The sequence below is a fragment of the Hibiscus syriacus genome, unplaced genomic scaffold (genome assembly GCF_006381635.1).
Source record: "Hibiscus syriacus cultivar Baekdansim isolate YM2019G1 unplaced genomic scaffold, ASM638163v2 tig00111427_pilon, whole genome shotgun sequence".
Lineage (NCBI taxonomy): Eukaryota > Viridiplantae > Streptophyta > Magnoliopsida > Malvales > Malvaceae > Hibiscus > Hibiscus syriacus.
Window position 1 is genome coordinate 4,232,842 of NW_024063088.1, and position 110,536 is coordinate 4,343,377.

General features: G+C 35.2%; 4 protein-coding genes across 5 annotated transcripts; 2 read left to right on the forward strand and 2 right to left on the reverse strand.

Annotated features, from left to right (window-relative positions):
- Positions 1-2,254: 2,254 nt before the first annotated feature.
- Positions 2,255-4,799, forward strand: LOC120162967. 2 transcript variants are annotated; one of them, XM_039173001.1, is made up of 5 exons: positions 2,255-2,434; positions 2,492-2,495; positions 3,171-3,630; positions 3,705-3,930; positions 4,174-4,799. In XM_039173001.1, exons 3-5 carry the CDS (start codon positions 3,190-3,192, stop codon positions 4,680-4,682), a joined length of 1,176 nt encoding a protein of 391 aa, XP_039028932.1. In that variant the 5' UTR covers positions 2,255-2,434; positions 2,492-2,495; positions 3,171-3,189; the 3' UTR covers positions 4,683-4,799. The 2 variants fall into 2 exon arrangements, with proteins under 2 accessions (XP_039028932.1, XP_039028933.1); XM_039173002.1 differs by lacking the exon at positions 2,492-2,495 and having other exon boundaries at positions 3,176-3,630.
- A 1,160-nt stretch (positions 4,800-5,959) lies between these two features.
- Positions 5,960-7,063, forward strand: LOC120163005 (60S ribosomal protein L19-1-like). The gene is made up of 2 exons (XM_039173042.1): positions 5,960-6,072; positions 6,580-7,063. The coding sequence occupies exons 1-2, from the start codon at positions 5,960-5,962 to the stop codon at positions 7,049-7,051; spliced, it is 585 nt and encodes a 194-aa protein (XP_039028973.1). The 3' UTR covers positions 7,052-7,063.
- Positions 7,064-7,380: 317 nt separating this feature from the next.
- Positions 7,381-64,738, reverse strand: LOC120163152. Its single transcript, XM_039173147.1, has 42 exons — positions 64,546-64,738; positions 62,920-62,995; positions 61,678-61,758; positions 61,508-61,588; positions 59,766-59,842; positions 58,872-58,926; positions 58,703-58,751; positions 58,342-58,479; positions 55,873-55,951; positions 55,407-55,485; positions 55,257-55,300; positions 54,904-55,098; positions 47,204-47,279; positions 39,338-39,418; positions 39,183-39,263; positions 38,011-38,087; positions 37,860-37,914; positions 37,723-37,771; positions 37,490-37,627; positions 35,976-36,057; positions 35,805-35,883; positions 26,011-26,057; positions 20,698-20,909; positions 17,811-17,898; positions 17,541-17,660; positions 15,517-15,635; positions 15,295-15,367; positions 15,075-15,194; positions 14,503-14,571; positions 14,226-14,396; positions 13,623-13,670; positions 13,032-13,173; positions 12,790-12,887; positions 11,875-12,019; positions 11,694-11,782; positions 11,502-11,612; positions 10,612-10,686; positions 9,992-10,057; positions 9,658-9,846; positions 9,210-9,320; positions 7,883-7,963; positions 7,381-7,750 (listed from the first exon to the last, which is right to left on the reverse strand). The coding sequence occupies exons 1-42, from the start codon at positions 64,639-64,641 to the stop codon at positions 7,571-7,573; spliced, it is 4,122 nt and encodes a 1,373-aa protein (XP_039029078.1). The 5' UTR covers positions 64,642-64,738; the 3' UTR covers positions 7,381-7,570.
- Positions 64,739-104,272: 39,534 nt separating this feature from the next.
- On the reverse strand, positions 104,273-107,144 carry LOC120163014 (probable inactive receptor kinase At1g48480). Its single transcript, XM_039173050.1, has 2 exons — positions 105,592-107,144; positions 104,273-105,272 (listed from the first exon to the last, which is right to left on the reverse strand). The coding sequence occupies exons 1-2, from the start codon at positions 106,958-106,960 to the stop codon at positions 104,677-104,679; spliced, it is 1,965 nt and encodes a 654-aa protein (XP_039028981.1). The 5' UTR covers positions 106,961-107,144; the 3' UTR covers positions 104,273-104,676.
- Between the last annotated feature and the right edge of the window lie 3,392 nt (positions 107,145-110,536).

A 110,536-nucleotide genomic window follows, 5' to 3' on the forward strand; every position in this document is an offset into this window, starting at 1 on the left:
AAGCTACGATTGACGACTGAAAATGGGTGGGTAAGCGACAACGGGTGGGTAGGCGGCCAATGGGGGTAGTAGCGGCAATGGACGGTCGATGAGTGGGGCAGATGCTTTGTAACTAAGGATTTTGGGACTTTTTTTTTTTGAGATTTTAAAAATATTTTGGAGTTTTTTTAATTATAATAATTTTAAATTTTTTAAATTTTTTTAAAAAAATTTATAAAGACACCACGTGTCACATTCTGGGTGACTAACGTAACTTTTTTAACGTCTATTAAGGTCAAGGCATCTAAATGACAACATTGAAAACGTTAAACACTTAAATTAAAAATTATATATAAAACTTATTTAATTATATTTTATTTTTAAATTCTTTAACTCAAATAATAATTTTTTTATTTGATATTTCACTTTAGATTCAATTAAATAATAATCCAAATTCATTAAATCAATTCTCAGATCAACTCATCATATACCGAAAAATATTATTATTTAAATAAATAATTCTTTTACAATCAATTGCTCATCCATAATTCGTATATCGTTCATGAGTTACTATAAGCTAACAGAGAGATCACTTATATGACGAGTTACAAACCATACATTATCATTAATAAGATATGTTTTACTCTTTAATTAAGTTATGATTCTATGTCTGTAAATACAATTATATTACATATGAGTTAAGAACTCAACATTTCGAACGTCATCTTACTATCTCGAGATGCTTTAGTTCTTGATAATGATATATCAAAACATACAAGTAACACATATATAATTCTACATTTAGTCAATATTAAAATAAATATATTTTGAACGTCACAAATGAATTAAATTTTACATGTACAATGATCTTATTGAGTGACCTCAATGGTCAAAGAGAGTTCTTTCTCTCTTATAGTCTTGGATTCGAACAATTGCACCTACATAGTGTGAGTGCATCGTCAATGGTTAAAAACAATTATGAACATATAATACATTGTGATCATCTAGACTATTAAAAAAATTACATGCATGATCCCCATTGTAAAATAAAAATCTTAAGGTTTAAAATATCTTTTAATTTAATTTTAATATATTTTTATATTTTATATCAGTAAAATATTTATATATTTTTAATGATATAATGATATTTTTATTATATATTTTTAATTTTAATATAATTATTTTTACTATTCATTGATATTATTTAAAAATATATATAAAAATTAAATAAAATTTTCCTAAAAATAATTTTAAATACTAATATTTTAAAATTCTCTTCGAAACGCATGCTAAAAGATAAATGAATATTTCTCAAAAGAGTAAGTGTTTTTTTTATGGAACATAAGGTTTATTCACCATTTTTCTTTATATATATATATATATATTTCTCACTTTGAATCCTAATCTTATTTCTTAAATTGTTCCTTAAAATATTATTTTCATCTCTTTTTCCTTTTAAACTATTATTTTTGTGTTATTGATGTCCAATAAGAGTGTGCCACTTGTCCATTTTTGATTGACCACTTTTTTTAAATAATTTGAGCTTAAAATGATACCAATTTAAGGGGTAAACTAGGAAGAAAAGTATAGTTTTAGTGTAAATGTGGAATCAAGCCAAAAATTAAATAGATGGGATAAATGGGTAAAGTACACAAATGGTCTCTCGACTATGGGATACAGTTTTGTTAAGTCCTCCGACTATTAAAAGATACAAAATGATCCTCTGACTATTAGAAGTTACAAAATGATCCCCCACTATAGGGAGTTATTTTGTTGAGTCCCTTTAAAAGTTACAAAATGATCACCCGACTATTTATTATGTTCTAAACTTGTCATTTTTTGTTAAAAATTAACGATCATCTGAGCTAAATATTAATATGATGACTGAGATATGATAGTAGTTTGAGATTATAAATTAGATTTTATCATATCTCAATAATCATGTTAATGTTCAACTCAAATCGCCATTAATTTTTTAACAGAAAAGTACGAGTTTGGAACATAATGAAAAGTCAGGTGATCGTTTTATAACTTTTAATAATTGAGGGACTCAACAAAATAACTCACAATAATTGAAAGATTATTTTATAACTTTTAATAGTCAGTGACTCAACAAAGCAGTATACTATAGTCAAATGACCATTTGTGTACTTTACCCGGGATAAATCAAGCTGGGCTGGGTTCATTAGAGAAAGAGAGATGGCTTAAGGAAAGGAAAATAGGCCGAACTTTATAGCTGAATGAGAATGGCAGCAAAACATTGAACAATAAACCCTGCTTCTTAAGTGTGAATATAATCCTCCCCGTGGCGGAGGAGACGGTGGAAAGACTCTGTACTCCGCAATTTCGCCGCTGCTGTTGCTGCTTCTGCTGCTGCTATCACTCTCCTTTTTGCAATTACTTCCTTAATTTCATCTCACGAAATCACCCTTTGCACCACCTCCTTCAAACGCAGGTATTACCAGAAAAAAACTTTACTCGAGTGTAATTTGTCTATACTTTCACGATGCAGCTTTGTTTGTTGTATCTAAAATAATTGGTCTGTTCTCTTATGTTTTTGTTGTTATTATGATTTATTTTCCTCTGAAAGGAAGCTATATTTGTTCAATTATCAGTTTGAATTTTTTGGAGGGAGTCGCCCTCCTATGTGCCTGATTAGATATCAAAAGGATACATTGAACCGCATTGAATTATTAGGGTTTGGTTATGGAGGTTTATCATGGTGACGATTCATTTTTTTTGTTAAGAATTTTTTGTTATCATGTCAAAAGTCTTCTCTGTTTATCTATGATCCTTTTCATCAGTTTCTGTTGTGCTTTTTAATGTATTTTGTCCGACATTTTTGAGAAAATCTTTGGGAAGAAAATTTTGCAATGATTTCAGTAGGTGAATGAATAGCTGTGGCTAAAGAAGAATTTTCAGGAATGGATTTAAAGATTTCAAGAAAATGAGTAAATAGTGACCTTATAGCAAAGTCAATGCTGGCATTGGATTTCAGAACATCCATTTCTTTATCTCCGCAAATGAAGCCACAGAATGTCGAATTTCATGTTATTTTGACTTATTTCATGAGTTCACTATCCCATTAGAATTGCTTGTTCTCGTCTTTGTTGTAATGGAGATTTTATTGGATATAGTTACATTATTAAACCAAATAATGTATACTGATGATTGATTTGTGTCTTCTCAAGTGCAGTGGCTAGTTTTCTCATGGAGAGCTCTGATGATGAAAAGGATGGAACCTATGGAAATTTTATGCCCAAAGAACTGAGCCATAATCTTGCATTGAATGGTATGAAGTTTGTAGATGAAGTCCTTAATGGACAGAGTGAGCGATGTTTGGAAAATTTTCGCATGGATAAGCCAGTGTTTTACAAATTATGTGATATTCTGCAAGGCAAAGGCTTACTTCGGCATACAAATCGTATCAAGATTGAGGAGCAATTGGCCATTTTTTTGTTCATAATTGGCCATAATCTACGGACTCGGGCTGTGCAGGAGTTATTCAGATACTCTGGTGAAACCATCAGTCGCCATTTCAATAATGTTCTGAATGCAATTATGGCAATTTCATTAGAATTCTTTCAGCCTCCAAGATCTGATGTTCCACCAGAAATCTCGCAGGATCCTCGATTTTATCCATATTTTAAGGTGTTCCTAATATGTAGTTTTACTAGTATCTATTTTTGGGTCACTTTTATCTCATTTTCAACAACATTTTGTAGGATTGTGTGGGAGCCGTTGATGGCATACATGTCCCAGTTATGGTTGGTGTAGATGAGCAAGGACCTTTCCGAAATAAGAATGGATTACTTTCTCAGAATGTTCTGGCAGCTTGTTCATTTGATCTTAAATTCCATTATGTTCTAGCTGGTTGGGAGGGCTCAGCATCAGATTTGAGAGTTCTAAATTCAGCACTTACCAGACGTAATAAGTTGCAAGTCCCTGAAGGTATTTACATATTCACCAGATACTCACTAGTTTCTTTTTCTTGGATGCTGAATAAATTGGCATTTTCACTTGGTGTTTGAATAATTAATACAAGCATTATTTTAAGGAATGGGATCTTAATCCATATTTGGACTCCAGATGTGCCTTAAATCTCTTAGAACATCTAGAATAATGCATTTAAGCTGTCTATTACTTCCTAAAGTTCCAGTTTTAGCAGTTCAATGGAAATTTTCTATTATGCAGGAAGATACTACCTTGTGGATAATAAATATGCAAATATGTCAGGCTTCATTGCCCCGTATCTTGGTGTCCCCTATAATTCGGATGAATTTCCCAGTGGTTATCATCTTCAAGATGCCAAGGAGCTATTTAATCAACGACACTTCTTGCTGCGAAATACTACTGATCGTACTTTTGGGGCCTTAAAGGAAAGGTTCCCTATTCTGATGTCGGCCCCTCCTTACCCATTGCAAACACAGGTGAAATTGGTGGTAGCAGCATGTGCATTGCATAACTACATCCGTAGGGAGAAACCTGATGATATGCTTTTTAAAATATACGAACCGGAGACTGCCTTACAGATACAGGAATCATTGGCTCCACTAGAGGTGGAACAAGCAATGATGCATGTTGATACCCATGATCTGGAAGGTGCATTTGAAGCAGAACATCCAGAACACAGTTTACAGTTGAGGGATTCAATTGCAACTGAAATGTGGGAAGACTATATCCGTGATTTAGCAGCCATGTAGATTGATATATTCATTGTGGCTTTAGAGTTAGGCTAGGCCTGAAACATTTTCGTCAACAATGACTATATAGAATGATTATCCCCCTTTCGAATGTACATTGGCTTTCGAATGTACATTGGCTTTTGGTTTATATAGAATGATTATCTTCTTCCATGATGTCTCCGGTTGTGAATGTCTACATTGGTATTTGTCAAAACTGTGGGTGTACCGTGACTGCAACTCAGTTCATGAGGGTTGACGTGTACTAATGACACTGGATCACATCCGAATTCCAGAGGTATGTCACTCTGTCTATCACTTGGTTAATTGTTAACAAAATGTGCAGTTGTGTGGTAAAAGCAAAACCATACTTTGCCCTTCTTGCATTGCCTTTTGTTCGGAATGAAAACGGCTATCACCTTGTTGAAATATTGAAAAATTTGACCTAACATCTACCAATTCACATTATTCTGATACTTCATGTTTACGGTACTTATTTTGGTTTGAAATATATAAGTTCATCATGTTAATAGGATATGTTCAATTTCTATGCTTTCGAGTCGACGGCTTAAGTCGTCGATTGTTATAGTTTGCTATTCTATAAACATTATTTGAAACAATGATGCTGGAAATTCTTTTATTGGTATGAATTGAGAAATGAATTTTGTTGTCAAATTGTAATTTTATCAGTGGATTAATTTATTATATTATCATTGTTTCTTAAGGGATTTAATTGCAAAATTTTCATTTTTGGGTGACTAAGGTCATTGCTTGTCCCTTGCTCATATTGCACTATTTAAATAGGATAATGCATTAATAATATTATCCTTGACCACGTCATTCGCCATAATGTGTTTGGTAGCACAAGTATAACATATTTTGTGATGATTCGAGATTGACACGATTAATTAACATTTCATAATATTATTCATTTGTGTTATAATTTGCAATGATAATTTTATTCAAAATAGGAAATATCCTAAATTATAATAAAGATTTACAATCATAATCGTAAATTAAGCACACAATATCCTATAATCATTGAAATAATTTTATAGTTGTGGATTGTAGTAATAATATTGTTCATAATTTATGCTTCTTAGTCAACAAACTGTCCCCAAGAAAAGGAAGGTTGTGAAATGTTGAAAGGGTGATTGTAGTCAAACAAGAACATGGAATACACTTGCGGCCCACGAAAGAAAATTACAAGCAGAATCATTGGACAAAGTATATATATATATATATATATACAGAGAGGGAGAATTAGAAGTTAGAAGTATGTGTATATAGCAGTAGAAATGGTGTCATTGAAGCTGCATAAGCGCCTGGCTGCAAGCCTCAATTGTGGAAAGGGAAAAGTATGGGTCGACCCCTGCGAGGCCCTTCTTATCTCCCTGGCCAATTCCCCTACGTCTCCCTATTCCCCTTTTTATTTCTTATTTATCGGCAACCTATGTATGTATAAGCATTACAGTGGAAGATGTACATGGAGGTCAGGGTAGATATGTGCTCACCATGAAATTCAAATTTCTTTATATTAGTTGTTAATTTATTGATGGTGCACACCCTGAAATTTTATTTGTGTTTATCCCATTCGAATTTATTTTGTTATTAGTATATATGGAGGCCTTGTACTCACTTGGTCATTTTCCTGAATTAATCTCGGAAACTTACATGCAGTTCATGATTATATACAGGGATAGACCTAGGGGCGGTTCACCCCTAAAAAAATTAAATTTATATATATTTTATATTTTTATTGAAAATCTATTCTCGTTCCCCTAAAATTTTATAAATTTATTTTCATTCAAATTTTATAAATTCGTCCGTCTAACATAAAAGTCTATATTTGTCCCTAATTATATATAAACTAAGAAGCATGTTTCATTAATGGCGCATGGACCTAATACTGATGCAGGCATGGAAGAAAGCTTGTAAAGGACAGTTTTTTTTTTTTTTTTATCAAAAAGCCTAACGTAAGTCGCTCCGGATGGAGATACAGGAAAGGCAATCACAGGAGAGAAGGATATGGCAAGAGAAAGGGAACAAGGGAAGCAAGGCTACCATCCAAGCTTTTGTGGATGAGAAGATGTCGTGTCCTGGGGCGACTCCTTCGGAAGTACAGGGAAGTAAAGAAGATCGATAAGCACATGTACCATGAAATGTATGTGAAAGCCAAGGGAGGCGTTTTCAAGCACAAACGTGCACTTCTTGAGACCCTTCATAAGGCTAAGAGTGATGATGATCCCAAGTTCCATTTTGACCAGATTATAGTTATCAAAGCCATGGGTAAATTAGGTACCAAGGAGACTAGGGTTCCATGGAGGAAACAATATTTGAGTCCACCAATGGAAGTTATGGATGTGTTTAATAATGTTAGATTAGTTTGAAATGTATGTACAAATAAAATTGATGTAATTATATCACTGATCAGTTGGTCTAATGAGACGAGACACTAGATTCTTTTAACAATGTTAGTGATTTGAATCTTAGCGTTTGTAGATGGTGCAAACTGGATTGGGAGGGTCACCTCAATATTAGACTTTTGCAATTCCCAATATAGATTAGTCTATTAATAGATCGAATACATGTGATTATACCAAAAAAAAAAGTTGATGTAATTATGCTTATTACATTCATCAATAACATAATAAGGTTACTAAACAAGACTTGAATTGGCAAAGTCCAAATACATGAGGATGCAAAAGGCCTAATAACATTCATCAACCTGGTTCTTTTTTCTTATTGTTTAAGCCTTATGGCCTAACCCGTTCTTAACAACAGTTTGCCCATTTATTTGTTTCCAAAAGGAAATGAATAATATGATGTTTTTAATGCACAAAAGGGTCATAATATGTTAAACCAAATTTTGCAGGATCAATGATCACAGCTGGTTAACCCCCAAACCATTAGGCTTTTCCAGCAGAACCGAATAGATGCATCTTCTCAGCAACCACAGCTTTCATGGCTTCTATAGCAGAAGCCATTACATGCACTAGATCTCCCTTCGGACTGTTCAGGGATTCCATGTAAGCTTTTCGTACCTCCGTGTTCACGTTGAACTTCCTCACACCGCGGTCTATGCAACCCTGTCCAAGGTAATTAATCAACAAGGCAAATCGGTCTCATATTCATTCATCTAGTGCAAAACATAAGCAAACTCTTCAACTGTCATATTATATATGAATAACCCCACAGAGAAAGTAGATAGTAGATGATACCTTCACTAGTTCCTTGGACAAACCAGAGGCTCCATGCAGCACAAGAAAAACTCCTTTCTTTGAACTTAGGGCATATAGATCCTGAACAACGAGGAATAGTTTACCAACGCTACCAAGGACTTATGTAGGATGAGTTCATTAAAATGTTATTATGCTACTGGAAAACCGAGATCTAGCAATTAAAAAAACAAAAAGCAATATGTAATTTAGCTTCTCAATAACCATGAATTCTTCTGATCTGCCATCAGCCCATGATGATCTATAAGCATCTAAGTGCAATACTAGTCATTGACATGAGATTGTATTTCAACCATACCTCTGTAAAACATACAAGCAGACATTAAAAGAGGGACGATGTGGAAATTTACCACTTCGATTATGCAAGTATTCCAAATTTACCACAAGCCTTTTGCTATTGTAACTGTACCATCATATTTTTAATTTTGGAGCAAACTTGGTCAAGAAATAACAGTTGGGGAACCTTTTAAGATATCCATTAAAAAAACTACTCTAAACACAAAGGAATATCAACAATTAACATTCCACAAACAGAATTTTATTATGTTTTTAATTCATGTATTAACTTTGGTAAAACAAGCTAACTAACCAGATCAAGAGATCGCAACAGTACTTTGTTTGAAGTACCACGGTTTTATATTTAGTTGAAAATGTCACAATGAGAAAGGAAGAGAAATAAAATAAAAAAGAAAATTTTGGTTTTACTTAATCTAAGAGAAAAGTTCATTTGAAATTACATAGAGAAAAGATTTAATTGATTTTTTCACAAACTAAAAATACGATGAAATTTTCCATCATGTGATTAATTATAAAAATGAAAAAGAATTGCAATATTTAAATACGCAAAGCATCATTTATTGGTTAATAAAAGATCTTGCGAAAAATTGCTTCAAAACTATATTTATAGTTGTAACTACACAGGTTAAAACATTTCCAGTAAATTTAGATCAACTACATAAGTGATGAATGTACACCTCATCCCTAGAAAACAACTGTCTTGACTCTAACTTTGCCTATCTCGTTCAAAGAGTTCCATGTGAAGCACCAAGTAGATCTCATTAAATAATTTTTGTGAATTGAATTATAGTATAAGCATGCATCACGTTCTCTTTAACACTGTTATTTAGTTGAAACATTGAACACGGCATCCATCCTTAACCAGAACTTTGAACAGCATAAATACTCCCAAGTAAATGCAGCCTGCTACTAGTAAGACAGAATTCAACACAAAGGCTAACTATAAACCAGCAAGTATTGAGATATTAATAAAATAAGCTACAGTATAAAATGATAAATACGTATACTTGACCTTAAGCAAATCAAGTTTGAGATTTGGGCCACTTGCTGGATATTTTCCATGCACATTCCCAATGCATACTGCCAAGGCATCTATCCCAGTCTCATCTATGAATGCTTGAGCCTGAATTTCATGAGGTGAACTTTGATATGAGCAATAGAAAAATGATAGTAGTAAACCGATCAGGTATCTAAATTGGTTTACCCTAAGTCAATGGTGTTGGTTATGGTTGTTTTTGGGTGTCTTCTGTTTTTCTGTTTTTGAAGGGGTGTTTTTCTGGTTGTATCTTATGTAATTTCAGGTGTTGAATAAATTTCTAAGGCACTCTTTTCCTCCTTCCACTGATTAAGGAGCTTCGTTATAAGCTCCTATAATCAAAAAGGGGGTTTTTAACGAGGCCTACAATTCTTATCAAAAAAATAGTAGTAAAGCATTTTTCAATTTGATCAAGTTCTGTGACCTGATTAACATCAGTCAGCTTTGCTTCATAATCTTCAACAGTCAAATCATCTTCAATTCCAGACAATCTTCCAAGTTCTGCCTCCACAAGCATATCCTTTAAGTGGGCCAAGTTTGATATGTGCTTTGTGTATGAAATATTATCCTTGAAGGGAAGATGTGAAGCATCCACCATTACTGAATCAAAGCCCTAGCAGTAATAAAAAACAATTTTATATCATAAACAAACTTACTATGTAAACACTTAAGGAATATCAACAATTATCATTCCACAAACAGAATTCTATTATGTTTCTAATTCATGTTTCCACTTTGGTAAAAACATGCTAACTCACCAGCTCAAGAGATTCCAACAGTTCTTTCTTTGAAGTACCATGGTCAAAGTGAACAGTGATGGGAACCTGCAATACATGCACATGCATCAACTCAAATTCCTTCTTTTCCCCCCTCTGTTTTGTAAAACTAGCACTTGAATAATTATGTTATGTTATTTGCAATAAATTTCATCTTCAGGGTGATGGTTTTGTTCTCGGGCCTATGTGTAGCTAAATACAACATCCAGGAGATGTATTGTATGTGACTTCAACAAGGAACAAATAACAGCCTCATCCTGGGTATTTTCTCTCTCAGATGAGATGAAACAGAAACTGAAAATTTAAATAAAAGTATCAGTTTGTTCTTGTACTGTATGTATGTATGTTAGGAATCTGTAATGGGTTTACCAGCTCAAAATTTTAGCATAACCAGCAATTGTAAGTAAACAAAGGAGACATCCCAGTCAACACAAACCAGATGTTCTTGCTACTATTACCAGGACAAAGTTTAATAGACAATTTGAAAACTACAAGGCAGACACATTGAAGATACTACTTTTTGATGCTTGATATGTAAGCCAATTTGCATCTTATTCCATTCTTTTTTTCCATTCTGACTTGGTAAATGAAGGGCTACTTACGCTGGCCTGTTCTGCAGCAGATATACAACACGCAACCAATGTAAGCCCTCCTTGCTTAAACGCAGCAGGATGAACCTGGAAAAGAAATGGATCTATTAGAAATTATTTTTGGAATTGGAACTAAAGAAAGAAGAAAACGGTTCCAACAAATTGTTGATGGTTGGCCTATTGGACATGGTGATGTAAGGGGTACACTACAATTTTCTTTGTAAAGAGGATTGAAATGACAACCATTTTAAGCAATTACTATACTAAATTTGGAAGCCATTTGAAACTTGTCCATTAGATTAAAATCTTTTGCATTCTTTCTCCTTTCTACCCTACCAAAGCCCAACATTAATCAAAATGCACAATACAAAAATTAAATAAAGGTTATATCCTGCAACCTTGAGTTGAAAAGGGCATTCAAGTTTCTTATTTTCTGTATACTTGATATGAATGCACAATCCAGACAAGAAGAAGGTAAACCAGATCTTGCTCCACTAGGGCTTTTGGCATGTGTTTGCCACATTCCAGTAAGGTCTTCCCCTAACCAATGATCATCTACATAACTTGATTTTGCATCTCTTAAATTTATTACGCAAATGGCATAGGTAATTGCAAAAATTGGGTCCCAATTTTACCTGTTGGACAGATGTATGTCATTACAGATTGGCCTCAGCGGTTAGTTGTTGGACATGTGTAAGCAGTAAGATCAGGCTCAGGGTGGTTACTTATTGGACATATATGTATAATAGGTAGCATCAGGTGACGGGTTATTTTTCAGACAAAAAAATAGATGAATCCAAATTCGAAACTCACAGATGTCAATGTATGGTGCAAGAGAAAAATGATACATCTTCTTTATGTGAATAATTTTTTTATATAATTTCAAAAAACCAGCTTCTGACCTGTAAAATAGCTGGACTACGTTCTTGCTTTGCAGCTGCTACTACAGCCTCGACTCCTTCCATGTTATAGACATTGAAGGCTCCAACAGCATAGCCACCCATTTCAGCATTCTTTAAGGAGAGAAACATTGTCAATACCCGGGAAAGGATTATTAATAAGAAATATAGTAAAAGAGAGCATCTATTAATTACACTTAGGATCTCCTTTGTTGATGAAAGTCTGAGTGGGCGAGCCCAAGATCTCACAACTTCTGCTAGTGCTTTGCTGTCGCCAACATTACCTATGAAAGGTAATTTACTAGAGTTAGGCTCGACTTTTTGATTTTAGTCCAATCTGTTCAAAAACATGAAAAAAGAAAGAAAAAACTTCTACCAGGGAAAACAATGTAGGGAACTCCGGGATGTCTACTTTCAGGCCCTAGCTCCCACAAAGGGACTCCGGCTAGGGCCTGTCCGACTACTTTGGCACATTTTGCTTCGAGAGCTTTTGTAGCAAGGTCTGATGAGGTGATTCCACCCTAAAACAGAAAGGCATAGACCATTATTTTGTTTCAAAACATTTGAATAAGAAAAATTGGTTGCACTCAATTGGTAAGAACCAGTGAAAAACATAACATGAAGAAGATACAAAATGCAAAAATCAATTATTTCATTGCAGTGATATGTGGCTAAAGGGTGACCTTCATTAGAAATTTAAAATCTTCTAAAATTGATAAAAAGTTAAATATCACTCCAAATAAAATATATACCAACAAAATAAACTAAAATAACCAGAAAGAAAATGTCAAGGTCTGCTTTGGAGAGTTAAGATGGAACAATATCAAATTATCCATTTGTTTGCTACATTTGATTTAAATTCATGCAACATGCATGCTGTACGTTTGGAATGTTTGAAATAATCTCACTCAAATGCAACTCAAAACTCACAGGGATCCCAGTTTCTTTATGACAAAAGATTCTAGCCAAAAATTTAAACAAAAAGAGATGCGATGATCACTGACCACAGAGTTATCAATTTAGTTGAAAAAAAATACAGTTATGTCAAACATTATTGCAATAAAAATATCAGGTAATCATAGCGAGGTTGAAAATAAAAACATTTTATCATTTTCAGCTGCCAAAGAATGAAGTTGGTGGAAATTACTGCAAAGGTATTCTATGAAAGCAAAATAAATTTGATGAACAACTTTCCCAAAAGATGGAAGTACATGACTCCTGAGGGATATCAGATCTGGCATGCCTAAAAAATATAACCAAGTAATGCTTGGTCAATATTTAACTTAAGTACCTTGGCCAGAATATAACGAGGTCTTGTAGTTATCAGCCTGACTACTTCAACCAGTGCAGAGCTCACTTTGAAGTTGATCTCTAAACTCTCAGAAGCAGCTATCAAGAAAGGAAGGTAAAACAATTGCCATTTCAATAAAGAGAAAAAGAGAAACAAAATTATTGCACTAATAAAGTCTCCAAAAATAGCAAGAATTATTTTATATTCATGCATGAGTATTTTCCAAGAAACTTGAAACAAACTTTTTCCAGTGATGAGTTCTCTGCTGCTCATTATCAGAGTATCTTTCCGAGCTGCAAGAAACACAGAAGCCATCTCTGCAGTTTTATTAATTTCCTCCTTCCTTTCTTCTGATGACTTCATAGCAACTTTGTGAACAGAAACCTGTTCACAACAAAGAACAAAAACTTAGTACCTAGTGTAGATTGTAGCCACATAAATTAGAATTTTATTGTAATTTAATTATTAGAGTTTTTTTTATTTACTTTGTACTCGACATCTTATCTAATTAAGAGAATAGATAAGATAAAAGTAGACAGAATATTAGTCAGATTAAGTTAACTCCTAATAGGACTCTAAGTTAGAGTTGTTTACCTATTGTAAATCTGCCTATTAAGTCCTAAACTATGTAGTCATTTTCAATGAGAAAAATTACAGAGAATACAATCTCTTCTCTGTTCCAAACCGTCTTCTCTATTTTCTATATCTAGTACAAACCACTAGTACATTGGGCACATTGCAAAATTTTGCGGTAGTTTCACATATTTTGGCGTCAAAAAGACCAACTAAGCTTAAAGCACAAAACAAAGATACATATTATGAATTTTGGTCACCTCAATGCTTTTCAACATATGTCCATATTGTGACTGAAGCTCTTCAACCTGAATGAAAGACATGCAAAGAAGAGAATATCCACTTAGAAAAATTGAAGGCTAAAATATATAATAAGCCTTTATAGTAAATTCATCTAATCGATCATTTAATCAATTGAATCCTCCAGGGGCGAGGAAGGAAATTTCAAGACCTCCGCCAACTAAGACAAAATTGTAACGAGGCATAAATAATACAGATTTATAGTCACATGGCATTCTTTTAGCATGTATTAAAGAAGTCTTTTTCTTTAATTTAGGCAAGTCTCGAAAAAGACCATTTAGTATCTTGGAACCTACTTAAGAGAAATTCTATGTTGACGCATCTATTATACGTAATTCATACCACATGCAATTCTATCCCACTTGGAAAAAGGAGCGGATGGTGTAATATTTTCGTCCAATTAAGGGATCAACTGATCATAAACATTGAAAAAAAATTATAGACATACAATAGATTTAATTAAATAGACTTTGGATTGAAACCAAAACAGAAATAACAATAAACTTTTAAAATTAATTTAAAACTAAGAATAAAAATAAACTTTTAAAATACCAAATTTGGACCTGTTTTGTTGTTTTCGGAACATATGAACCCACAACTATGAGTCCACCACTTCTCTCTTTACTTAATCCTAGATCCTTTGGCAGGATTGGAGCTTTTGGGATAATTCCAATGCGAGCAGAAACAAAGCTCGCTGCAGAACGGCATAAGAAAGATTTTCCTTTCAATTCCGCCTGTCAATTGAGTTAAAGCTCAATACACCAAACTTCTCAAAATATTTATCAGCATGTTCAAACAGATAATATTACACTGAAAACTGTAATATTTCCAGTATCTTACCTGGATCATTCCATCAGCAAATACAGCCATGTCTCGTTCACTAACTGCATTTACTATGCATGTCGATCCCTGCTTCAGAAATAAATGAAAATATAGTGAATAACTTGCATCTAATTAAAGTTCCAGCCAGCAGTATCATTACAAAAATAGCTTTCATATAAAATGTCTGAGATGCATTAAAGTTTTGAAGGTTATTCTAGTAACAAACACCGTTCCATCCTAGTATAATTCAGATACAAGAGCTTAACATTGCACATTTCAAAAGGATAAGCAATTGATAAACAGTGATGAGAACTAGATGAACTTTGTCCAAATCATACAAAGTTGGAGATAGTTAGAACAATGTTATCTTACCAGTAATTAAACTATTAGCCATCAATTAAATAATGAAAATCCAACTTCTAATATACAGAAAGTGGTAAACAATTCAACCATGGCCTTGCACCAACTTACAAGTCCATACACATACGATGGCAACCAACCAACCAAAAATTCTCCCCACATGAGTACTAGAACGCACATGCATATTAAGAGCAGCACAAATAAAAAGAAACACACACCACAGACAGTACCTTATCCAAACCGCAAAGAAGCTTGCAAACTGCACCTGGTCCACCTTTTCTTAAAAGTTGGATAGAAATAGATGCAACACTGCCAGCTGGAATTCGTCCTGCTGTTTTCTCCTCCACCCACTGACAGATTTAGGTGAAGCAAGTCGCATATTCAGATTAGATAATTTTTTTACAAAGAAAAAAATAACACAAACAGGCATGTACTTCAGGAAAGTCAGACCTCTTTAAGGTTTGAAGATTTATAGCCAAAGGAAGCATCTTTAGCAAACTCTGTGTCTCCAGCAGGAACAAGCCTATAGCCAATATAATCCAATAATAGCCAGATATTAGAATACATACATTTGTAGTTATTCCTTTTCTTAACATTCTAGCAGGTGTGTGTGAAAGTGACAGAGAGGGCCTAATAAGAGAAACCAATTTGTATTTAGGTTAAAGTTGATACCAATCAGAATCTGCAACATAGTGTATATCATCAATGGTAAAGCGGCCTCCTTGGAGAAAGAAGGGGCATAGAATCCAAGCATCCACCTGACCTAGTACTGAAACAGCTGCATCTGGTTCCTGCAATACATGGCTTGAAACGTTAGACAGCTAAAGTCATTAACATGTATTTAAATTGCGTTGTGTTCGTGTTTTCGGTCATAATGTGCTTATCTTTTCTTTTCTTTTCTTTTGATAAAATGGAAGGCCTCATTAAAACCCCCTTCAAAACCGTCAAGCAACAAGAGTGGCTCAACGGACATTGGAAGGAAGAAAAGAGTGCCTCAAAATTTTATTGCATAAATCCAAGTACAAGAAGAATACAATCCCACCAAACAACCTTGACTACCACCTCAACAATGAGCTACAAAAAACTACAGAAACACAACAATTACCGAGCCGAACTCATAAAAACTATATCCTAAAGACAATCGACCAACCGCAAGCAAAACACAATATCAAAAATGACCAAAGTTCCCCAAATACAACACACTCAATGCTACAAAAATACCCCAACCAATTAGCCTATCCCCAACTTAGCAAATTCATCCGCTTCCCAGTTTTCTTCTCTCAACACATGCCTAACAATAACACCTTTATCAACCACAATCGAGGCGATAGCTTTAACTATGGACAAGAACAACAAAGTGGTGGCAGCAGGATTCTTGATCCATTCCACAACCATAGCACTATCGGATTCTAAAATAAGTTTACGGTCATAATGTGTTTATCAGGATTGCAAACATAATAGATGCTATTATGTGATTGTGATTTTTCTCCAAATTTGTACAGCTTACTGCGAAATTTAGCAATTATAGTTATAATTGTAAAAAAGACGTTTTTAATCATTTTTCAAGTTATTTATGAGGTATGAGTTTTTATTTAAAAAAAGAAGAAAAATTACCATTTTTTCATTCTAGTGATATTTTCATACTAAAGCATTGATTCTTATCTATAAATTTCTAGGAATATAAATAATAATTCAAATATTCATATTAATACATCAAATATTAATACTTAACGAAGTAAAAGTATTGATTCATATTAATACATCACAAACATTCTTATCACCATGACCTGTTTATATGACCTTTGTCCAAAAAATGATCAAATAAGCCAATATTTTCTAAATTCAAATATAAAATAATACATAATTAAATCAACTATAATATTTAACATTTAATTACTTTTCAAATAAATTCACTTTTATTAAATTTCTCTTTAAATAATTGCCATCTCAAATAATGAATACATAAATATTTTTGGAAGGAAAAAGGATGAGGTCTAAAATGGACCCAACCCATCCTGAAAACCCTCCTAGCACCAATCCTTCCAAATTCCCCAATCCACCCAACACAAAAAGTCGTCAATTTGACGATTTTGATATTTGAATTTTGCTCAAGGAGCTGTATGAGTTGTGAGTTTTTGGAAAAATGAAGTCCTACTGAATACTAAATGGGAAATGGGATAGTAGGAACCTAGAGGCAGATGCCCTAGCTAAGGCTGGAATAGGTTGATTTATGTGTTGTTATTTAGGGATGATTTTTGGTACTCTACTTCCTATTAAAGGAGTTTTAGGGTGTTGTAATTCCTATGTACTTTTTATGATTTTAATGAAATTCTAAGGCACTCTTTTTCTCCTTCCGCTGATTAAGGAACTTTTTATGAGCTCCATTAATCATGATGGGGATTTTTAATGAAGTCTCCCATTATTATCAAAATAAATAAATAAATGGGATGGTAGGAATAGCAGCTCATTATGACCATTATTCCCAATAACGGATTTTATTTGGGGCACAACCAGCCATTTTTTATGGGACTATTTCACACTGTTATTTATGTGTTTAATGGTGGTGGATTTGCAGCTACTGCAAAATAGTTGCCACGACACCACTTCACCATTTTAATCACTGGGTCATTATATCGCTAAATATGTTAGTACAACAATTTGTTTACTCAAAAATATATTTTCAAACTTATACTTGCCTCTGGAAAATGACCTCGTAAAGTCGAATCACCTCTCAGAACTACTGTGTAATCAATATGCTCAACTGATTTTGCCGCAGAGAAAAGATTGCTGCATATATCTTTGATCAGTTCAGTTGCCTGCAAAATGTTAATCTTTAGTTGCTCAAGAAGAAGGTTGAGAGAAATTTGAATTGGTTGAAATAAACTCTCAATAAAAAATCTTTCTATGGTCATGAAAAATGAGATCTAGGTATAGACTAACTTGACATGTGACCAAAAAATCTTTACCTTCTCAGAGCTTAGTGCTCTGGAGTTGGTCAAAATATAGAAGCATATAGGCTTTTTCCTGAACTGTTCAACGAGCGATTCAATACTCCTGCAAATGACAAATATAAGCAAAGAAAGTAAGGAACTCCTGGAAGGCAAGATTGTTATGTTACAACCAACAGGATATAAATAACGAGAAAACATTTTTAAAACCTAGAAATATATGTAGCATGAAGCATCTGTAAATGAGTTTAGACATTCAGTTTAACAAAGAAACTGGGTAGCACGATTATGGGTACATGAATGCTACAAATACAATTTCGTGAAAATTTACGATAAATTGGGATATGAGCACAATATAGTATGGCATAGTATATAGGTTGAATATTTATCTTTACATTTCAGTTAATATTAACCCAGTAGACAATAAAAACTCTTTTCAAATAAATAAATAACTAAAATCAATTTCATGAATACATTTCAGTTGGACCTCAATTTCATGAATAGAGCTCTACTAGGGAAATGGTCATGGAGGTTTGCTAATGATAGGGAGTCCGTTTGGAAGAAGGTGATTTGTAACAAATATAATTTGGACACTAGATTATTATTGTTCAATAGTAAACTTCCTGCTCATGCTTCTTGGCTTTGGAAATTGGTGGTCAATAATTATTATAAAGAAGATCTGTTTGGTGCTAAGTTTCGAAGCTTGTTTAAAGTCCAAGTGGGCAATGGAGAGAGTATCCGATTTTGGTTTGACAACTGGGCGTTAGATTCGCCTTTTAAAGTTGTTTTCCCGAGATTATTTGCTCTTTCTTTGCATCAGAATGGAAAGTTAATTGAGTTTGGTGAGTTTCGATCAACAGGTTGGTCTTGGTATGTTCAGATGAGAAGAAACTTGAGTGACTTGGAACTGGATCAGTTTTCAGACTTACTGGCTATCATTCATAATATTAGTCTTTCCCAAGAGTCGAGAGATGGTTTGATTTAGAGAGGAAATGGGGAAGGTATTTATACTGTCAACTCTTGTGTGAAGTTATGCTACTTTAATTCGGCAGCTGAGACTTTTTGGATGAAAAACATTTGGAGGGGATTAGTGCCTCCAAGAGTGCATACTTTTATGTGGCAGGTAGTGCATCAGAAATTGCCTGTTAAGTCTGAATTACAAAAGCGAGGGGTTTCGGGGATTGTGGACATTGCATGTCCTTTTTGTAATAGGAAGATCGAATCTTCCTCACATTTATTCTTCACCTGCTCTGTTTCGTGGTCCCTTTGGAATAAGTTTCTGAAATTTTGGAGAATTAGTTCGGTTCTACATGGCAATGCTTAAAGTTTTTTATTAGCTTGGGAAGATTTGGTGCCTTATTCATCTATTTGGTCTTTTATTCCGGGAGTTGTTCTTTGGACTATTTGAAAATTCAGAAATGCCATTGTGTTTGAAGGGGGATTGTTAGATCAGATGGATCTATTTTTTATGGCAAGATTTAGGCTCGCTTCTTGGTTCTTAGCTAAGTTCAAGGATGTATCTATTTCTAAAGACTCTCTCATTAGTAATCCTTCCCTAGGGGATTTATGCTCTTCTTACAGGAATTCTATCATCAAATTGGTGCCTTGATCTCCTCCTCCAAAGGGCTTTCTAAAACTGAATGTGGATGCACCTGTGAGTGGTGAGTGGAGGAAAAGTGGTATAGGTGGTTTATTAAGAGATGATGATGGTTCGGTGTTGGGTTCTTTCCAAGAGGCTACTGGACCAAGTCCTCCTTTGATGGAGCTTAAAGCCATTAAGAAGGGCTTAATTTTCTTTGATTCTCTTCGACAGCGTTTCAAGAAATGTTTGATTGTTGAAAGTGATAGTAAACTTTCAGTGGAATGGGTTAAGAATTTAGATAGATGTCCTTTTGTTTATACTGTTTTAGTTAAGGACATTGATGTTAGGTTAAGAGATATGGAGGGTATTATTCGATGGGTTGCTAGGACAGCTAATATTGAGGCTGATGGTTTAGCTGAGGTTGGTATTGGCTAGTTTCAATTTTTTGTTTAGGTTGTTTTAATTTTAAGTGTTTCGGGTTGTTCATTGTAATGGGTGTGATTTTGGCTGTTTTTAAACATTACGTATATTTCTGTTATTAATGAATTTTGAGGCACTCTTTTCTTCCTTCAGCTGATTAAAGAGTACCTTTGGCGCTCCATTAATCATGAAAGGGGTTTTTAACGAGGCCTCCTCTATATATATATGTGTGTAGAAGACATTCTATTCTACCAATAATTTAAGATGATTTTTTTAATAGGAAAGAGGCCTCATAATTTAAGATGATTCAACTACTACATTGCAAATATTTTTATAAACCAGCTGCATAACCTTAACATTTTTGGAACTTAATTATGTTATGATCAGATGCAAGGGACCATAAGGTTGAAACGCAATGTAACCCATAATATATGCCCCACAGTCTGTAAGTTAGTTTTGTTGTTACTTATTACCCCCCTTCTCTTCCAAACCATAGACCATTTCACAACCATAAGTCCCCTGCCCCTACATATACCCTATCATTATGTCCAGACTAGTCTTGTCTCTTTCTTTTTTCTTCTATTCCTTTTTATAATCTCAAATTTTCTCATAGCCCTATGTCCATGGTGGGACTGCTACCAGCATCACTTCATTGGAAGCAACACTATCCCCTTGCTTCCTGCATTTTTATTTTAGAATTCCTGAAGCTAATCCTGTGTCCGGTCACATCAAAATAAAATAATTACACTACTGTTTATTTACTGTGTTACACAAGTATCCCAACATGTTAGATTCATCATTCATGCCTATGACCAAGATAGACATGACAGGTATACACAAGGGGTTTAGGCATATCCATGCTTCATAGCAAAGCAGTAAGACAATTAAAACAATAAAACTTACCATTCAGTTAATACCTCAACATCATGAACAGTTTGTGTTCCAGTTGGATCATCATCAAGAACAACCAGTGTTTTTGAATTTTTCTGGTTTAGCATATGTATGTCATTGATAGGATCCGCTGGCCACTCAGGCGGAAGACTTTGAAAGACAACTTCCTTCTTAAGAGCTCGAAGTTTTCCTTCAACTTTAACACCTGTGAGGGTTTCATATACCTACAGAATAAGGAAAGCTGGTTACATCAACAAAGTGTTAATTACAATAACCAGCTGATATTTTTTTTAAAAAGAAAGGAAGGTCTTGTTAAAAACCCCCTTTATAACCGTCAAAAACACTAAGGTATCTCGACGGACACTATAAGGAGGAAAAGGGTGCCTCAAAATTTTAATACCAACCAAGAAAACAATACAAGACAACCATTACAACAACACCACCTAAAATCGGACAAAACAACCTAGAAGAACCAAAAAACACAAGTTCATCCAATTCTTATCTTAGCTAATTCATCTGCTTTACAGTTCACAACTCTACTAACATGTTTTACAATAACATTCCTATCTACTACCAAAGACCCAATTTCCTTCACAAGCAAACTAAATAGCATAGGACAAGAGCTCATACACTTGATCCAGTCTATCGCTTTACTGTTATCGCTCTCCAAAATAAGTCTTACCCTTGAGCTCCAACTCGAATTCTTCAAGTGAGAATGATAACTTTAAACACCATTACCATTTTAATTGATTTATGGATTTTTTTTATTAAAACAAGTTTTACTTTTGGGAGAATGCTCAATTGGTCCCTATAATTAGGAAAATTGGTTGTGATTGGGTACTGAAAGAAATATTCAATGTGATACCTAAACTTTCATTATGTCTATCAACATATCCTAAGTCCTAACACGAAACAACCCAACAAAATCGGATGAGGTATCCCTCAACCTGTGTTACTTCGACTTTTCATTTTAGGAACACCCATGTCCGACAGTTGTGTTTGAGATTGTTGTGATATACATAATCTTAGGATTTGATTTAGAATAATATCAGGGATTGACTCAGCAAATATTAGTCATTTATGGGTTGTAAATATTTAATGTAATCTGTATCTTTCCTTATTTAGCATATCTAATTATCAGTTAAACAACCAGTTCATGCTTGAGGTAGGATCAAACAGAATTTTCAGTGGGTACTTTTCCCTAAGAATATTTGGGACCCCCTCTTGGTCCACACAGGAACTCCAACATTCTGTGGGATCCAATGGTTCAAAGCTTCTATAAGAGGTTAGTGGGTTGGCAAGGATCATCTCTTTCAATGGCAGGCAGGCTGGTTCTGATTAAATCAGTCCTATGTTCACTTCCTACATACTTTTGTCAATGTTCAAGGTTCCGGCTTCAGTTTACAAGATCCTTAATTCTATTATGTCAAATTTCTTATGGAGTGGTAGAGATGAGAAAAAAGATTCATTAGGTGAGGTGGTCCGATGTTTGTAAACCAAAGATTGAAGGTGGTTTGGGAGTTCCTAATTTAAATGTGATGAATAGGGCACTCTTGGAAAAATGGGCTTGGAGGTTTGCTATTGAGAGGAAGGCGATTTGGAGGGAAATGCTTTGCATCAAATACAAAATGGACTCTTCCTTAATGCATTTTGACAGTAATGTTTCTCCTAAATACTCTTGGATATGGAGGTCTATGGTGAGTAATCATTTTAAAGCTGATTTGATGGGCAGTATTATCAGAAGCAAGTATAGCTATAAAATTGGTAATGGGAGGAATATTCGGTTTTGGCAAGACACTTGGGCATTGGATCATCCTTTAATGGTCATGTTCCCTAGACTCTATTGCAATGAACAAAACTGAAAAATTATTTCAATTTGGGGAATACAGCTCGAGGGCTGGTTTTGGAATGTTCAGTTGAGAAGGGAATTGAATGACTGGGAATATGAGCAATGGACAAATTTGATGGCTGTTATTTCGGATTTTTCTATTTCTGTTGATTCTGCTGATGGACTATTTTGGAAGGGTAATGGAGACGGGGTTTTCTCTGTTAAATCATGTGTTAATTTATCTTATTCGGGTACTTTTGTTTCGGAGGAAGCTAATTTTTGGAAGACTATTGTTTGGAGGGGCTTGCTGCCTCCAAGAGTGGAGACTTTTCTTTGGCAAGTGATCTTAAAGAAGCTGGCAGTGAAGACAGCTCTGGTTAAGAGAAGTGTTCAGGGCATAAATAAAACTTTATGTCCTTTTTGTAAGCTAGTAGAAGAGTCACCATCTCATTTATTCTTTTTCTGTTCGGTTGTTTGGCCAATTTGGACTAAATTCATGGGCTATTGGAATTTTCAGTCTGTTTTTCATAAAGATGCTAAAAGATTCCTACTTGCATGGGTTGAATTAAAGACCAACTCTCTAATTTGGTCACTTATCCCTGGAGTGGTTATATGGACAATATGGAAAACTAGGAATTCTATAGCGTTCAAAGGTGGAAAGCTAGATTGAGCAGAAATTTTTTTTCTAGCAAGGGTCAGGCTTGCTTCATGGTTTCTAGCTAAGGAAACTAAGATTTCTATCTCCAAGGATGCTCTTATTGCTAACCCTTCCTTAGGGGACTCTTGCTCGTCCCATGCTAATTGGATTTCAACTAAGTTTCCTTGGTCCCCTCCTCCAAAGGGTTTTATTGAACTTAATGTGGATGCGGCTATTTCTAGTGATTGGAAGAGGAGTGGTTTAGGTGGTGTTCTAAAAAACATGTCTGGTTCGATTCTTGGCTCCTTCAAAGAGGTTGCTGGTCCGGGGCCTCCAACTTTGATGGAATTGAAAGCTATCCTAAAGGGTTTAAATTTTTATGAATCTATTCGTCATAGCTTTAAGGATAGGTTGATTATTGAGAGTGATAGTAGGGTGGTAGTTGGCTGGGTAAAGGATGTTGTCTTATGTCCTGTTGTTTATGTTCATATTGTTAAAGACATTATTCAAAAATTTAGTGTTTGTGAAGGTCTTATTAGATGGATTAATATGACAGCTAATATAGAGGCGGATGTCCTAGCTAAGGTAGGCATTGGTTGATTATTATGTTCTGTTAAGGGCTGTTTCTTGTTGGTTTTCTATCTCTTTAGGGAGATTAGACCTTGTTTATTATGCAATTATTTGAAGTTAATGAAACCATAAGGCACTCTTTTCCTCCTTCCGCTGATTAAGGAACTATCTTCAAGTTCCATTAATCATGAAGGGGGCTTTTAATGAGACCTACTATTCCTTTAAAAAAACAGAATTTTAAGAAAAAATCTTTTTTCCTTTTCCTTCTCTTTCTATCTCATGGAAGCAGCTCTTTCTTCCTTCTTTTTCTCTCATTTTTCCCTTCAACATTCAATTTCTCTCCTTTTTCCCTTCAACATTCAATTTCTTCTCTATTCACAAAGACATGTGCAGTCAAATACAACACTCCAAGGGACACTAAATACATGAAAACGGTTTGCAAAAAGTTAAGCATACATGTGTCAAATAGATACATGCATCATACCTAAGTCCAAGTAACATAGCTATCAACAAACAAAAAACGATACATGACCAAACAAATGCCACATCATTGCCTTAGATTGTTTCATTTGTACATGTCAACGAGAAGTGCCTATCACATGGCATAAAATAGTTTGAAAATAAATTTTCTATATTTTTAAAAAACAGAAAAGTGGAAATTATCTTTTATAAAGAACCAAATTCTCTTTTAGAACAGTTTCTTTTTTCTTTACTATAATTTTAATTGTTATTCTTGAAAAATAAAAAAATAGAATTTTTTTTAAAAAGACTCAAAGTATAAAAAAATTCAAAGAGAAACTTCTACTAAAAGAATCAAAAGGTTTTTAAACTGTTATCCTATTTTTCGTTCTTCCCTTCTTTGACTCCACTTCCTCTTCCATCTCCTGATCTTACTCATGTCAGGCAGAATCCAACCATTATCATGGACTAGCCAATCTACGCTTAGGTTGCTCTGACTCTCCATTTTTCTTGAAATACTATGTCCGAAACCCATATTTGATACATATTCAAACATGGGTATGAAGATATGAGCCTCTTAAGGACTCTCCAACAAGGAAAAACTTTTAAAGATTGAACATAATCATGTCAGACACAACTATTATCCGACACTCACACTCGAGCCTGAGTATCATAGATCTAATCCATATCTGATGTCAATATGATCAAAGATGCCCTCAAACAAGTGAGAAATAGCTTGAAACATCACATTTTCCATCTTATTCAAGCCAATGCTAGACTTTTTCGAGGTCGTTTCATGCCATGTAAACCCCAGATCCAATCTTGTTGCCAGTTCTAGTTGGATAATGGCCAAATTGAGCTTGAAATAAGGGGATTTGAAACAAAAAGAAAGAGGTGAAAGTAAGAAAACAATTAAATATTCAATTCTAATTTTTCAAAAAGTAAAAACTTAAGTAAAATTACAGAGAGACGGCATCTGAAGAATGTATATCTTGGGAACAAGGATTAGATATTCAAACCCCTGAAATAGCTAAGCAGACTAACTTGTAAGACACCAAGAAAGATTTGATATCTGCTCTTGTACCAAAATTTTGTTTCTCTTTCACTTAAAGAAATTTCAACCATAAACAATTCTCATTCACCATGTTGATAGATTATTAGACATTAGTCCCACTATCAGTTTTCCATCACTATCACACGTTATATTATTGTTATTTAAGGGTCATCTATACCCTTTCTGGTTTCGACCTTTCTCACATAACCTGTGAATTTCTATCTCTCAATTAGCATTTTGTGGATAAGCTCCATTTCCACAAGTATTATGGTGTTGATTTTTCCCAATAAAATTATGGAAATCCTATAATTCCAACAAATAAGATAAATTCTGAATTGAGGCTATTTCATCGGTTTTACTGGATGCACTTATGTAAGTTTGTAACTACCTCCGCAATCGAACTTTAACGCAAGGTACTAAATGGAAAACTGAATTTCAAGTTGCAAAGAAGGAGAACATGCTATGGTGGCATAGATGTGATTTATTTTTCCTAAAATTAGTAAGAACGAAATTATAGCACATCACCAAGCTTGATCGCAATCTGCCAAAGGGGTTAATAACTTTTCTTGATAGAGCAAGCCTTCCAAGTTCATAGTATGGGGATTGATTAATTGAAATCAACTTAGGGGAAGTAATGTGAACATTTGAGCAAGTAAAAAGAAAGAACTTTAACCATTCAATATTCTTTAGATATTCACTTTATATTGAAATATAAGTAATCTTTGAACAGTGATTTCTATCAATTGAGAATAGTGGAATGATTCTAGACATGTATACCTTTACCACACCAGCATCATCCTGTCGACCCCAGCCAGCAGCAGATCCTACTCAATAGTGACATTATAACTGTTAATTGCATGGAAGACAACTCTGAAAGAGAATTAAAATGAAAGGACAGCATGCAGAGATAAACATGTACAATTGCATCACAAATATAACATCTATATTTGATAAATAAGATCCAATCAACAGGTTAACAATAAAGTGCTGGATTTGGTGAGTCGAGTGTCTCTTAGCCTCGATCAGCTTCCACAAATGGCCCTCTTCTTCGGTTCGACTTGGGCAGTCAGGTAGAAGTGCTTCTGTTGGTAGAGCTGAGAGTGGATTCTTCGATCGAGTTTATTCGAGATCAAGGAGGAGGGGAGCTAAGAGCTGCAGTGGTCAAGGAGTATTAATTTTATCTCCGAATAGACTGGAGCTAAAGATGGAGGTGTTAGAATGCTAGCGAATAGTTGGGTGTCACGTTTAGAGGTGGGAAGAAAGCTTTTACGAACAAAGTTTTAACTTTGGAAAAGGAGAGGGAGAAGCAAGGGGAAAGTTAATTGGATTGGGTATTTAAGGTATTAGAGTTATCAGTATGGGTACGTTGACCTTAGTGTCGTGGAATGTTAGATGTTTGGGTAGAAGGGTTAAAGCTAGAGTTGTAAGGCGGTTAATTGACGAAAAGAAACCCACTTTTCTATTTATTCAAGAATCGAAAGTTGAAGCAATGCACCCATCGTCACTACGGAAAATTGGGGGGAAGCTGCTACGTGGTTCGGCGGTGTATTCTGCAGTTGGCTCTGCTGGTGGTGTTATTTCTATGTTGAATGAGAATGAGTTCGTGGTACAGTCGGAATACATCCATAGAAGTTTTGTTGCAATAACGGGTATATATTTAAGGTATTGGAGTTATCAGTATGGGTAAGTTGTCCTTAGTGTCGTGGAATGTTAGAGGCTTGGGTAGAAGGGTTAAAGCTAGAGCTGTAAGGCGGTTAATTGACGAGAAGAAACCCACTTTTCTATTTATTCAAGAATCGAAAGTTAAAGTAGTGCTCCCAACGTTATTACGAAAAATTGGGGGAAGCTGCTGCGTGGTTCGATGGTGTCTTCTGCAGTTGGCTCTGCAGTATGGTCCGAGTGTTGATTTAGAGAAAGAAGAGTTCTTTGGGGATCTCTGGTCCTTCATAGAGCAACTTGATTGTCCAATGTGTTTAGGTGTAGACTTTAATGCGATCTTATCGCATGAAGAGAAATTGGGTGGACCTGTGAAATTAGGACGTTTCACATGGTTTAACAACAGGGAACCTTCGACTTTTGTAAGACTCGATCGATTTTTATTGGATCAAAGATTTCTTTATCTTTTTCCTAAAGTTAGTCAAAGCTAGCTTCCGAGGTCAATTTTCGATCATAATGCCATCATTCAGGAAAATAGCGAAATTAATTGGGGACCTAAACCATTTAGAATGTTTAACTGCGTTATGGAGGAGGCGGGTTTTAATGAGATGATGGAGGAGTTGTTAAGATTCGTAGAGACGGGGAGAAGTTAATTTTCAGTTTGCTTAAAAGGGTAAAATATGCGGTGAAGAGCTGGTCAGGGAAGAGACATATGGAGTTACCTGGTAGAATTTCTAGTCTTGAGAGATCAATCCAGGAGATGGAATTAACTATGAAGCAGGGATATCCTACGATGTCTATGAAGTTACTGGTTGAAGCAAAGAAAGAGTTACGGGATCTCTATAACAAAGAAGAATTTATTTGGCTACAAAAGTGGAGACTAAAATGGGGGTTGGAAGGTGACAGGAACTCAAGATTCTTTAATCAGTGTGCTTGAATTAGAGGTAGTCTGAATGGAATTAAGTCTCTCAAAGTGAATAAGGAACAAATTTCTGACCCAAGTTTGATTAGAGCTTGTGCGGTGGACTTCTTTAAAGATGTGTATAATCAGAAAATTGCTTTGGAAGTTGAAGAAATGAACTTGGTTTTTCCAAAACTCTCGGAGATTCAAAGTTCAATTTTGGAGAAACCCTTTTCGATGGAAGAGATTTAGGATGCAGTAGCACACTCGGATAGTAACAAAGCTCCAGGATCTGACGACTTGAATTTGGGGTTCTTCAAAAAAAATTAGCCGAACTTGAAATAAGATATTGTAGTTTTCTTCAATGAGTTTTATAATGGGAAGGATTGGGAGAAGGGGGTGAATCACTAATCTATCACTTTTATTCCAAAAATGGTCAATCCAGATTGTTTAGAAGATTTCTGGCCTATTAGCCTTGTAGGAGGGCTATATAAAATTCTTTCGAAGGTGTTAGCAAGAAGATTGAGGTTGTGCATTAATTATATAATTAGCCCTTCACAATTCACCTTTATTCCGAAGAGAAATTATGGACCGTTTATTTATAGCGAATGAGGGTATCGAATTTTGGAGGAAAAAATGATTGAAGGGGGTTGTTTCTAAGGTGGATTTTAAAAGAGCGTATGATTTAATGGATTGGTCGATTTTGTTGAAAATCATGGAGAGTATGGGATTTGGTGAGAAATGGTGTACTTTGATTTTCAAATATGTGTCCATGGCTTCCATATCGGTGCTAGTAAACAGTCACCTACGGAAGAATTTCGAATTGCTAAACTGTTGCGTCAGGTCTATTCATTATCGCGAGTTGTTAAATATGTTGCTTATTAAAGCAGTGAACGTTGGGTTGTTTAGAGGGTTCGAGTTAGGTAATCAAGAACGTTCCTTCATGTTGTCGCATTTGCAATTTGCAGATGATCTCATAATTTTTTGCAATGACTCTTTACGGGAATTGAAGAATACAAGAAGGGTGCTATTAATCTTTGAATTGATGGTTGGGCTGCAATTAAATCAAAGAGCAGAATTTTGGGCATTAACGTTGATCCAGAATTGATAAAGGACTGGGTTAAGGCTATTGGTTGTTCGATGGGGTCATTTCCGACAGAGTATCTAGGTTTACCTCTTCGGACTAAGAGGAATTCGGTGACTATGTGGGAGCCGATTGTTCAAAGATTTCATAAAAAGCTAGTTGGTTGGAAGGCTTCATCTTTATCCTTAGCAAGAAGGGTGGTATTGGTGAAATCAGTGTTGTGTGCTCTTCCAATCTACTTCCTTTCTATCTTTCGATTATCAGCATGTGTTTTGAAAAAGTTAAACTCCATAATGGCAGTTTTTCTTTGGGGGGAGGGGTTCGACAAATAAGAGGAATATCGGGTAAATTGGGCTTCGGTGTGTAGGCCAAAGAATTTGGGGGGTTTGGGTATTCCTAACCTGGATTTACTGAATAGGGCTCTTTTGGGGAAATGGATGTAGAAGTTTGCTTGTAAGAAAAAATCATAGTGGAAAAGGGTTGTATGATGTGTCTATAGTCTGGATCTGAATGCAACCAGGGCAAACAACTCGATTTCTGCTAGTGCTTCGTGGATTTGGAAATGGGTGGTGAAATTTTTTTACTCAAGCGATGATTTTGAAGAATGCCTTAGAAAGAATATGAGTTTAAGAGTCGGTAATGGCGAGTCTGTGGTGTTTTGGCATGACATTTGGTTGGATTTGTAACACCCCAATTTAGGGGTTAAATTTAAGGAAATATAAATTGGTGAATTTAATTGGTATTTTTGGAAGAAATCGGGGATTAAATTATAAGATTTCAAAGTTGGCAGACCGTTTCAAGAAGTGTAGGAAGTTCAGTGGCTAAACCCATGATTTAGCCATTTTTTGTTTGGAGAGAATTATAAATCTCTCCCCCGTATGTTTTCTGGAAATTTTTCCAGATTTTCCTCTTCATCAACCCCTCTTTCAACTCCGATCTACTCGCCGTCCGACCTCCGATCGACGAGCCGAAACCACCATCGTGTTCGTTGTCGAGCGAGAAACAAAGCCCCTCAAACCTTTCGTCGTGAATCATCGTCGTTCGTCGTTAATTTTAGTCGGAAGTATCGTCGGTAATAACTCGATTTTAGTTGGTTTTTCATCGATTCACGACGATCGGGTCATCCGTTTACGACACCTCCCGCACCATCGTGTTCGTTGCATCGTTCCGAGTCCGCCGGTGTCATCCTTGGTCTTCGTCGATGGCGGCGCGTGAGGAAGTGAAGCGGTCAAAGTTTCCGATTCGTTGAAATCAAGCTCTCCGCCGTTCAAAAATTTGAACCGAGCTTTGTAAGTTTATCGAAATCGCTTAAAATAATTTTTAGGAATTTTCCGATATCAGGGCACTGTTCACACGCCCCCACGCGCCGTCACTTCGCGTGGGGAAGACAAAAGTGACCGGTTTTGGTGCATAGTTGACAGGTTTGACCGGTCATAACCCGACCCGACCCGACCCGTTGACCCAACTTGTTGACTGTTGACCCCGTTGACCGTAGACCACTGTTGACCAAACCTTTGACGGTCTTTGACCGGGCATTAAACGACCTTTGTTTTTGACCGAGTATACCTATCCTGACATTTTTCGACGTTCCAAATCCGATTCCTCAATCCGTTTTTCGGAATTCGGACCCGAAAGCCTCGAAATTGCCGGTCAAACCCGTTGACTTTGATTTTGACCGAAAATTCCAAATTTCTGAAAAGTCATATTTTATACTTTCGACGTCCTGAATCCAAATCCGAAGTCTGTTTCGCCAAATTCAAACCCGGTAAGCTGTTTTTCACTGATTTATCACCCAATTCGATCCGTTTATTGCAATTAAGCTTTGTTTCTGATATAATTTATGTTAATATGCATCTGAGGAATTATTGGAAGTTGAATTGAAGATCAAAGGCGTTCGAATGGAATTTTTATGGTCGATCAGTATTGCACGGAAATCAAAGTAATACTTTACTACCTCTTTATGCTTTATGGAACATGTTTATATTGATAAATGCATGGACAAGATAATGTTGGTCACTTTAGTGGAGTTGAATAATTTATACATTCGATATGATGTGATAGAAATTCTGTAACTAATTACGGATCGAATGACTAATATAAGAGATTGAGGAATTGTTAGATTAAATTACAAGTTTGTGATTAGTGATAAAGAAATCAGCCTTGTATCTGCAACTTATAATTTATTTCATCAAAGGTTAAGGTACTTGGATGAGAAATTATGAGAATATTCCGGTAGGGTAAAATTACGAAAATACCCTTATGTTATAAAAAGACAAGATTTGAATATGGAAGTTAGATAAGAGGATTTTACAGACATATTGATCTGATAAAAATATTGATGTGCATAAGAAATGTTAGTTTTATTTGGAAATTATGGATAACCGGTTTTAATCCTATGAGAGTTTGTGAAGGATACTAGAAGTTTGTTAAGAGAACCGTTTCAAGATCAGAGAGTGTTCAAGAAAGCAATTAATCATAGGATCTCTAAATTATATTATTTTCGTTAAGAGCTAATATCGAAATTATCTGGTTAAGAAATTACAGAAATGCCTTTAAGAGGTAGAATAGACTGAGTTGACTCTGAATGAGAAAATACTTGGGGGATTCGTATTTAACTCGATTAAGTACGGATTTAATTGTTAAGATCCTGACTTAGTGCAGGAAAATTCCTGATATTCCGTTTGTAAAATCTGAGAAGGCACCTGACCCAGAAATATCTGAGTTATGAGTAAATACCTGAAGAACAATTTGTCGGGGTTGTTCTGTTGTCAAAATTGTTCGAAAGGACTGAAATAAATGATAAGATTGAATTTAATAGTAAGATCAGACGGAAGGAAATGATTAAAGTACACTGAATCTGTACAATGACCAAAATACCCCTGTAATAGAAATGACCCAAGAATACCACCAAGCTCAAGAATGATTGGATATCCTCGAGCTCTGAAATGAATGGAATAAAACTGAACACCAAAATTACCAAAATACCCTTATGGCCTATATTAAGTAAATATCTTGGAATAATGAAGAAATCCAAATAAACATAGGTGTTGGACTACCTTTAAAAGTTATGGAACAAAACTTAAGTGAGTAGATCAACCCTAAAGCTATGTCAATACCTGAACGACATAGATATTACTGGAATGCATGTTCGTCTTTTCAAGTTTGGCTCGATAATAAATTTGGAAGTATTCAGCTCAACTCAACTCTAGATCATATTCAGTACCAAGAATTGGATATTTGTTCGACAAATCAACCACGAATTCTGAACTGAACGAAAGTACAATATATATCCGAAATTCAGAAAATGTCTGATTTACTCTGGAAAACTCTTAAGTAACCGGGATAGACTTGACTGTTAAATGAAATAAGTAACCTCAATGACCGATGATTAAATAAGTGATTTGGATGAGTCTGGAAACGTTAACGAACATACATAATGAAATGTTTTTTATGGGTCATGAACTATAAATCAAGCACGTTAGCATTTCATGATACTGTGGAAGCGTGAAAATGAAATAAAGAGCATTGGAATATCTATGGATAAGAATGTTAGGTATAAAATAAATAAATACCCTGGAAGGACAAAGAATTGACCAGTCGATGGGCATTAGTTATGGGAATTATTCACATCGAGTAACTCGTTAATCTGATCAATCGACAAAGATTGTAAAATTTCTGAATCGTTTTTCTCCCTTATCAGCTCAAATTAGTTAGGTTATATCTGAAAATATAAGTAGCTCAGATGTAAAGGATTCTGAATACCCTTTTGATTATGTAGTGCTTTCAAAAAAAATGTATGAATAAGATATGATCTCGATAAGTCTCAATCTGAATAACTTATGATTCCATCAGTTATTGAACTCTTCCAATAGTGATTATAAATCCTAACATTCTATCGGTATATTGAAGATCTGTGTTTCTCTGCCTGATAAGATTATTATGTACTTATGAATAATATCTGTAAACTCTGGTGTGTTCCCTACCCACATGAATATTTTATCTAATTTTCGATTTGAATTCTGATCTGATACTTGACATGGATTCTGATCTGATATCTGACATGGATTTTGATCTGATACTTGACTTGGATTCTGATCTGATACTTGACCTGGATTTTGTTATGATACTTGACATTAAATTATGTTTTGATTTTTGATATATCTGTTTACGGACGGAACATGTTTTATTTGGGGGTATTGTTGGAGGTTACAATATATGCAGGTTCCTCGGCTTTATGCTCGGGGCCTTACTTTGTGTGTTGGTGGGTGTATGGTTCTGGGGAACCTACACATTATGGTGTGTTGGTGGGTGTATGGTTCTGGGAAACCTACACATTATGGCGTGTTCGGTTGGAGGGATTACTATGGTTTTTGATAAATGTTTTATGGGAGGGTGTTGTTGGAGGAAGTTATCGTTACCGTTACTGCTACTGCAGGCTCCTCTGCTTTGTGCTCAGGGCCTTACTTGGTGTGTTGGTGGTGTATGGTTCTAGGGAACCTACACATTATGGTGTGTTTGGTTGGATGGATTCATATGGTTTTTGAATAAAAATATGTTTTGAATTGCCACTGTTTTAAAAGAAAAGATATGCATCTATCGACTTCAATAAGGGAGTTCTTCCGGCGTTGTTGCAGAGTATGGTACATGTGATTAGGGGGTATGTAATTGTATTTTGATTTATATACGAGTCTGGAAATCTGTTTTATTTTTAAATAGTGACAACTGATTTTATTAGTTTACATGTAATTTAAAAAGTTTTAAATTTTCCGCTATTTTTACAGTGGGTCGCTCTGGTGGCCCAAATATGACACCCCGGATCGGATCTTGTTACCCTTATCGGTCTGTGGGGGTTACAGGATTCGATTCCATTAAAAGATAGGTTTTCGAGATTATTCACTCTCTTGATTAATAAAGGAGGCAAAGTTGTTGAATTCAGGGTTAATACTTCGACAGGATGGGTGTGGGATTTAAAATGAGAAGGAACCTTGCTGATTAGGAGTTTGATCAATAGCTTTTACTTAATTCTATGTTGAATAACTCCTTATTGTCGGCTTCGTCGGAAGACTACTGGGTTTGGAAAGGGAATGGGGAGGGATGATTTTCAGCAAAGTCATGTATTAGGAAATTTTTGGAGATTTCGGGTACTAATGTTATTTGGGACAGACACGTGTGGTTAGGGATAGCCCCACCCCGAGTAAAAACGTTCGTCTGACAGGTTGTTCATCAAAGATTGACAGTGAAAGAGGAATTGCTAAAGCGTGGAGTCGCAGGGATTGAGGATACACTTTGTCCTTTGTGTTGCAAGTTCTTGGTGTCCGTTCCTCACTTATTTGTGCATTGTGAGGTGGTTTGGGGCTTATGGTCTAGATTCCTGCATCTTTGGAACGTTTCCTTTGTTGTTCCGGAGAGTCAGACTATTATGATCTCTGGTTGAGCAGATTTAGTTCCGCGATCCACTATTTGGACTTTCATTCCTAGGGCGGTAATGTGGTCGGATTGGAAGTGTAGGAATGAGATTATTTTTTAAAAAGGCAAGTTGGACTTAACTTTGCTGTTTTTTCTGGTAAGGAATAAGATTGCAGCCTGGTTTATAGCTAGATTTTCGGATATGGTTATTCCTTTTGATTCTCTTGTGGGCGATCCAAAAGTAGCAGATTGTGCCATGAGTACTAAGAAGGGTAGTTCTTCTTGGAGCTTTGGGTTCCTCCTCCTTTGGGATTCTTCAAACTAAATGTGGATGGTGATATGGTAAAGGGGTGGTTAAGAGGTATTGGTGGCTTGCTAAGGGATAGTGATGGTGTGATGTTTGGTTCATTCTCAGAGAGTGTTGGTTCCGAGCCTCCTATCCTAGTTGAATTATTGGAAATTAAAAGGGGTTTGTTATTATTTGTGGAGTCCGGTTATGATTTAAGGGGGAGGCTTATTCTTGAATCGGATTGTTCTACTGCTTTGGAGTGGATTAAAAATCCAGGTCGTTGCATTCCGCTGTTCGAGTCATTGGTGAAAGACATTGCCACTTTAGTAGTTGAACAGGAAGTTATGGTTAGGCATATTTTGAGATCTGCCAATTGGGAGGCAGATGGGTTAGCTAAGGCTGGAATAGGGTGAAATTGTGTTGCAGGTCGGGGTATTTATGTTTAGTTCTAGGTTTTATGGAGGTTGTTGTAGTGTGTTTTTTATGTTTTTGGTCGGGTTATGTATTTTAGTGGGTATTGTTTGTATTGTACTGGTTTTGTTATTGTTTTTCATTAATAAAATTTTGAGGCATTCTTTTCCTCCTTCCAATGTCCGTCAAGCTACAGATGCAATTTGAAGGTTATGAAGGGGGTTTTTAATGAGGCCTCCAATATTTTTATAAAAAAAACAGGAGTAAGAAAGGAATCTTCCTATCTCAAAGGAAGTATGTTCTTAATAATCAAAATGCAATTCACATTGCTTCTAATCCAGTCTTTCATCAATAAACGAAACACATTGAGATTGATTGTCATTTTATTCGCAAGAAGACCCAACATGTCTTGATTACTATCAGCTATGTGAAAACCAGAGCACAAATAGGAGATATTTTCACAAAGGCTCTTAATGGGGTCCAAATTGATAATCTATGTAACAAGCTAGGCATGAATAATATCTATGCTCATAACTTGAGGGGGAGTGTTACATATTTGTAGGCTAAATCTAAGGATTAATATATTGTAATTAATGTAGGATACTATGTTACCTATTATAGTAGCTTTATATTTGTATATATACCCATACATTGATGAATTAAAAACACGAGTATTATTCTCTCTTTTTCTGCGTCTAAAGACAGAAAATCATAAAATCAGTACAATTTATGCACCAAGTCACCTCAGGTAGAAAATGTAAAAAAAGGAAGGGAAAAAAAGGCAGCCACAATTTCTAGACAGAATTAGAGAGGTTATGATTTACCTGCAATAAAGAGTTGGTGTGCAATGGTTGAAATATGGAGTGGAACTTTATGAGCTGAGCATTCGCGAGCAACAATACCCTGTAGGATATTAAACTTTGTCTTACAGCTAAGTAAACTACGGACATATTTGTTTCAATTGGAAAAGATAAACAAGCAACCAATTATCTGACCAGATCCTTCACAAAGATATCAAGAGCAGAGTAAGGGGTATAGTCATCGTCTAACATATGCGGAACACGATTTTCAAACATCCTGCAATTTAGTCATTATCCAATCAGAACTCATCAGAAATGAAAAATATCCTAATGCCTAGGACCAGTTATTTTAAGAAAAAGGAAATGCAGAGGTTTCTCTAAAGACAAGGACTCTCATAGTGATGAATTTTACAATTCTAGAAATAAGGTTTCAAGTTTCCATAGATGATATTAGATTAAAACATGTAACATGTGGAACTGGGATCAGTTTGTTTGAACATGACCATGGCATAAATTTTGTCACTTGAATTATCTGGACACAAGACACAAGGGTCATGAGCTTTTCGTATACTATACTAAATATTTATCAAATAAGAATTGATGTTTTTTCATTGTAAAAGAACTAAAGACATACTAAACAGTTGTGATAATGGGAAGTGAGAAACTTGACAAGAATAGATGAGCGCCTGCACCCACACTTCCAGATTGAAAAATAAAAAAAGTTCATATTCTATTACGGCTGAACAAAAGACTAAGAGAGACAGAGAAAGGAAAATGCGCTTTTTTCAGTCCTCAAGTGAGTGGCAATTGCTATTCATGTGTAGAATCAAATATATCTTATGAAAAGAACTATTGCACATTCAAAACTTCTGAAAACAAAGCAAGACGCATGAGCAAAACTTGATTACAGCAAAAGAATAGCATGGAAATTCAAGGATACCTCCCAAAACAATGTTTGTTAGGATCATCAATTCAACAATCAACTTTCAAAGAAAATTTGCCATAAAGAGCAACACTTTAAGGGATTATTACCAAAAACCTATTACTATTGCTATAGGTTATTTTCAGCCCCAAGCTCTACATTCAACTACAAGTGGCAGTCATCATGCCAGATAAGGAGAAAATAAGGGAAGTGCAAGGCAATATGGAGATGTGAGGAGAACAGCTCCCAATGCTACTGTTTGTAGATATATTTCAACCGGAAATGCACGTCAAAAGTGAGCAGGGGTAGAGAAAAGAAAACACTGGAACAAACTCTAAAAGACCTTTCTCTTGATGGCCTTTCTCAAGAAATGGTCCTAATAAGAGCATGAGGATGAAATCTGACTCATGTAGCTGACCCAAAGACAAGAAAGAGATTTGTCTACTGTTGCAGTTTTAGTAGAAGTAGAAAACGGAAATTAGTTTAGTGCTCATGATAAAATAGTTTTGTAGCCATAGCATTTCAATTTAGAATTGTGACCTTGTTATGAAGCTCAGGGTAGGATAAAAGCATAAAAATAACCTTGATATGATAATGCTTCTATAACAGCTATGAGTTTCTAATAGTTAGACGTTCCGATTCCTTTAGGGGACTACAGACTTCTACAAAAGAAGACCATTCTCAGGGTCTATGTAGTTAGTAGTCAGGTTTCAAGCAACAAAACAAAAGTAAAAAAGAAAACAATAAAGAAAACACAATACTTCCAGTTCAGTGTATAAGAACCTACCAGGATGTTGCCCCACTATTGCTGATGATATCAAACAATATTCTTGAGTTAAGACGTAATCGGGCCCCAAAAGCCATTGCCTCAGCTGATGCTGCTATATGAACTCCGGCAAGCAATTGATTAACCATCTTTACTCCACTAAAGATTGAGAAAGGAAAAAAAAAAGCTGATTCCTTGACAAATAAATAGGCAATTGATGCTTTATGCTATGACCAATAATTGCTCAGAAGTACCTTCCTGCCCCACAACCCCCTTTGATAACATAGAGCTTCTCACTTAATGCTGTTCAATATCAACAACCAAGACCAATCAAAACATATATCAGGTATTCCTTCACCTGACAACTGAAAGTTTACTGCATGCAAATTACCTGAGAGGACAAGACCTGCACTTTTAAGAGCATCATCTGAACCTGCGGCCATTATCTAGAAATAGAAACAGAAAAAGAAAAGTAACAAACTTCAGAAGAACAAATCAAGAGCTTTCAATTAAAATTTTGTATTAAAATCTCATTTGCGTACTGTAAGTTCACCCATAGAGGCTCTTTTAACACCCCCAGAAACAGGTGCATCAACCAATTTTAAATCTTTTCCTTCATCTGCAGAGGCACAGATAAATTACCAAGTGAATAACGATGACATCAAGTATAATGGAAAAAGCAGCGCACTTTTAACATTTTGAACAAAAGAAAACCATTATAATTTTACCTCGGTTGTGGGTTTGTTTAGCTAGTCAGAGTAGTTGAAGGGAACTGAGAATTAGTAGGGTTGGCAAACATACTATGTGCTGTTTCAATTTTATAATCCGGTATATATCTCCTATTAAGGGTTTGGAAATACTGCTTATATTGTTCAGCTACTATAAAGTATAGATGAAAAAGCATAATGATGTCATTATGTTTTCTTTGCTTTGCAGATAAAAAGAAGTTTTCTTTGCATCGTGATAATTTTTTAGGTAACTAAAACTCTCAACCATGGGGTTGCTGTCTAATTTTCCCTTTCGCATTCTCCTCCACTGACAACTACTACTTCTCAAATAGTAAATAACTCAAATTAAAGCAATCCATTATTAGACTTCCAAGCAAGCAAATACGGTAACGCGGACAAGATGGCCAATTTTAGTGCTCTCTATCTCTCTCCCTCTTTCTCTCGACAAGCAGAATTAATCACAAGCCAAAAAAGGTCCTAACATCGCACATCAAAAGAACAAGTGAGAATAAAGGTCCCCCCCCCCCAACACACTACATCTTTCTCTCACGAGTCAATTGTAAATAAACAGTCCTCGTCTACTGGACCAACATAAAGTGAGCCAAAAATTGCCTTTTTGTGGGCTTGTTTAGCTTAAGTTGCAAGCTCATTAAGAGCTAGAGCTCAACTTGATACTCTGCTGAACTAAATGACCAACGTTCGAACAAAGTTTTTACTTATGTAAGCTCAGCTTGTGCTCAGGATCGAAGAGCTGAGGCTAAACACAGAGACACTTAGCTCAGCTCAGCTCTGTACCTAGCCATGCAGTGTACTCAAGCAGGACAAAATAAAAGCAAGAAGGGATTCTTGTGAGGGGAGATGGAGGAAAAGAAACATTGGGAGGAAAGCTGGAATTTGAATAATAAAACAATGGAATGTTTTAGTTCAAACGATAAATTTTGCTTTTTGTTACTGCAAATAGATAACTGAACAAAATAAACACATACTCTGTAAACGTCGTTCTAGTTGGTTCAAAAATGCAGGAGATACCGTGGAAGAAAGAATTATAGATGCTCCAGATGGAAGGGCTACAAAATACAAAGTGAAATCAGCCGTGGCTCATAAATTGCTGAGGGCTACAAAATACAAAGTAGAAACATACCTGAAACTGCACCCAAGTCCCCAAATAAAACACTATCTGCTTGAGCTTCATTGGTGACCATGACTACAAGCACATCAACATCTGCAGAAGAAAACATGTCAGAACATACATATTCTTACTTGTGAATGAATCATGAAAATTTTAAAATAACATTCGATGGTCTCCAATTTTGGAACATTTTTGTTTCATTACAGATTTAAAGTTCACTGTTTACATAAGATAACTGAAGTCTGGAAGCACAATAGACTTAAACAAATTTCTATTGCTTGATCAAATATCTACACCCTGTGCTAGACTAAAACAATGCAAGTACATCATTGTAAAGACAGACTCACAACTGATTATTGAAATCCGCACATCCAGAAAAATGTAAGGAGGAGTTTGTAACAATATCTGCGAATGAGTATTGTCCAATTTATTCAACTTTAAGAAATAGTGAAACAGTTATTCGGTCCTATTTTTGTTCTTGTTGAGTCAGGTTAACCCAATACATGTCTTGTTTTTGCTTCTTCAAAATGGGTCATTGATTCTGGTGCTACAGATTACATGACAAGTAATTCGAGTTTACTTTCTGACTTTCAGCCACATAAATCTATTACTCCTATTACTTTAGCTGATGGATCAACCCGCAATGTTATTCGGTCTGAAACCATAAATCTTACTTCATCCATTCATTTATCATCTATTCTGAGTCTTGTGCAACTTTTAATCTAATTTTTTTTTATAGGAATAGGAGGTCTCATTAAAAACCTCCCTCATAGTTGGCTCTTGTGAAAGAGGCAACTAGCGGAAGGAGGAAAAGAGTACCTCATTATATTAAAACCATGTTTACATAAGATTACAGCTTACTAAATAAAATGTCCGAAAAAAATACAAACCAAAACAACCATAAAGCTCAAACATCAACCAATACCCTCTTTAGCTAGCTTATCAGCCTCCCAATTGCATGTCCTAGGAATCCATCTAACAATAATACCCCTAGCAGAAACTAAGGCCTCAATTTCCCCAACTAAAGTATTGAAAAAAAGTAGGGGCAGAAAATGGCATCAAAATCCAGTCAACTGCTGTTTTACAATCTGTCTCAAGGATTAGTCTTCCCTTCAGAGCCCATTCGGAAGAAATGAATAGATCAATCCCTTGTTTAATAGCTTTTAGCTCAGCTAACATAGGAGGACCAGGTCCCACCGCAAAAGAAAAGGTATATAAAGTAAAACAATCCGAATCTTTCAAGACTCCTCCAATACCTCCCTGCAGCCCATCACCTCTTACCGCACCATCAACATTGAATTTAAAGAAATTCGGAGGAGGCGGAGACCAGTTAAGAACCTTCTCCTTATTGTAGGATTTTATAGGCAAATTGTCTGCAAGCGATGGATCCCCTACTAGTAGGCCAACTTGAATATTAGCATGAGGAAATTTCGCTAAAAACCATTTAGCCAACCTAAACCTGGAAATGAAGAATAGGGATGAATTATCTAATGTCCAGTTTTCAAAAACCACTGCATTCCTAGCTTTCCAGATAGACCATAGAACAACACCTGGAATGAACTTCCAAATATTAGAACACTCCCTTAGATAAGACCAAGAGCAAAGAAAGGAAGGAGGATCTTGGGGCATGACCGAAGAGATGTCCCAAAACCTTAAAAATCTATACTACAACTCTGCAACCGAGTATGAAAAAAACAGATGACGAATTGATTCCTCATATTTGTGGCAAAAAGGGCATAAAACATCTTCTAGATTGACCCCTCTTTTCTTCAATTCCACTTTTACCGCCAATTTCTGATGAGTAAACTGCCATAGAAATGTTTCCACTCGAGGAGGAGTTAATCCGGACCACACCCATTTCTTCCATTGAAAATGACCTCCAGTTCTGCTTGAGATAGTCATTCTACAGGATTTTACCGAGAACAAACCATCCCCTTTCCCCGACCACCCCAGAAAATCATCCACTGATTCATTCGGTGCTATGTTGTCAATCAAAAGCATTAAGGAAAACCACTGATCCAATTCTCAGTCACAAAGATTTCTCCTTAGCTGAATGTTCCAAACCCAACCATTAGCTACAAATCCACCAAATTCAACCAATTTTCCCCTTTTGTTAGTCGACAGAGCATAGATTCTAGGAAATTGAATCTTAAGAGTCGATCCATTAACCCAAATATCATTCCAAAAATCAATTGACCTACCATTCCCCACTTGGATCTTCGAATTGGATCTCAAACAATCCCCAATCTCGTCCTTTTTCTCATAGTTACTCCGAATTCCTCTCCACACCCATGAATCTTGAAGAGAAACAACCTTGCCTATAGACAGAGAGTCCATACTGACATTATGAATACAACAAATCAGTTTTTTCCATTGAGAATCTTTGTCATTTGCATACTTCCAAACCCATTTCCCTAGCAAAACTCTATTAATCATACTTAAGTCCAATACTCCTAAGCCTCCTTCTTCCAATGGTTGACAAACCGTACTCCAATTCACCCAATGAACCCTCTTCTTGTCTGATTCTTCACCCCAAAGAAATCTTGCCATTACTGAGTTAATTTTCTGATTGACCTTAAACGGAATTTTGAAAATGGAAAGGTAAAAAATAGGTAAGGAGGACAATACCGATTTTATCAACACCAATCTTCCAGCCAACGATAAAGAAGCAGCTTTCCACCCTGCTAATCTGGTGAAAACTTTATGTAAAACTGGTTCCCACAATAACTCTGAATTTTTCTTTGTTCCTATCGGAAGACCTAGATAAGTCATAGGAAAAGATCCCACTCCACAACCTGCTTCCAGTGCTAAGTATTTTAATCTGTCCTCTGCCACATTAACACCAAACAATTTACTCTTGGATAAATTAAAATGAAGCCCTGAAATTAAACTGAATACCCTCAATATTCTCTTTAAATTCAGAATTTGAGTTGAAGAATCTCTGCAAAATAAGATTAGGTCGTCTGCAAACTGCAGATGAGTCAACTTAAAAAGATTCTCTTCAATACCAATATTGAATCCTTCAAAAAGACCAAGGGTAGCAGCCTTACTCAACATTAAGTTCAATAGCTCACCAACAATATTAAACAGAAGAGGAGATAGACAACAACCTTGTCTCAGCCCTTTGCCCATCTGAAATTCTTGAGTAGGGGAACCATTAATTAGGACTGAAATTGAAGCAGAAGAAATACAATAATCCATCCAAGAAATCCATTTGTCTCCAAAACCTATTATCTTCAATAACCTCAAAATAATTGGCCATTCCACTGAGTCAAAGGCTCTGCGAAAATCTACTTTAAAAACAACTCCTTTCCTACCTTTTTTCCTCCAGTAATCTATAGATTCATTTGCCATAAAAGCGCAATCAATGAGCTGCCTACCCGGAATAAAGGCGAACTGTAATGGGCTGATCAAAACTTTAATAACAGAAACCAATCTCCTCGATAAGATTCTAGAGATAATTTTGTACAAACTTCCAACAAGACTAATTGGTCTGTAATCTTCAATAACTTCAGGGTTGAGTTTTTTAGGAATCAAAGTAATGAAAGCATGGTTGACCCCATGCTCCCAACTCATTCCTCTGTGAAAGTCATCCACAAACTTCATTAAATGATCCTTCAAAACATGCCAGAATTTTTTAAAGAAACCCATCGTGAAGCCGTCTGGACCCGGGGCTTTGGAGCTGTCCGAGTGAAACACTGCTTCCCTAACTTCATGTTTTGAAAACCGTACCTCAAGTCCATTTTTCTGCTCCTCTGATAATGTCATAAAATTGAGATTAATGTCCTCTACCTCCAGCATATTTTTAGAGCTGTAGTTCTCCTTAAAATACTCAAAGGCAAATTTTTTCAGCTTCTCCGGATCAGAAATTTCTTCATCAGCCACTCTCAGGGCCAAAATTGAATTCATTCTATTTCTATTTAAAGCTGTTAAATGGAAAAACTTTGTATTCCTATCCCCATCCTTGATCCACTTCAATCTTGATCTTTGTAACCAAATACTCTCTTCCATCCTATGCAGCTTCCATAATTCATTCCTGGACAGAATCAACAAATCCCTTTCTTGAATGGAAATTCCTCCTTCTTGCAATTTGAATTCCAGATCATTAATCAAGTTTTCTAGTTGAGAAATTTTTCTAGAAATCCCCTTTTGAGTCGAAAAAGGCCTATCCCTGATCTTCTGCTTTGTTCCTCGAAGTAGAGAAAATAGACCCCTTCGACCATTCGCCTTCACCGTAGACAATGAATTTTCAATCAACTCAACAAACCCGTCTTCCTCTAACAAATAGTTGTATAATCGAAAAGGTTTTGGTCCCCAATTGTTGCATTCTTCTACTAACACCACAGGATTATGATCCGAAAGGGATTTTGGGAACATTTTTTGGATCATATTAGGAAATTGATTTAGGAAAGAACCACTGATAATAAACCAATCAAGCCTTACCCAAGTAGGAGACTCTCTGTTGTTGCACCAAGTATATCTTCCTCCTACTAATGGTAAATCCATAAGATTAAAATGTTGAACAAAGAGTCTAAACAAATCCATGGAATGCCAGTTTTGAGCTACACCGCATTTCTCCCTTGTATCCAAATAAGCATTAAAATCCCCTCCTATGCAGACTGGCAAGTTTAAACACTGCACAGAACACATCAGCTCCCTAAAGAATTCCTCTTTATCCGCTTCTACTGCTGGACCATATACATTTATTAAAACACAATCAAAATTATACAGCTTGAACTTTCCTGATAATGCTATAAATCTGCTATGTTTATGTTCGGCATTGACCACAAAAACACTCTCATTCCACAAACTTATCAGACCTCCTGCAGAACCCTCAGCTGGAAGGAAGACATGACCTTTCAATAGATTACCTCCTAACCTCCTCCATAAATTGCTTTTACAAACATTCAGTTTTGACTCCTGTAAGAATAGGATAGACGGCTTCTCTCTAGTAACGAGTCTGGCCACTGCTCTTATTTTTTCTCTTCTCCCAAGACCTTTAATATTCCATGTGATTAATTTTAACTTAGACATAAAATTGACAATCATAAACTCCATATCAAACCAAAGAAACCATCAGGGTCATTGAGAAGACCCCTTCAATTCCATCCTAAAAATCTCCTCCTCTAGTAAATGCTGCCCCCCTTTAAAGGTGATCCCCAACATTTCACAGACCTCCCTAGTAACAGCAGCTTCAATCCTAGCTTTAACAGAAGATTGGGAAGACTGAGATACCTCCCTGACTTGCTCCACTGACTCCCTGACCTTACTTCTAAGAACCTTTCTATAAACTCTATCATAGAAGCTGATAGACACTTCAGTATCCGAGCAAACACTTCCTGATCGGCGAGGGGCTATTCTCAACTTTCGCTTATTAGTGAGGCTTTTAGACCGAGGAATACACTGATCCTGCTGATTAATAGGAACTAGATGACTTTCCTTTGCTTTAAACTGGTCATCTTTCTTGTGGCATGGAGTACTTCCCTCTTGAATCTCATTATTTCTATTCTTTGTACTTGAACTTGAGAAGATTTCCTCATTAGAGTTACATAAATTATCATTCATAACCTTCTCCATCTGCTTACCACCTTCCGATTTATCAACTGTACATTTAAACCCCTCTACATCATTATCAATCTGCAAACTAATAATGTGGTCCCCCCCAGGCTTTTTGAACCAATGTAGTTATGCTTTCTTATAACATCCCTGTTCACTTGGATTCACTTCCTTTCCCCCTGAAAATTGACTTTCGCCCCCCTATCCTCCCCCTCATCAGCAGCACTCAAGTGAATTGCAGGACTGGCATTGGGCTGTAAGACAAACTTGTCCCCAACCCATTTAAGATTAAATGCTGGCCCACTGGGAACCCATTTTTTATTTCGAAATAATGCAGCCTCATTTTCCTCAGATTGCACTGAGTCTACCGGATCAATTGTATCTCTCAATCCCAAGCCCAAGTGATTGTCATTCTGACTTGTCTTAATTCCCAAGAAACCTGACAGCCCACAATCAGAATTATCTGCGGTTGACTTACTCGATTGGACATGTCCCCCACTGACTCCATTCACTCCACTGTTCTGCCCACAATTTAGCCAAGAAATGACTTTAAGCCTAGCATCCTCTGCAGACTCATCCCTGTCTTCAGCCAGAGTAGGATGTCTGCCAGATCCCACCTCTGACACGACATAACCACTGTTCCTCTTTTTTGAAAATTTCTCCATCTTCTTCCTTCCCGCTTCTTCCTCTGGTTTAATCAAAACAGATCCCAGAGTGATCGTAACTTTGAACGATCTACCATACGAACCAATCGTCACTTTATCAGGAATATCATAAGGACTTTCCACCCTGAGCAGAACTTTTGTCGTCGAGAGGTCCTATCTGCTCTCTGAATCTTTGTTAAAACATAGAAACTGACCCCACTTCCTTGTAAGCTTTCTTAAGAATGCCTCATTACAACACAGTAAAGGCAATCCAAATAACTCAATCTGGCAAAGTGCCGACGGAACTCCATCCTCGTTCAAAACTGGGGCTAACCAATCAAAGCATAAGAACGGCTTTTCCTTTTTATTCATCCATACCTGTGAGGCCTCCTCCACCGAGTTGAAAGTAATTATGCATGCATTCCATGCATAACCCCATCTAACAACTTGAACTTCCATGCCTTCTAACTCTAGAGCGTCCTTCACCGAGTTATGTTCAAAAGAAGACTTCATTATCCCTGATAGTGAACGTTTAACCCATTCCGAATTATCTGATGGAATATGCATGTCCCAAACGTTTCTCACAGTTGGAACACTCTGATTGTTACCCGGCAAGTTTGCCCCTGATATTGTTTTCCTTCTCAAATCATAATCAGAGTTCACCACATCCTTATACGATCTGTTATCTCTCAAGCTTCTCAACGACACAGCTCTCCTCCCCAATCCTGGTGCATCTTTAATCTCAGACCTGATCTCCAACATTCTCTTCCCGTCCACAGCTTCCCTTCTCTTAACCTTTTGATACATAGCGATCCCTACTGAGAGTCTTCTTCCATCAAGCCACTTCCCATTCACGGACCGGATTGCCTTGTTTCTACTTTCCTCGCGAGCATATTGGACGAAAGCAAAAGTAGAAGATTTATAATTTGGTTTTTCTAAAAAATGAGGGATGAAAATCCTCAAGATCTGACCATAAGGACTAAAATAATTCCTTAACACCCCTCTGGAAACACTTTTGTTAAGATTATCAATGAACACTGTCCATTCCTCATCAGCATCAATGGAAATTTTTGACTTTTCTCTCACTCTCTCTCTACCTAACACGCTCATATCTCTCTAAACAAAACCCAACTTTTAATCTAATTATTATCAGCAAACTTAAGAGTGACCTTAATTGTTGTCTCATTTTTTCTGTTTACTGTTTTCAGGATCTCTTGACGAAAAAGATTATTGACAAGGGACATGAGTTTGATGAACCCTTCATCCTTGATACCAAAAAACCAAAATATATTATCTACGCTTAAATCGTTACTCCATTTTATGAACCTTTTCATTTGGGTAAATTTTAACCTTATTATTGCTTCATAAGCTTTTATCTCTTAACTAACTTGGACTAGCAGGTCTTTTTTTTTTATAGGAATGGAAGGCCTCGTTAAAAACCCCCTTCTTGGTTAAAGGAGTAGGGGTAAGCTCCTTAATCAGCGGAAGGAGGAAAAGAGCGCCTTAAAAATTTTATTGATAATAAAAGTTTACATAAGATTTAACACTACACCAAATTACATCACATAAAACTTAACAACTACATTCAACTAGACCTCCTCGCTGGATCAGAAAATCCAGTGATAGAGCCTTACAGTCAACCTATCCCTAGCAGGTCATTAAAGAGTCCTTAAATTACCTTTAGATATATCTGCCGGAGAGCTTCCAATCAGACCGCCAGCACTTTCAAATCGAGTTAGTGTAGGTTTGTACACCTGCCATCCAATGAAAATTTGGACTCATGGTTAAACTTTGACTTTGTCTCTCAATCACCAATAATAACTAACTAAAAATTCAAGAGGGAAACCATAGATTTATTTAATATGCAGGCATAAAACAGAAAGTAAGCATGCCATATGCAGATATGCTTTTTTTTATATAAGAATTGAAGGCTTCGTTAAAAAACCCCTTCTTAATTAATGGAGCTCGTAGAGAAGCTCCTTAATCAGCGGAAGGAGGAAAGATATGCTTATTTTCAGGCCATCTAGAAACAATATGAGGAGAACATCACTTTTCCAGCTAGTCAAAATCATGAAATTACTACCGAACTCGATAAATTCATAATTTATTCCTTTAAGATCTTTTTACCCCCTTTGAAAGTGATCCCTAAGAGGTTAATTGAGAATTGAATAAAACAAGTCAAACATTTTAACAAAATCCTATGAGATTTAAGATTCCATCTAACAAGTCTAAGGTCTGGAATTCCCTTCGACGAGTTTTATTTATTCATCATATTATTTATGAGGAAGAGGAAGAACAAAGGGAAAGAACCCTGCTAAGACAGAAGATTTGTCGGTGCATCATTCAGTGACTCAATCTATAACTTGAGAGTGTAACACCATCCCTCCCCACCACGATAGCCATAAAAAAGCATCTAAGGTAAAGGTTCATTCAGAGCCATTGATCATTGGAAATTTAAAATAGCATTTCCTGTTAGGCTCTGGGTAAAATTGCTTTATTCTGCAGAAAAAGTTATGTAATTTGACTATGACCCCCGCCTAACCAACTAGTAGAGTCCCTCACTGTCAACTAGAATACATCCAAAAATCGGGACTCAATAATCAACCATGGCCTTAACTTGTATCCCATGTAAGATGCTCAATGCATAAATTAACACATTTAGGCATGTTAAGTTTTGTTATCAAAAGATGAGAGAGTGTCTTAGGTGGTCAGTCTTCTAGTGAGGATTGGACGGTGTTTGTAGACAATCTTAGTAAGAGAGTCACTTGGAGAACATTAAAGGATATTTTTCGTCAGCAGGGTAGTGTTACGCGAGTTTACATCCCGAATAATTTTAACAAGCCAAATTATAGAGATCATACGTTTGCGTTCGTTCAATTTGTGAAGGAGGAAGGAATGAAGAAGGCGATAGCGAATGTCAATGGTATTTGGATAGATGGGAAGAAAGTTTCGGTAGGTGCAGCTAGATATCGGAGGCAGAGCCATAGGAAAACTGTAAATAGAAATCTCAAAAAAGATGATGATAAGGTGTTTAAGAGAGCGAACTGGAAAAGAAGAGTTGGATCCGAGTCTTTCAATCATATGAGGGATGAAAGATCATATAAGGAAGCATTAGTATCGTCTGATGGGTTAAGGGAAGATCCGGCGAGTAAAAATAGTAAGGAGGGTCATCTTAGTAAGGATGTAGGAATGAGAAATCTGTGGGAGATGCATTTACCCTCAGCTGAATGGGATTGGGTGAAAAGATCATTGACTGGGATTATTAAATCCCATTTTGATCTGGAACTAGTACTGAAGGGGCTGGCTAGTGAGGGGATTATGGTTGAGGGTGCTAAATGGGGATATACATGGAACTCATGTATCCTAACTTTTGATTCGGTGGAAGAATTTAAGGAAGCGTGGTCGAGCAGATTGGAGAAATTGTCCTTTTCGTTTGATTGGATTGATCCGCTTTTGAATGATGAAGGTATTCCGATGGCCTTTGGTTCGGTTGACCTTGTTGGTATTCCATTATTATGTTAGAATGTTTCTTTTCTGGAAAAGCTTGTTTCAAGGTGGGGGAAGCTTGTCTGTATCCACGAATCAACGGCAAGAAAAAAGGACATGGAGGTGGCAAGGGCTCTGTTGAGGGTGGCCAGTCCTTTTGATATTCAGGATTCTGTTATGTTGGGTTCGTATGGGAGATCTTTCAAGGTCAAAATTAATGTGAGGTCGGTCTATAAAAAGCAGGAAAATTTTTCAGTAGGAAATTCAACGGTGGCCGACAAGGGTGTGATCAGAGGCGATGAACTTTCAGAGGAGGAAGAAGGTCGGTGCTATGATGGGGTTGGGAGACATGATTTAATAACTGGCAATACTAGGGACAATGTAGATAGGTGGTTGGTAAGAGAGGTTGGTACAGCTGTGGCAGTCGGTAAAGAGGGTCAGGTTTTAATGTGGAAGGAAGAAGGTCAACCTAGTGGAGTAAAGGTGTCAGAAATTCCAGAAGGAAGTTTGAATTTAAGAGGGAACTTTCAGGGTATGGGGAATATAAGTAATTTTTCTAACGAAAGTAATAAAGCCCAATCAGAGGACTTGAGTGAGCCCATCACAGCTGGGCCAGATGTTAATTTAATTAGAGTGGGCTATGGTAAACATAAGGAAGCTCGGATGGAGGAATAGGAAGAGTTACAGCATAATGTGATGGTTGAATCAAATTTGCAAGATTTGGTTAGAGCTTCGTCTGATTGTAATTCAAATTTAGTTGGTGGGTCCAATAACAGAATACAGATTCAGTTTTCAAAGGAAGACCTAGTAGAGGAAGTTGTAGTCATGGAAAAGGAAGATGGTATTGTGGATGGGATAGAGAGGGAAAGGGAAGGAACGCTAGTGCTATTGGGTGATTATCAGGGGAGGGGAATAAATAAAAAGCCTTTCTCTCTTGGTCTAAGAAGAGGTTTTCTAAAGCACAAGAAAAGCTTCCATTAGTTTCCATGACCGAGTTTATGAAAGGGTAGATGGAGGTCTGGTCAGGGTTCCTTTGGATCAAAATAGTGCTACTTCTGAGTCACCTAACAAATCTGTGGAAGCAAGATTGGAAGCTGCTGCTACTAGGGAAGTCTGTGATATGTTGGGGATCTCTTTCAAAGGGGGAAATCATGTCTTGGAAGAGGAGATCTTGAAGATGGAGCTGAATGGGCCTATTAGTAGGTCTTGAATTGTTGTTTTCAGGATGGTCAGGTTTTGCTGATATTGATAATTATGTCACAAATCAGATTGATTTCATGGAATGTTAGGGGGCTTGGAAAAAAAGAAAAAATAAGAGCAGTTGCAAGATTAGTATCAAAAGTCAAACCGGTAATTATTTTATTCAGGAATCTAAATTGAATAAATGTCGAAAGGGTTTACTGAGGAAGTTGGGGGGTAATTGCATGAAAGGTATTAGCTTTCAGCCAGCTACTGGTTCGGCAGGGGGGTTAATATGCTTGTGGGATGAAAATCTGTTTGAAGTTAGTAGGGAATTTAAACAGAATAGATTCATTGCGTTATCAGGAAAGTTTAAGTTGGTTAACTTTGAATGTGTTGTTAATGTGTATGGTCCATCGGTTGAGGCTGATAAAGAGGAGTTCTTTGGAGAGTTGATGAGTTTTATGCACAACCAGGATTTGCCTGTATGCCTAGAGGGGGACTTCAACGCCCATCTAGATCCCGAGGAGAAAATTAGAGTGGCTCAAAATTGGCATTCGGTGGACTTATTCTCCAACTTTATCTTAAATTTAAATCTTATGGACTTACCGTTAGTCGGAGGGAGATTTACATGGTGCAATAATAGAGAAGCTTCCACGTGGATTAGATTAGATCGTTTTCTGTTAAGTGGTGCTTTTTTTCAGGTATTTCCAAAAGTTATTCAGAAAGTGTTGCTGAAATCTTTATCTGATCATAACCCTATAGTACTTGAGGATGATTTCAAAAATTGGGGTCCTAAACCTTTCCGGTTTTTTAATTACTTACTAGAGGAGGATGGGTTTGATGGGGTGGTAAAGAATGTTGTGTATGATTTAAAGATGCAGAATGCTCGTAGGGGTATGCTGAGTATTCTTCAATGAACTAAGAAAGTGATTACAAAGTGGCCTAACAGTAATAATATGGGGTTCTCTGAATAGATTTCAGATCTAGAGAATAGGATAAATGATTTGGAATTGAGGTGTCAGGGTGGGAGGATTTCTGCACAAGATTGGGGCCAATTATTGACTTGGAGGAATGAATTGTGGGGTTCGCATAGGAAGTAGGAGAGCATCTGGTTCCAAAAATCAAGACTTAAATGGATCAAGGATGGGGATAGAAATACCAAGTTTTATCATTTATGTGCTCTTAATAGGAGTAGAGTGAATGCCATTTCGTCTTTGAAAGTGGATGGGGAAGATATTATTACTCCTAATCAGATTAGATCAATTATCTCTGAGTTTTTTAAAGTCAACTACAATTCGAATTCAACTATGGAAGTGGACGAATGTAATCTGAATTTCAACAAATTGACAGAGGAACAAAAGGCTGGGTTAGAGGTGGACTTTTCTGAACAGGAAGTGTGGGAAGCTTTCTTTTATTCGGATAGTGCTAAGGCACCTAGTCCGGATGGGTTTTCTATGGTTTTTTTAAAAAAATTTGGTCCATTTTGAAGGAGCATATTATGCAATTTGTCCAAGATTTTCATAGAGGTAAGGAATTGGAAAAGGGAGTGAATCATTCCTTTATTACTCTAATCCCTAAGAAAGCGAATCCAGAGGGAATTGAAGATTTCAAGCCTATTAGTCTTGTTGGCAGCCTTTATAAGATCATTTCTAAGGTGCTATCGAAAAGGCTTGTATCTGTTGTTAATAACTTGGTAAGCCCTTCACAATTCGCTTTTATTCCGGGTAGACAACTGATTGATTGTGCGCTTCTGGCAAATGAAGGCATTGACTATTGGAGAAAACTAGGGAGAAAAGGAGTTATTTTCAAAGCGGATTTTAGTAGGGCATATGATTCGGTTGAATGGCCTATCCTATTCAGAATATTGAAGGTTATGGGTTTTGGGGAAAAATGGATCTCATGGATTAAACGTTGTGTTTCTTCAGCTTCTATCTCGGTGTTAGTTAATGGCTGTCCTACTGACGAATTCCACATTAGTAAAGGGTTGAGACAAGGGTGCAGTCTTTCACCTCTCCTGTTCAATCTAGTGGGGGAAATGTTACATCTTATATTGATTAAGGCTGCTGATTTAGGTCTTTTTCAAGGGTTCAGCATTGGTAGGGTTGGTAACTCATTTCATTTGACTCATTTACAGTTCGCAGATGATTTAATCCTTTTCTGCAGAGATTCTTCAATGCAGATTTTAAATTTTAGAAGAGTATTGAGGATTATCGGGGTCATGTCTGGGTTACATTTAAATTTGTCTAAGAGTTCATTATTTGGAGTTAATATGGATGTTGACCTGGTTAAAGAATGGGCTACGAAAGCGAGCTGTGGAGTGGGGTCCTTTCCTATGTCTTATCTTGGTCTACCGATTGGCACTAGGAAGAATTCAGAGAGTATGTGGGATCCTGTTTTTCAGAATTTTAATAAAAGACTAGCAGGTTGGAAAGCAAAATCATTGTCGTTGGCGGGTAGACTTGTTCTAGTTAAATCTGTGCTTTCATCCTTGCCGATCTTTTTTTTATCTATTTTCAAGATTTCTCTCAAAGTGACTAAGAAGTTGAATTCTCTGATGGCTAACTTCCTTTGGGGTGAAGACCTTGATAAGAAACGAATTCATTGGGTGAGTTGGAAGTTGGTTTGTCAACCTATTGAAGAGGGTGGCTTGGGAATCCTTGATTTAAGGGTGATAAATAGAGTCCTACTTGGGAAATGGATTTGGAAATTTGCAAATGAAAAAAGAAGCTTGTTGAAGGAGTTGATCTGCTGCAAAAACAATGTTGATGTCATGTCCCTTTCTATTTCAGATGCGGCTTCTCCTTTTGATTCTTGGATTTGGAAAGGCATCCTAAGTAACTTTTCGAAGAATGATCAGATCGGTGACTGTTTGAGAGACAATTCAAAGATCCAAGTGGGAAATGGTCAGTCGATTGCTTTCTGGACTGATGTTTGGATCACTAGTCTGCCTTTAAATCATCAATTTCCCAGAATTTTTGCTTTGTCTACAAATAAATGGGGGAAGGTCTCTGAGTTTGGTGGGTATGTAGATAATGTTTGGGTTTGGAACATCCAGCTTAGAAGGAATTTGTGTGATTGGAAATTGGACCAGTGGATCGATCTAATGTTGTTGATTGACAAGACTAAGCTGTCATGTTCTGTTGATGATTTCCTGGGGTGGTCGGGTAAAGGGGATGGCATGTTCTCGGTCAAAGCTTGTAGACTGTCGTTATATGATAGTTCTGAAGAGAGTTTTGAGTGGAAGAAGTGGGTCTGGGATGGTTTGGCTCCGCCTAGAGTTCAAACCTTCTTAAGGCAGATTTGCCATCAAAAACTAGCAGTTAGAGTGGAATTAAAGAAAAGAGGGATCCCTCTAACGGAAGTACTGTGTCCATTATGTAATTCCCAGGATGAAACTATAGCTCACCTGTTCTTAACATGTTCTGTTGCTTCGGGATTGTGGTGTAAATTTCTAAGGTTATGGGATATTTCTACTGCTCTGCATCAAGATCCTTCCTCTATTCTCTGCTCATGGTCCAATCTTAGGCATAATTCTATCATTTGGAGGTTTATTCCGACTGTTATTTTCTGGTCAATCTGGAAGCAAGAAATCTGGTTGTTTTTGAAAATGGAAAATGTGACAATTCAGTTTTGTATTTTATCACTAGATTTAGATTGGCGAAATGGTTCTTAGCTAAACATCCTTCGGTTCAGATTCAGACAGACCTTTTAGTAGGGGATCCTACGAGGGCAGATTCTTTACTCATTACTTATGGTCCTAAGAAGGTTATTGGTTGGTCTCCTCCTCCAGCGGATATGTTTAAACTCAATGTTGATGGAGCAGTGACTGGCGATGGGATGCAAGGGGGTATTGGTGGTGTCTTGAGAGACTCTTTCAGCGGCTCTTTAGCTTCTTTCTCTTCTGCAGTAAGGCCTGGTTTGCCTATTTTGACTGAACTGAAAGCTATTAAGGAAGGATTGGGTTTTTTCTATTCTTCAAATTGGGCTAAGAAGGGAAGACTTATTATTGAGAGCGACTGCAAATGTGCAGTGGATTGGATTTTAAAGCTGCAACCTGCCCCTTCATTTTTCAGTGATCTGGTGGAGGATATTGAAGCTCTTATTACTGCTAAGGGGGTCGTTCTTAGATGGATTCCTAGGAGCTGTAATTTGGAGGCTGACAGGTTAGCTAAGCAGGGGATCAGTTAAGTGTAACAGGCTTCTTGTAATGTTTTGTGCTTTTTAGATGGGTTTGTTGTGGTTGATCCTTTGTAATAGTATTGCTAGTTTGGGAATCAGGACTCTCCCTCTGATCTAGGGTACTGCTGTGTCGATTTTGAGTAGGTTTCTGTTATAGTTTTGGTTTGCTTTGGGTTTCGAGCGCTTTATGTTGTTTATGGTTTGATGGGGGTGTGGTCCTGGTTGTTTCTTATGTATTTTATGTTGTTGAATAAAATCCTAAGGCGCTCTTTTCCTCCTTCCAATGATTAAGGAGCTTTCTCCAAGCTCCATTAATTACGAAAGGGGTTTTTAACGAGGCCTTCAATTCTTATAAAAAAAAAGTGTTGTTATCAAGTTGTGTTTCTTGTAGTCGTCTTATATTCAGGTTGGGCCCTTTCACCTATTGACAACTAATTTTAGGTTGGATGCTGAACAAGACGTGGGAGAAAAATAACCTAAGGCGTCAAGAAAAGGACACGTGATCCAAAACAAACAGTAGTTAGCACTTACATCATAACCAATAACACAGAAATTTGACTTCACAAGGTGAGTTGCCATGCCAAATCCCATTGCTCCAAGACCAATAAAACCAACTCGTTTGACAGTTTTTGATTGGGAAGTAATTTGAGTTGCAAGTTCCTCTGGGTTATAGCGTTCAGCATTGGCAGCATCTACAGTGTTCACTCCAAATACTTGGTCCCAAACCTGTTCACCAATCACACAGCACAGGTGTGACGAGCAAAGTTAGTTTTAGATTAGAAAAACATCACAATGTTCCCCCTTTAGAAAGAGAAACCTTAATGTTTTGTCAAAAGCCAGCTTATGTGGCTCATCAATTCATTAACAGAATTACATGTAACAACCTGAACCAATGGGGTATTATCATCTCCAGCACCAAGTGAAGATCCTGAAAATGGAGACATCAGGTAGCTAAGAAATAAAAGTTGCTGTGAACCAAAATAAATCACCACTACCAATGGACTTAAATTGAAAAGAAAATACTATATTAGTACCAAGAACCAGTTGCTGATGAGCACTTGCCAAAAGTGGGAGAGGAAAAGTAAGCGATTTGGCCATATCCAAAACAATACCCTTGAATTTAGGAGAGAAAAAGAGATTAATTACATTGGAATGCCACAAAAACAAGCTGATGTAATATAGTGGAATGTCTATCTGAAAACATATTAGTTTAACATCTACTAACAAAGAACAAAGATTATTATGGAACCTTAAATTCAGCATTATAATTATGACGTACATAAGTTGCGTCTTCCAGATAACTAATAACTACAAATTTTAGTTACTTCTAAGTAGAAAGTGTTACCTGAAGGTTATATAAAGTTCCAAAAAATTAGCAGAAAAGTATTAAGTGTGCAGAAAATACTTATTAGGAAAAAAAATTAAGGCCGGTCAGTCTCCGTAACCCAGCTAAACAAAACAATAAAAAAGGAAATTATCCATCATTGTACATAAACTTACCAATTTCTGAGTGAAAGGATTCAAGAAATGATATTTGACATTGCCACTGAGCAGCTGTGGTATAAAATTCTTGAAAACCCTGCATACATGGCAACAACATAATTAAAACTCAATTAACCAACCATATTGTTTGTTTGAATTCATTCATCAGGGAAAACATCAAAAAAGAAAAGTGCTAATGAACCACCTGAGAGACGAGGCTACAAGAAATTACTATCCATTTAATGCATTTTTCTAGAAACTTGCAATGGAGACCTTATTAGTCACATTTGACAGAAGAAAAGGGACCTCTATATCACAGTATTCATCACGCATCTAATGTGTTCTTTGGGTTTCATTACTTGCATCTTCAAATTAAATGACTTCTACTCTACCTGCCAGCAGCACTTACTATCTGGAGTAATCTTCATCATAAAAAAAATCTGGAATAGTAAGACATGTTGAGTCATATTAGCACATTCCACACGTCCAATAAAAACCTGTCCAGCTTTTTGAATGTCACTTTCTAACTCGTGATAGTTTATTCAGTCTAAGCATAAAATTAGACAAAAAACTAGATAAGAATTGTCCCGAAAGAGATATCCATTAATTCCTCTATGGTCATTATTGAAGAATCATTATAAATGTCATTGCTGCAGACTTTGTTTATTTTCTCATTAATCCCTAATAAACTGGAATAGTTTTTTTTTCTTTCATTGCAGTCTAATGTTATTATTAAGCATATCAGCAGATGTATTAATGTGGAAGTTGATTGTCTAGCTAAGTCAGGAATTGGTTAGTGAGTGAGGAGGTTGTTGTTATGAGTTGTGGGTCTGGTGTATTATTTTGGTTATGTTTCTATGTTAGGCAATTTTATGTAATGTTTGGTAATCTTATGTAATTATGGGTTATTAATATATTAAGGCACTCTTTTCCTCCTTCCGCTATTTGTCTCCACACAAGAGGCAACTATGAGGGAGGTTTTTAATGAGGCCTTCTATTCCTATAAAAAAAAAGAGAGAATGTGTGGAATTCAAGTTGACTAGTGTTAGCAATTATAGTTAGAGGGGTTTTGTGAATAATTTTGTTGATTAGTAGTTCGTAGAGATAATTTAGGAGTAATTGTTGCATTTTGTACTAGTGCCCTGAATTAGGACCAAATATCAAGCTTTGCTATAGTTTCCTGTTTTAGAATTTTAGCATGAATTGTAACTAACAAAATGTATGGAAAAGATAAGAGACTCTTTTCTCTAAAATATATTCTCCTTCTCAACAACTTTTTTTCTCTCAAAACTCTTTCTCAACAGAATAGCTCCAATGACAAGGAAAAGTTAGCAGTTTTAGTACTAATACATAAAATGCATGAAATTTCATTTTCTACTTAACATTCATTTATTCACTAATTATAGGACAAAAGGACCTCATTTCCTATTGACAATGCATGAGGTCAAGTTAAAACAATGTAGTGAATGTAATTTAAACTTTCATTACATATTGTGACCTTCTTATGAAATTTACAGAATATAGGTACATGTATATGTACATCTCCTAAAGCAGTCACTTCATATCCTATTATATTATAGAGACTAACCAAAAATATATTAGAGACTAACAAAAACCTAAGGCTTTTCTTGGTAGAGCGGATAGAATAATGGAAATATATGAAAAGAGAAACAACAGAAAAATGTAAAGAAAGAAAATACATATTTTTTCCTTCTATGGTGTGCTTAGTAGGAAGATGGAAAATTGGAAAGAAAAATAATTTCCTATCACCCATTTCTTCGCATGTTTAAGAATGGAAGGAAAAAAAGCGAAAAATACATTGTTTTACCATTATAGTCTTTGACTCTTTGTAGTTATGATGAATAAAATGAACAAAACTGATAGATGATCTTGTAAATATACATACTTGACTCAAGCTACACTCATTTTGTTTCATCTTTTCTTTCCAATTTGAAGTGATTATTTTTTGTTAATAGTTATGGAAAATGATAATCTTTCCTTCTTTCTTCTCTCTTTTCATTTCACTTTTCCACACTACCAAGCATATCCTAAATCTTTACTAATTTATCTCAACCATGGAGATCATAGAACAAGTCACAATTCCCTTAGGATTTTTCAACTCTAGTGCAACTGAGATAGAGAGTAAAAAGAGTAAATTACAAGCCATCGGAAAGACTAAACCAAAAACATAAACAAACAGCTCCAATCCCCAATTGCAAGCCTTATATGCAAGCCTTAAAGCCTCCCTACCTACTACATCTCCTCTGAGCATTAATAAGGGAACCAGTTCACAGCTCAATTAAAATCAAGCATAAGGAATCTATCATTTCTCATATCATATATGATATATGATAGTATAAAGTATGCACCAGATGGGGTTTAACTTTTTTCAATGTGAAGGCAGACATCAAGAACCCAGAGCAGAAATAATAAGCCATCAACAATTTTAAAAGGAATATATTAAGAGTAAATAGAAGCATAAATCACCAAGAATTTCCAGCAGCATTTGAAATGATGTCATAGATTATCCATGGATGGATCCCAGCTTTAACACCAAGAGATATAGCTTCTACAGCAGCAATAAGATGAATGCCCTCAAGCAGCTCAGTGACCAATTTAATTTTGCTGCAACAAACAGGAACTAAGAAACCTAAGACCCGAAAGAAAATTTAGGGCTTTGAAGACCATCAGAAAATATTTAATGTTTTTAAAGCAATTTCATTCTGAAAGTGACAGATTGATGAAACAGTCCTCTATTATGGAACTGAATTACCATGTCACTGATGTCAGTAATCTTATAGAAAAATCTGTATAACTTTTTGGCAGCAGGTCAAGATGAAAAAAATACCTTCCAGCTCCAATTTCACCTTTACAAATGTAAAGCTTTTTGGACATTGCTGCAAAAAGAAAAATCAAGAATGCATCTCAAAGACTCAAATATAACCAACGGTTTTAAAAGATAAATCTACAGAAGTGAAACTCATTTATAGCTAATTAGTTTGTAAATTGAAGAATACCAGAGAGAATAGGGTAAGCCTTGGAAATGGCATCAGACATTCCTGAGGATACAACCTAAAAACATTTATAAGAAATTATTTAGGACTTCAACAGAGACCAAGAATAAAATGTTGAAATATTTGTTGAACTTCCATATATTTTGAGATAATTTTTAAGTTATTTAGATAGATAATCTTAGAATAATCAATTGAGATTTTTTTAGGAAGACTTTTTATCTCTTAGTAGTTTATTAGAATATGAGAAATATGTTCCCAATTATGTTGTGAGTTTTTCTTCTATTTAAACTTAGTTCTTTACCTAATAAAAAGATATAACAATTTACTAAATATAATCTCTTAAAACTTTCATGGTATCAGAGCTAAGTTAAATCTCCAGTAACATCGTGCTTAAAACAGCCTTCACTGGAGATAAGAGATCCAGCAACCAAACTGAGGTACAAAGCTCTACCGTCGGAACAACTACTTTGAGATAATTTTCCAAGGGTATCGAAATATTTGCTGAACTCCCATATATGTTCGGATAATTTTTAATTTATTTAGATAAACTTAGAATAAGCAATTGAGATTTTTTAGCAAGACTTTGAATCTCTTAGTAGTTTACTAGAATAAGGGAATTATTTTTCCCAATTATGTTGTGAGTTTTTTTTTTCTATTTAAACTCAGTTCTTTACCTAATATATTTTATTGAATATAGTTTCTTAAAACTTTCATAAAATTCCTTAGGATACGATACCATAGCTAGATTGAAGTTTACCCTTTTCTATATCTTTCTTCAAAATTCCCAGAATATAAAAGGGAAAAAATGATAAATAAAAATAACACAAAGATTGGCCCAGTATACTTACAGCTAAGCCAGAAAAGGGAATGAAGATAAAGGTTTAGATACATTATTACCACAACTTTTCCATTTAAGTTCTCAGATGTTGCCTTATAGACATATGCATCCACTATTGAAGTTGCCAGACCATTCTCTGTAACATAATAGAAAGCCAATGAGAAAGGAAGTCTTATTTTCCAGGTTAGAAGGGATAACAGGGCAATAAAGAAGATTAAGGTAGAAAACGGAGAAATATTTAAAATTTATGATCAACTACTTTAGGCTTAATAAACATGAAAAAATAACTGATTTTTCAACATCCTAAAATGTCCTCATAACATAGTAATTTTAAACTCTAAGGTGGCGTTTAGTTCGCTGGAATGTTTCTAAGGGAATTGGAATCTGTGAAGGAATTGGAATCTGTCAGGAATTGGAATCTAATTTCATATTCTGTTTGGTTGTCAGGAATTGAATTGGAATTCAATTTCATATTCTGTTTGGTTCGCAAACATGTCAGATGAATTTGATTTCAGTAATGTAAAATGACAAGATTGCCCTTATTGTTCTTTTTTGCTTAATTTTAGTTTGTTTTATAAATAATATATAGCAATATATTATAAAAATTAAAAAATATTAATTTTACTGATTGATTATTTATTTCAATAAATTATAAAAATCATGCTAATAAACATCATAAGTTAAAATCATCCCAATTAGGGATGACCATGGGTCAGGTTGGGTCGGGTTTTTGGTCCACCCGACCCGACCCGAGAACAAAGGAACCTCCATCTGAGACTCGATCCGACCAAAATAAAGTTTCACCCGACCCGACCCGAATATATATGAATTAGAAATCTGACCCGAAATAATAAAAAAATATTTTTATTCAATAAAAATAGTGACTTAATTAAAAATATATATATAGGGGTATTATTGTAATTATTCCTAAATATATAAGGTACAATTATATATTTTTTGGGTCGGGTCGGGTATTTTTCACCCTAAACCCGAACCCTACCCGACCCCGAATATCACACTTAAAAAAACCAACCTGACCCGACCCGAATATATGAATTAGAAATCCGACCCGACCCGACCCAAAATAATAAAAAAATTATTTTTATTCAATAAAAACAGACTTAATTGAAAAAAATTATATATAAAGGGGTATTATTGTAATTATTCTTAAATATATAAGGTAAAATTATATATATTTTCGGGTCGGGTATTTTTCACCCTAAACCCGAACTCGACCCGACCCGAATATCACACTTAAAAAAACGACCCGACCCGACCAAAATAAAGTTTCACCTGACCCGACCCGAATATATGAATTAGAAACTCGACCCGATCCGAAATAATAAAAAAATATTTTTATTTAATATATGAATAAGTTACCAAAAGATTAATGAGTGTAGTATAGTCAAATTTCAATTCCCTCCAATAAGGGAATTGAATTCCATCATAGAAAGGATGAAATTCACTTTCCCTCATTTGATGGAAAGTTGAAGCCATGAGGGATTTCAATTCTCTAGGAAAAACTTGAACCAAACATTGGAAAGTTGTGGAATTGGATTCCAATTCCCCCTAATTCCAAGAGATTCATGCGAACCAAACGCCACCTAAGAATAGATGATGTAAGAGAAGAACATCTATGTTGGAATGCTTTAGCTGGTTTCTAAACAAACACAAAATAGTAGCAGGGTACTCAGTACTGGTTTCAGTAAACAAGAATTCTCGAGAACCAAATGAAGAACAAACTATTATTCCCAAAAGATGTTTTATCATGTCAACCCAAAAATGTTAAAACCACAACTACCTTTGAGATTCTTCTCCAAAGTCTGGATGTGTGACGGCAATATGGTCGAATAAAGAATAATGACTGCATCTTTCTGTAACCCTGAAAGTTTCATAAACATGTATGATCTACCTAAAAACAAAGTGAGTAAAAATTATTTTGACAAAAATACAAAGAAGCTTTATAAAGACCTTCTAAAGCACCATCATGACCCAAAATTACATCATGTATTTGATCCCCATGAGATATTAAGACAATTAAAGCCAAAACACCTGCATAGGATAATTAAAAATAAAAGGATCAGAGGGTTGACCACCAACTTATTTCATTGTGATTCGAATAAATTTGAATGGATTATACACTTTTTTTTTAAAAATAAGAAAAATGATAACAATTGAAAACAGACACAAATATACTTCTTTTGACAATATTCTTGTATAACTGCATATGGAATATAAATGAATAGACATCACCCTATACCAATCACATCAAAGCAGGCTCCAAGCAGCAGATCATTCTGATCAATAGGTCCAAGCAGTCTTCCCTAGAAAACAGTTTCAGAATCTCTAGTCCCTTATTTCCAAAAACAGATCTGGCACCACCTTAATGGGCAAAGGTCAGTGAACAAATCATTGCAACCTCATATGGTAATCAAGGTTCCTGGCTTGCATCTAAGACACAGTGCTACTATAGAACCTCCCAACTACAGGGTTTGTTGGTAATAGTTGTCAAATTTTCAGTTTTACTCATAGTTTCTGTGCTGTATCAGACAGAAAAATACCATTTATACACAATTCAGATGCCTCTTTCTAACCAGAGATTAACTGGCAATGGCTGTCAGCTTGTCTTAGCAATAAAAGATTGCCAATCCCCTATGAAATGAATTTTCTGGTTCTGAGAATCTTCTGATATAAAAGAACTCATCTTCTATTGTAGCATACTACCCAAGACACTCACTTGTTAGTCATTACAGTCAAAACACTATTAATTTTATATTACTTTTTATTTTCCAATTAGTTGAGCACATATATTTGTCTATCATTCTTCTAAAATGAAGCATTGTTTTGTGCTGTTACACCTTGTAAATATCAAGATCACTTATCTTGGCTCATGAAATTCCCTCATTAAGAAATGAAAACCAACTTATTGTAAAATTGCAAATGTGCAGTTGAAACTGTCAATGCAAACATTATATTAATAGCCTATTCTTAATCTTAAAAGCTTTTAAAAAAAACATAGCAGAGCTTTCCAAGAAACAATTAGAAAGAAAATCCAAAGTAAGTGGAACTTGAAACTTTGGCTCAAGTGTAGATCCAAGTGTTCCCTTGTGCATAAATTTGGGTTTCACACAACCCCCCCCCCCCAAAAAAAAAAACAATTAATAATAATAATAATAGCAATAACAACAAGAAAAAGGTGTTTAACATCATAACCTTTCGCTGCCTCCCTAAGGCTCAAGCATTCAGTTCCCCCTAACTTCAAAAATTCATTCATCAAAAGATTTTGGACCTGCAGATGGAGAAAGTTGCAGCGGAACAGAAATTAAAGCTCTCAAAATGAATTTCAAATTACAAGGTTGTTCTGGTGTTATGCAATGAAAATCCAAAATAAATGTATGAACAGGAGAGAATTATGAAAAGAAAGATATTAGACTTGCAAAAATCATGATAAATATGATGGTATTTCTTTAAGTAATCACTAATAAGCCGAAATGCTACACATAAAAGTTGGATAAATTCTTGCACAATTGACCTTGAGCAAGGTTTCATAAAAATATTATGTTAACACTTGGTTCCTCATGTATATTTAACCACATTGCAGCTTATAGGAGGGAGTCTGGATAATTTGTTTCCTGAAAACAGAAACTTCTGGTTCATGAAGTCCAACTTATAATGTATCTGGTTTGGTTACAAATGCAAACTTGTAGCTTTCCAAAAAATTTAGGATCCTCTTTCTACATCTAAAATAGAACAGCAGCAGAGGAAATGTCAGTCATGGTGCAATAATGGAAGCTTCACCATTGAAGGAATGCCACACATGAGTAAACCCTAAAAAAATTAAACATCAAGATGAACAATGAGATTTGGAATCTCATCTTGAAGATTAACTTCATAAATCTTGGTAAAAAAAAGGTTCCACTTGTAAGTAAATATAAAAAAAATCTCATCAAATTATTGGTCAGGAAGACTAACACTCCAAATATATTAAGAAAAATTAAATGCTGACGTGTCAATTACATGTCTGCATATGACACCCAAAGTCCCAAGCACCATAGAATCGAATATCAAAGATGCAAATTTCTAACATTGCAACTTTATGTTGCCAAATGTCAGGTCCGCCTATTGAAACTATTCTTATAACATGAATCTATGTACTTTAACATGTAATAACTTTTTCAAGCACCCATCTGTATCAAAATTCCACAATGGATTAAATAACAAAATGCATTCCAGTTCTTAAGTATGGAGTCGTATCCTATGTCTGGATTGGAGTTAGAGGGGGAAAGGAACGAAATTGAGTATCCCATACTTTGTATTAAAAGACTAAAATCACATTTAGTCCAGTTTGAGTTAAAGTTGGTGAAAGTAAAAAGATGTTTTAAGTTGTAAAGTATCTAATTTTTTATCTCTTTTTTCTTCTCTAGATCATTCTAATGAAAATATTATGTTTCTAAAATTGCATTATAATCAATCACTTCCTTTTCACCCTTTAGCCAAACAAAAACTATTAAAATTACTTTAGTTTCCTTCATTAACTTTAACTACCCAAACAAGATACAATATAATCCTTCCCTCTTTCTGAAATTCCTCTCTTGTACTTCACTTCCCTTTCTCTTTCTTTTCATCCAAACATAGAACAGCTGCCACTGCAACTGAATTAACTAAGAATCTTCCTTCCAAAAATAATAATGATACTAAATAACTAATATTCCGATTTCCCAATTTATTCATTTTACAACAATGGTTTTATCAAGAACTGAACTGAGATTTCAAAATCAATTGAGTTCATCAATAGTCAACTGGCAAAATATTGAAAAGGAAAAAGTTGTGATTTGGAACCTCAAAAGCTTGGACTTTGTAGCCAGCGCGAAGAAGCAAAGCAGCCATGTCCAAGCTCAGTTGGTCCAACCCCACGAATCCTATAACGCCCGCCATTGCAGAATTCAGAGCACAAACACACCTTTTCTTCGCTTTGGATTTGCTTTGCTGAGCTTCGGTTATTGTTTATACTACTGCTTGAGGCTAAATCTAAAAGAACGAAACAGCTAGCAATGCAAAAACCAAACGAGTAGTGGGCCTACCGACTGTTGAATTACTATTTCCACCTTCCATAAGTAAATAAATCTGCACGAAATCTTTTTTAAAGTAATAAAAGGATAAATCCATTATATAGCCCTTTAAGGATACCTATTCTTACACTTTACACTATTGTAATTTATCCCTTAAACTATCACTTTTGTCCCATTTACCACAAAGATTATTAGCATCCAATAAAATTTATTGAATAATTTCAGTAGTAAAAGAAAATGTTAATTTTTTTAAAGAATTTGAATTCGAAAAAATTCATCGGATTGAATTCCTACATTGCAATCACCTTTTCTATACTAAAAAAGAATTAATTGCATCATATGTTCTCAAAGTATGACTTTTATTTTAAATTGGTTCCTAAACTTTTAAATATTCTACTTTTATCCCTAAACATATGACTATCATTCTAAATTAGTCCTCAAACATTCAAATATTTTAATTTCATCCCCAAACTATAACATTCATTCTAAATTAGCCCCCCAAACATTTTAAACATTCTAATTTCATCCAAACTATACGTAATATACTAATCGCATTCCTTGTTAATAAAATCGATAGGTCAAGTTATATTATTATATTTTTTGGGGGAAAACAAAATTTAGGTTAAACTATATTTAAGAATAATTACATGTTTGGATGAAATTGGAATGTTCAAAAAGTTTGGGGACCGATTTAGAAAAAGAGTCATAGTTTAGGGATGAAATTGAAATATTTAAAAGTTTAAAGACTAATTTAAAATGAGAGTTGTAATTTAAGGATAAAGTTAGAATATGTAAAAGTTTAAAGACCAATTTTAAAAAAGAGTTATAGTTCAGGGACATATGATCAATTAACTCCTAAAATTAACATTCTAGTGTTATCACCTTCTCAGTCCGAGGTGATTACACGTCTGATTACCCATTTTCTTTTATTTATGTGGGCCTTAGTTGAAATAAAACCAATAAAAAAAGGAAATAAATTTCATAACGCCAAAAGCATCAACGATAGTGACCGTACGACAGGGGTAGCAAAATTCAATTTGATGTTTAAAAATTAGATTTATATTTTAACTTTTAATATAATTAAATTTTTATATACAGTTCGGGTTATTTCAATAATTAAAATAAGCATATTAATAAGGATTGATTTATATGTTAAGCAGCTTTATATCACATAAGTAAAGTTTTAAATTTGATTTCTTGTATATATAAAAAATCTCTACTATGAGACTTGTCCATTAAAATCAAGTCTGCGACACAGATCGATCAATATTAATTAAGGTGAAGTCTTAAAACCGGAAGATAAAATAATAATAATTAAAAAATAGTATAGTTCAATCTATCATTCTTCTCGTGTATGATTTTAATCAATTCAATGATCAAAAGGTTTTCTATGATTTAATTGGGCTTTTCTTATAACTGACGAAATACTTGTGAAATTTTTTTTAATAGAGTAATGATATTTTTTTGTTCTTGAATTCATCTCGTAAAAGTAATATTATATATATATATATATATATATATATATATATATATATATATTTAGGTTTTTGTATTTTATAATTTTTAATAATTTAAATATATATTTTTTTAATTTCTTTACGTAAAAGGACAAATATTTGACGTTACGAAGATTTTTTTATTTTTAAATATATTTTTAACATTTTTTATAATTTTAAAATATTTTTAATTTCTTTACGTAAAAGGACAAATATTTGACGTTACAAAGAAAATTAAGAATTAAAATATGATATAAAATCATTATACAAAACTAAAATAAGTATGTGATTGGCAACGTGACACAAAAATAATTGATACAAACTTGCATAAAAGAACAAACTACTGAAAATTTTATTGAATTATATATATAGATAGAGGACGCAATTACATAATTTAAAATTTTTAAGTTTTACATTACTGAAAAAATAATTAACCTCAATCTTCTATTTCTATTTATCTAATGATTTTAAATCTGTATAAAATTAAAATAAAATACACTATGTAATTATATCTAATTACATCCAGTGTAAAACTCAATTTTACACCTTTTTAGGAGAGTTGAATGAAGAAAATCATAGACTGATATTAATAGTAGAAAATGAGAATATATTCATTCGAAAAAAGAGGGAATTAATCTCAGCCTTTAATTTCCGTCATCCAGCAGTCTTAGAAATGTGTAAAACTAAAAATGTTATGCTGGGTGTTAATGGATCCTAACTTTTATATATATATATATCAAGTGAGTTATCAAACAAGCTTTAAATATATTAATCTTAGTGTTGATCGTCGATCACCAGTATATATTTATTGTTTTTTTCTTTTTTTTCTTTTGTTATATTGTATCCTTTTTTATTTTTGTTTTTTAATTTTTAATAATTATGCGGCACATTTTCTTCTACCTTTATGGCGTATTTATCTATGCCTTTTGGCATATTTTTAATTTTTTGACTGTTATTTTTGTTTATCCATTTTCTCAGTGTTGGATTTGATATCGCCACGACTAATCAAGATATCACTTATTTGTTATCATACTAATTTTTCATGCTTTGGATCTTCATATTGAATTTGGATGTGCTATTTGCGTTCGTAGATAGTTTATTTACGTCGCTTGATTTTGATTTTTTTTTTCAGTGGTCTTTCAATAGTTTGATCTATTTTTGTGATTCGTTTGTCGATTCGGTCAGATCTGTTTGTAACTACCTTTTATTTGAGTCTATTTGGTTAGTTTTTTTTAAACATTTTCCTTGTATGATCCTTGCGTGATCTTATGTAGCTAGTTTTTTTTATTTTAATAATTATAGTAAAATGTCTTTATTATATATTTAGTTTACAAAATTATAATTTTTTATTATAATTTAGATATTTTCTATTTTTTTAAAAAATTTACAACTTCTATCTTGTAAAAAAACCACTTTAAACAAAATATTATCAATGAAAATTACATTTTATTCTATATATTCTACTTACTTTTTCTTTACTAGTTTTTTAACACTTACGTTGCATGTGTATATATATTTTTAAACTTTTTATTTAATAATTATTTTTATTTCATACAATATATTTAAATACAAATATTATGAAAAATAAAAATTTCAAATCATAATACCAATAATTATATAATATTAAAAATTGATATATATAGGGTTAGGATCCACTTACACCTATGTAAAACTAAAATGTTTTACTCTATTTTAGAATCGTTGGAGGAGAGGAAATCAAAGGTTGTGATTAACTCCTTGTTTCATTTTCCAGTGAATATATTCTCATTTCATACTGTTAATCACAACATCTGATTTCTCCTCGTCTAACGATCCGAAAAAGGTGTAAAACTTTTTAGTTTTACATAGGTGTAAGTGGATCTTAACCCGATATATATATGTAGGGATAAGATCATGTTACCTCTTTTAGTTTTACACAAATTTATGACCGTTGGATGAGTGAAAATAAATGGTTAAGATTAATAGTAGAAAATGAGAAAATATTCACTGAAAAAAATCAATGAGTCAATCTCAGCCATCTATTTTTATTCATCTAACGGTCCTAAATCTGTGTAAAACTAAAAAGTTTTACATTGTATAATTTGATCTTAACTCATATATATATATATATATATATATTGCTTATCTTCTATTCAGTTGACCTACATCCACTTCTAATTGTAATGTCAAAGTTTTTTATAAAATTATAAATATAATTCAATATTAATTAAAAATAACATAAATATAATTTTAAATATTAATTAAAAATAAAATAATAATAAACAAAATATATAGAATTGTAAAGTGAAGCTCACGTTAGACAATGTAAACACCAAACTTAGAAATTTCATATTACTTTAATTGAGAAACCATAGTGGTTGTGGTAGATACGAAAAAAAAGTGAAGACAAAGTAGGAAGGTTCTCACCGAAAAATTAATTAGAATTTTTTAGAATGCATTTGGATCAAAGATTTTATAGAATAAATTCCTTAGTGAAAATATTTACTATATTTCTTCCAAGTGGTGTATGCAATAGTATATTTAGGCATAATATCTAAAATAGCCCCTAACGTTTGCTAAAATGATCATTTTGGCCCCTATTCTTTTTTTTAGCATTTTGGGCCCCAACATTTCACTTTAGGGCAAAAAACTCCCTCTATAGATGAAAACTATTATTTAACACACGATTAACACTCCAAAAAATGACCCTTTTTAACTTGAAATGAAACGTTGAGGGCTAAAATGCCTCAGAAAATAATAATAAGGGACAAAGTGATTATTCTGTCAAATATTAGGGGTATTTTTTTCCTAAAATGAAATGTTAGGGGTCAAAATACTCCAAAAAAATAATAGGGGACAAAATGACCATTTTGGTAAACATTAGGGGACTAATTTTGGCATTATGCCTATATTTTAGTGGGTGTGGTATGTAAAAAATAAATACAATCATAACAAATAAATATATCTTAAAATAATTGTTATTTTGTGATATAGTATGTTTTATGAAGTTCTTGTTTATTTTGTGATACATGTTTCATGATCTTTTTTCTTAATAGTTTTAGGGTAAATTATGTATTTAGTTATTTAATTATTTTCTCGGTTTTATTTTGGTCACCCAATTATTTTTTAAATTATTCCTAACATTACGTTTTAGTTCCCTTTTAGTCATCTGCCGTTAAAAAATTAAGGTTTAAGGGCTACTTTTACCCCTGTAGTATACCTAACTTATCATATTCGCCCCTATGTTATTTTTGCATCAATGTAGCCCTCAAAGTCCGTTTGACTAACAAAACTGTTAGTCTTCTGCTACTATGGAAACTAGAAATTTCCATGAATTTGCTGACATAGCTTGATGACGATGTGACATCTATTAAAAAATAAATAATAAAATATTTACTAAACACAACGATTAAAAAAATCTAAAATTTTAACCTAATCCCTTAATCTCACTGAAATAAATAATAAAATTTTGGGAATTTTTTCTAGCCATTGTGTTTAGTAAATATTTTAACCTAATCTCTTAATCCACATACGCAGAAGACTCACAATTTTATTAGTTAAAATGGTCAACAAACTTCGAGGGCTAGGATGATGCCCCTAAACAACTTCAAGGGCTAAATTGATGTAAAAATGATAAATTAGGTCTAATATAGGGGCAAAAGTAGCCCTTAAGGCAAAAATTAAGTGTGATGCTAATGTATCACCATAAGATAATATCACATCATCATTGAAAAAATTTAAAAAATTACCACGTCAGCAATTCTATTAGTTTTTTAATGACGAGTGACCAAAATGAAATCAAAACATGATGTTAAGTATGATTTTGAAAGAAAAAAAGTTTAATGATCAAAACACTACCAATAAAATAATTGAGTGACTAAATGTGTAGTTTACCATAGTTTTTAACAGAAAAGGATGTTAGAATTCAATTTGGGACTAAACTGTAAAGTTTAAAAGTTTGAGAGAAAATGGTAATTTTATCAGAGTTGAGTAAAATGAAATTTTATATACTAACTATTGCCTATTGAATACATAACTGTAAAAATGTTACGTGGATCGCAAAAGCTATAAGCACACAATAAATTATCCTAAAATGAACAACAAGTTCCCTTACATATAGGCATGTCGATACGTTGCGGCGGGAAGTTCGTTTATGTTCGTCAATTTATTAAATGAACGAACATGAATAAGATTTTGCGTTCGTTTAATTAAATGAACGAACATGAACAAGAGGCTCGTTCGTTCATTTACGTTCGTGAACGTTCGATTATATGTTCGTTTATGTTCGTTCATTTATGTTCGAACAGATGGCAAGTTGAATATGTTACGAAGATTATTGAAGTTGTTTGGATTTCAAGAAGATTGTTTTGTTGAACAAATTAACTTTAAGACTTTATTATGTTCATATAGGTTATTTATTATTTATGTATGTTTTTGTCGTATTTGAACAAATTAACTCTAAAGTTGCAGGTTATATTAATGAATTTTAAGTTGTTATTCTTGTTGTTTACTTTTTTTACATTCGTTTGTTGTGTTCGAATAAGTTTTTTTGTGTTTGTGTTGTTTGTTTATTGTGTTCGTTTATGTTCGTTCGTTCGTGTTCGTTTTTGTTCGTTTATTATTTAAATGAACGAATATGAACAAGTTATATTCCTTAATGAACGAACATGAACAAAAAAAAATTGTTAGCGTATTTATTAATTGAACGAACATGAACATACATTCGTTCGTGTGCATTCAGTTCGTTTACATGCCTACTTACATAAGCTACTAATGCATAGCAGATTAATTATATAATAGAACAGTAACAAATGTGATATAGAATGATCATGATTTGTCATATCAAACTATCAAGAATAATAAATTGAATGCATAAGCGTAATTAATCTATAAATATTAATATTAAAATATTAAATCTTATGATTTTGATTTTGATCTTTTAAATTAGCACACAAATATCAATTTGATAAATAAAGACTATTGACTAACTACGTAAATAGACTAACTATATCTAATTATTGACTTTTGCTTGGAGGATTGCAACTATGCCTTCAAGCGGCGACGAACATAAGTTTCATGCTCTAAACACATATTTTATTTTCACCTCCCAATCTATCTATCTCGAGTAGGACTCTTCGTGCACCAAAGTTCCATACTCCGATGAGTCTCTCCGATACTCCTCTCTAAGGGTGTAAAAAGTTGACCCGACTTGTAAAATTGGCTAAAGCCGACTCGAGTTAAAACTGTTTTTGACTTGCGCTGTGACGATCTAAAATCGACTCGAGTCGAAACTGGTGTTGACTTGAACCTAAGTTGGACATGGAAATTGTGGACCTGAACCCGACCTGCACCCGACTTGAGAATGACCTGAACCCGAATTGAACCGAAAATATGGTACCTGAACCCGAACTGCATCCGACTGATATGAACCCGAACCCGTGATTGACCTGGTAAATAACTGGTATTACTCGACCTGTTTTCAACCTGACCTGTTATGAACATGACCTGTAATTGACTCAGCCTGTAAATGACCTGATTTGTTATTTAACTGATTTGGTATTTACTTGACTTATAATTTACAATTGATGACGTTGTGAAATTATGAAATTATGAATTTATGATATTATAGTGTTACAAAATACATCTTCATAATTTAAGGTACATAATTTAATTGTGAACAAAATAATTTTTCAAAATTTATAATAAATTATTAATTGAAATTATTAAATTAGATTCTTATATTAATTATGATTATTATATAAAAATTTAATTATAACCATTTAATTAATTTTTATTAAACTGAAAATTAGATTTAATTGTTGGATTTCTTATTTGTAGGCTAGAAATGGAGAATTTAAGATTAAAAAAATTTGTTTTCTTTAGGCGGGCAATGGAAACAAAAATAAGAGGGAAGAATGAGCGGCAACGAAAACTAATTTTTTTAGGCGGGATTTCATTCTCCTTTTCATTTTTCATTTTAGATTTAATATAAAAAAATAAATATTTTTGATAAACTACAGAAACGGTCATTAAAGTTTGAGTAAAATTTTGTATATATAGTTCATATGTAAACTATATAGTTTATATAGTTTATATATAAATTATAGTTTATATATTATATATATATATATATATATATATATAGTATATAGTATATAAATAGTTTATATAATTCATTAATAAACTATATATATATAGTTCATAGGTAAACTATATAGTTTATATATATAGTTCATATGTAATAATGTAAACTATATATATTATATAGTATATAAATATGAACTATAGTATATAGTTTATATATAAATTATAGTTTATATATAGTATGTATATATATATATATATAGTTCATATGTAAACTACTAAACTATTTATATATTATATAGTTTACATAGTTTTTATATATATTTATATAGTTTATACATATAGTTCATATGTAGTTTACATATAGTATATATGGTTTATATATAGTTTATATACTACTATCTATAAATTATATAGTTTATATATAAACTACATATAATTACATGCATTAACCTTAAACCATATTATATATATATATATATATATATATTATAGTTTATATATAATTTATTAAAATAAACTATAATATATATAGTATATATAGTTTAAGGTTAATGTATGTAATTTATATATAAATTATATATGAATTATATATAAACTATACAACTTATATTTATATATTATGTATAATTATAAATTATATATATATTATGTATAAATTATATAATTTATTAATATAAACTATATAATTTATATATATATATATATATATATTTAAATTAGAATTCCAATATGGATTTTTTCAATTCGTAGGGTCTAGCGCTGCAGCAGAGCATGATCGACAGACTCAATAGTAGGCTTCCCTATCTGATTTCTCATACTGTTACAAGTGTGTTTCCTGACAGTGTTACATTATTGTTTTAAAAATATCTATCTGAATATTGAGTATTTGATATATGATTTACCGCATATTCCGATATGATTTCTGGATTACGGTATTTTATACCAATTTCTAAATATTGATTATTTGACATCTGAATTAATGTATATTACTGATTTGAATTCTGATTTCTGTATTTTTGCATATGGTTTCCAAGCATTAAACATTTTTATGTTTTAAGAGATTAATCATTGTTTTCACTCGAATACATTCATGTTTAATATTGTCATTGGGGGGTATTGTTGGAGGAAGATTATCTGCAGAATCATCGACTTTGTGCTCAGGGTCTAAATGGTTGTGCGGTTGGGTGTATGGTTATGGGGAACCTACACATTTATGATGTGAACGGATAGGGGTAGTGTTCATGTTTAAAAATAAAAACATGTTTAATAAATAAATATTACTGAAAGATTTTATATGTATGTTTTTTATACTGTATGGAGCACACTGGGCTTTTTAACTCATTATGTAAATTTTACCCTTTTCAGATAACAACAGACCGTAAGTTAGCAGATTTGGCATCAGGGGAGATCAACTACTTTTATTTTGTACGAACGTATACCTCTATATGTTTTCCAGTTGTATTTGGTGACATGTATTTTGCTATCGTTTTGGATATATATGTATTGTCGATATTTTGTTACGTATTACCTCTAATGTTTTATAAATTATTTTAAATATTAAAAGAATCTCTGAATGGGATATGTGACCGCTTAAGTTTGGGTCTAGGGTTCAGGTCGAGTCTAGGGGGTTACATTTGGTGGTATCAGAGCTTTCGGTTTTAAACACTCGGACGGTAGATAAGTCCTAAACTCTTGATTTTTAAGATTTTTTTTTATTTTCAAAAATGTGTCACCTTATTTTATGAATTATTTTTTTTATCCGAGATCCCTGATTAATCTGACCTATGTTTCAAATTCTTTCTGTAGAGCCTTATAGATCCAACGATGAATGCTACTAGAGGTCGTAGGACAGGACGTGGCCGTGGTCGAGGGTGAGTCGCTTAACCTTCTGTTACGATAGACGATTCAATGTCATCGCTTGATCCTCCTGTTCCGCAAGTGGATCCGGCCCTAACTCATGATGATCAGTTTACTCCTGTGAGAGACCCTCCCGTCACTGAAGATAAGGATACTTACATGAACGAAGACGCCATTAATAGAGTTATCTTTCGCATGTTTCAGAGAGCTGCTAGAGCCCCTAGTAATATGACTGCTGTTGAGATTTCAAATTCTTTGGTAGCTGCTGGAGTAGTTCATTTTTAGGGAATTACTGGTGGACTTCCAACTGATGCTAAGTATTGGCCTGAGGATACAGAGAGAGTCATTGATGAGATGGATCTGAGGCTTGAGCAGAAGTTAAAAGGAGCTCTGACTATACTGAAGAAAGAGATTTTTAGATGGTGGCAATTGATTTCTGGTAGTATTCCGAGAAACCAGTTAACATGGGATCTTTTCAAGACATGTTTCCCGATCGCTATATTGGGGAGAGATATCTGCAGGAGCGACGCCAGGAGTTTCAGAATTTGGAGCAGGGTAATATGTCTGTTATGGACTACGAGGTTGAGTTCATCCGATTGAGTCGCTATGCTCCTGGACTTATTGACACTAAGACAGATCGATGCTTGAGGTTCGAGAATTGACTCAGATATGAGATCAAGAGTCGAGTTGCTACCAATCGGGAGAGAAATTTTGATGCCTTGTGATAACTCCGTAAAAGGCCACATTTTGGGACCTTTTAACTTAAGTTATTGAATGTCTAAAGTCTCATTTAGGACCATGTAGATGTATTTAGAAGCATTTAGTTGCATGTGGTGGATTTCGATTTACCGTGGCATTTTACTTTTATAACGGTGCTGCTTTATGGGAAAGGTATTTGTCTGATGATGTGCAGGTATTGAGAGCAAGGAAAAGAGGAAAGAAAATGTCATGACATAAGGAGATTGCTAAGCAAAATGAATTTGCCAAGTTCAACCGGTATTTCGAAAGTGCTTACATTGCGAGAAGATATTTTTGAAGCCAGCTGTATCTGACTTTCCGAGAGATCTGCCCGAGAAATCCACCTTGAAGATCTGCTTGGAGGGACTGGCACTGCAACCGCTGGTTCTGCTGATGACACCGCCTGACCTTGCAGATCCTGTCTATCCTTGGGCGCCTGTAACAGGATTTTGTCGGTCTATCAGCCAGCTACCCAGACTGCATCATAGCATGTTCTGCTCGACTCTCAAGTACTTAAACATGGTTTTTAGGGTTTTTTATGAAAATTAATATCAAGTCTTAGGATTTATTTTCCCCTATAAATAGAGGATGAAGCCATATTGAAGAAGACTTTGGTTCTACCCGGATTTGAGCTTAAAAAGTTAGAGTGAGAAGGTTTCACCGTTCTCAGTCAATCCTACTTGCCGTGGCATTTCTCCTTGACAAGCCAGAGGGAGTGGCGTTCTAAGCATCCGAGAGGAGCTAGTTTGCTAAGAGCAGTTCTTGGTGGCCAAGGAAGGCATTTGGCAGTGCACGTTGAAGACTTTTTCTCCTCCCCTTTGTTCTTGCTTTCATATTTTGTTATTAGGTTGTAAGGAACGAATGATACTTGCTTTGTGCTTGTTAAGTTTGAACCCCACCATGAACTACTCCTATTTGGTGGGAGTTTGCATGGATGTTTAAGTTTTTATTTTAATGAATGGTTGTTGTTCAATGCTTTATTTTGTCTTGTTTATGAAACTTAAAGCCTTAAGGTTGTGGGAGCTAGGAGAGTAGTCATTCCTTATGAGGGTCATAGGGTTCCAGAGAATGCCTTGGTAAATTATCCTTAGTATTCGAGAGAAACTATGGAGGAACTACATAAACAACGGGTTCTAGAGAGTAACTAGGCCTAATCCACCTTAGAGATAAGGATAGGATTTCATTCGACTAAAAGGAATTGTTCTTGAACGATAGGTTAGGTGTTAATGTTGCCGCAAAAAGGTATTACCGAGACATATCATGTTATTTGGACCAATAGGATCACTGCAGGGGTTTACGCCAATCGGTTTTGCCAGGGCATCTTTAATCTGTCAAGTCCCTTACTAGAGATAGCATAAGGCACCTCAGTAGACTCTGTCGGGCAGTGTAAGCATAGAAGAAATACCATTTAGAGAAGTAGACTTAGGTGTTCCTTGTGACTCCTATCACTCATTCTCATCGTTGCTTGTCATGTGAGAAAGTTAAAGTCCTATATATATATATTTGTTAAATCCAGTAATTGCACTTTATTTTTCCTTGACATTTTTATTTGTTTGCACTTATCACAATTGAATTTGCCATGACATTTTATTCAACTTGCCATGACATATTCAATTGCAACCATACTACCACCATTTCATTTTCACATCAGTCATTCCATTTTGCCACAACATTCTCATTTGTACATACCATCATTAACTTTACTTTGGTGACAAAGTAAAGTGCCTTGACAAACCATTTTAATTTCCCCAATTCCCTGTGGAGACGATACTCAACTTATCACTGTATTACTTGTTCGATTGTGTATACTTGCACATATATACATACTCATTTTATAGTACCCACAAGAGCGGACAAGTTTTTGGCGCCGTTGCCGGGGAATTGGCAACTGGAAGTTAAATTGTTTTGTCATAGCATTTTTAATTTACTTGTTTATATTTCTTTTATTTAGTTTTACCCTTTACTTTTTATTTTCTTCAGGATTTCATGGTGTACGACCAGAAGTAACCCTGACGAGCCATTAGAACAGGTTGAACCTGAGATCGAGAGGCACTTTAGGAGTAGAAGATGTGCTCAATGTGTAAATATGTACCAAATTGGAAATCCAGGCATTGGTCATGAGGAGGATCAGAATGCCGAGGCAAATCTATTTGTTGGGAATGCTCCTAGGCCTCGTGCAATTCGTGGATCATTTAAACCCGATTTTAGACAATTTAAATCCTGGAATTGTGGCACCAGAGATTCAGGCAGCCCATTTCGAGCTCAAACCTGTCATGTTCAATATACTGAACTCCATAGGGCAGTTTGGGGGCATGCCAAACGAAGATGCCAGGTAGCATATTCGTAACTTCCTGGAGTTGTGTAATTTTTTTCGCCAACAAGGGGTGCACGAAGATGTTCTGAAGTTAAAATTATTTCCATATTCTTTGTGTGACCTAGAAAGGGCTTGGTTGAGTGGCTTTCCCGCTGGTTCAATGGAGTCTTGGATTGATCTGTGCAAATAAAATTTGATGTGGTATAATCCTTCAAATATGAACACCCAATTGAGGAACGACAATGCTTCTTTTCGTCAAGCTAATGACGAGTCGATGTATGAATGCTGGGATCGATACAAGGTATTGCTTCGCAAGTGCTCAAACCATGGTTTTCAATATTAGACACAAGTGGTGATGTTCTACTATGGAGTAAACGCACCCACGAGGATGATGCTAGATGCCTCAGCAAATGGGACGCTACTTGACAAATCACCAGCATGGGCATTTGTCATTCTGGATAAGATTGCCACTAATGATTATCAGTTTCATCCACACGTCTTGGAGTTGGGCACAAGTCACACGGAGCTTTTGAGCTAGATTCTAAAGATAACGAGTCTGCCCAACTTGCTACTATCACTAACATGTTGAAGAATTTGAAAAGGCCAAGTGAGGTGAGAGAAGTGAAGGCAGCTCATTCAGCATGTTTATTATGCCACGACAATCACAATGAGAGTGACTGCCCAACCAATCAAGAATCCATCAACTTTGTAGGCAACTATATCGAGATAACAACATCCCTTATTCCAACACATATAATCCTGGATGGCGTCAACATCCAAACTTTTCGTGGGGAAATCAAGGATCAAGCAATGCTCATCAACCAGCTCGGCAGTAGAATTTCAATGACTCTAGGGATTTCAATCGAATATGCCATGGCATAATTCGAATAAGGGAGGGTCATCTTCATCAAACACTAGCTCATTGGAAGCCACAATGCAAGAGTTCATTGCAACAAAAAATACAATGCTGCAAGACCATGTGACCTCTATCAAAAATCAAGGAGCCTTACTTCAAAGCCATAGTTCTTCGCTAAGGGCGCTGGAGAGTCAGGTTGGTCAAATTGCCGCGGTATTACAAGAACGTAGACCAGGACATTTGCCGAGTGACACTGAAGTCACCAAACCTCATGGCAAAGAGAACTGCAGCGTGCTAACTCTCCGAAGTGGTACACAAATTAATGTTGAAGACGAGTTTGGGGGAAGACCGAAGGATGATTCACCCCCTGTAACCATGCAAGCTAATCAAGAAGTGCAAGAAGAAGCACCAGTGGAAGAGGAAAAGGCTGATGGTTCATCAAGTAAAGAAACTGAGGGGGCAAATAAAAATGCCAAGGCAACTTCTGTTCACACTCCATCAGTACTGGAAGCCAGACCCCCACCTCATTTTCCGCAAAGACTGAAAAAACATAATAAGGATATTCAATTCAGGAAATTTATTGACATTCTGAGTTAACTTCAAATCAATGTTCCTTTTCTGGAAGCTATGGAACAAATGCCTACATATGCGAAATTTCTCAAGGAAATTGTTACCAAGAAGTGAAAAGTGGAGCAGTACGAGAAAATTGCCACGACAAAAGAATTTTTCTCCTTCTTAAGCAAGCTGCCACCGAAGAGACATGATCTGGGCAGTTTTATCATTCCATGTTCGATAGGAGACAAATTCGTTGGTAAGGCATTGTGTGATCTTGTTATATGTGCGTCCAGAAGGGCGAATTGAAGATGTCATTGTGTGGGTTGAAAGTTTTGGTTTTCCTGTCGATTTCTTGATTTTGAACTGTGAAGTTGATGCCACAACACCCATCATCTTGGAGAGACCCTTCCTAGCTACCGGTCGTATTCTCATCGACTGTGAGAGGGGCGAGCTGACTATACGAGTGGTCGATCAACATGTCACTGTGAATGTCTTCCGATCTTTCAAGTACATGGATGATTCTGAAGAATGCCAGAGCATTTTAGAAGTGGATACAGTAATAACAAAAGAAGCAAATCAATTTTTCCAGGACAATTTCATTCAGCTGGGACCTGATGAGGGGCTAGTGGAAGACTTAAAGGCCGAAGAGCCTAATGATTTTTCATCCGAGGAACAGCAGGCTAGCTTTCTTAAAGCTAGCCCAGGTACGCGTTTTGAACCTCTTAATTTTGAAGAGTTTGTTCTTCCCAATCCCTCATTACAGCATTCCCCTACCCTAAAACATAAAAATTTGACACATCATCTTAAATATGCTTATCTGGGTAGTAATGAAACTTTGCCTGTGATTATTTCCTCTGCCCTCACTCCTAACCAAGAATCGAGTTTGTTAAGTGTTTTGTCATAATATAAGAAAGTGTTAGGCTGGACGATGGCATATCTCAAGGGAATAAGTCCAACAATCTGCATGCACAAAATTCTGCTGGAAGAATGCCACGACAAATCTATAAAGCCACAGCGAAAATTGAACCCAATCATGAAACAAGTTGTGATGAAAGAGATTCTCAAATGGCTCGATACTAGAGTAATTTAACCCATTTCGGATAGTTCGTGGATGAGTCTCGTTCAATGTGTGCCCAAGAAGGGAAGCATGACCGTTGAGACAAGTGAAGACAATGAGTTGATTCATACTCACACGGTCATCGGATGACGAATCTGCATGGACTACCGTAAGCTTAACAAGGCCACCAAGAATGATCATTTCCCTTTGTCGTTCATCGATCAGATACTGGATCGACTTGCCGGCAAGGCATTTTATTATTTCTTGGACGGTTACTCGGGGTATAACCAAATTTCCATCCCACCGGAGGACCAAGAGAAGACCACGTTCACGTGTCCCTATAGCACTTATGCTTTCCGAAGAATGCCTTTTGGACTCTGTAATGCCCCAACAACTTTTCAGCGCTGCATGCAAGCCATATTCTTTGACATGGTTGAGCATTGTCTTGAAATTTTCATGGATGATTTTTCTATTTCTGGGGACGACTTCCAAAAATGCCTCGGTAATTTGGAAAAGGTACTGAAGCGATGTGAGGAGGCTGATCTCGTGTTGAATTGGGAAAAATGCCACTTCATGGTAATAAAAGGCATTGTTCTAGGCCATAAGATATCTGAAAAAGGCATTGAAGTAGACAAGGCCAAGATCGAGGTGATCGAGAAGCTTCCCCCACCAAATTCTGTCAAGGGCATTCAGAGTTTTCTTGGTCATGCTGGATTTTATCGAAGATTCATCAAGGATTTCTCCACAATATCCAAGCCTTTATGCACCTTGCTGCAACATAATTAATCGTTCGTGCTAGATCAGAAATGCCATGGCGCATTCAAAGAGCTGAAGCAAAGGCTTATCTTTGCACCAATCGTAGTTCCCCCAGATTGGACGACACCGATCGAATTAATGTGCGACATTAGTGATTTTACCATGGGAGCTGTGCTTGGGCAACGTAGAGGTAAAAATATTTATGTGATTTATTATGCTAGCCGCACTTTAAATAGCGTACAATTGAATTACATGACAACTGAGAAAGAATTACTTGCTGTGGTATTTGTATTTGACAAGTTTAGGCCATACTTGATAGGCACAAAGGTCATAGTTCTCACCGATTACTCCGCTACAAAATATTTAGTGAACAAGAAAGATGCCAAGCCTAGACTGATTAGATGGATATTACTCTTGCAAGAATTTGACATAGAGGTAGTTGATAGGAAAGGTACTGAAAATCAGGATGCAGACCATTTATCTAGGCTAGAAAACATTTAAGAATGCCATGACACTGTTGATATTAAAAAAGAATTCCCTGACGAGAAAATTTTATATGCCTCGAAAATTCCGTGGTACGCTGACCTCGTCAATTTTCTTGTTAGTGGTGTTTTTCCTTATGAACTAAACAGCCAGGGTAAAAAGAAGTTTCTGCATGATGCCAAGTTCTATTTTTGGGACGAGTCGTACTTGTTCAAGCAATGTGTCGATCAAATGATTAGACAGTGTGTCCCTGAAGAGGAGCAACGCGATATCTTATACCATTGCCACACCGCAACCTGTGGAGGGCATTTTGGAAGTTCAAGGACTGCTGCAAAGGTCCTCCAATCGGACTTCTATTGGACATCGCTATTTAAATATGCCCATGAATTTTGCAAAGCGTGCGACAGATGCCAGCGCTCTGGAAATATTTCCAGACGACATGAAATGCCGCTGCAAAATATTTTGGAGATAGAGTTATTCGACGTTTGGGGCATTGATTTTATAGGACCATTCCCATATTCCTTAGGAGATTTATACATTTTGCTTATGGTGGACTATGTGTCTAAGTGGGTTGAAGCGATTGCCACAACGAGGAATGACTCGAAGACGGTGCTCAAGTTCCTTCACAAGAACATATTCACTCGATTTGGAGTACCAAGGGCCATTATCAGTGACGAGGGCACCCATTTTGACAATAGGTCAATTGCCAAGGTATTATAGAAATACGGAGTGTGACATAAGATTGTCACGGCATATCACCCACAGACGAATGAGCAAGCTGAAGTTTCCAATCAAGAAGTCAAGCAAATCCTTGAGAAAGTGGTAAACCCTCGCAGGAAAGAGTGGTCCCCAAAACTCGATGAAGCTCTATGGGCATATAGAACGATATTTAAAACACCACTGGGAATGTCGCCTTTCAAGATGGTATATGGAAAAGCTTGCCACCTCCCAGTTGAACTAGAACACAAGGCATACTGGGCAATCAAGAAGCTAAACTTTGACGCACAACTTGCTGGGGAAAAACGATTGCTCGATTTGAATGAAATGGAGGAGTTTCGAGCATAAGCATATGAAAATGCCAAGCTCTACAAGGAAAAGACTAAGAAGTGGCATGATAAAATGATTTTTTCCTCGGTATTTCTATGAAGGCCAGAAAGTTCTGTTGTTTAACTATAGGCTCAAACTCTTCCCAGGTAAATTGAAGTCACGGTGGTCGGGACCATTTGAAGTCCACCATGTTTACCCGTACGGTGCTATTGATATCAAGAACATGGACGATGGGTCCATCTTTAAAGTCAATGGTTAGCACCTGAAGGCTTATCAAGGAATCCCACTTGCGTATGACAAGTCGGTGTTTCTCTTGCATGATGTCAACATTGGTCCGGCATCTTAAGGATGCCGTGACATTTTAATTTTACTTCTGTACATAAATTATTTTTGTCTTGCCATTACTTTAATATTTCTCATTTTAATTAATTATTTTTATTTTATTTTTGTTGCAAGGAATATCCCACATGGCCAGCACGTGAGGTGTGTGGAGGAAGATTGTGAAAATTTTGGGCGACAAACTTGAATTGTAAAAAGAGGGAAACTTTTTCACTTTTCACTCTTACTTAAGATTAGAATTTTTACTCTTTCTTTTTGCTTTATTCCCGCCTAGACCCCACAATTTCACTTTTATACCCCACAAAATCTCTCTTTTGTTCTTATCTTCTTATTTTGCTTCACTTTAACTTTTTCTTCTTTCTCTTTCATCTTCTTTTTCCCTCATTTGTCGAAACGACCATAACCGCCAATGTCCCGGAACCACCACAATTCGCTGAACCCCTGGCGGCGGAACATCCTCATATGCCGTAACCTACCGCGACTATGGAAGAAGCACAGCTTGAAGTACATCAGCCCATCGAGTCAACTGAGAAGTCCCAATTCGAGATGCCACGGCAAGCTCCCTTGCGTAGGAGCCGACGCTGCCTCAGGAAAGCATCTCAGCGTGAGGAGCCTCCACTCCCAGCCGTCCCAGAGGGACCTAGCACTCCTCCAGTCGCACCAGCTTCTGACTCAGAACACTCCAACCCCGCTAAGCTGGGAAAGCGAACTCGCCACGCGACTGCTGCACCACCACCCGCTTAAAGACAAGGTACCTTGCATTTGCATTGTATTCATAGCATGTAGTTTCATTTTTCTAAGTTTAGTAAGCATTGGGGACAATGTTTCTCTCAAGTTTGGGTGAAGTAGGGTTCTCGCATCACTACATGATAGTAATAGTGAAATAAATATGCCATGACATTAGTAAATGTTTGAATAGTTTTTGGAATTAGTTAAGGATGCCCGATGATGATGATGATTTTGATGGCTATGATAGAATGTACATGACTAGTTAAGGATGATAGAACCAACTATAGGACTTGCTTATTTGAAATCTTTAAAGACACGATTGTATGTTTTCCATGCTTGAGAAACTTAGGAATTTGTATAAGAGAATTTTTAAATGCCATGGCATAAAACTGTTAATGATGAAAATCGCTTAAAAAATGTTTGAAATGAAGTTGAGAATAAATGCCTAGGCATATATGTAGAGGCACACTCCGCTATGCCATGGCATATGAGTGAATGAAAGATGTCACGGGATGACTCTACCTGACTAGCTCGGGGGTGGAATGTATACTCCCTTTCACCTAGAGTGTGGGATAGTAGAGTGATGGGCTGACTCCCCTCGTAGCAGAACTAATAAAAGAAAAGAAAAGCAAAGTGGGAGTAAAAATTTATAAATGTCATGGAAAATTAAGAAAGATTGATTAGAAAATTTTTAAGTTTATTAAGCATGTACTGGATACAAACACGCACACACCCACACAAAGAATCTTGCCCTAGGGAAAAGTACTAGATTTCTCAACCTAGTCTAGCATGTTGAAGCCATATGTGCTGAGGGCTGAAATTTTATTCCATGAAACTATTTGGCTTCTGAACTTGTCATGATATTTTTGTTTTTCTTATTACTATCCATTGCTTGAGGACAAGCAATAGCTTAAGTTTGGGGTGTGATAACTCTGTAAAAGGCCACATTTTGGGACCTTTTAACTTAAGTTATTGAATGTCTAAAGGCTCATTTAGGACCATATAGATGTATTTAGAAGCATCTAGTTGCATGTGGTGGATTTCGGTTTGTCATGGCATTTTACTTTTACAGCGGTGATGCTTTATGGAAAAGGTATTTGTCTGATGATGTGCAGGTATTGAGAGCAAGGAAAAGAGGAAAGAAAATTTTGTGACATAAGGAGATTGCTGAGCAAAATGAATTTGCCAAGTTCAACCGATATTTCGAAAGTGCTTACATTGCGAGAAGATATTTTTGAAGCCAGCTGTATCCGATTTTCTGAGAGCTCTGCCCGAGAAATCCACCTCGAAGATCCGCCTGGAGGGACCGGCACTGTAACCGCCAGTTCTGCTGATGACGCCGCCTGACCCTGCAGATCCTGTCTGTCCTTGGGCACCTGCAACAAGATTTTACCGGTCTATCAGCTAGCTAACCAGGCTGCATCATAGCCTGTCTGCTCGGCTCTAAAGCACTTAACCATAGTTTTTGGGGTTTTTTTAAGAAAGTTAATATCAAGTATTAGGATTTATTTTCCCCTATAAATAGAGGATGAAGCCGTATGGAAGAAGACTTTGGTTTCACCCGGATTTGAGCTTAAAAAGTTAGAGTGAGAAGGTCTTACCGTTCTCAGTCAATCCTACTTGTCGTGGCATTTCTCCTTGACAAGCCAGAGGGAGTGGCGTTCTAAGCATCCAATAGGAGCTAGTTCGCTAGGAGTAGTTCTTGGTGGCCGAGGAAGGCATTTGGCAGTGCACGCTGAAGGCTTTTTCTCCTCCCCTTAGTTCTTGCTTTCATATTTTGTTATTAGTTTATAAGGAATGAATGATACTTGCTTTGTGCTTGTTAAGTTCGAACCCCACCATGAACTAATCCTATTTTGTGGGAGTTCGCATGGATGTTTAAGTTTTTATTTTAATGAATGGTTGATGTTCTATGCTTTATACTATCTTGTTTATGAAACTTAAAGCCTTAAGGTTGTAGGAGCTACGAGAGTAGTCATTCCTTAGGAAGGTCATAGGAATCGAGAGAATGCCTTGGCAAATTATCCTTAGTATTCGAGAGAAACTAGGGAGGAACTACATAAACAACGAGTTCTAGAGAGTAACTAGGCCTAATCCATGTTAACTTCCTAAAAAGGCTACTTTTAAGGCCTTTTTCACTTAAGTTATTGTTTGTTTAAAAGCTCATCTTAGGCATTTTAGGATCATGTAGTTGCATATAGTGCATTTGTGGTGGTTGTGCTATTTATTTCTTAATGGTGTTGTTTGAGGGAAATGTGCAGTTTGTTTGTGGTGTGCAGGGAATAGCAAGAAAAAAGGATTCTTTGGGAAGTAATGTCATGGCATCACACGTTGCTAAAGTAGATTGAAATGCCTTGGCATTTCCGGCGCAGAAAAAGACAAAAAAATATTTCTGCATAAGGACAGCTGGCACTGGACAGCTGTCTCTGCACGTGAAGGACTGCTGTAACCGCCTGCCAAAGCTGCCAAAGGACCACTGCCACTTGGAGGATAAGGTTCACACCCAACATGTGATTCTAGGGGTATGAGGGGTATTTTGCACCCAATAACCTCATCATTACCCCTAGATATTTTTTATTATATATGACACCTCATGGGAGAGGAGAGAAGAGGACACATACGATAGCAAAAATCACATTTTTATTTTATCTTTTCCTTTCTTCTTCCTTTGATATTCCTCCATTGATAAAGCTCCAAAGAGTGGCGAGCTAGGAGCCGAAAGGAGCTAGCGAGCTAGGTGGTTTACGGTGGCCGAGAGGAGACCTCCGATGGTGCGTCGAAGGCTTCTTTTCAACTTCCCTTTTTGCTGCTATTTTATATTTATTTGTGGGTTGTTGGAATAAATATTTTCATGACTTTGTGTTTGGATATTTTGAACCTCACCATGAACTAACTTATTTGGTGGTGGTTGATTTAATGGTTGTTTGAACTTTATTTTTAATGGCATATTTAAGTTTATTTTGGTTCTTTATTTGCTTTGCTTATGACTGCTTCACCATCTAGGCTTGTAAGAGGCATGGAAATGTCCATTTCTTAGATGAAGGTTAGGTATTCAGAAGAATCCTAGACTAAAAATACTTGTAAGTATTCGGAAGAAACGCAAGATAAGATCCTCATAAGCAATGAGTTATAGTATTTTCAAGGGGCTTTGAACCGGCCTAGGAATATTATAACTTAATCCCTTAGATCTCGGAAGAGGCTAGGATAGGATTTCAACGACTAAAAAGGGTGTCTTTATCAATAGGGTAGGCTGGCCAACATCGTTGAGTGAGAGCAGATGCCTTGGCATCCTATTCTGTTAGGTTCTTTAGAACACTTTAGGAAAGCCATGTCGAGTAAGTAAAGACCAGTTAACTTAAATATACTTGAGAAATAAGTTTAGCATCCGTAGATCAATCCTTACCATTCATTCTCTTGGAAGCTTGTTACGTGAGGATTATTTTCTTTTCATTCTATTTTCTTTTTATTTACTGTTTTTACCATTTTTCATTGCCTTGACATTTCACCATACTCAACATCAAACATCCATCATTTCCATTGCATTTCCATTTGCTACACCATCAGACCATCACTACATATCCACCAGCATACACATTTACATTGCCGTGACATTTGTATATATCAAGACTAACTATACTTAGATTGAATAGTGCATTGCTTTGGTTAGACTTTTGTAATTTCACCCAATCCCTGTAGAGACGATACTCACTCATCATTATATTACTTGAGCGATTGTGTATACTTGCACATTATTTGCGTATAATTTATAGTACTCACAATACGCGAACAATCCACCTTAGAGATAATGATAGGATTTCATTCGACTAAAATGAGTTGTTCTTGAACGATAGGTTAGGTGTTAATGTTGCCGCAAAAAGGTATTATCAAGACATATCCTATTATCTAGACCAATAGGATCACTACAGGGGTTTACGCCAATCGGTTTTGCCAGGGCATCTTTAATCTGTCAAGTCCCTTACTAGAGATAGCATAGGGCACCTCAGTAGACTCTGTCGGACAGGTAAGCATAGAAGAAATACCATTTAGAGAAGTAGACTTAGGTGTTCCTTGTGACTCCTATCACTCATTCTCATCGTTGCTTGTCGTGTGAGAAAGACAAAGTCCTATATATATATATTAAATCCAGTAATTACACTTTATTTTGCCTTGACATTTCTATTTGTTTGCACTTATGACAATTGAATTTTCCACATCATTTCATTCAACTTGCCATGACATATTCAATTGCAACCATACTACCACCATTCTATTTTCACATCAATCATTCTATTTTTCACAACATTCTCATTTGTACATACCAAGAGAGCTATTTTGAAGACCCCAGATAACCGAAAAATTGTAATGATTGGGGAACGTTGTGGATTTCTGACGAATGTTGTGTCTGTTTTGGTAGATGAGAAGATGATCAAAAAGGGTTCTGAGGTATTTCTTGATTTTATTTTAGACACTAGGAGTTCTCAATATGATATTGAAGGCATCCGGATAGTCAAGGAATTTTTCTATGTTTTTCCTATGTTTTTCCTAAAGAGTTGCCTGGATTACTGCCAGATAGAGAAGTTGAGTTTGAGATTGAAGTCTATTTTGGTTCTATCCCGGTTTCAATGGCTCCTTATCGTATGGCCCTAAATGAGCTTAAGAAACTGAAAGTCCAACTCCAGGAGTTGTTGGATAGGGGATTTATCCGACCCAATGTATCACCGTGGGGAGCCTCAATTTTCTTTGTCAAGAAGAAAGATGGGACATTGAGACTCTGTATTGATTATAGGAAACTGAACAAGCTCACGATTTAAAACAAATATCCTCTACCCAGGATCGATGATCTATTTTACCAATTTCGAGGGGCTTCTATATTTTTAAAGATAGACTTGATATATGGTTATTACCAACTTAAAGTGAAATATTCTGATATCCTGAAGACTATTTTTCGTACTCGGTATGGGCATTATAAGTTTTTAGTGATGTCATTCGGGTTAACTAATGCTCCTGCTGCTTTTATGGATCTGATACTTCGGGTGTTTCGACCTTATTTAGACCAGTTTGTAGTTGTGGTCATTGATGATATACTGGTGTATTCTAGAACTGAAGCAGAACATGAGGACCATTTGAGGATTGTTCTGCAGACTCTAAGGGAAAATAAGTTATACGCTAAGTTGAGTAAGTGTGAGTTCTGGCTCAACGAAGTGATTTTTCTTGGATATATCATTTCTGTTGATGGTATTCGGGTAGATCTGAGAAAAGTGGAGGCTATTTTGAACTGGAAGCAACCCAAGAATGTCTCTAAGATCCGTAGTTTCTTGCGCTTAGCTAGTTACTACCGTCGTTTCGTTGAGGGGTTCTCCCTTATTGTAGTTCCTCTGACGAAACTATTAAGGAAAGATGTTCTATTTGTCTGGTCTGAGAACCAAAAAGCTAGCTTTGAGAAATTGAAGACTGTTTTAACTCAAGCCCCAGTGTTGATTCAGCCTGAGTCTGGAAAAGATTTTTCTGTCTACAGTGATGCTTATCACTCTAGATTAGGATGTGTTTTCATGCAAGATGGGAAAGTTGTCGCTTATCCGTCATGTCAATTAAAGCCGCGTGAGCGTAACTATCCTACTCACAATCTGGAGTTAGCTGTCGTGGTTTTTGCTTTAAAGATCTGGAGACACTACCTCTATAGAGAAAAAGGTTATATCTATACTGATTATAAGAGTCTGAAGTATCTGCTTACTCAGAAAGAATTGAATTTGAGACAGCATCGCTGGTTGGAGCTTCTAAAGGACTATGATTGTGAGATAGAATATCATCAAGGGAAAGCTAATGTAGTGGCTGACGCCTTGAGCCGTAAGGCGATATCATATCTCAGAGCCTTATTCGCCAACTTGAGTTTATTTGATGATAATAGTTTGTTAGCGGAATTGCAAGTTAAACCTACTTTGGCCGAGGAGATTAAGGCTAAACAGCTTCTTGATAGCTCATTTCTTTCCATTATTGAACAAGTTAAGTAGGGATCGAGTTCAGAGTATATTGTGGATTATGATGGTATTTTGTGTTTTCACGGTCGTTACTACGTCCCTAAAGATGATGGGTTGAGACGGGTTATTCTTCAGGAGGCTCATAGTAGTCCTTATGCTATGAATCCTGGCGGGGATAAAATATACAATAATCTCAAAGAGCGTTACTTTTGGACTGGTATGAAGAAGAATATTTCAGACTTTGTGGCGAGGTGTTTGACTTGTCAGCAGGTTAAGGTAGAGCACCAACATCTGTCTGGATTGTTACAGTCAATTAAGATTCCTGATTAAAAATGGGAGCGCATTACGATGGAATTCGTTATTGGTTTTCCTCTGACTCCTTCAAAAAAGGATTCTATCTGGGTGATTGTTGATCGACTTACCAAGTCAACGCACTTTATCCCTATTCGATTTAATTATTCTCTGGACAAACTGGCTAGATTGTATATTTCTGAAATCGTTAGACTTCATTGTATTCCATTGTCTATTATATCTGACCGAGAACCGAGGTTCACTTCCAGGTTCTGGAAGGCTTTGCATTAGGCTTTAGGTACTCGTTTGAATTTCTGTACAACTTTTCATCCTCAGACTGATAGACAGTCTGAGCAAGTTATTCAGGTGTTGGAGGATATGTTACGGGGTTTTGTGATTGATTTTCGTGGTAGTTGGGAAGATTTCTTGCCATTAGCCGAGTTCGCTTACAATAATAGTTACCAGACAAGCATTCGCATGGCATCGAACGAGGCTCTATATGGACGTAGATGTCGTACTCTTATATGTTGGACAGAGTTACATGATAGAAAAACTTTGGGTCCAGACTTGGTTCAAGAGACTGAAGAGACAGTCAGATTGATCTGTGATTGCTTAAAAGAGGCATTTAATAGGCAGAAATTATACGTAGATAAGCGACGGAAGGATATCGAGTTTGAGGTTGGGGATCAGATTTTTCTCAAGGTATCTCCATGGAATAAAGTATTGAGATTTGGACGTAAGGGTAAACTGAGTTTGAGATTTATTGGGCCGTATTGTATCCTGAAGAAAGTCAGACCAGTTGCTGATCAGCTTGAGTTGCCTCCCCAGCTCAGTCGTATTCATAATGTTTTTCATGTATCTATGTTGAGGCAATATGCCCAGATCCAGATCACATCATTCAGGTTGATGAGGTAGAGCTAAGACCTGATTTGTCATATGAGGAGGAGCCCGTTCAGATTTTAGAAAGAGACGAGTGGGTTCTTCAGAATAGGCGTATTCCAATGGTCAAGGTTCAGTGGAGTAACCGTGGCCCCTCAAAAGCTACTTGGGAGACATTAGAGTCAATGAAGGCTTAATTTCCTCATCTATTTTCATAAGGTAAATTTCGAGAACGAAATTTCTTGCAGAGGGGGAGATTTGTAACAACCCGGAAAATTGGAAAAGAAAAAAAATATAATTGTAATTAAGTAATTTAGCAAAATTTGGGGATTAAATTAAAAGTTTTCTAAACTTGTACCCTATTTTAGAGTTAAAGGAAATTTAGGGGCCAAGCCCTAAATTTACCCTTAGAGTGTCGGCATGACCATGTTATATATGTGGTTTTCTGTTTCAAAACAGAAAACCAATTTCATAATGTCCTTCCTCCATCGCCCAACTTCCAAACCCGATCCCGACGCCGTCCGACCTTCTATCGTCATTTTGAAACCACCATCGTGTTCGTCTTCGAGCGATGAACAAACCCTTGAAATGAATTGAAATGAAACGCTGTTAAACGCTATGAATTTTGATTCAAAGTTTCGATGTTTTTTAGAACCACCGTCAGGAAAATCTTAAATTCATCATCGATCGTTGCTCCATTTTTGACACCTCCCGCACCATCGTGTTCCTTGTGTCGTTTCGAGTTCGCCGGTGTCCTCCTTGTCTCCGTCGACGCTGGCGCATGAGGGAGGTGAAGTGGTCAAAGTTTCGGATTTGTTGGAATCTTGCTCTCCACCGTTCAAAATTTTGAACCGAGCTTTGTAAGTGCCTCAAAATCGCTTAAAATAATTTTAGAATTTTTTTTGTAATTTTTCCGACACTGGAGGAGGTCTCACGTGCCACCACTGCGCGTGGGGAAGGTTCTGTCGCGGTTTGGATGCTTTAAAACTGGTTTGACCGATTTTGAACCGGTTTGACCGGTCCGAACCGGTGACCCAACCTGACCCGTTGACCGTTGATCGACGTTGACCACTTTTGACCACCTTTGACCAGAACTTTGATCGGCGTTGACCAACCATTAAACGGTCGTTGACTTTTTTGGGTATACATATTCTAACGTTTTTCGGTGTCTCGAATATGTTTTTGTGGTACGTTTCACCAAATTCGATCCTGAAAGCCTCCAAATCGTCAGGCAAACCCGTTGACTTTGACTTTGAACAAAAATTCAAATTTTCGAAAGGTATATTTTATGTTTTTCAACGTCTTGAATCTGATTCCGAAGTCCGTTTTACCAAATTCTGACCCAAAATCCCCAAATTGAGCTTGTTAACCCAAAAATGCTTAGTATTTTAGCATTTTTTATTATTTATTTGAGATATGGTTATGTAATTGATTTAGTAAGATATTTTATGAAGGTACTCGTGTTTCACCTGAGTGAGGATCAGTTAGGTCCGGTATTGTCCGTTCGTCAAATCAGCCCGAACCGCATACTACAAGAATTACCCGTACGTTTTCATAAATTATTTAAATAAAGATTAAGATTATTTATATTAGGATTCAAATATGGATTTTTCCGATTCGTAGGGTCTAGCGCTGCAGCAGAGCGTGATTGACAGACTCAATAGTAGGCTTCCCTATCTGATTTCTCAGACTGTTACAGGTGTGTTTCCTGACAGTGCTACATTACTGTTTTAAAATATCTATCTGAATACTGAGTATTTGATATCTGATTTATTGCATATTCCGATATGATTTCTGGATTACAGTATTTTATACCAATTTCTAAATATTGATTATCTGACATCTGAATTACCGTATATTACTAATTTGAATTATGATTTCCGTATTTCTACATGTGGTTTTTAAGCATGAAACATTTTTATGTTTTAAGAGATTAATCATTGTTTTCACTCGAATACATTCATGTTTAATATTGTCATTTGGGGGTATTGTTGGAGGAAGATTATCTGCAGACTTCTCGGCTTTGTGCTCAGGGTCTAAAATGGTTGTGCGGTTGGGTGTATGGTTTTAGGGAACCTACACATTTATGATGTGAACGGATGGGAGTCGTGTTCATGTTTAAAAATAAAAAACATGTTTAATAAATAAATATTACTGAAAGATTTTATCTGTATGTTTTTATACCATATGGAGCACACTGGCTTTTTAGCTCATTATGTAAATTTTACCATTTTCAGATAACACCAAACCATAAGTTAGCAGATTTGGCATCAGGGGAGATCAACTACTTTTATTTTGTACGAACGTATGTCTCTATATGTTTTCCAGTTGTATTTGGTGACATGTATTTTTTTATCGTTTTGGATATATCTGTATTATCGATATTTTGTTTCGTATTACCTCTAATGTTTTATAAGTTGTTTTAAATATAAAAAGAATTTCTGAATGGGATATGTGACCGCTTAGGTTTGGGCCTAGCGTTCAGGCCGGGTCTAGGGGGTTACAGTATATATGGTTTATATATAGTTTATATACTACTATCTATAAATTATATAGTTTATATATAAACTATATATAATTGCATACAATAACCTTAAACCATATATATATATATATATTATAGTTTATATAATTTATACATAATATATATATCATTTATAATTATACATAATATATAAATATAAGTTGTATAGTTTATATATAATTTATATTAATAAACTATATAATTTATATATAGTTCAATAGTTCATATATAAACTATATAGTTTATATATGGTATATATAGTTTATACATAATATATATAGATTATCTATAGTATACAATAATATAGTATGCAATAATATAAATATAAATTATATAGTTTATATATATAATATATATACTTTATATATACACTATATATTTTATATTAATAAACTATATAATTTATATATAATATATATAATTTATATATAGTATATAATAATATAAATATAAACTATATAGTTTATATATACTTTATATATAAACTATATAGTTTATATATATTATATTATTATTATTATTATATTAATATATTATAATTGTTTTAATTTTTTCTCAACTTTTGAAATGAATGCAATTTAGTCCATTTTATAGATGTTTTTTACATTTTACAACTATTTCGATTTGATCCCTTTGTGTTGTTTAATTTATTTAAATTTTTATTCGTAATTCCATATTTGTTCAATTTAGTCCTTAAAATTATATTTGCATATGAAATTGGCCCATACTTATTACTTATTTATATTTTTTAATTGGCCCATAACTGTTTAAATGGGTATAATTTAGTACTTTTTTATATTATTTTCAACCTCACATTATAAATTATTTCAATTTGGTCCCTCATCAATGCGTATTCTTTAATTTATTTAAAATTTTACTTGTAATTTCATATATGTTCTATTTATTCCTTAATTTATATTTTTCATAAAATTGATCCATGATTATTTATATTATTAGTAATTTACTCTAAATCATATACAATTACAAATTGCAATTCAACGTTCACTAAAGACGAAAATAATTAATCCAAAAATAAAAATTGACCCGATTTGAACTCAATTTGTATCTGATAAAGATCATACGTGAATTTTATCTGCCAATGATGTGACACGATCTGAACGAGATCCGCCTGAAGTCCATCCGAACCTGAATTAACCTGGTCTTTAACTGCTCCAGACCTGAATTGTTTTGACCTGAACTATCATCGATCCGAACTGAAAGTAACCCGACCTGAACCCGAACTAAACCTGGTGTCAAATCAACCTGAAAATGACCCGACCTGATTTGACATGGACACGACTTGATCCAAGTCGAAGCATCATATTTACCTGACTTGACATGTATCCGGTTTTACCCGACTTAACAGGATCCGACTAAAACTTGAACGATTACCTGATTTTACATCCATACTCCCCTCAACTCCGCTTCTAAAATCGTTCATGTACCTATTGATTTATAGAAACCTAGCTCCCACCGACCTTATTCATTGCATAATACCCCCTCGCAAGAAGTAGTTCCAGCCGCACTATTGCTAGCACCATCAGTATTGAGCTTAAGCCAACCAGCTAGAAGTGGCATCCATCGAGTTTCATGCCTTGTTTGTAGCCTCATGTTATAGCAAAGTTAAATGAGCCTCTTAATTTTGCCAAGCTGAGGATTTCAAAAGGTTGTTTGCATGAAATAAAGTGGAATAGTTGAAAGGATAGCTTTTGTAAGGGCTATTTTTCGTACTGTTGAGAGTAAGTGAGTCGACCACATAACCAGGGTTATTCTTTCACTAGGATTAATAGAATAACAACATATTATCAAAAATATCAATACAAGCTTATCACATACATGGGAATCAATTAGGGTCTTCATATCTAAATTTACGACTCTTAAAAGATATTTTAGTCATTTCATGTCTTAGAGTCTAATACTAGAATCATAGGATCATTGTAAAAGGATTCAGGTGTAAGAAAAAATGTTTTTAAACCTTTCAAAGAGTGTCGATACTTCCCAATGGACCTTAATACTCTATTATGAGTATCCGTATTTATAGTGAGTATCAGTACTAAAATGGAATGCTAAAATTTTCAAATTAACTCGTATTTACATCAATGTAAGTCCAACATCGATAACATATATATGAGCATTTTGTTATGGATTGAAGAGAAATAGAGAAGATTACGAGAATAGAGATGATAGAAGAAGAGAGAATTTAGAGAAAATGAAAGTTCATCATTCATTTCATAAGGGAAATGTTGATTACACAGCAGGTATTTATTTAGTTACTAGCTAGTACGGGAAATCTAACAATTCCAGCTGGCATTCTGTACTAACAGAATGCTTAACCAACTGCTTCTTATCCTTCTTTTGGTGCTGCAGGTATTGGGCCATCTTGATAGGGCCACTCCATCTCGTCTGGTACTCCTTAGTCTGCTCCAACCCATCAGATAGGTGAGACACATGACTCCCTCGTGCTTCAGACCCTTTTCTGATTTCAATTCCCAAATTACTCTCCTCAATCCCTAACCCTCGTTCCTCTATTCCCAAATCCTCCTCGTTCCTTCATTCTTCCTCTTCTCCTCCGACCATGACAATACCCACCCCTCGAGACGAGCCTTGTCCCCAAGGATCAAACGCAGTAAACTGTCCCTTTAGAGTCGAATAATCCTCCCCAGTGTCATACTCTTCATCGAGATTCTCCCAGCGACCCAAAAGTTGAGTCACAGTTTTGCCATTTCTGTTTACAATCCTTCTGCCCATAATCTTTAAGGGTTTGATTTGTAACAGCCCTTTTTCATCAACTGTTGGAGGCTTGGTGACAGCAGTGGATGAATCGCCTATGAACTTCTTCAAGAGGCTCACATGGAATACTGGATGCAAGCGAGAGGAATCTGGTAAGTCCAACCTATAGGCTATTGTTCCTATTTTTTCCAGAATTCCATAAGGTCCATAAAATTTCACTGCTAACTTCAATTTCCTTCGCAGGGCAATGGATGTCTGCCTGTAGAGCTGCAAATTTAGGTATACTTCTTCTTCGAATTGAAACTGTCTTTCACTTCGATTTCTATCAGCATGTTGTTTAATTCTGTTTTGCAACATATCTGGGACCTTATGCACTGTTAATTCTAAACACCATAGCAGAGTAGGTGGTTTATCTGGATTCACACTCACTTCATACAACACCGCATCATTGTTTTGTGAAACTATTCTCTTCCGTATATCTTTTAGCCTCTCATTTCTTCGTTTCAAGGTAACAAGTTGCCCAACTCGAATATCATCAAAATGGAGGGGTAGAAACCCAATAGCTAGGCATGGTCCTTGGATTGACAGCTTAATAGACCCAAACTTAGACCCCACATACTTCTTATATTTGCCCCAAACCCATTGTTGGGTTTCAACTGTTAGAATCACTGCCACAACAGTTAGTTCAGCACCTTCTATTTCCCTTCCGATAAGAGCAATTATCTCCACCAGTTGAAGTTTAAGGAAAAAATTTCCAATTGGTTCAAACATTCTAAGTTCTCCAACAACCAAATCTGATCGAACTGATGTGTACCCAAATAAAAAACGACTGTTATAATCTGCAACAGTAACCTCATAAGTTTTAGCATTAACCACATTGACAAGAATAATTTTTCTGTCAATAATTTCTCTATACCAACTAAGGAGAGTTGATCCTTCATAGCCACTAAAATATTCTTCCACCCTAGAGTATATCCTTAAATCCATAATATTCTGACGTAATACACCCACATAGTCCAATAGATGAGTAAGCATATTCCCAATAGGTTGAGTTTCATTTGTAAGCTCCCAATCCCCGTAGTTCTCCACAACCTTCTTTGTTTTCTTCTTTTTCTCAATGTTTTCATCTTGACCAGACTTTTTAGCTTCAACTGGGTCCCCATCAACTTTGACCTCTTTATTGATTCCCTTTTCCTGCCATGTATAAATTTGGAAAGAAACAATTTGTGAATAATTCTTCACAAGCTTTTGAGGCCATTCTGGAGTTGTCTCCTCCCAAATAGAATAGGAGCTTTCATTTACTTCTCCTTCCCGTACGTATGATTTCGGACTCTTTGTTGAAACAACTACCTTGTCAGAAACCAAATATGCTGAATAGAAATCAACTCCAAACTGACTGATCAAATTGTTGTTTGTACCAGCATCTTTGCTTTCCTTCACAGCCTTCAAGAACTTAGCAGTTCCACCCTGTTTAATTGTTCCAAGACAATCAACAAGTTCTTGTTTTGTCATACCCAAGCCTGAATCAATAATTGTTATTATCCCACTGTCTTTATCAATTTGGACACGGATGTCAAGATCAACAGCTTCCTTTAAAAGCTGAAAATCAGTAACATTTAAATACTCTAACTTGTCCCCATAAAACTCAACGAATTTGCCAACAACACCATGCTTCCTCAGTATTTGTGTCACGGTTATAATCAAGTTAGTAGATGTCACACCATTTCTTAATTTTCCAAATAACTTTAATCCAACAACACCAAGTAAAACCATGCTCATAGGCTGACCAAGCATGGCTGCCTCAGTTTTAATACCACCAACTCCCCAACCAGCTACTCCAAGACCATCTATCATAGTTGTATGGGAATCAGTTCCAACCACATTATCGGGGTACAACATTCCGTTGGTGTTGAAAACAACCCGCCCGATATATTCAAGATTAACTTGATGCACAATACTAGAACCAGGAGGAACAACAAGCATTTTATGAAAGCCATTAGATCCCAACTTAAGGAAAAAAAAATTTTCCTTGTTACTCTGAAACTCAAGTTCCATGTTTGCTTGCACTGCATTTTCTGATCTGGTTACATCAACTTGAACTGAATGGTCAATGACAATATCTACAGTAACCATAGGATTAATTGTATCACTGTCAAGTTTGTGCATTGCATTACGCATACAAGCAAGGTCAACCTCAGCAAGCACTCCAGTGAAATCGTGGAAGTTTTCGCAGTTACGAACCGCAGATTCAAGCAAGATTCTAATAGAGTATGGCAGTTTATCAATCCTTGGATCATTCAGGGCAGGCAAGCTGTAGAACCTTCCAAACTCGCCACCACCTGGTTTGGAAAGACTTGTCAACACTGCCTTAAATGAATGTTCTATAGCAGATTTTTGGCACTGTAGAATTTGAGTTTTATAGTGGTCCATCCTCCATCCCGTATCATAATAAGGGGCGATTCTCTTTCTTAGTGCATCTGGAATCTCCATTTGATTTTGAAGTTGCTGTGCAAATTCCAACCTAATCCATTTTTTTGTTCTGTTCATGTAGAGGTTTATCCCCTCGACATTGAACTCACATTTGATGAATTTATCAACACCACCTGTGAAAACTTGTCTTAACATTTTGTCATTACTGCCATGATCTATCCAATGCTGAAACGTTAGCTTAGACATTTTTTCAAACAGTTTATGCCCTCTATTGTGAAGTATCCTAATATCCTTGGCTGTGAACTCATTAGTGGAGTCACCATGTGCTGGTTTAGATTTTAGGATTTCAGATTCACTAATCTTATATGAAAATCGAGATTCATTCATCCCTGTCACTAACATAGGTTTCTTCCCATCAGTCTTAGGAAGGTTAGGAATATTTACCTGTTTATTCTCTGAACTGATTTGTTCTTGTAGTTGAGTAAAGCAGTCCCCATTCATTTGCTTTTGCTCACACTTTTTATCCTTCAAAATCTGTAAGATCTGCTCCACATATCTCTGATTTGTTTCCAGTTTAGATTCCAACGTATTCAATCGGCTTTCCTGTTTTTTCCACCATTTAGGTGGATTAGAATCATCTTGGCCTTGCTTCACCAACGCAGCCAAGTCTTCAATTTGTTTTTGAAGTACAGAAAAATCAGTTTCAGCCATATTCTGGTTTGTCTTTGTCACACCCACTGAAAAATTGCCAGGAATTGAGGCTCTAGATACCAATTGTTATGGATTGAAGAGAAATAGAGAAGATTACGAGAATAGAGATGATAGAAGAAGAGAGAATTTAGAGAAAATGAAAGTTCATCATTCATTTCATAAGGGAAATGTTGATTACACAGCAGGTATTTATTTAGTTACTAGCTAGTACGGGAAATCTAACAATTCCAGCTGGCATTCTGTACTAACAGAATGCTTAACCAACTGCTTCTTATCCTTCTTTTGGTGCTGCAGGTATTGGGCCATCTTGATAGGGCCACTCCATCTCGTCTGGTACTCCTTAGTCTGCTCCAACCCATCATATAGGTGAGACACATGACTCCCTCGTGCTTCAGACCCTTTTCTGATTTCAATTCCCAAATTACTCTCCTCAATCCCTAACCCTCGTTCCTCTATTCCCAAATCCTCCTCGTTCCTTCGTTCTTCCTCTTCTCCTCCAACCATGACACATTTGTACTACATGAATAAGCATCGATACTAGATGAGTGATTATAAATACTCCACCTGAATTCCTCTTATTTACATTGGTGTAAATACAATATCAATACTTTATCTATTCTTATTTACATAAATGTACATACAATACTGATACTTGTTCATACAATATCGATAGTCGTTTTTAAAAAACTTAGAAATATACACAAAAATAATCTTAAACATGCTTCAAACATCCATATTTCACATGTTACCTACCTAACATATGAACATAATTATACATTCAGGAACAATTTTAACATATTAAAAACACCAAACATTACAGAAACATATTTGGTTTGTTGGCCAAGCTGCTTATTTTTGTTCTCTTGTATTTTCTAGGTCATGGGTTCTAGATCTACTGGGAACACTCCTTTCCATTCCCTCAAAGTAAGATTATTATTAGATTTAGAATTTGCAAGAAAAAAATACCAAACATTATAACAAGCGTATAATCATGATAGTTACTCTAGAAAATTAAACATACAAATATCCAACAAGATATCACATATATAAAATTCAAAAAATATTTCATATATCAATGTGTACTACCTTAATACATAGTAACTAGTGATTAATCGAGCAATGTTTTTTCAAGGTAGGTACACATATATTACATGCAATAAACACATTTTTAAGGTAGATCAATTAATGAAATAAAAGATTAATATGAAGATATTTTAAGGTGGATAAGTACCCATCCTAAACAAAGCATGGATTCGTCGGCGACAATAATTAAGGAAGCTTTGTTGCTAGATGTTTCTTAACTTTCCTTTTCCTTTAGCTCTTGACAACTACTTAATATCTTTGGCAAGTGCGAAACTTCGCATGGGCAAATAGTTGTCTGGGTCCTGCCAACTATTTTTTTAATGTTTATTAATATTGAAAAAATATATAAATTTTTGAAAAATAAATAAAATAAGTTCTATTGGGCTCCCTCAATTGAACATAATTAGATATTATTATGCGATCAATTGATCATTGATCAGCAGATATTAATAGACTCTCTCTATTTTATTTTACTTCCACTTTAATAAATTTCTAGTTTCACTCCTATTCTTTTAGCTACTGTTTTAACACATAAGAGAAGTTCTAAATCATTAAAAGGGTTAAAAGAAGCTAAAATACTTGTTTTATCTTACCATCATTTAGAATAATATTTCATCTTTCTCTGTCGTCATTGTTATTAGAGCACGACAGTCGCTCTTTAAATAATCATTACTTTAATGTTATATTTCTTTTTAGTGCTTCTAACTCATTAGTGCTAATAATATTTTTTTATTTTAAGATATTATTTGATTGTAAATACTAAATTAGTAGATGTTATTTATAATGTTAGGTCTTAATTTTAATTGATATATAAGTGTAACATTAATTAAGTGTTAATTAATCTAAAATAATAATTATAATTTACTATCAATATTAATTTATTTTTAAAAATTTGATTTACGTTCTAGACGTCTAAAAATATTAGATAAAAATTAATAGTTTATTAAAAGTAAAGGGTATTTTAATCTATTCAAAAAAAAATTCGGCTTGTAATTTTATATAGATTATAGATAGATATATAAATATATGATGAGTTTATTTATTTCTTGTTTCATTTTTATGAGTCTTCTAAAAGTACAAGGATATTTTACTTTTTTTATTTTATTTACTTTTATCCTTTATTTTCTCACTTATAGAGGAGAAAAATCTTAGTAGTTCATTATAAATAAAAAAAATTTAAAGAAAAATATAGATATATATCAAATTAGGTGTTTGGACCGTAACAATCGTTAAAAATCTCCGTTAAGCGACACGTGTCATGCTCTAATGATTTTGAAAATTTATTTTTTTTAAATATTTTATTTAAAAAATCATAATTTCTCTTAAATTATAAAAAAGCTCCAAATCCCTAAAAATCTCTAAAATAAAACCTAAAATCCCCAACACTAAACTTACCTTCTCTTACAGTCTACATTTCCGGCCACGATCGTCGTCGCCTATGCCACCCCTGACATCTCCTTTGTCAGTCATCGTCGTCCATGCCATCATGCTTGCCTTCAGATCACTTGGGTGTCACGAATTTCAAAAATTTCATTCATCGGTTTTTCATTTTATTTGCCATCGACGTCAGGTTTCTGAGTTATGGGTCGTCTGGATTGTCTTGTTGTCACGTGGAGGCTCGACCGACGACAACGAACGTAAATGGTGAGGAGCGATGTGTATTGGGATTAGAATTAGGGTTTTCAAACTTTTGGGTTTTAAGATTTGAGAAACTTTTATGTTTAAGTTTTTTTATTTTTAAAAAAATCAAAATTACCATAACGTGGCATGTGTCATTTAACGAAATTTTTAATGGCGTTACGACAAGCACTTAAAATGGTAACGTTTGTAACGATAGACACCTGAATTGATCGAAAAAGTTTAGACACCTATTTGAAAAAGATGTGTAATTTGAACACGTATTTTTATATTAAGCCTTCTTTTTTTATCATACTTTTTTAAAAAGTTATTTAACAAAAATTATAACACTGTAATATAAAATTCTTTAACTCCGTCTCCATCTAAGGGCATTCATCCCTCAGCCTATGTAATCAGGACCCACCCTGGGCCAGGGAAAAAGGGCGCCCGCCCAGGGCCCATAAATTAAAAATATTATTAGTATAATATTTTCTATTTTTTATAAGAAATTAAAAAATTATAAAATAAAATAATGGGGCCCATTAGTTAATTAAGGTGTCAATTTTAATTGTTGATTTTTTATACTAGTGTTAATAAATTGTTCCACTCCCCATAAAAGTGTAATTCAATATTTTTTCCAAAATTTAAAAAAAAAAACAATTTGAATCTTTTTAATTTTGGTGTTCTCAAATTACCACTAAAAATGCGCCAAATATTTTTTCCGATTTTCCATGTCAATGAAAACTTTTATTGACTTTATTTTTTCCGCTTCAAAATTCAATGGGAGAAATTTTTTTTAAGTATAGTTTGTATGCTTTTTTTCTTTTCCATATTTCAAAATTCCTCTTAAAATTATTACTCTCACTTTTTAATTTATAATATTTTCTCACAAACACAAAGTCACAATTGTTTATCATCAATTGTGGTGCTTAAATCATATTAAAGATTGTTCTTAAAATTCTAGGTAAGATCATGTTTCTAAATCATTTCTTTTGATTTTTAATATTTCTAAATTTTAGACAAGATCGTTCTTTTATTTCCAAATGTTATATTATGTATGGAGCAAAAATATATTGAATGGCAATGATATTGATACTATGATTAATGATTTTGAATCAAGAAATATTTGAAAGACAATGCTTTTTGTAAGTATTTGTATGCTTGAATATATTTTTGACATTGTAATAAATTGATAATTGTTTAATTTAATAAAAAAATCTAATAAAAAATTATATTACATATTTAAACATAAATAAATTAGGGATCTTCTTTAGTTTCGTCCTGAGTCAAAAAACAATCAAGACCGGCCCTGTATGTAATAGTTCAAACTTGATGAACGTAAACCTTGAATAATTGAAGTCAAAATCCATTCATCTCTTGTACACAAATCTGATAACATCTCGACCCGCTAATATCAATAATTGAAACGTCTAGTATTTTAGAAATTTAAAATGGACAAGAACAGGAACCGTTAGCACTTTGTGGATAACTATTATTTTTCCATCCCATCTAGGGTTGGACATTTCATATGGACTCCATAGTTTGTGATCGAGTTATTTTGAAAAAAAATAAATTCAGATCAGATTAGATTGAGTTGAGTTTTCTAAAGATGGAGTTAAGTTTTAAGAAAAGTGAAATTGGATTGAATTAGATTTTTTGAAAGGTGGAGTCGAACTCTGACCCGACATAACATTATAATTATCAATTATATATTTAAGAATAAGGCGTTTGTACCGAAATATCACCCGTACACTTAATAATTACCTGTCAGGTACCGTTTCTTCTAATATTATTGATCTAGCACCATTTCTAACAAAACGCAAATCGACATCCGCCCCTTTGCGGGGTTCTGTCTGAGCTAGCACCACGTCAAGAAAGGCGCGGATCGCCATCCGCGCCTTCGCAGGATTTCTGAAATGTACGTAAGGTGCAGATAATGATTTGCGCCTTCTATTATTGGTACCACCTGAGCAACTCGGCTTTTAAACCCTCCCTTCCCCTATAAATAAGAATTCCCTCTATGCAAACATCACCACATCAAAATTATAGGAGGTTGTGCTTGGCGGAAGAGGGGAGGGGGTAGACGTGTTCCCATAAATGTGGGAGGTGGATGGTTGGGGTATTAATGGAAAGGCGCGGATTATTATCTGCGCCTTACGTACTTGTCAGAAATCCCACGAAGGCGCGAATGACGATCCACGCCTTTCTTGATGTGACACCAACTCAGGCAGAACTCGACGAAGAAGCGGATAATGATCTGCGCTTTATCAAAAAAGATGTTAGATCGGTAATATTAAAGAAAGAATATCTTACAGATAATTATTAGATGTACGGTTAATATTTTGGTCAAAACGCATAAGAATAATTATAATAGTAGTCCTTTCAATATTTTTTTAAGTCTTTATCCAACCTAATATATATCTCTAATCAGATCAGATGAAATGCACATTTGATCTAAAAATTAAATCAGATAAGATCATTCTATACTCGAATTGAGTTAAATACAGATAAAAAAAATTAATTTTTGAATCGAATTTGAGTAAATCAAAAACCCAACCTCACTAATCCCATCCCATAATCCCATGTTGCATAAACTAATGGAGGGTATTGGATAAAACTTTGGGCATAAATAAAAGTACCACCTTTTGAGAAAATGTCAGGTCATGCTTCCATCATCTTCAAATCACGCTCACACACACCGACTGTCTACGTACATTTGGAATATATCAAACACTTTGTTAAATTCCATACCTAAAATATCATTACCCTCTCATGATTCTTATCTTCTAATTGATTGTCTGCAAATGTCAAAGATTCCTTGCTAAACCCTTTTTTTTAAAGGTAGTAATGGCAGCCAAATCAATGATTATGTTTCTGAAAAAAAAAATCCCATTCGTTAACAGACATCAGATCACAGCTAACCTTTTAAAGCAACTAAAACAGCCTGGTCTTGAACATATAAAAAGCTGCAAATGCAAAATGCAAAGGTAATAATTACAACTACCAATATCCACCCAACACCAACCACATTAGAACACATTTCCACCTCAAAGTATAAATGAAAAAGAAAAGAAATACAATCCAACAGCCAATGGGAGAATTAGATGGGAAGAAGAAGAAGAAGATGACAATGAAAATTACAATGGCGCCTATTAAAGGAATATGAAACTGAGATAGAGTGAAGCATACAACAAGGCCTAAGACCACCAAACTAAACATGCTAATTATGGACGTTGAAAAAGAAATATTAGAAGGGGGTTTGATAATCCATTTACCACTACCACCCATCATACGAAATGATGTATGATGGCCTGCTTTAGCTAATCAGCTAACTCGTCCGGAGCCGCCATCTTCCTCATTGATCTTAATCAGGCAGGATGTACATTTAGATCGTCTCGCAAACTAGAGCTGCGTAACTCCTCAATTCGGTTTCTCACTTGAGATATGGTAGGACGCTTGTCAGGGTATTGTGCAGCACAATCTACTGCGAGTTGCAAGAGTTGGACCATCTCTTCCTCCACATTCTGATGCCTGAGGAGCTCAAGATCAAACACCTCGGAAGTCCATTCCTCACGAACAACAGACTGCACCCACCTCGGGAGGTCAATTCCTTCTTCGTTCAAGATCGAATGGGTGGGGGCTTTCCCAGTCAATAGCTCCAAAAGCAGCACACCGAAGCTATAAACATCAGCCTTTTGAGACACTTTGAGGGGGTCAGTCACCTCAGGTGCCTTGTACCCGAGAACTCTATTTGGACTAGACGAAGGCCCTACAATGTCTGCCAGGCCAAAATCCGAGACTCGTGCTTCATACGATTTAGTGAGGAGGATATTCGACGATTTAATGTTTCCGTGAGAGACATTAGGCCCTCGAGAGTGCAGGTATTCGATTCCACAGGCAGCTCCAAGAGCAATTCCAGATCTAATGTCCCAGTTCAGCGGAGTCCTTCCGGCCCCTTTATTCCCTGCATCCCAAAATTAAGTTACAGTGAAATGAAAGAACAAGTAAAGGTGCATACAGCACTATCATTTCAGACTCCCATAAATCGCAGAGGTAAATGAAGAATTACTTTAAATCAACCTATAAGCCCCCTGGAGATGAATAAGGCATACAAAATGAATCTCAATTAGAAGATAATGACAATAAATAGTGCTAAAATGAAAGAATTCAATTTGTGATCATCTTCACAAAGGAACCAAATTTATAAGCCAACTAATAACATAATAGCCTAAAAAAAGAGTTAGAAGCAAAAGATAAATTCAAAAGGATGGAAATGTTCTCACCATGCAAAAGCGCAGATAAGCTTCCCATGGGCATGTAATCATAGACAAGAAGCTTCTCATCCCTACTAAAATAGTAAGCTCTGAGGGGGACCAAATGTTGATGATCCATATCTCCAACCCCTTCAATCTTCTCCTTAAATTCGCCATCCGATACTGTGACATCCTTGAGCCTCTTAACAGCCACTGCATTTCCACCTTCCAACACCGCTTTATATGCTGTTCCGAACGTTCCTTTGCCTAAGACCTCTGCAGAAGCTCTCAACAAATCCTCCAAATCGAACACTCTCGTCGCATTCCCAAAGAAAACCAACTTTTTAGCTCCACTCCCACTATTTTCAGCCGCTTTGGCTCCACCGCCACCCGCCATTGCAGCTGCAGCGGCCGCGGCCACTGAATGCCCACTCCCATTCCCATATCCACCATTCTCCATTTCAGATTTCTCCCCGGGAATCTCCATTTCTTTATTTTTAATCGAAGCAATATCAACTGACCTCGTTTTCTTGCTACTCTTCTTTCTACATAAAATCATCAAAATCATAACAATCAGTAGGAATCCCAGCACAGATCCGATAACAATACCTGCAATTGCTCCACCAGACAACTTGCTCTTCTTCTTCTCATTTTTCTCTGGTTTATTCCCATTCATTGGATTAGCAGGCTCACTTGCATTCCCAGGAGCAGCAGTAGCTGTAGCAGGGCAAGGCTTGTCGAGGGGCTGCCCACAAAGCAAATTCCCCAGAAACGCATCGGATCCATATTTCTGCAACCCCTTGGGAATTGAGCCGTTCAACAAATTACTTGACACATTAAACTGACCGAGATTCTTCAAAGAACTCAAATCAGGGACCGAGCCAGAAAAGCTGTTGCTATCAAGAAGTAAAGTTCTTAACCTCGCCAATTTGTTGAACCCAACTGGAATTTCACCAGTAAAATTATTCCCACCAATATTTAGCCTCACTAAAGCATGAAGACCAAACATAAACTCCGGTACCTCACCGGAGAAACGGTTTCCCTGCAAGTAAAAGTTCCGGAGATTTCGACAAAGAGCAAGATCCGAAGGGAGTCGTCCGGTTAAAGAGTTGAAACGGAGACTGAGGGTGCGCAGTTCAGTCAAGTTTCCGAGAATTCCAGTGGGGATTTCACCAGAGAGAGCAACACCAGGTAGCCTAAGCACCGTAACGCGGTTCTGCTCGCACGTAATACCAGCCCAGGAGCATGGACTCTGGTTGGAGATATTCCAGAGGAGGGTTCGGCCTCCGACCGAAGAACGGAGCGCCAAAAGCGCTGCTCTGTCGGTGACAAGGTCTAGTTCGGCGAGCTGCAGTAATAGGAAAGAAAGAATGGCAGTGAAAAGAATCCGAGTTGCCATTTTTGGTGCTGGTAAAGACAAGGAGGGCAATGTGGGCTGGATTTTGACCTGAAACTGCTATTCTTTTCTTTCTCCCTTACACTAGATTTGAAGGCATTGAAAGAAGAAAAGAAAAGAGTGATAATGAAAGAGCAAAGAGTGGGTGAGGGTAGTGACGAATGACAAAAAGGAAGAAGAAGAAGTGGGGGGGGGGGGGGAGAGAGAGAGAGAGAGAGTGTAGCGTGAGGCAAACCCTAGCTGTCTTACATGCCTGCTTCGTCAACCCGGTTTCCTCTTACCTTTTAAAAGTTCGTATTTTTTTTAATTATTATTAATACTGGTAAATACAAAGCAGTAATTATTTAAAAAATATTATTTTTAGTTTAGTTGAATTCGATAATAAAAAATAATAATATTATTTTTAGATAATTCAGGTTCAGAGTAATATTATTTGAATGGGTATGTAAGTTTAGATATAGATATTTTAACAAAGAAAAACATTCATTTTTAGTTTTACGGTTGACATTTGATTTATTGATGCACTATTATAGTTGAAGATACTCGTTTTTTTCATTTGAATATTATTTATATTTTATTATAATTATTATAATAATAATTATTATTATATTTTTTTATTATTATTAAATAATTACAAATAACATTGCAGGCTCAAAATCAGACCGGCCCAATTACAAGAACCCAACCCAGATCGGCCCAACTACAAACCTTAAACCTATTTAGGGTTTGTATCAATTTCTTCAACCGCCCTCAATCATCACCCGTTGGATCTAGCTTTATCCAACGGTCCCAAATGCACCAGAAATAACCCTAGGGACACGCAGTCGCCGCCGATCTACGCCGCTCCACGTCGTTTCACACGCTGCCACGACGCCAACCGAAGGCTCCAGAAGGCCCATCCATAACCGCACACGTCGTCCCCAACAGTGAGTCACCACTGAAAGTTCGGTGACTCACCAAACTTTACCCTTGTGACAGGTCCGAGGCAAGACTCGGTGGTGGCTATAAAACCACCTAACCTGCAAAATAAGAAAAGGCAACGAGCAAGAACAGAGAGCAATGAAAAAAAAACAGAGACCAACTCACAACAACCAACAACCAACTGAGAAGAGAGAAGTAAGAGCTTACCTTGCTGGAGAACCACAAACGACGCATGAGAAACTAAAATACCAAAGGTATTTCCTTAGATCTAGGAAAATCTATGGCTTTTTAGGATGAAAGAAGGTTGGAATTGAGTTTAGGGTACTCGGATCTAGTGTTTAAGAAATTTTGGTGTTTTTCGGCCACCAACGACGGTGGCTGAAGGTGAGGCTGGCAACGGCGATGGTTGCCGGTCGATGACTGGCTTCCCTCCGATGAGAGAAGCTAGAGAGAGGCGAGAGAGTTTAAAACTCTCTCAGTTTAGAGAGAGATGAGAAGTGAAGTTTTGGCCTTAAGGTCGTTGGGATTAGGGTTTAAATACCCCTCCCCGAGCGACGTCGTTTTGGGGAGGGGTGTTCCTGTAATTATTAATAGATAAATTATACCCTCTGCCATCATAACTTTATAACTTTATATTTTGGTCACTAAATCAAATTTTAGATATCTTTAATTCGGCACATGAATTTTAATTTCTTTATAATTTGGTCACTAATTTAATTATAGGTAAAATAACCTAATTAGTTATTATGATTTTAGTAATTTATATTTTAATCATGAACAAAATGTTTTAATTTCTTTCAATTTGATGTTTGAACTTTATATAATTTTATTTTAGTCCCTAAATAAAAAATATAGGAAAAATTACATGTTTAGTCACTGGAATATTAAATAATTATTTACTAATTAGATATTTAATTTTAACATGTTCTGATTTAGTTACTATTTTTAATATTTTCATTTATTGCCGATTACAAGTTTTTTTATATAGTTTTAATTAAATTTATTCATTATTCATTTATAGTTCAATATGTTTTATTATTAGTATTTAATCATAAATATATATAATTTTAATAAATAATATATTTTACATGTTTATTTTAATATATTATTATTAATATTTAATCATAAATACATATATATAGTTTTATTAAATAATATTTATTTATTTTATTTCTATTAAAATTCTATTTAATATATTATTTTTAAATCATTTTAATCATATTTTAATATATTTATCAATATTAAGAAAGGGCAGTTCTAAAGCAACTAGATGTCCATTTTCTGATATTTTTAAATAAATAAATATTTTATCTTACTTTATAAATTATATATATTTTAATAAATGTTTTATTAATATTTATTTATTTTTTCATATTAAGAAATGAGCTGCCTTAAAGCACCTAGAAGCCCTTTTATGATATTTCTAAATAAATAAATATCTTATTTATATTTAAATTAATATATTTTCATAAAATTATAAATTTGAAATAGCAATATTATAAATTAAATATATCTTTGAATTTTTAAATTTCTAATAATAGAGACAATTTATAATTAATAAAGTACCGATTTTGGGCGTTTTAGGGGTGTTAATCCTTCCCTAAACGTAATCGACCAAGAATCTTTTTTTACTAAATTTTTTTATTATAAGCAGATCAGTTTTATCTTTTAAATTATGTTTTATTCAAAACTATTTTAAAAGATTATTTTTAGGTATTTGACTTATCTAACCCAAAAAGGTCAATGGTGACTCCCAAAATATTATTTTATAAAAATCATTTATTTATTTTAAATTTTCCCGTCAAGTAAAAGTAAATCGTTTCTGGAAGAAAACCGGTTACGACAATAGTTTGTAGAATTTCATTATAATAATGATTGTTTTAATTTAATTTTTTTATTTAAAACATTTAAATTCAAAATTTTGACATTATTTAAAAGATAATAAGTTTAAAATTAATAACTCTAATCTTGTGTATTTTTAAGATAATCTGTTAATGGAATCATAATAAATTTCTTGTAAACATAATGGATTAAAATGTTACTTATCTGATGATTTTAAAATTAATAATTATAATTTATGTATATTTTAAAGATAATCTGTTAATTAAATTTATATTATATTTCTTTTAACAAATTAATTAAAAAAATTATTAATGATTATTTTAAGATTATATACGGGTTAATCTAAAGGATAATGCATTTATTAAATTATTAAATCTAATGTTAATTATTATAATAATTATAATATATTTATAATCTGTGTATATTTTTAAAATTATATAATCTACTGCACGAAATTTATAAGACTATCAAACCCATTATAAAGACTATCTTGTACAGTCAATTTGCACTTAATCTTTTTTTTAATAGTTTTGCACATAATCTTAAATATACACAGATTGTATAAGATTATATAAGGAATTTTGATGGATAATTATTAAAATGATTTAGTATTTTTTTTAAATAATTTAAAATTGCCATTATGATTTATTATTTTATATACATTTATTTGCAATAATCATAAGACACTTTATTTTTAATAAAATTAACAATTTCTATTAAAAAATATTCACCAAAGTTAAGTGTACAATCTAGATCAATCTGGATTAGTCAAGATAAAGCCTAAAGAACCACATAAGGGCAAAAAAAATAATGATA

What these genes read in the sequence shown, in the direction of transcription:
- LOC120162967 (XM_039173001.1), top strand. Translation starts at nt 3,190, where the DNA reads ATGGAGAGCTCTGATGATGAAAAGGATGGAACCTATGGAAATTTTATG. An exon ending in GATTTTATCCATATTTTAAG is followed by an intron (nt 3,631 to 3,704) that starts GTGTTCCTAATA and finishes AACATTTTGTAG; the next exon opens with GATTGTGTGGGAGCCGTTGA. An exon ending in TAAGTTGCAAGTCCCTGAAG is followed by an intron (nt 3,931 to 4,173) that starts GTATTTACATAT and finishes TCTATTATGCAG; the next exon opens with GAAGATACTACCTTGTGGAT.
- LOC120163005 (XM_039173042.1), top strand. Translation starts at nt 5,960, where the DNA reads ATGGTGTCATTGAAGCTGCATAAGCGCCTGGCTGCAAGCCTCAATTGT. An exon ending in TCCCTGGCCAATTCCCCTAC is followed by an intron (nt 6,073 to 6,579) that starts GTCTCCCTATTC and finishes ATACTGATGCAG; the next exon opens with GCATGGAAGAAAGCTTGTAA.
- LOC120163152 (XM_039173147.1), bottom strand. Translation starts at nt 64,641, where the DNA reads ATGGCGGGCGTTATAGGATTCGTGGGGTTGGACCAACTGAGCTTGGAC. An exon ending in CTGCTGCAGAACAGGCCAGC is followed by an intron (nt 10,058 to 10,611) that starts GTAAGTAGCCCT and finishes CATGTATTGCAG; the next exon opens with GTTCCCATCACTGTTCACTT. An exon ending in TCAAACTTGATTTGCTTAAG is followed by an intron (nt 7,964 to 9,209) that starts GTCAAGTATACG and finishes CTCGTTGTTCAG; the next exon opens with GATCTATATGCCCTAAGTTC.
- LOC120163014 (XM_039173050.1), bottom strand. Translation starts at nt 106,960, where the DNA reads ATGGCAACTCGGATTCTTTTCACTGCCATTCTTTCTTTCCTATTACTG. An exon ending in CTTATCTGCGCTTTTGCATG is followed by an intron (nt 105,273 to 105,591) that starts GTGAGAACATTT and finishes TTTGGGATGCAG; the next exon opens with GGAATAAAGGGGCCGGAAGG.